The 144,179-nt window shown below is 45.0% G+C and overlaps 1 protein-coding gene across 1 annotated transcript; it reads left to right on the plus strand.

The window, feature by feature from the left end:
- The first annotated feature begins 17,890 nt into the window (after positions 1-17,890).
- On the plus strand, positions 17,891-113,729 carry LOC138299694 (myosin-6). The gene is made up of 39 exons (XM_069238182.1): positions 17,891-17,977; positions 29,194-29,242; positions 30,354-30,562; positions 30,723-30,866; positions 35,889-36,045; positions 44,781-44,808; positions 53,675-53,777; positions 54,358-54,450; positions 54,618-54,681; positions 55,868-55,966; positions 56,511-56,614; positions 59,150-59,288; positions 63,784-63,902; positions 64,017-64,166; positions 67,153-67,323; positions 68,941-69,250; positions 70,009-70,076; positions 72,683-72,770; positions 73,990-74,107; positions 74,287-74,410; positions 74,677-74,813; positions 75,788-76,043; positions 76,383-76,625; positions 78,737-78,913; positions 81,941-82,086; positions 82,507-82,597; positions 83,958-84,347; positions 84,518-84,763; positions 85,515-85,711; positions 92,337-92,520; positions 92,777-92,942; positions 94,130-94,254; positions 96,629-96,937; positions 100,886-101,089; positions 102,583-102,708; positions 102,813-103,088; positions 107,385-107,480; positions 112,648-112,782; positions 113,579-113,729. The coding sequence occupies exons 3-39, from the start codon at positions 30,362-30,364 to the stop codon at positions 113,597-113,599; spliced, it is 5,805 nt and encodes a 1,934-aa protein (XP_069094283.1). The 5' UTR covers positions 17,891-17,977; positions 29,194-29,242; positions 30,354-30,361; the 3' UTR covers positions 113,600-113,729.
- The last annotated feature ends 30,450 nt before the right edge of the window (positions 113,730-144,179 follow it).

The following is a 144,179-nucleotide window of genomic DNA, read 5'->3' on the forward strand; positions in this document are numbered from 1 at the left end:
ATGAGCACATCGTCTTGGAACACTTGAACTCCAGGAATCTCCATCTTAATAGTTTCCATGAGCCTTTGAAACACTCTTGCTGCAGAAGCTGAGCCAAACGGCATACTCAGAAACCTATACGCGCCAAATGGTGTGATGAAAGTGGTGAGGTCTCTGCTATCTGCAGCAAGTGGAATTTGGTGATAGGCAGATCTGAAATCCAACAAAGAAAACCCTTTGGACCCTCCTAAATTTGCTAAAATATCTTGTACTTTTGGTAAGGGATGACAATTCCCAATAATATTTTTGTTTAATGTGCGTAAATCCACTCATAAACGGATGTCACCACATTTTTCTTACAATTTCTACTGGACTAGCCCATTCAGAGGATTCCGTCGGTTGTATGATACCTTCAGAACACAATTTATCCAAAAGTGCCTTCAAATCCTCTCTAACAGCCAGGGGTACAGACATTACTTTGTGTGCCACCGGTGTGGCAGATTTTTATTAATTTAAAATATGCCTGGGTACTTAGAGACTAAACTGCTGATAGGATATTTCTGATCAGATTCAATAGAAGAGATTTTTTGTCCTTAAGGACAATTGGATCTTCTGCTCCAGGAATCAGCATGATACTAAGGGCCTGATTACAACTTTGGAGGAGGTGTTAATCCGTCCCAAAAGTGACGGTAAAGTGACGGATATACCACCAGCCGTATTACGAGTCCATAGGATATAATGGACTCATAATACGGCTGGTGGTATATCCGTCACTTTACCGTCACTTTTGGGACAGATTAACACCTCCTCCAAAGTTGTAATCAGGCCCTAAGTCTCGCAAAATATCTTGCCACCCAATAATATTGCGACCTTTGTGAGCAACATATGACAATTTGTCTACCTAAACATGTAAGAGTAGAATTGAAATACCCTAACATATCAATGTCCTGCTCTCCAAATGCTTTGGAGTTTATATCTGTCTTAAGCAAAGAAATCCTACTAAATTTGTCATGATACACATTATCAGAGATTATACTAATTGGATCCCCCGAGTCTGCTATAACATTTATGGATATATTGTCGCGTAGGCTCTCATTATTCTAATGAGTCTACTGGATTTTGAGCGGCAGAATCGCCTGCGGTGTGGGAGACTGAGTCTAACCCACTGCAGGTGACACCTGTCGTTCCAACCCAATCAATCAATCAATCAATCATAGCATTTATAAAGCGCGCTATGTACCCGTCAGGGTTTCGAGGCGCTGGGGGGGGGGGGGGGGGAGCGCTGCTGATTTAGCAGTCGAAGAGCCAGGTCTTGAGGAGCCTTCTGAATGCGAGGAGGTCCTGGGTCTGGCGAAGAGATGTGGGGAGAGAGTTCCAGGTCTTGGCGGTGAGGAAGGAGAAGGATCTTCCGCCGGATGTCTTGCGCTGGATTCGGGGTACGATGGCGAGGGCGAGGTTGGCGGATCGGAGTTGACGTGTTGGAGTGTAGAAGTTAAGTCTGGTGTTGAGGTAGGAGGGTCCGGTGTTGTGAAGTGACTTGTGAGCGTGGGTCAGGAGTTTAAAGGTGATCCTCTTGTCTACCGGGAGCCAGTGGAGTTCCTTTAGGTGAGGGGAGATGTGACTTCGGCGGGGTATGTCGAGGATCAGTCGGGCGGAGGCATTTTGGATACGTTGGAGTCGTTTGATGTCTTTGGTTGGGATGCCTGTGTAGAGTGCGTTGCCGTAGTCAAGTCTGCTGCTGACGAGGGCTTGGGTCACCGTCTTTCTGGTTTCTGTTGGAATCCACTTGAAGATTCTGCGGAGCATTCGAAGGGTGTTGAAACAGGAGGAGAAGACGGCGCTGACCTGTTTGGACATGGTGAGGTCGGAGTCCAGGATGAAGCCGAGGTTTCTTGCGTGGCTGGCAGGGGTGGGCGGTGGTCCGAGGACGGAGTGCCACCATGAGTCGTTCCAGGCCGAGGGAGTGCGCCCGAGGATGAGGACTTCCGTCTTGTCGGAGTTGAGTTTCAGGCGACTGTTGTTCATCCAATCGGCGATGGATTTTAGTCCCTCGTGGAGGTTTGTTTTGGCGGTGAGCGGGTCTTTGGTCAGGGAGAGGACGAGCTGGGTGTCGTCGGCGTAGGAGATGATGCTGAGATGATGTTGGCGGGCCAGTTGAGCGAGGGGGGCCATGTAGACGTTGAACAACGTAGGGTTGAGGGAGGATCCTTGGGGGACGCCGCAGATGAGGTTGGTGGCTTTGGAGCGGAAAGGGGAGAGACGGACTCTCTGCGTTCTGTCGGAGAGGAAGGATGAGATCCAGTGGAGGGCTTTATCTTGGATGCCGGCTTCCTGGAGGCGGGTCAGTAGGGTGCGGTGGCAGACGGTGTCAAAGGCGGCTGATAGGTCGAGGAGGATGAGGGCTGAGGTTTCGCCGTTGTCCATTTGATGTCTGATGTCATCTGTGGCGGCGAGGAGAGCAGTCTCAGTGCTGTGGTTTCGTCTGAATCCGGATTGTGAGGGGTCCAGGATGGAATTGTCTTCGAGGAAGTGGGTGAGCTGAGTGTTGACGATCTTCTCGATGACTTTCGCTGGAAAAGGGAGGAGAGAGATCGGACGGAAGTTTTTGAGATCGTTGGGGTCGGCCTTGGGTTTTTATCCCAGGGTAAACCCAGGGTTTGCTCCGGCCAACTAGCAGTGCCTCATCTCCACCCATGGGCAGGAATGACTGGGCAGCCGAGCGCATGACATAATTGGTTTCTAAGGGAAGCCGTGGTCATTCAGGTCTCATCCGTTTCTCTCAGTTACCTTAGTCTCATATATAAATGACAAACAGAGGCTGTATATGTTTTAATAATGATTTTAATAAAACAACTGGATTTAGATAGCAAAGCATGAGCTGCAATAACCAGGATGACACAGCACGACAATATTAAAATGGTAACGAGGAGAGTGAAGCATAGAAATAATGCTATCATATTATCACTACGGTTGATAGACTAATTCCTACCTAAGCTATCATAGAGGACAGCAAATTAAGCTCTAACTCTGCCCTTCAGGTTCCCCTGGGAAGACATCATCCCCCATACCTGAGCAAAGGCTTGCAGTCTGCATTAGCATCTGTAGCGAAGCATTCACCAATCAGCATACAGTCGTGGTTCTCTGGCTGGAATCTCCCTCTAACGTGTTAAGGGACAAAGAAGTGTTTTTATAATAAAACAGATGATGTTCTGAGAAAATGTCCCTACGTAAGGATATGTATTTTCTACGAATGTCGGAGACTAAACTTATACCACGTTCACCGGCAATGTACTGTGCTGTAGCCTTGGAAGAAGCACAGAGTGAGCAAGAATGTCTTGTTTTAGAACATTGTGCTGGCTTAGAAAAACAAGTAGATAAACAGAAAATAAAACAAGACCATAAAAGTGGCTATTGTAACAATAAAATAAAGACTAATAAAATATATCTAGGTTAGAGTGCACAGCGCCTTGGCCTAGTGTGTTAAAATAATGTGCATGGAGCTATAGCTAAAATAGCTACACTACAATATGTCCAATGTGTGCTAGGCACCAAGGTCCTTTTAAAAAATATATTAGAATTGCTTTCTGTACTGATAGTTAACATTACCTTGGAAAACTCTGGCAACTGTTGCTCAGTATCAATTTATACAGAACTAACTTTTATACTTCCCCTAATATTTCTACAGATTGAAAGTGACCAATTGTGTTACATTTGTTACATCTTTTGATAATTGCATGACAGTTGTTATTATTTGCTATGTGATATCTTGTACCACATCTATTACATATATTTGGAATTTTTGCACTGTGTATTTTTAGCAGATTTTTGCTTCAGGGTGGCTGCAGAAATACTGTTAGTGTTACTACACACATCCACATTAGAAACACCTTGTACTCAAGTTGAAGACTCTTAGGCTATAACATTACTAGAAAAAATAGATCTCTCAATTCCGTTATCTATTTGTATCACTTCAGATAGTGTGGGATCTCTTGAACTTAGTAACCGTTCCTGGATTTTTTTAGAAGCACAACTGAAAATTAATTGATCACGAATGTATGTACCAATAGAATTAACAAAATTACATAAAGCTGCAAAATTTCTCAACGCAGAGATATATTCCTCGAACTGTCTCTTCAGTGGACTTTTAATGTCTGAAAAAATTAAACCTTTCCAGTAGTGCACTGGGCTGCTTAGAAATTGTATTAGTTAATCTAGCTACAGCCTCTGTGTAAACATTCCATAATCCTTCAAAATCCGTTGGTGCACACACAGCAGGTAAATTGTCAAATTTTAGTTGCCCTTCATGACCAAGAAAGCTAAATAATATTGCCACTTTTCTTTGAGGTACCAACTTTGTAGTATCAACTGCAACCAAATAGTTTTCAAAACTGCGTAACCAATGTTTCCATATAATTGGTGGTTTACCTGGTCTTGATAGAAATGGTGTTAATTGTACAAATTGTAGTGAATTGCTTGCCATAGTGTTAGTTAATCAGACTATAAAAATAATACTACCATCAAAATGTATTTCATACCACAAGAAAATTAAAATATGTACATTTTCCTCAAAACATTCAAAGTGTTCAATTTACAAAGAATAAGTATTGCTATTTATTTTACAATATTCGAATCAGGTGTGCCTGTCACCAATGGGAACACACCATGAAGATGTAACTTCCTGGTAACAGACTTAAAGGTTTGTCTGTCATCGTTTAGGTAAGTTTCTTCTTCTACATTATTTATCTATTTATATTTTAATAGTACCCTAATTGAAGGAAGTGTTGCTGCCGCAGAGTAGATGTTGCTGAGGATGAACGCTAGACGTTGCGCTGACTGAAGACCATATTCTGTAAAGGTGATGTGTCAGAAAGAACGATGCGTTTGAAGAAAAGCACCACAGCGTTACCGTAGCGACAGTTGCTCATATAGTCATGAAGAGAGGTTGATCCCTTGGCAACGGCACGCAAGATGGACCACGCGTGCCAACGTAATGTTTCACGCGATTGTACGAGAACAAAGGATAGACAGATCGCATCTTAAGTAATCCTTCACATGGATGCGCAAGCTTCTAAATCCCGCACTTGTCTCACTCCAGTACTTTATATTTCCCAATTTTGCCCCGCCAATGTCGTTCGAAACAACCAAACACTGTGTAACACTAATCAGTGGATATAACTTGCCTGCTTTTATTGACATAGACACGTGCAATTGCCCATAAGTATTTAAATTCAGTTGATTCAGCGAGCATTAATTTCACTGCTAATTAAATCACAATTCTGTTAATACAATCATCACACTTAGTTGGTGGTCTCATAAATCAAGAACAATCAATTTAAAATAAATTCAAAATAGAAATTCAGAAATAGCAGTGACTGATCGGCCTTTGAGTCCTGGCCTCCGTCATATCTCTTTGACCCATTTTATCTGTAGGCAATCCCACATTTCGTTTTGGAGGGGGCTCAGTCCATAGTGTATGTTTTACCATGTTTCTCTGAGGGGGTAGCCTCTACATTTTTTGGATTAGGCCCAACTCGCTACCTGGCGTGTGCCTGTGCCCTGCCATCCATCCTGGCGGGTCTGGGCTGCGAGTGCCATGTTCCGCTTACTCCCCTGAGCTAGTCTCTTTCCACCCTGCCGTAAGGCATCCCTAGGTGAGTGGCCTTCCATTTGCACACTGCCTTACTAGGTGTGCTTACCGTCAATTTTGGTAAAACCTCCTTTAATTTCCACCACGCTGCCTGAGAGGCTTTCGTCTCCGGGCAGCTCCCCCATCTCTCTTTTTTTTTTTTTATGCGCAGCCTGACTGTGCTATTCCTGCAGCCAGGTTTGCCCAGAAAATACCCATTCCTTCCGATGATAGGTGCAAGCCGTCTAGTGCATATAACTCCAGTCGTCTGGGGTGGATCAAGCCATGGCGTATGCTCTCCAGCCCATTTGCTTTGCAGTACTTGCAGACTGCAATGTTCAGCTTCCTTCTGGAGTTGTCCACCTCTTTGCTTGAAAAAGCCCCTTGCCAATTGATACTGGGGATTATTTCTGACCAAATGACTGTGGTGTTGCCGCATAACCTTGTTATTTCTGTCAAACTCTGTTTGATCTCATTCAGAAGGATATTTCTCCCCACCATGGCCACGTCGTTACCCCCCAGGTGTATGGTTATAACATCCGGATATCTCTGAGCTGTCTCTAATAAACCTCGCACTATCTGTGAGAGCTGCGCCCACTTCATGCCAGGGAAACCCCACCATCTGATTTTGCTTGCAGTTAGATCTCTCCTCACGTTATTGACGTTCTGCTTCCACCATGTTTGTAATCTAGAAATGAAGGAGTGCCCAACCACCCATGCTGTCCTGGGTGATGCACCTGTCAATGTAATCAATTCCATTTACATTAAATGTGTTTGTGCGTAACGTTTGTATGCTTTGGAGTGCAACCTACCGACAGCTTTGATGGTGTTTTCTTCTAACCCAAAATCTGCTGCTGTTGTGGCTGCCTCTATGCGGAAAGAGTGGGAACCAAAAACTGCTGGTGGCAAGCCTCCTTGCCTTAATGCTTTGCGCATGACTGCTGAGAACTGGTGTTTGCTCAACCAATCCCCATTGCTGTGCATAAATAGGGGGCCCGGCGATGCGGGGCGTTGTCAGTTAATTTTTTAAGCTGCAGACCGGGCAATAATTTGTTTGTTTTAAGCAGTTGAGCTGAATCCAAGTGCCCCTGCCTTGCTGGTCTGTCTTTGATCTCCTTAGTAAAAAACGCTCTTTGTCTGACTCTCGTCTGCAATCCTCAGCCTGGAGGTAACTGCTGCCGCCCATTCTCTTCGCTGTGGCTACTATCTTGCCTACGTGAAAAGCCCCAAAGAAAGCTGTAGTAAAAACTGCTTTGAATAAACCTAACTCCTACGGGTTGTCTGCTACTGTCTCCAGTGCGTCTATCAGCAGTGTCAGCTTGGTGAAATCTATGTGGTGTCTGTTGTCCTGCCTTGGACCCTCGAGCCGTTTCCAGCCCTTCATAGCTGTCCTAATGTAGTGTGAGGCTGTGGGATCTATGCCCGTCTGTATCTTTGAGAAATGAGCCACCGGCGCTAGGTGGGCCTGCGCCCAAGACTTCGTTCTCCCCTGCTGGTAGGCCCATTTGATGAAGTGTTCCACTGCTGGTCTGGTTGCCACCGGATGCCTAAGCGACTTAAGTCCCCCTATTCCCATCAGTGACCTGGCGTATTTGGAGTACCTTCTATGTGTCTCTGCCTTAAGCGCATTGTGAACTAATATTGACAAGTCCGCTCTGCCAGCTCCCACAGACCTTCCGGAAAAGGTGTCATCGCTCGTCTCGCCTCCGGGGCTAACTTCCTGAATCTGTCCATCTGGGAACGAGAGAGAGCATCTGCCCGTGAATTTTTTATGCCCGGCACGTGTCTAGCCCTGATATCCAGGTTCCCCTTGAGTTGGATGCTGACCAATCGCCTCAAAAGTCTCAGTGTGTCAGGGCAAGAAGCCGACCCCTTGTTTATGGCTAGTACCACACCTAGCTTGTCTGACCATATTGTTAGCCTCATGTTCTGCAGTTTATCTTTCCAGACTGTCATGGCTACCACTATGGGAAACAGCTCCAAAAATGTAATTTTCCTGATTATCCCCAGCTCGTGCCACCAGTCTGGCCATTTGCCTGCGGACCACTCCTTGACCAAGAGCGCCCCGAACCCACAGCCACCTGCGGTGTCTGTGAACAGTGCTATCTCATTGGCTGATACCCAGCAGTCTCTCCAAATAAGCAGACCGTTGAATTGGTCCAGGGAGGAATCCCACATGGCCAAATCGCTGTTTACTCCTGATCCCAGCCTGACATGGTGGTGTTTCTTGCGCAAACCTGATGTCAGTCTGCATCGACGTCTCACAAAAACTCGCCCGCTGGGATAACCCTGGTTGTGAAATTCAGTTTTCCAACCATCCTTTGTAGCTCCCCGAGGGTTGCTTTTTGTTTCCCTCGAAGGGACTTGGGGCCAGATGTAGCAAAGGGTTTTTCCCATTCTGTGTCAATGGGAAAATTTGTTTGGACATATGGCCCTTGATCTCTTCCCTTAGCTCTGCCACCTTATCCCCCGGGATCCTTGATGTTCCAGCGGTTGAATCTAATTCAATGCCCAAGAAAACTAGTGATGTTGCTGGGCCTACAGTTTTATCTGCCGCCAAGGGGACACACATTTCTTCTGCCAGGTTATGAAAAGACCTCAGTAGACTGGTGCAGTTGCCTGTGTATGCTTTTCCCACGAATAAGAAATCATCCAGGTAATGCATTTTTCCCCCAGATGGATGTTTTTTATGCAGCGCCCATTCCAAAAAATTTACTAAACTGCTCGAAATATAGACACGAGATGGAGCAGCCCATGGGCATAGCTTTGTCAACATACACTTCCCTGTTGTGTTGAAAACCTAATAGGTAAAAAATGTCTGGGTGTACTGGTAATGAGCGGAAAGCTGACTCAATGTCCGCCTTCGCCAATAAAGCCCCTTTACCTGCTGACTTTATCATATCAATGGCATAATCTACGGCGGCGTAACCTACAGAACATGATTCAGGGGGGATGCTGTCATTTACTGATGTACCTTCTGGGAATGATAAATGGTGTATGAACCTGCATTGTCCTGCCTCCTTCTTAGGCACCGCACAGAGCAGTGAAATTGTTAAATCTTTGGGGGGGGTGGTGAGGGCAGTGGGGCTTTGATGCGACCCAGCCCAACTCCTTTTCAATTTTTGCTGGACCACTTCTGGGTGTTCCATGGCTGATTTTAGGTTTTTGACACTGCCCCCCACTATTTGACCTCTTACTGGAATTCTGAAACCTTCCTCAAATTCCTTCACTAATAGCTCTGCTTCCTTTTTGTTGTAGTACTCATTGCCTAGCTTTCTCAGAAATTGTGTGTTAATAGGTGAACTGGCTAATTTATACTTTCTCCAGCTCCCCGCCTGCGCCCGGGTTGAAAAACTATCTTTAATATTTATTTTTCTTTTCTTTCTTTCTTGTCTGATCGGTGTTTGCTTTTCCTGCACGCTGATGCTGGGTGCTCCCCCCCTCATGATGAGCAGCTGTGCCTGAACTTACAGCTCTGTCCCCAAGTGCAATCATCTGTTTCGAATTTCCAGTGGATTGCCTGTGCTCCCTTATCCCCTTGACCCTTACCACTGTGCCAGGGCTTGAACCTATGAAATGATTTGAGCTTCTCGTGCTTCCCTTTGAAGTGTGTGTTCCGAAAGGGCTGGTCCCCACTTCCCGCCCAGGATCTGACCTCTTTGGCCACCATCATCTTGTGTCTGTAGCTAGACACGTCCTCCTCGTTTCATTCCATTTCTGGGTGGGCCTGCATTTTTAACCTAAAACTTTTATTGTATTCTAGCCATGCATCCCCAGGGAACTGGTGGTGCGCTTCATGTATTTTTGACTCATATAACCAGAGGTCCGCTGCGCAGCATGGGAATTTTTCTACTATTACGCAAGCCATGATCCTGAAAGCATCCAACCAATTCTCAAAATTCCTTCCTTTCCTGACACTCTTTCTTTCCCGCCTATCCGCGTCCTTCTTATCACACACTGTGAGATGCAGACCTAACTAAATTTCTAGTAGAGAAAAAATGTCTATGAATTATTTCTGCCATATTCTTTCCTTCACTGTTGAAGGGATAGCGTTTGCCAGACTGCAGACCTTGTTGTCATAGCTGGGGAGCATAATGAGGGTCTGACAGATGTCTCAGGGGGTTGTCCTATTGACCTAATGGGGTTTATTTATTTGCCCACTATACCCCAAGCCGGCGTGGGGTCCCCTGCGGCTGCCCATACGTTTCTAACTGTGCGTGCTCCTGACCCTTCCCCCTATTGAGGTTCTCCTGGCTTCCCCTTTCCCTGCGCATTCTTGACTCAGCCCTGCGCCGCTGCCTTTTAATAACAATGGTGCAAAAGACTTCAAACACTCTTTGATTATTGTGCTTATATGCTCACCCTCCTTTGGTTTCCACAAACTGCTGCTCTCAGGTGCTTCTAGGGTTGCTGGTACCGCGGTAGGCCAGTGTGCCCCCCTTGACCTTTTAGCCACCTTCTTTGCTGGTTTCCCTTCCGTTCTCTGTCATTTGTTTGCCTGATGTGTGGGATCCACCTCAGACCATGGGCCACTGGCGTCTTCTATCATGGTTAGGTTATTCTGATCTGACAACTGTGTTATGTCTCCCTCATCGACTCTCTCCTCCATCTTTGCCACGCCTCAGTGCCTCTGCCCTCATATGTGCCAGCATCCTCTCCAGATCGTCTTGTTGATCACCTGTCTCCACTTCTTCCATGCTTGTGCTGATTAATCTGTATGTACACCCGAAATACCCTCTTGGTCTGGTATCTTCTTTTTTATTGTGTGGTCTCTAAATTAAATTGACCCTTTCAGTAGAGTCTCTTTAGCCTGTCTCTGTAGTATCTTGCTTGCCCGGTTAGGCTTGTTTGGATTTCCCTTGCGAGTTTATGGGCTGATGCCCCGCCCCCGGCAGAGCTCAAGCTTCGTGCTGTTGCGGGAAATGACTGGAAAACCTTTGTGGAGTTGCGTCTCCTGAATAGGCGGTTCTTCACTAAGGAGGCAACAGCAGCTTGTTTGCAGCTTAAATATTTAAAAAAACATTCAGCCCCTTGGAGTCACCGACAGGCGGTTCTCCATGGGGGGAAAAATGCCGTCACCAGAGCAGAAACTCCGCCTCTGGTTAACACCGCTGTGATGCGTGAGTTTGTTGGTCGCCCAAGGGCAGTCCCACACTCGGAGCCGTAAACGGAAGCAGCGCCCGGGGTGGTGCCGCTAGGTGACTGTGCCTGATAGCGCTCTCGGGTGGCGTGCCACGGAGAGAGCGGTAAGCGTTTCTTACTGGAAAATATTTTTTGTGTCTTGGCATCCTCCAATAGTCCTCCGGGTCAAAAAGGACCGTGAAAACGAGGCCCTCTTAGACGCGTGGTCGTGTTGCCTGGTTGGGCGGTCCCACGCTCAGGGCTGAAACAAAGCTGCGTGGACCTGACGATGCTCCCGGAATGAACGGTGAGAGCTTGTCTGAAAAGTCTACGAGGTCCAAGGAAGCGCGTGGTTGCATCACCCCGTTGGGCGGTCCCACGCTCAGGGCTGTAACCAGGCAGCAGCTCCCAAGGGCTGGAGCTGCTTGCTAGTGTAGTGTGGTTAGTTTTACGTATTCTTTGCGCTTTAGCTTCAGGCTTTAGGCCTTTGTGCATTTTGCCCTGAATATGTTTTATTCATTTGCTGACAGCTTAGAGCCTCTGTGCACTTTGCTCTACATGCTTTTTATTAGGCTTCGTACTGTTATTTTTCAAATAGCCAGTTCTACGGTGTTGTTTTTTATTCATATCACACTGTTTTGCCTACTTCAGCACTGGAGTTCTCCATAACATATTTACTCTGTGCTTCAGTCAAGGATACAGTCTGGTACATTGCCGATAGACGTGGTAAGAGTTTAGACTTGGCATTCCTGCGTAGGGACATTTTGTGATCACGATGACATGTTAGTTATAAAATCACTTCCTTGTCCCAATACACGCAAGAGGGAGATTCCGACCAGGGAACCACAACTTGACGCTGACTGCCTCGTTGCAGATGCTGAACCAAGATCACAGGTCTTTGCTCAGGTATGAGGGCTGATATCCCCATAGTGATTCTAATAGGCAAGCTAGAAGCTTAACATGCTGTGCTCTAGATAGAACAAGCAGAGGGAGAGTAGAAACTGTTTGACAATATCATAGCTTTGTTTTTATGTTTTACTCTCCTGGTAACTATCACAATCCTACTGTGTTGTATCGTTCTGGTTATTGCGGCTCACGCCTTAATATCTAAAATACAGTCGTTTTATTAAAACATTATATAAAACTTATACTGTCTTTGTCATTTGTATATGAGATCATATTGGAAATAAGAGAGTTGGTTTGGATCTGAGTAACCACGACTTCCCTGAGAAGTTCCAAAGATGTCATGCGCTCGGCTGCCAAATCATTCCTTCCACATGGGAGAAATGAGGCACTGCTAGTTAGCCGGAGCAAAAACCGGATTTAGGGTGACAGAGTTCTTTACACGTGGGTCAGACTCAGTCTCCCACACCGTTATCATTCCTGCTACCTAGAAATCCAGTAGTCTCATTTAGAATAATGAGAGCCCACGCGACACTAGGACCTAATGCTGCTCATGGGGGGGGGGGGGGGGGTCACAGGTGATCATCGTGGTCGCGTCACCTGAATTGGCAGTCCCACGTACGTTGCGGAAAAAAAAGGCCACTCACTGTTCCGAAAGCCCCGGCGTGGAGGCGAGTCCCAGCCGGGTGGTTCTTCAGGTGCAGAGAGCTGAGCTGAGAATCTTCGAAGGTGTGCCACCTGTCTCCTCTTCTTTTTCCTTTGTTCCTGCTTGTACACTGTCCCAGGTCATCTGGTTGTCCCTCCAGAGGACAGCACACTTCTTAAATGCCCCCCCTTAGCCCCTTACAGGTTTCCCCTTGCATCCCCACTGGGGGGTTTGAATGATTCAAAAAAAAACATTGGCCTTCCAACTTTTCGCGCCTTCTCCCCCAACTTGGTACTGGGGGGGAGGGCGTCACCACTGTGCGGGTGCGACATACCAGAAAAAACAGTTTGACCAGTCCCTTCCGGGTCCAAGGCGGCCGTTATGGCGCTGGCCCATTATTTCCCCTTCAGGGGCAGCCTTTGCTTAAACCAATATGCACCACATCAACTGAGGTGCATATTGCCTTGAGAAAGCAGCAACCGTGTACCCAGGCTGCCACACAGTTTGCTGCGAAGCAAACTCCACCTATAGGGCTACAGACCGGAGCTTCCAGAGGTGTCTGAAAGGAGAAATCTGATTAAAGCGAGGTCACAACGACTTCATGGATGAAACAGTGGCCTGTAAAGACTCTCTGTAAAGGTAAGGCTCATTAACCAAGGAACGAAGAGATGAAGGAGCTCCACTTGGAAAAGAAAAAAATAATTGGTCCTCGGGGTTCTCCACAGCTCATTGCCAAATGTTACGCTGCATTTCTTTTAATAAATAAACAGATGCAGGGGAGGTAGCAGGAACAATGGCTTTATTTTCAAGCTGCTCGGTTGTCCAATGAAAAGTGACTAACTACTGTTGAATCCCCACTATCGTAAAAAGCCAGAATGTGGAACGCACTTCAAGAAAACACATTGTACACATGCAGTGCACAGCTAGAGATGAAAACACCTCGTGACAATGACAAATAAGGAAGAGCTTTGGTTACATACATACCACATTGGTCCATCCAGAGATAAATTCCTGGAACCAGGCCTGCCTTGTAGCATGTGTGTGTGTGTATCACAGTCTGTAACATGCAGTTTAGCCATATAAATATACGTGAGTGTGCATGTCACAGTCGTTTGTAAACGCTGTTGTTATTTTATGATATATATTGTTTTAATTGCCACAATAAGCCTCGTAGGTTGGGTGCCGATGACGAGCTCCACAAACTCTGCCCGAAACAGGCTGCTCCCCAATCAAAGATGAAGGCAATAAATCCGCTGTAATCAGTGTCGCGACGTAAAGTTGGTAAATTGCCCAAAATAGGCAGCTCCCAGAACCAAGGTGCCCCCCATGGCCCTTGCGTGAAGCCTTCAACGTGCCCAACGTAGACAGCCAAACTACATGCAGAAAGCAGGATTATGAGGCAGACGTCACCACGAAGACAATGCAGGTGAAAGCGCTTGAGCACAAAAGTTCTGGAACAGGGCTCGCACAAATGCCTCCTGTAACCCTCTCAACAAATGGGGTGCAAGACCTGTCTCACTCCTATTGGGGTTTAAAATCTCCAACAGGCGGGTTTTACGAGTTCGAGAGTACTGCAAGACCCTCAAAATAGAAAAACATGTCTCTTTCCACAACAATAATTAGAAACATTGTTGTTACTGTCCTGAATACTGGGTCTGCAATTTCTCCACAAGTCATTTAATGAATCAATCAATCAAGAGCTTGTAAAATGCACTCTTCACCCATAGGGTCTCCAGGCATGGGGGTATACCTCATGGATCAGTCAAAGAGCCAAGTCTTGAGGTCCTTCCTGACCTGAGGCAGCGATGGCGACTGTCTGAGGTGCAGTGGTACAGTGGTCCATCCTTTTGCTGCCAGGTATGAAAACGATTTTCCACACGCTGAGGACTTTTTTATGTGGGGTACGCTGGTTAGGGACTGTTGGGACGAGCAGAGCGGTCTGGAAGGGGCGTACCAGTTGATGCGATTGTTGAGGTAGTTGGGTCCGTTGTCGTGGAGGGCTCTGTAGGCATGTACGAGGAGCTTGAAATTGATCCTCTTCCCGATGGTGAGCCAGTGGAGGTTTCTCAGGTGTTCTGTGGTGTGTTCTCGGCAGGGGATGTCTAGGGTAAGTCTGGCGGTGGCGTTTTGGATTTGTTGCAGTTTGTTCAGGTTCTTCTTTGAAGTTCCAGTGTAGAGGGCATACATGTAGTCGAGAATTCTTGTGACAAGGACGTGTGTCACGGTTTTCCGGCAGTCGGATGGAATCCATTTGACTATCTTTCGTAGGAGTATGAGGATGTGGAAGCAGGTGGAGGTGACGGGAGTTGACCTGCCTAGTAATGGTGAGCTTAGAGTTGAGGGTGACGTCGAGGTTACGTGAGTAGTCTGTAGGGGAGAGGGGTTTGTCGAATGTGGAGGGCCATCAGGAGTCTCTCCCTGTGAGAGAAAGTCACATCAGAAACACTCCTATCTGGTTGTGTTGTTGTGTAGAGGCTCAAGCTGCGCCCAGGACACATGTGGATTCTTCACAGTGGCCAAATCTCCACCAAAACTGTGGGGATGGGTCAAATCACCACACAGATGAATATCAGATGAGATAAGATATATTGGCCACAGTCCTCAACAGGCTCTGCTACCAGCTGTCATCAAACCCTCACCCAACACCCCACATTCCAAAGCATTTGAACAAAGGGTGTGGAATGTAGTGTAAAGCACATCACCATAACACCAGCTCAGATGATGAACGATCACAGTTTGTTCCATTTGAAGATGGGTACTCCTTTAGGGGTGTTTCCACTGGTCCAATGTCAACCCCACCACCTAAAGCAAAATCCCCACCTGTGACATTGATCAAAGGCCTTTTTCATGGTTATTTGTCAGGATTATTTAGAGGTGTGTTGCTGCACTGCTGATCGTGGTAGCTAAACTTTTACGGCAGTAAGTCGTCTAGGTGGTTTGAGAATGTCTTGAATAAACCAATGATGGATGTTATGATTTTTCATAGAGCACCAATGTCACAATGGCACCAACTTCTTGAGGAGCAAGACACTCAGCTCTGGGCAGTCTTTAGAGGGACCAGGGAACAAGGCCTCATTGCAGGACCTGGTGATCCTGGTCCTTCCCTGGATCAGAAGGAGCAGATTGTTTGTGTTTCTTTCTCAGCACCTCTCTTCGACAGTCAGTGGGCTGCTTCCCTTGAGACAGTTACAAGCAGCTGCTCCTGGCAAGATGCAGATATTTTCCAAGGTGTCTGGTACCGAACCTGGCAAGGGGAGTTGGCAGCTAGAGACCCTAGCAATGCTGGTACTCAAAGGCCATTCCTGGATTCTGCAAGTGTGGGACTCTGTACTTGATGATAAATCCTGGCCCAGTGACTAGGGTTTTTTATCCCCATTGTTATACCAGTTTACAGAGTTTGTGAATTCCACTGGTCCAGCTATGGGTCTAGTTTCAGGCAAATCTTATTTTTGCGTACTCCTACCAGTCAGGTAAAAATATACTCTTTGGGTCATAGTTTCGGCAGGAAGGAGGGGTGGGCTGAAAGTTCCTTGTCAGATGAACCCAAAGCAAAGGCACAAATGAGTGTGAAACTTCCAAGCAACTACCACTTAACTTGTCAGGGTGGGTAGGGGGCAACACCTATCGGGAAGATTAGAAAAGGAAAGCATCAAGGAGAGACCTTGCACTACAAAGTTGTCCTGTATCTACTATACTCCATGCTCTACAGTTCGGTCCTTTACGAAGGACCTAAAGAATCCTTTGCAAGAATCCTTTACCTAAGCAATCCAATATGGATTCCTGGTTGCTATAGTTAAACACAGCAAACACAGCCCATGCTTACTCTGCCAAAAATGTATATTATGCACAACCAGGCACATTCATGTCCCATTTGAATGTAGTGTTGAAAGCCTGGTTGCAGGGGTCTGACAGATCAAGTTTAAAGGTCCATCTTGTGAATATCACACAGAAACATTCTGAAGTGCTTTTTGTTGGTGACTGTGATGCAGGTCTGAGTAATAAGAATTTTTTTTTTCTTAAAGGGGTAGCACCTTTAAACAGGAGAAACCAGCAGCAGCGGTTTCTATTTTAGGGTGGGGGATACCCCCCTCCACGCCCCTGTGAGGCATGCTGCACGTGAAAAATATAATGGCAATGAAATTATTTGATTGCCATTTTTTTTTCACCATGGAGTGCCTGCAGCCACCATCCTGCTCCCAAGTAAGGAGAAATGGGGGCGTGTCCGTGGCTTGACTGTACCCTCCAAAGTGCGCATGTCTCTTTGGCCGGCTACTTTGCGCCGGCCAAAGTAACATGCACACTTTGGAGACCAAGCACAGGCCTCCAGGGCCCGAAGGAGCTTCAGCCAAGCCACTCCATCCAATCCAGGCGCATCTCTCATGCTGGTTAACAGCATGAGAGAAGTCTAGGGATTAGTTAGGGAATCATCCTTAGTGCATCAGAGGGCAGAGGAACACTGATGAGGACATGGAGCTCGTTGGAAAGTACAATTTTATTTTACTTTATTTACTAGGTATGGGTTGTACATATATGTGTAGTGATAAGTTGGTAGTTATGTTTTATAGGGTTTTGAGTGGAGGTGTATTTTTTTTTTTTTTAGGGGCTTTTGGATGGAGGGGTTGTTTAATTTAGATTTTTGGGAAGCGGCGGGGCACTTGCTCGCCCCAACACTTTCCGAGGAAACCAACCAGTAGGCCACTTTCCCTGGAAAAGCGACAGGGGAAAAGTGTGTTTCTCTCTGTCCTCTCCGTACTTCCGTACTGCAGTCGCTGGTCTGGCAGTGATGTGATTGTACAGATCTTTAGACTCGCGGAAATACGTTTTGCAGTGCCTGTCCTCCGCGATATCTCTTTTGTGGTATGTTTTTTAGGTGGCATGACTGATGCATTCACACCAACGTGATATGTTCGGCGTTCTCTAGTGAACTCTCTTGGTCACAGGTCTCTGTGCTATGTACGTTGATCTCCGCCCTGTGTTTTATCAGTGGTGCGAGTGGTCGGGTTTCTGGGATGCCAATGGTTGCTGTGCGTTGATTTCTTGTCTCTGATACGATGTATTCTTAGTCGCGGTTTTGTGAGTTTGACGGAGTGCTCACCTGTACTTTCAGAGAATGCCCTCCATTCCAGGACGGGCGCACTCCTCCTGGGGGTGGCTGTGGGTGGCGAGTGAGTGCCTCTCCCCCGTCACTGGGCAAGTGTTGATGGACCCAGAATCCCCCCGCCAATCCACATCACCGAATCCCGCCTGGCGTGTCCCTGCTATCAATATCCACTCTATCTTGGAGGGAGGGAGAGGGGGCACGTGAGGGAGGGGCAAGGGGGCTCATTGTCCTCTGGAACAAGGGCCGAGATTAGTCCTGGAATGTGTCCATCCTATAAACAGCTACTGGCTCCACTTTGGGGACTGCGGTGAAGTGGGTGACGGAAGAGGTACAGGGGGCCGGCATAGGGGGCTTAGGAGTCCCGGATCTTCTCCTTAAAAGGTCAATGCCTTCCTCCGTGTGCACGAGCACCTCTGCCATTGTCTGCCATTGGCGGCTGCTCCACTTCCTCACCAGTGACAATGCCCAGGAGGCGGTGTGGTAGTAGGGGAGGGGGTGGGGGGGGGGCATCAGAGGGAGCTTTGGGTTATAAGAGCTGGTGCAGATGCCTTGGCCCCTGGAAAGACAGTTCTGCTGAAGGGTCAAGTCGCTACTGTGAGGGGTAAGTCCAAGAGGCCAATGTTGTGGGTGTAGGACAGCTTGTGAGTGGCAGAGTGGTTGGTGGGTTGTGGCGTTGCAGGATGGCAGGGTGATTGCTAGTAGGTTCATGAGGTGCTCACGGGTAGCAAACCTTGTACTGGACCTTCCCAGGCCGAGCCCACAGATGTCCTCTGTGTGAGGGTTGTAGCCCTGGCCCCTTCTCTATTGTAGGCCACAAAACAGTATCCGCAAAGCTTGCCTCATTGGCTGGGCGCAGACCTATCGCCTTCTGTTTCATAGGCCAGAGAATGGTTTGTGCCAGAGGCCACAGAATGGCACTCACGAGTCTTTCCTCATTGCTTGTGTCAGAGGCCACAGACTGGCACCCACAAGCCTTGGCTCATTGGTTGGGCGCAGACCCATCTTCTGAGTCAGCAGTCAGTCACTGCTTGGGCACCCTAAGTATTCCCTCACTGTATTGTAGTTGAATTTATATAGCGCTTACCAACCCTAATTAGGCGTTGAATAGCTTTATGGCGAGTAGCACTCTATTCCGGAACACAAGGTTTGTGGTTTATGTAGTGATTATCGTTGGTTATTTGGATTAGTTTTGTGCTTCCAATAAACTATTCCATGCATCCATTCCAGTTTCTGTATGTAGAGTTGATTAATTAGAGTTAGCTATGATAATTAGTGGGGGCTGTTGAGTTCTTACATATGTTTGGTGGAATGAATAGATAGGCTAGAGAGGAGATCGGGTATTGTTAGGTTGGAAAGGTATGGGTATGGTTTCAAAGAAAAAGTAATTTTCAGAAATGCAGTAAATGACATTAGGAGAGACAAGGAGGCGAATAAGAAAAGGGTTTGTTCAGAGTGTGGAGGCATGCTGTGGGGGAGATAAGGAGAAGACATTTACAAAAAAGAAAGGAAGCAATTGAAAGTTGTAAATCAAGGTCAGATTTTATGCAGGACTTGAGAAAGAAGGAGGAAAATACCTTTTGGGGTAGTATACAATCTGGGGATGTAAAACTGTAGAAAGAAAAAGCCAATATTTTTATTTGAGGTACTGCCATGGTAAGCATTGTGATAGGCACTATGATCAGCAAAAGGTCTCTCCAACTCTAGGATTGATTTCTGTTAAAATGGGATTATCTCCTAGGTGTATGTGGGGTGTCCTCAACTGTATGGGCAACTAGTATACTGATATTGTGCAGGGAGGTGAATTCTGGCCCTCTCTGCACCAGAGGTCACTGCTTGGAGACCGCAAGTGTTACCTCACTCAAGGGGGATGCCGAGGGGCTAATGCTGGGAAAGGGGGTTAGGGCTAGCACTCTCTCTGCCAGGGATCACTGTCTGGGCCCCTTTACCCCACATTTGTGATCTCACTGTATACGGGAGGGGGCAAGCAATACGGATGAATTTCTTGACGGGTAACTTGATAAATGACTTTCTAAGGGCGGGTGCTTTTACAGATGGTTGAGTGGTTGACTTTCTATACAGATACATGAATATGTTGGTAGATTTCGTGGGTGGTTGAGGAAATTGATGGGCGGGGTTGAGAGTGGATGTGTTTAAGGATAGCTGGCTGAATATGTGAATTAACATATGGAAGTATAAATCATTAGGTAGATGATTTTATAAATGTTGCTCGATATGTGAATTCAATTATGGAATGATGGATGTATATACTGATAAAAGAAATGGTTTGAATGAATGAATCATTAGATTGAGAAAGGGATGGGTTAATAGATGGTTTGAACAGTAGATGAGCTATAAGTGGGTCGATTTTGATAGATGGATGGGTCTGTGAGTGAATGTATGGATGACTGGGTGTTGGGTGGGTGAAACAGTGATAAGAGCTCTTGGATTGATGGTTGACTGGTCAACGGATAGATTATTAGATGAGTGAGTAAGTGAGAGGATGGAGTGGGGTGGTGGGCGAATGATGTTAAAGTGGACTATGGCTGGATAGAGTGGTGTGAAAAGATGGATGAATAAACGGATGAATGGGTGGTATACAGGAGCATTGGTGAATGAACGAAGGGAAGGAAAAATTGTGTGACTCAGGTACTTGGGTGAATGGGTGGGTGAGGGGGTGATGGACAGAAGGATAGAAGCACAGAGATAACACGTAGAAGAGTGGAACTATGCATTGGTCCGGTTCGTACTACAAGAAAGACAATTATCATTTTACTTGGTGATGTGGTCAGCACTGGATTATGACCTTCTGAAACCGGAGGTTAGGTCCTCTGGGGCCTTCCTGTAGGCCCTGGGCGGTCAGTGAATACTGGGCAGTATCTGTGGTATGTATAGTAATTTACTATTGTGGCCTCGGGTACTACTGCACCCTAATTGTAGAAGCCAGTCTCTCCCACTGTAAATTTGACACTTCAAGTGTTGCTTTGCCGACCACTGAAGGCTTACTAGAGGAGGTGCTACCAGATGTGCAACTGTATTACAGGAAAAAAACTATTAGAGTTCAATCAAAATTATCACTGAAACAAATATGTCCCTGCTGACGTAGGTAAAATAGCTCACTTAAAATTTAGCGGGGGATAAAAACTGTCGGGCATATTACATGCGTACACTTTGTAGCACACTTAACACCACTTTTGGATATTCACTGTTCAAGAGTATATATTTACTACAAAGTGCAGGCTTACATGTTCTCACTCCTGAGTTCAGAGGGTGAAGGTTATTTTATGAGTAAAAAGTTACCACTAGTAACTTTTCACACATAAGCGAGATCTTCACCACCAGAAAGTCCCTACTGTAAATTATGGGAAAAAGTTACACTGTTTATCAAAAAATAGTCAAAGTATTGTTCTGATAAACATTTATGTAAATGCATATTATCTATGTATATATGTATTATTGTTTTAGATATTAATTTTACATATAGAACAAAATAAACATTCTATATCACTACTAACTTACCTTTGAATTAAACATTTGATTAATTTAAATATGTTAAATTAAAATGTATTTTTTAAGATTTATTTTATATATAGTTTTGTAAAACAATATTAAAGTTACATTTTACATTTTATTTTCTTGGGGAGGGTGTTGTAGCACCAGTGGTTGGCCATGTGTGTTGCTGGACTTGTTACTACAGGTCTGAACTGGAGGACATTTACTACAGTTTGGTGATTTTATTTGCTATGCTTACTCTAGAACTGCGGTCTGTGAATAGGAATGGGCTTACTATTTTGTGGGTGGATGCATGTCCCTCCCTAAACCACTCCATAACCACAATCCATCATTACTCCTCCTAAAACCCTTCCCATTTAGTAATGCATCTATTCTAGTTCCCAGTTTTCAAGCAGCCCTTAGGTACAATGTAGAGCAGTTCAGTTGGTTTGAGGCATGCTGTTGAAAACTAATCCAGACCCCGTGACACAAAAGTGAACTGTGATTTAAATGCCACAAAAACGGTTTTCAGGTTGGGTAAAGAAACTAAGGTAGAGGAATGTGCATCCAGTTGTTGTTGATAACAGTCACCAGATACACGGCAGGTCTTCGAAATCAATGTTCTAGCAAAGCCCCTACTGTTCTTTATATGGACTCAGCACCCTCTTTAGTTCAGCGGCTACCAAACCGTATGTGTTCTGAGCGGCTGGTTGTGGTTGGCAGGGGCATCCGTAAGACTTGTGACATCTACTCTATTCTACTGCTAGCCTGAGTTTCAAGGATATTGTGTCCCACCTCCTTTATCTCCTGAACTGTACATCATAGACTGATGTTACAAACAGTTCCAACAACAGCCAGGACAACTAGCCTCAATCAATGGGACACTCCTCAGATGCACCATATGGGGAGATGTGGGCAGTAGACCACAAAAAAGGTGGACCTCAGTTCCTTAAAATGTTATCTCATCTGACTGTGCCCGCACAAGAGGGATCGGGAGCACTGCCCACTTTACTTTATGTCACTGTTTGAGGCCTATGTCCTTTTAGTTGGACTCTTCACCCTCCTGGGAGTGAGTGGAGCAGCTGCGATAGGAGCCAAAATAACCATTCCCTGGAGCAGAAGCTGGTTTGTTTTTGCTTGTTGTGTCTAGAGCTCGTCTAAAGCTACAAGTGGTTCTTTGGACTCCTCATGGTTTGGGGAAACACTTTTTATAGGTCTATGTTGTGTCCATCACGGTCACTCTGACGGGAATCTGGTTTGACCTTGACTGTCAAGGCTCTGTGAGGTACCCAGTCCCTTTCTTCACCCTTGTGGACAGAGGTGACAATAAGCTCAGATCCTAAGTCGATGCCCTGCTTTTTTATGGCTGTCTTAAAAATCTTCATGGCCAAGGAAGTGCATCCAGGTCCTCAGTTGCAGTGTCTAATTTGTAAATAAAAAAGGTGCCGGTGCCCAAAGCTCTCCTCTGAAACACGCAGCTGGTGCATTTAAATGTGTGAGCACAGATTACTGATGCAGTTTAATCCTGAAACCATTTTGGGCCTCTTTAATCCATTTACAGCCACTCCCTGCCCCCTCCGCTCACTCTTGCAGCTTTCTGCGTTCCCCCTTTGTGCTGCTTTTCAGTCTTTGCTCCGTAATTCCCACATGTCTTTTGCTCGCAGCAAAAGGCTTGAGGCAGAAAAATAAGTGCCGGTGCCCCACACCGGCCGGATTGAATTAAGCACTGCTCAGTTAACTTCAGCAATGACCTTGTGCCAAGGTCCGTCACTTGACCCTTGCTTCTGAGGTTCTCTTCTGCGGGCCCAGGGAACACTCCAACCTTAACATGAACTGTGTCCTCTCCTCCAAGAAGCAAAAAAGCACTTCTCCAACCCAGAGGTGTGGCGACTGAACTATGCAACCTGGAATTCCAGAGAGGGTAGGTCAGGCGACTTTTAATATTATTTCTTAAACGACTCATCCAACACAATATTAACAACCCAGAGTATTTTCCACCCTCCTTGTGCTATCTGGAGGCCATAGGCTCCAAGATGCCGGCCTCCCAAGGCACCTTATCCTCCTCTGAGGTTCCCGTAGGATGGGAACCTTGCTGGATGTAGTGGGACCTCCATAGATCTGGGAATCAGACTCCCTGTCAGTAGCACAGAAGCTTTCCTCCTGGGGCATTAAAACAGCCCTCGAATTTCAGACCACTTGGTACTTCCCCAAGCAACTATCCCTAAGGAGTCCTGGCAGACATCTCGGGGTGTGTGCACGGGGGATCTACACCCAGCTTCGTCCTCGGTGTAGACCCCCAGTGACCTTGCACACACACCTTCGCTTGTGCTACACTGCGGTACACTTGGGCTGGTTGGTGCCTCACATGCCATCCCTTCTACTCTCGTAGAATGGCTGGGTATCCTGTGATGTTATTCTAGGTCTACCCGAAGCTGGTGCCACAATTCCGGATCCAAGTCAGACACTGGCCAGGGACTGCCACTTCCTGTAAAGATGGGGTGTTGTTCATGGATCCTTGGAGGTACCCCTAGATCTCGCTGTCCGGTGTCATCAGTCCTGGTTCAGTACCTCCCCGGATCAGAGCCTTGCCTGGTGGAGCACCCTTCCATGCAGAAGAGGCCACTGGCTCTCTGGACCAGGGCAGCAGTAGTAACCACATAGTTGGCGTTCACCTTTAGGAACATATAGAAAGCACAACGAAGTACAAAACTTCAAATGTAGCAGGGAACCATAAGGGATCTCGCCTCTACATCACCTGACATTACTCTGAAACACTGTGCGAGCACGAAGGCAGTGTTAGAGTGGCCAGTTCGGAGATCCGTGTCATCCAGGAGCCAACCGGCCAGCATATCTACAGGGTCCCTGGAATCCAGCCAAGCAGCCCCTGTCCTGTGGCGCTGCTGACTGCATTGAAAGCCGCCATTCCAGGGGTTTCTGGTTGAAGGACGCTTGCTCTGCTGGTGCCTGAACTGTGCCAGCTTGGCGAGTGAGGGACGCTTGCACTGCTTCTGCCTGGCCATACATCTTCTCTGTTTGTGAGAACCAGACCCTGCTGGTGCTGGACTATACGTTTTCTGTGTGAGTGAAGGTGTCAGTACTGCTGCCTGGCTGTGCTCGTCTTTTGTCTTGACGAAGCATGCACTGCTGGTGGAAGCACTAGATCAGCTTGGCATGTGATGGGAGCTTGCCCTGCTGCATGTGCTGTGCCTGGTGTGCCTGTACCGGAAGTGTACTGTACTTGTTATGTTGTGTGTGGGAAGCTTGCACTGCTGCTGCATGTATGTGTTGTACCTAGTGTGCCTGTACCGGAAGTGTACTGTACGTGTTAGGTTATGTGTGGGAAGCTTGCACTGCAGCTCCATGTGTTGTACCTGGTGTGCCTGTAACAAAAGTGTACTGTACATGTTCTGTTGTGTGTGGGAAGCTTGCACTGCTGGTACTTGTGCCCGTACTGGAAGTGTACTGTACTTGTTCTGTTGTGAGTGCGAAGCTTGCACTGCTGCTGCATGTGTTGTACCTGGTGTGCCTGTACCGGAAGTGTACTGTACGTGTTCTGATGTGAGTACGAGGCATGCTCTGCTGCACGTGTTGTGCCAGGTGGGCCCGTACTGGAATTGTACTGTTCATGTTCTGTTGTGAGTGGGAAGCTTGCAATGCCGGTACATGTGCTGCACTTGGTGTGCCTGTAACGGAAGTGTACTGTACATGTTCTATTGTGAGTGGGAAGCTTGCACTGCTGGTACATGTGCTGTACCTGGTGTGCCTGTAACAGAAGTGTACTGTACCTGTTTTGTTGTGTGTGTGAAGCTTGCATTGTTGCATGTGCTGTACCTGGTTTGTCTTTCGAAGTGTACTGTATATGTCGTTTTGTGAGTAGAAAGCTTGCAGTGCTGCATGTGCTGTACCTCGTGTGCCTGTAATGGAAGTGTACTGTACATGTTCTGTTGTGATTGCGAAGCTTGCACTGCTGGTACATGTGCTGCACTTGGTGTGCCTGTAACAGAAGTGTACTGTACATGTTTTGTTGTGTGTGTGAAGCTTGCATTGTTGCATGTGCTGTACCTGGTTTGTCTGTGGAAGTGTACTGTATATGTTGTGTTGTGAGTAGGAAGCTTGCACTGCTGCATGTGCTGTACCTGGCGTGCCTGTGATGGAAGTGTACTGTACATGTGCTGCTGCATGTGCTGCAGCTGGTTTGCCATTACTGGAAGTGTACTGTACCTGTTCTGTCATGATCGGGAAGCTTGCACTGCTGGTACTTCTGCAGCACCTGGTGTGCCTGTAACAGAAGTGTACTGTACTTGTTTTGTTGTGTGTGGAAAGCTTGCATTGTTGCATGTGCTGTACCTGGTGAGTCTTTGGAAGTGTACTGTATATGTCATATTGTGAGTAGGAAGCTTGCACTGCTGATACATGTGCTGTACCTGGTGTGCCTGTAACGGAAGTGTACTGTACATGTTGTGTTGTGAGTAGGAAGCTTGCACTGATGATACGTGTGCTATACCTAGTGTGCCTGTAACAGAAGTGTACTGTAGGTGTCCTGTTGTGAGTAGGAAGCTTGCACTGATGATACATGTGCTGTACCTGGTGTGCCCGTACTGGAATTGTACTGTGCATATTCTGTTGTGAGTGGGAAGCTTGCAATGCTGGTACATGTGCTGCATTTGGTGTACCATGTAACTGAAGTGTACTGTACATGTTCTATTGTGAGTGGGAAGCTTGCACTGCTGGTACATTTGCTGTCCCTGGCGTGCCCGTACTGGAAGTGTACTGTACATGTTCTGTTGAGAGTGCGAAGCTTGCAATGCTGGTACATGTGCTGCACCTGGTGTGCCTGTAACAGAAGTGTACTGTACCTGTTTTGTTGTGTGTGTGAAGCTTGCATTTTTGCATGTGCTGTACCTGGTTTGTCTGTGGAAGTGTACTGTATATGTCGTGTTGTGAGCAGGAAGCTTGCACTGCTGCATGTGCTGTACCTGGTGTGCCTGTAATGGAAGTGTACTGTACATGTGCTGCTGCATGTGCTGCAGCTGGTTTGCCAATACTGGAAGTGTACTGTACCTGTTCTGTCATGATCGGGAAGCTTGCGCTGCTGGTACATCTGCAGCACCTGGTGTGCCTGTAACAGAAGTGTACTGTACCTATTTTATTGTGTGTGTGAAGCTTGCATTGTTGCATGTGCTGTACCTGGTGTGTCTGTAGAAGTGTACTGTATATGTTGTGTTGTGAGTAGGAAGCTTGCACTGCTGCATGTGCTGTACCTGGTGTGCCTGTAATGGACGTGTACTGTACATGTGCTGCTGCATGTGCTGCAGCTGGTTTGCCAATACTGGAAGTGTACTGTACCTGTTCTGTCATGATCGGGAAGCTTGCGCTGCTGGTACATCTGCAGCACCTGGTGTGCCTGTAACAGAAGTGTGCTGTACCTATTTTATTGTGTGTGTGAAGCTTGCATTGTTGCATGTGCTGTACCTGGTGTGTCTGTAGAAGTGTACTGTATATGTCGTGTTGTGAGTAGGAAGCTTGCACTGCTGATACATGTGCTATACCTAGTGAGCCTGTAACAGAGGTGTACTGTAAATGTTGTGCTGTGAGTAGGAAGCTTGCACTGATGATACATGTGCTGTACTTGGTGTGCCTGTGATGGATGTGTACTGTACATGCTCTGCTGTGAGTCGGAAGTCTGCACTGCTGCAAGTGCTGTACCTGGTGTGACTGTAACCGAAGTGTCCTGTAACTGTTCTGCCGTGAGCAGGAAGCTTGCACTGCTGCATGTGCTATACCTAGTGTGCCTGTACCGGAAGTGTACTGTACCTGTTCTGCTGTGAGCAGGAAGTTTGCACTGCAGCATGTGCTGTACCTGGTGTGCCTGTACTGGAAGTGTACTGTAGCTGTTCTGCTGTGAGCAGGAAGTTTGCACTGCAGCATGTGCTGTACCTGATGTGCCTGTAACGGAAGTGTCCTGTACCTGTTCTGCTGTGAGTCGGAAGCTTACACTGCTGCATGTGCTGTACCTGGTGTGCCTGTAACGGAAGTGTCCTATACCTGTTCTGCTGTGAGCAGGAAGCTTGCCCTGCTGCTGCAAGTACTCCACCTGGTGTGCCTGTAACGGAAGTGTCCTCTACCTGTTCTATCGTGAGCGGGAAGCCAATACTGGAAGTATACATGTTCTTTTGTGAGTAGGAAGCTTGCAGTGCTGTTACATGTATTGTACCTGTTCTCTTCTGTGTGGGAAGCTTGCTCTGCTGTCACATGTATTGTACCTGTTCTCTTCCGCGTGGGAAGCTTGCTCTGCTGTAACATGTATTGTACCTGTTCTCTTCTGTGTGGGAAGGTTGCTCTGCTGTTACATGTATTGTACCTGTTCTCTTCTGTGTGGGAAGGTTGCTCTGCTGTTACATGTATTGTACCTGTTCTCTTCTGTGTGGTAAGCTTGCACTGCTTTTACATGGGCCATAGCTGGTCTCTTCTGTGTGGGAAGCTTGCTGTACTTTTACATGTGCTGTAGCTGTTCTCTTCTGTGTGGGAAGCTTGCTGTGCTGTTACATGTGCTGTAGCTGTTCTCTTCTGTGTGGGAAGCTTGCGCTGCTGTTACATGTGCCGTAGCTGTTCTCTTCTGTGTGGGAAGCTTGAGCTGCTGTTACATGTGCTGTAGCTGTTCTCTTCTGTGTGGGAAGCTTGTGCTGCTGTTACATGTGCCGTAGCTGTTCTCTTGTGTGTGGGAAGCTTGCTCTGCTGTTACATGTATTGTACCTGTTCTCTTCTGTGTGGTAAGCTTGCACTGCTTTCACATGTGCCATAGTTGTTCTTTTCTGTGTGGGAAGCTTGCTGTGTTGTTACATGTGCAGTAGCTGTTCTCTTGTGTGTGAGAAGCTTGCACTGCTGTTACATGTGTGGTAGCTGTTCTCTTGTGTGTGGGAAGCTTGTGCTGCTGCTTGGAGACACCTATACCTTCTGAGAGAGGCATGCCCTGCTGGCAGCTCTGTTATACCTGCAGGATGTGTGAGGGAATCTTGCACTACTGATCCAGATGCTGTAAGTGGTTTGTGTGTAGGGGAAGTATAGCCAGCTACTACCGGCACTATACATGTTCTGTATATGAAGGTGAGTACACAGATGGTATCTTCAGGGGTGTAGCTTTGGGGGAGGGTGTTTGGGACGTCACATCCCCTAATAAATGTATTATGTGATAAATAGGTCGGTATGGTGAGGTGTCTTTCGCATTTCATCAGGGATTTTTTCACACAGTGACAAAAACTCAGACACACTCTCCCTCTCTCTGTTTGGATAAACTTTAAAAATGTTGGTTATATCACAAAAGGATGTTTTCTCTCACCTAGTACCCCTAACAATCTGCATTCTCTCCCTTTCCTCTTCCCTTTAAACCCAAATCGTGCACCCTGCATGTCATATAATATATATTTTGATATTTTTTACAATATCTACCAGCGTGATTGTTGGGAAATCTGAAGTCCTCCTCCCCACAAATCTTCCTGACCAAGCTACGCCCCTGGGTATCTGGCCATATCAGCTCTGTGTCTGAGAAATCCATGCACTGTAACTTCTGGGTGTATCAGGGACCCATGCACTGCTGCTCCATCTGCTATTGCATGTAAGGGAAGCGTGTGTGTAAATGAAGCTTTTACTGCTGATGCATGTGTCGTACCTGGAGAGTGTATGAGGGAAGCTTATAGGGCCAGAATTAGCAAAGGGTTTTACCCTTTCTGTGTCTATGGGAAAATGCGTTCGTACATATGGCCCATAGTCACGAAGCGTTCGTTGTGCCTGGTTTGTGCGTAAGGGGCGTGCCACCTGTTGCACTGCGGCATCTATTGCACTTGGTTTGTGTATAAGGGGGCGTGCACTGCTAAGTATTGTGGTGTATAGAAGCTTGCAGTGCTGCTTCCCTTGCTTTAGCTGAGATAGCTTTTCCTCCGTGTGCGAACGCTAGCTGTTGACTTGATTCACGGAGGGGTGCTAAGTTTACATGGGATCTTCAGGGGTGATGAATGGTTTGTAGATTAATATAATGACGTCACAGCGCAGTGACGTAGGTATGCCAACTTTGACCAGACCCATAGCGCCCAGGGCCAACTGCGCCCCCCTTCTTCCCCTTCACAGACTTGCCCCTTCCTTCTGGGGCTCCCGAACGAGAATAGTTCTGCACCTCCGTTGCTGTCAGATAGCGGGGTGTCTTACAGTCTGCGCGGACGCCCCCAGAAGCTGTAGTGGCGCTCTGTGTCCAGCAGTGAGGTTTCTGCCCAGCTCGCACTTTATGTAATAACACCCCCTCTCTCCCACCCCTCCCTGCCTCTGTTTCCGTTCTAGAGCTGCAGGCCTGAGGCTGTCCGATCCTCTGAGACGAAATAAAAGTCCGGTAAGAGTAAACCGTGTAATTGGGAGAAATATGTATATAAAGGGATGCGAAGACAGCGTGGAAAGATTCGGGGTAACATGGTATGGAGTGTTCCACAGAAGAGGGTGCGTGTATCTGGGGAGGAAGAGTGACAGCAGGGGGCGCTCTCACCACAGAGATATCACTGTCAGCAGGGACTGCTGTCACCCGAGGGACACTGCAGCAGGTGTGCTCTCTCGCATGCAGGGTGGGTATTGCTTGTCAGTGCCGCATGGCGACGCTCTCCCCCGGTGTGGGGACGACAGCAGGGATGCTCTCTGGGGGACTTTGCCAGTAAGTCCCCCTGGCAGCACCCGTGCGGGCATCAGGGGGTGCCCGCACTAGCCTGTGGCAGTGTAAGTAGCACTCTTTGTTCAGCATGCAGCATGACAGGTGGGGAGGGGGCACTGATTGCTGGGACTGAGCTCTCCTGCATGAGGTGAGGGCTGTGACTGCATGGATGTAGGTAAAGAGAATGAGGCACAGACAGCTGTGCGTATTGCCCCTAAGGCTGAACACTGACAAAAGAAATTACTGTTTATAGGGCCGGCACTGACAGCGGAGCTTATTGTGTTTGGGGCCAGCCACTGACAGCAGAACCTATTGATGCAGAACCTATTGTCTTTATGGCCAGCCTCTGACAGCAGAACTTACTGTCTTTAGGGCCGGGCACTGACAGCAGAAATTATTGTTTGTAGCGCCGGGCACTGACAGCAGAGCGTATTGTCTTTAGATCTGACTACTGACAGCATAACGTATTGACTTTAGGGCGGGCCACTGACAGCAGAAACTATTGTCTTTAGGGCCAGGCACTGACAGCAAACATTATTGTCTTTAAGGCCGGGCACTGACAGCAGAAGTTACTGTGTTTAGGGCCTGGCACTGACTGCAGAATCTATTGTCTTTAGGGAGGGTCACTGACAGCAGAACGTGTTGTTTTTAGGGCCGGGCACTGACGACAGGGGGTGCTTTTAAAAGGCTGAGCTGCCACGTAAGAGGACAAGAATAAAGGCTTGTATTAATGCGCATCTCTACAACGCTTAATATATTTCGCCGCCTCGAGACACTTAACCAACTGTCCTGCCCTCCACAGGTTTCACCATGTCTGATGCGCAAATGGCTGACTTTGGGCCAGCAGCCCCCTTCCTGAGGAAGTCGGACAAGGAGCGCCTAGAAGCCCAAACCCGAATCTTCGATATCAAAACCCAGTGCTTCGTGCCCGACGACAAAGAGGAGTTCGTGAAAGGCAAGATCATCGGCCGGGAGGGTGACAAAGTCACTGTCGAGACCGAAAATGGCAAGGTCAGTACACCGCCCCCCCACCCCCCGCGCCCTCCCCCCAGGGGTTTGTTACGTCATCACCATTCCAAGATTCCAGCTGAAGAAGATGAATGGCGAAACCAATTGTCGGCTCTCACTTTTGCCTGTTTTTTTTATTTATTGTTTGTGCTGCCCACGCCAGACTGTGACGGTGAAGGACGTCACCGTGCACCAGCAGAACCCCCCCAAGTTCGACAAGATCGAGGACATGGCCATGCTGACCTTCCTGCACGAGCCCGCCGTGCTGTATAACCTCAAAGAGCGCTATGCAGCCTGGATGATCTACGTGAGTACCAGCGCTGCGGACTCCCCGCCGCCTTCTTTGATGCTGACCTGTAGTAGCGGATTGCACGTTACACCCCAGGAGGTGCAATGCTGAATTACAGTGTGGTCTGTCTGAGAAGAGGTTTGGTGTGCGCGATGACCAGGGGTCGCTCTTATCCTGACTGAGTTTGCTCCACTTAAGTGTGTGAAAGTGAAGACGAGTGAGTGACGGAACGCACGTGCTTTACATTATTCCATTGTTGGGCTATGAGCATGGCCTTCTGGGAAGAGTTTACGTGTGGTCTTCGTCCCATCGCTGTACTTGTGAAGAGAAGTGAGGAACTGAACACGTGCTTTACAGCGTGCCGAGTGACCAGTGGCGGCTGGCAGCTTTAGGAGGGAGGAGGGCGGGCGGGAAGCACACACACTCATTCTTTCACACACAGACATGCACGGACCCACGCACATCCATTAACAACACTCATAACATTCAAACTTGCACGCACTTACCAAACATTCATTTTAAAAGTTCACACACACTCATTCTTTCAGACGCACGCACATCCATTAACACTCATACCATTCAAACATGGAAGCACCCACCAAACATTCATTTTAAAACATCACACACTCATTCTTTCACACACGCACGCACATCTATTAACACTCATAACATTCAAACATGCACGCACGCACCAAACATTCATTTTTTAAAAGATCACACACTCATTCTTTCACACACACACACACACGCACGCATGCACGCACGCACATCCATTAACAACACTCATAATATTCAAACATGCACGCACGCACCAAACATTAATTTTAAAACATCACACACACACATACTTACCTTCAGCCTCGGAGGTCCCAGGAGGGAAGGCAGCAGTCCCAGCCTCGTCACAGAGTGGGATGGGGTCAGTAAGACTTCTGACCCCACCCCACTCTGTGACGAAGTGGCACTGATTGACACTCGCCTGGGCGCTTCAGGGCTTCAACCTGAAGCGCCCAGGTCGAAGTCAATGGGTGACGGTTTCCTCATCACCCAGGTGAGGGCCTCGAGGCACCTTTGCTGAGCAGAGGAGGTCACGCCTATAGGAGCTGTGACCTCCCCAGCCCAGCAAAGTTCAGCTCAGGCAGCCAGGAGTCTGCTTGCGCATGTCTGCTCCTGGCTGCCTGAGCTGAAAATGAAGAGTGTCTGTCAGGCTGACCTTTGTTCAGCCTGACAGACACTCTTCATGAGGGGCAAAAGGTGGGGGGGCGTGTCCCCTCCACCCTAAAGGACGGGCTGTGTCTGCGAGTGACCCAATTGCACGTGAATCTAGTATTGTGATTTTTAAGGGCCCAGTTATCACGCTAAATTTGCGTGTGTGCTGAGTCATTGGCCTTTCTAAGGTAAAGCCAAAATTCCAGAAATAGTTCTGTGACCGTAATGGTAAAGGATTAGGGATAAGGGATTACTTTCTATGCCCTGGGTTTTTGCTATAAAGCTGTGGTGGGAGTGTACCGATTTTTGTGAATTGATAGTCCTGACAAGACCTTTTTTCTTTCTCAGGAAGGAATGTGGCCTGCAGGCCCCACTCCTTACTATGCTTGTTGAGTACATGTGTGTGTGTGTAGACACATGGTAATGATACTGTGTGCAGTGTGAATCTGTTTGTTGTGACCAGTGAATGGCTTCTGGTTTAGCACTGAAGTATACAAATAAGTACTGGGTGGAATGCTTAAATTAATCCCAGCAACTGGTAATTACTCAGGTCCACATCCCAATCCGTTATTTTGCACACAATGCCACCTCAGTTTGGGCTCAGCCATATCCAAATCATTCTTGACCCTGCTGCAAAAGGAACAGTTCAGTCTGAGCTGCCAGAACAGGTTCTCCCTGAAAACAAGTGCCCCAAGACCGCTTTCACCTTATTAGGTCTCATCACTCAAGTATAGCTTGGGCCAGTGGCACAGTGAGCACGGGATCTACGTCTGGGTATATCCTTGACACTTAGGGTGGTACATCAAGCATACAAAAGACTATGTCAGGAATGCTTGTAATAAGTCAAACTACTGACAGTTGCTCAGGGTAGCATTCCAATCCATCATTCTTGTGCCCACCTTGCCACCTCAGTTTAGGGTAAACTGGTCTTGGATTGCTTCTGTCTCGGTTCAGGAAGAACCCAGGCCAGCTGTTGAGGCTGGACTGCTTCTGTTGGAGGAGGGTTAAGACTAGTAGCATTGTGAACTCCTTGCTTTAACAGCTTGATTGGGGGTAGCCACTAAAAGTTGATTATTAGTTCTATATTAGCCTCTGCAGGACTGCAGACAAAACCCCTTAAAATGCTCTAAAGGAAAAGCAGGGCAGAAGTAAGAGGTGAGGATCCACGGTGCTGTTAGCCAAGTTCAGTGAATGAGACCGAGAGAAAGAAATGATGCAACAGAACAAGTACAGAAGGAGCAGTAAACAGTGCTAGAGAGAGAAAGGCAAGTAGGAGAAAATGTGTGAAATAAAAGAATTGTGGGAGAAACTGGACAGGAGGGCGAGGAAGAAAGGGTGAAAGTAATAAAAGGTGCGATTAAGTAAATATGGAAGGAAAGATGAAAGGCAAAGTGAAAGGAATGTTAGATGAAAAGAAAAATTAAGAGAATGAGGGATGGCTAGGTGGATGGAAAGGTGGACAGAAAAGTGAAAAGATGAATGGCGGGAACAGGCAAAGGACGATAGATCTATGTGTGAAGTGAATGATCAGAGGATGGATGGATGGATTGAAAAAAGGTGAAAAGGTGAAAAGGTGAATGGACGGCCAGAAATCATGATACATATATAAACAGATGGATGGAAACAATTTTAATGCATGGTTAGAATAATGAAAGGATGGATGAAAGGGTGGTGAGGTAAAACTATGCGGAATGGGTGGGAAGGATGGCAGAATGCATGGGCAGATGAGTGGATGTAAGGGTGAAGAGAGCTATTATAGGGCGGGCCAGGCTTATTTTCTTTGTTCACTTGGTACAGTTAGAAGCTTAGTTCCAAGTGGGGGTATTTTAATTTTCTGGCTGCTTCCTTGGTCAAGACTAATTTGCATATGGCTGGGTCCAAAATGAGGTGGCATGATGGGCAGAATGATGGGTTGGAATATTGCCCTGAGCAATTTCCAGTGGCTAAACTTATTGCAAGCATTCCTCTCATCTCCTTCTGTGTATTTGTTTTTTTCTGGTATGGCATGGCACAAGATGGAGGACAAAAACAGCTTTCCTTAGAACGAACTATACTGCCTGCATTTCTCAAGCCAAAGGGGGGAGACTCAGATATTGAAATGATGGAGGATGGAGACAGGGCTAATTTAAACATACTATGAAGGCATTTTAGAAAGGGATTGCTGATTAGATTTTCCTGAGCACTGCCACTTGGTAGGTGGTGAGAGAAGGGGGTTGAATGAGCACATTTTGTTATTAAAGATGGTGAGGTTCCTAGGTAGGGCTGTCCCTTTTGCCTTTCTTGAATTGGCACTTCAGGAAGGCTAATGACAGGTAGGTCCAGAATCTTCACATTTCGTTGTTACTATGTTTTGGATACTCCTGCTTGAAGCCAGCATCATTGCTACCTGTTGTGAGAGCCATCACCTTGCACAAAGGCTGTGTCTGATAAACTGCCAGAAAATGGCATTTGAAAGAGAGCCAACTCGGACTGTCCCCAATGCCTTAGGCAGTGGATCTACATTGCTGTAGATCCACTGCCTAAGACATTGGACATGGGGGGAACGCAGCCGTACTACAGAGATTTTAACACCTGGAGCGAGACGAGGATCTTCAACCTAGGCGAATGTGTGACTACAGGTGAGGGACAGGGGGGGAACGCAGCAGTACTACAGAGGTTTTAACACCTGGAGCGAGACGAGGATCTTCAACCTAGGCGAATGTGTGACTACAGGTGAGGGACAGGGGGGGAACGCAGTACTACAGAGGTTTTAACACCTGGAGCGAGACGAGGATCTTCAACCTAGGCAAATGTGTGACTACAGGTGAGGGACCACCTAGTGACTGATAGAGCTTATCCCTGCGGCTACAGGGTGATGCAAGAAGAGCTAGGTAAGATGTGGTCTTACCTTAATGCATGTGATTTTGACATGTTGGACAGACAGTAGGGACCTTTTTAGAGAACATGCCATAACAAAGGCCTGGGACCTTGGTCCTGGAAGGACAAACTATTTGTTGAACCCCAGGAAGCTATTCTTGCAGGAAAGCCAAAACATGTTGGCATTGACAGTAATGTGTTTGTGTTGATTCCTTAAAAAATCCCCCAACACCCACCATTAGTTGCTTCATAAAGTAGGGACAACAGAGTTTTAATCCTACCCTGTGTAATCCTTAATAAAGGAAGAATTCCGGAAATGCACAGAGGCAGTTTTATTACAGAAATAACTGGTTCCCTATGTACCAGGACATACTTTATTTCAAGCTCTCTAAATCGGCTCGCTTATGTAAAACTGTATAACTTTTCTTTTTCAATTTATGTGGCAATAAATGTCCGGTTAGGACTTTACAAAGATACACCATAGTGCTACCTTTACACTTTAGTGATTGTTTTTACACTTTAATGCTGCTGTTACACTCTAGTGGCATTATTACACTCGTGTTGCTATTACACTCTCTATGCACTTGTTGTTGTGATGCTTTATTTCACTCTAGTAAGGTCAGTAGCATCTAGGGGAATGGTTTTGCGTTCTTGTACTGTCAGCACTGTAGTGTTACTGAACACTAGTGCAGTGCTGTTACTATCTGGTGCTGTTATTCAACCGCAGCGTTGCTAGTACACTCTGATGCTGCATTGTTACACACTAAAGATGTTATGGCCTGCTAGGGCATTATCAGCTGCATGTGATGTATTTTTACATTTTTAAGCTGTATAATAGACTTTAACATTATTCCTACCCTCACTGGGGGTGTACGAAATCCCTCTTCCATCCTCTTTCTCTCCACCACTGACTGTTTTCCACTCATTCCATTTGTTTATTCTGTTTGTGCTCCTTTCTATTTTTATATGTGCACATAGACCTACTCCGGCCTCTTCTGTGTCACTGTGAACCCCTACAAATGGCTGCCTGTGTATAATTCAGAGGTGGTTGCTGCATACCGGGGGAAGAAGCGATCGGAGGCTCCACCTCACATCTTCTCCATCTCTGACAATGCCTATCAGTACATGCTGACAGGTGAGAGTCCAGCTTCCTCGTGCTCGAGTGACTCATTGGTCTGTCTGCTTCCTTGATGGGTGTTTTATAACTCTTTGTTTACAATTAGATCTCTAATCAAGTTAGGCAAATACTTTCATTACATTCTCTTTGTTTTCACAATGTGTATTTCAAATGAGTATGTTTCCATGCTGTGTATTGTATTGCATGGTATTTATTATGCAATTGTGTCTACAATATGTGTATAATATTATTTACAGGATGGTACAAAGGTTTACAGCCAGTATGTTTATGTGTAGGGTTGTTGTTGAAACTCAATCTGTTACTCTTGTTTATATGATATGCTTGTTTCAGTCCTCTCTCAGTGTGCACCATTCCAGTCTATTAGTTGCTGCACGAATGCTTACACTCTGGAATCTATCTAATATTACAAGAAAACAACTAAGAGCCTTATCACCCTTAAACACCTCCTTCACATAAACCACCCAGCCCAACAGTCCTTTAAAAACCACTCAATTCTCTAGACTGCTACCTAAAACCTTTTTCATTTAGTCTGTTCCCATCCCTTGTTTGTTTCCTTTAACTCTGACAGACCATTTTTAGAAGGCCCTGGGGCAAGCAGTGGCCACTGTGCTTCAGCCGTAAGAACTGAAGTCATTAGCATCTGATGTCCCACGGTCTGTCCAACTATGACTCTGCAAACTGGGCAATGTACTGCCCCTTGAGCATCTGACTCTCAGTGGTAGTTTCTCCGGGAGATAGTGTGGCAGTGCTCGAGTTTAACACTCAACAAACACACATCAGTATAATAAAGGGCTGTTCAACCCAGTGCTTGCCTTTCAAGAATACAAGTATTCGAATTCACTCTAGAACTAAATACTACGCACAGATATATACACACACACAATGTAATAGTGTCCTTGAGCTGGAGCATGCTGGTGCCTCGTTCAGCCACAGCTCCTGGTTCCTCCCCTCTTGGTTCATCTGCATCCTTCCCCTGGGCAATGCAGAGTGAGAATTAGTTCAGGAGTAGTGTACGCATAATATTCTTGTAATAGCTTGTAATCTTAGTCACTGATTGTCACCCAAGAAGTTTGCGAGTCTGTGGACCAGGCAGCCTGTCATCAGCTGCCCTGCTTTCCTGTGACTCAAGCACTTCTGGGGCTGAGCGTGAGCCCGCAGCCCTCCTTGGCCTCGTCTATGCTTGTGCCTGTGGATCGGTGCAGCCAGATGCATGATGGATCCATCCGTGCAGGTGAGGCATCAGGTGGGTCCAGTGGGTGAGGGCCCACTTCTCAGGTTACCACAGCCTTAAGTAGGGTCATTCAGGCGCACTGGCTCACGTCACACACGTTGTCAGCTCGTGGGTAAAGCTATTAAGGTCATGCTGCTGTTGGTTTATTCGGAAGTAGCAGCTCAGGTTATGTTCACATGTTCAATTCCTGGCAGAAATTGCAAGGGAGAACCTGCTGCCTGCTGGCACCAGAGCACACAGATTGCTTTCCTTGGCCGTCTGCTCCTGCAGACCACTGCACATCCCCCCTGAAGGACAGTCACTCATCCTGCAGGAATGGTAGACTACTTCCCTCTCTCAGCAAATACGCTGCATTTTAGGTGCTTCTGGGCAGGTGATCAGCTCTCGCAACCATAGATAGATCAGATGATGTCCCCTCACCTTGGGGAGTCTGGGTGGAAAGCTGACGCTAGCTCTGGTTCTACAGTAATGCTTTTTTAACTCTTTAGAGAACTCCCTTACATTGTCAAAGAGAACTTGAAACTGGAACAAGTGGGTCAGTGGGTCCCACTTTTATACAGTCAAAGGAGACAGAAGATCTAGAAAAATTGTGTACACTTTCAGAACCGGTTTGGGTTGGTTCTCTTTTCAAGTGTTCTCTTTAGGCTGCTCTCCAGGCATAGTCTTTGGTAGAGTGATGCTCCTTACAGTAGAGTAGTCGCCAGTCTGGAACAACTGCAACAGAAACATGCTAGGATCTGGGTTACCGCATAGAGGCAGAACTTTACACAAGTGGTCCAGCAGGCACTCACTCTAGTGGCACAGATAAAAAGGTCTGGTCACAACTATGAATTTATAAAACATGCTATGCTTCCACCAGACTATGGGCTTAGTCCTTGACAGGGACATTATAGAGTGGAATAATATTTACAATGTATGTTTATACTGTGTTTAAGACTGCTGTAAACAAACAGTATATATACCCTACAAAGAGCTATGGATCAGCCAGTCCATATTATTGTCTTTCTTATCATTTTCATTTACTTCCTTCTAATTTGATGACCTTCCCTCATTTTCTTGAGTTGGTCCCTCCCATGGAGCATCATATCTTTTAGAGATTTGTAGCCACAGATTCCTTACCGTAGAATACTTCCTGGTGTCAGACTGGATCTGGAAATGTTTGAGCAATCCCCTTGCACACAGGTAGATGGTGTTGTTCAGATCAGTGTGGCATCATCTGCACTGGAAGTGATGTGCTTGGTGCCCATATAGACTCCACCCAGTCACACTGATCTCAGTTCCTTGTTTTCAGCGCCATCAGCCCGGATCATGCTCCCCTCAGTCATTTTGTCAAAGTCTACTGTGCCTTTTTCCATGTTTTTTCAGAGATATCCCAGAAGAAACTCACCAGGTTCAAGGCTTGTGGCACCTTTCAACGACAGATCTCAGTGATGGACTCCCACTTTGGTATGTCTGTAGTGCCTATAGAGGGAAGACAACTGCATCATGTGCAGATTGCAAGACTAAGAACTCCAAGGCCATTCGTGAGCATGCCATGAAGTTCTTGGCCGCTCACCATGTGACTCAGTGCTGCTCCCGGTCCCGTTTGCTTGGTAGGTTTTGGGACCGCTCCCGCAGCACCTCGTGTCGGTACGTGTTACACTCTAGGATGTCTCCTGGTAAGTCCAATAAGAAGAAGTCCACAAAGTCTAAGCAATCTTCAATTTTGCCGCGTCACTCCCATTTTTCGGACAACACGAGGGAATGACACCACAAATCCCGACCTTGCTCGCAGATTTTCTCTGTGTAACTGGCGTCACAAAGTGCTCAATGCTGCCCCAAATCTCCTGGAGCTGAAGCAACCCCTACCCAGCTTTGAGGGTTTTATGAGGCCATGGGCCTCATTTTTGGCCATTCAAACCCCTCAGGCTCACCTTTGGGTCCCACAGGTTCAGGAGGATCTTCGACTGGGACTTCACTGGAGGATCGAACCTCAGTGCCAGTCGACCCCTTAAGATCTGTTGGAGGATTCAGATCGTCTCTGGCTGCAATTTCGCAACCTTACAGTAGCACCATTACCAAACCCATTATGATTCCCGACTCTGATACACACTTACGGTACACAATATTGATTCTTGAGCTGACCAAGTCCACACAGCCTGAAATGGAGACAGAGCCATATTCCACTGAAGGGCTTACTAAGGAACAAAAATGGAAGGGAGCTGAGGATCTCTAAACCTACACTGACCCTCTAGCAGAGTCCATGGCTGATGATAACTGGAATGAGGACGTGGTTGATGCCAGTGGTCTGGGCACCTCACCAGGCACTGACCTTCTCTTTCCTCCCACAGTGGCTATGGTGGAAGGGGTTTTCTTTGCAGTGGTGGTCCATAGGGCAGCTGAGGTCCTGGACCTGCAGCTGCCCACAGTTAAAGTCAAAACAATGGAAGTACTTCAACTGGTGGTATCCCCATCAGAACCCTTACTACCTTTCACTGATGTCCTCCTCTGGACAGGGGCCAAGCCCTGCACAAGCACTCCTGTGCAAAGCACCACTTCTCACTGCCATCGCCCTACTCCCGGGGACTAAGCCTTCCCCTCTGATCACCTTACCTCTGAGAGCCTGGTGGTCCAAGCTATAACTTCCCGAATCAGTCCCAGCACGTTCCCTACCACACCACTAGATAGGGAATCCAGGAGGCTGGATACCTTTCTTAAGGGAATGTTCTCTTCCATCTGCCTGGCACTGCGGTCCATGAGCACCACATGCTCATTGGACTGTTATTCCTATGCTGTGTGGGATACGTTTGCACAAGTGCTGCCTATGGTCCGGATGAGGCCCAGGCCATCCCATGCTATTGCTGACTGGCAAGATGCAGCAAAGTTAACAATCAGATGCGAGTTGGCTACAGCTGACTAACTGGATAAAGTCATTGCTTCTTCTGTTGTGCTTCAATGCCATGCTTGGTTAAAGTATACTGGCTTAATGGGGACGTCAAAGCCTCACTCATGGACGTGCCTTTCGATGAAACCCGTCTCTTTTGAGACAAGGCAGATTCAGCCTTGGAGATATTCAAGGACAACAGGATGATTTGTAGGTGATTGAGGCTCTCTATGGCCCCACGACAGCTGCATTCTACCCTACACCCTTTATGTGGCTACAGTAGGGGCTTTGAGCCATATCCTTTCCCCACTAGCCACCATGGCCAGCAGGCACAGTCCTTTCGTGGCTGCCAATGCAGCTCCCACAGGCCTTCTGGGGCCCCTCAGCCAGAGGTCTGCCCAATCTGCTCCCTCCTCAGCAGCCGCACAGTTACAGCTTCTTTAGTTTGCCCGCAAACCAGAATGGATATCCAATTTGTGTCAGAATCCAACACCAGGTGCACTAATGGAGGGAGATTACAAAAGACCAATGGGTACTGCAGATTGTCCAATAGGATTATACCCTCCCATTCTAAAAAAAAAACGCCACTTCCTCCGTCCCCAGAGCGACTGACAGAGGACCACCTTGGGCTCTCGTGGCAGGAAATATGGGCCATTCTGGTAAAAGGAGCAATCAAGAGGGTGCCAGTTTCAGAAGTATTTTGTGGTTGCTAGTCCTTCTAATTTCTGTTACCAAAAAAGGTTGGAGACTTCTGTCCTACATTAGATCTGTGCCCTCTCAATTACATCTTGAAAAAGGAAAAATTCAAGATGCTCACCTTGACTCAGCTCTGATCTGCCCTCGACCCTGGAGACTGGATGGTAGCGTTGGATTTGCAGATTTCCACATTGCTGTATTGCCTATCCATATACGCTACTTGTGGATCACGATGGGCTAGAGAATTATCAGTTTGCAGTGCTCCCTTTGGGCCTTACCAGTGCCCCTCGGGTGTTCACCAGGGTGATGGGGGTGGTTGCAGCACATCTGCGGAGGTCATGGGTTCCAGTCTTCCCCTACCTCAATGATTAGCTGGTGAAGGCAGGCTCGCCCTAGGCAGTTGTCTTCCATCTCCAGACTAGGGCAGACCTCCTGCATTCACTGGTGCTCACTTTCAACATGCCAAAGTCTTACCTGACTCCCTCTCAGACGCACCCTTTCACTGGAGCTGTTCTGGACACAATGCAGTTTTGGGCTTATCCTCCTCAACTGAGAGTCCAGAATATTCAGGGTACGATTCCGATGTTTCAGCATCTACCCTGGATTTCAGTAAGACTGACTCTGAGGCTGCATGGGTCTCATCGCCCTCTGCATCCTATTGGTAAAACATGCCTGTTGACATTTGTGGGCTCTGCAGTGGGACTTGAAGGATCAATGGGCACAGCATCAGGGAAATCTCTCCAACCTGGTCCAGATATCGAAGGAAATTTCAAACAACCTGCAGTGGTGGCTCACGGACAGCGACTGGGTCAATGGCAGACCTCTCTCTCTTCCCCACCCAAAGCTCACAGTGGTGACAGATGCATCTCTCCTGGGCTGGGGCAGCCATCTGGGAGAAGTGGAGATAAGGGAACTCTGGTCTTCAGCGGAGTGCAGGCTTCACATCAACCTGCTAGACCTCCGGATGATCCAGTTGGCAGTGAACAACCTTCGTCCTTCGATCAAGAGAAGGCTAGTGCATGTGTTCACTGACAACACCACTGTCATATGTGACTGCAACAAACAGCGAGGGATGGGGTTGTGGACCTGCGCCTCCAGACATGGCTGGAACATCAGGGTATTTCCCTGGTAGTTGAACACTTGGCGGGCTCTCTGAATGCCAGAGTGGAAAACTCAGCCTTTGACTCCTAGCGGATCACAGATGACGTCCTTACCCGGAGATGGTGCAGGGTCTCTTCCAAGATTAAGGAGAACCTTGGTTAGATCTATTTGCCACTGCTGAGAACACACAATGTCAGGAATTCTGCTCACTGGAGGTTCCAAGGTAGCTCTCACTCAGGACGCATTTTGTCTCATGTGGAGCTCCAGCCTCATATACGCCTTCCTGCTGATACCATTCCTGCCCATAGTTCTCAAAAAGATCAAGAACGACCAGGCCCAAGTCATCTTAGTGGGTCCAGACTGGGCACAGAGTCTGGTATGCCAAACTTCTGAGCATGAGCATCTCTCCTCCAGTCAGGTTGCCCATTTAGAAGGATCTGTCACAGCAACAGGGTACAGTACTCCACCTGAACCTGTCCACTCTCCACCTTCATACATGGAGATTGAGTAGTGACATTTGAGGATGTTGTATCTCCCTCCTGAAATATGTGATGTTATTCTGGCACCCAGGCATTCTTCTACCAAAACCATCTACACCTTCAGAAAAGACAAGTTTGTGTCTTGAAGTACATCCAAATTAGTTGATCCTCTATCTGCACCCTTGTCTGAAGTCTCTCTTTTTGTTCTTTCCTTGGCCCAACACAGCTTTGCTTTGGGTATAGTAAAAGGACATCTATCCACCATTTCTGCTTTCTTACCGATACCGGAACAGCCTTCCCTGTTTAAGTCACGTGTTGCAACTACATTCCTTATACGTTTACAGCACAGGTTTCCTCCAATGCCCGTCATTATGCCCCAGTGGGATTTCCTCATGTGTTCTCCTTTTGAGCCGATGCACAGCTGCCCTCCACGGCACCTAACAGTCAAAACTGTCTTCTTTGTGGTGATAACATCTGCCAGAAGGGTTAGAGAATTGGAGGCGCCTTTGGTTAGTCCTTCCTACACCTCCTTCTTCCCAGACAAGCTGGTTCTTAGAACCTGGGCAACCTTTTTGCCAAAGGTGGTCACAACTTTTCACGTCAGGCAAAACTTCACCCTGTCTATCCTTTTTCCCCCTCTTAATCCTCCTAAAGAAGAGGAGAGACTCCACCATCTGGATCCAAAAAGAGCATTATTGTTCTATATTGATTGTGCCAAAAAATTCTAGGAGGATTATTAACTCTTTATTGGATTTGCAGGGGCAAAGAATGGGAAGGCAATTCAAAAGTGAACCTTCTCTCAATGGATCATCCTTTGCATTAAGATCTGCTACGCAATGGCCAAGAAACAGCCTCCTGAGGACTTAAGAGCTCATTCCACCAGAACTACAGCTGAGACCAATGCATTAGCTAGGGGAGTCCCAGTCCTGGACACTTGCCAAGCAGCTATGTGGGCATCACTGCACACGTTTGTGAAACACTACAGCCTCAACAGTCAGGTCTGGCATTCGGTCCTCTAGAAATTCTTAGTCTGAGATGGTGCTCAGACCCACCTTCACGGAGAGATTGCTTTGGTATTTATTCTATGGTAAGGAATCTGCAGCTAGAAGTCTCTATTAGATGAACAAATTTGTTAGCTTTTGTAATGCTTTATCTGGTACAGAATCTATCTAGCTGCAGTTTCCTAACCTACCCCCTACCATCCTCCCTGTTCCTGTGAACTATCTTCTCACATTAAGAGATCCTTTAGGACTCACTTTGGCACACTAGTCATTCCTCTTCAGCTTGTCTTCATTACTTCTGATGCAGAAAAACAGTCAAGAACTGAGGAGAGTGTGCTGGGATGAGGCCTATTTAGTCAACACGCAAGTCACTTGCAGCGCAAATGATGCCATGCAGAGCCGAACATCACCTACCAGCGCGCAAGAGAATTGCTAAAAAACGACAGACCCCGTCTGACACCTGGGAATATTGTAAGGTAAGGAATCTGTGGCTAGATAGACTCTCTATCATACAAAGCACCCGAAGGTAAGTACATTTTTTTCTTTACCATCATTTTGACTGGATGACTTTTATCCTTCCAGTGCTTGCCTTCAGGGAACTAAAAAAAAATTCCAGCAGTCCCTGGAAATGCATGTGTTTTCTTGCTTTGTCGCTCACTCGCCTGTGTGCTGCTTTACCCTCAAACCTCCATCCCCACACTCTCCGTATTACTCTTCCACAGCCAACAAATCAGTGATTCCCCCGTTCTGACTCTGTTGCTGCTCTGGACTTTTGTTTCTCCTCAGTCCCTCTTTGGTCACTGATGCCACATGTCGGTGGCTTTAAGTCGCCATCCCCCACCCTTTGCTTCACGGTTCCCTGCACCTCCTTGTTGCGCTCGGCTTCTGATTTAAAGTCCCTGCGCTCCCACATTGCTCTCTGTCCCTACCCTGTTGCCCCCCCCCCCCCCTTCCCTAGTCCCTCCCCACCCACTGCAGTCAGAGGTGGCTGCCAAGATTGGTTTTGCCAATGTCTGATGCTTTTATGAGCCTCCAGCATTGGTCAGGTCATGCTGGAAGTACAGGGGAACTCCCTGAGTAGGGTGAATATTTAACGCTCTCTTCCTGGACAGGGCTCTCTGCACACCGGGACACCCCTTGAGTGTGAAAAGACTCTGGAACACTTGTGCTCTCTCTGGGTGGAATTAATGTTGTGAAATGTCTGTTTATATTGCACGCTTTCTCTCGGACTAGGGTGAATGGTAACACTTGGAAATGTAAGCACCCTATGGTCGCATTACGTCTGTAGTCTTTGTGCTACGTCTCGGTTTAGAACGTGTCCATATATCAACAGCGTCTTTTTCTATATTTATCTTCCACAGACCGAGAGAACCAGTCTGTTCTGATCACGTGAGTAAATCGAATTTTCCTGAATCATTTTCTAGCGAAGGTTAGTCCATTGAGAGGCTCGATGAGGGGGTGGGCAAATAGTGATATAGCACAGTCTGTGGAAAACCTGCGCTCCCTGAGAGGCTTTGTTATGTGTGAAATGAGCCCCCGCTCTGCGAGGGTCCGAGCATAGAAGAGATTGGTGGGAAGCTCTCTACAGCAGTGGTTCTTACCGTTTTGACTGCTGTGGACCCCCACGTAATCATGACTGGAATCCAGACACCCCCAGTTAATCATTATTGGAAACCGGGGGCCCCCAATGAGTCATTTTTGGAACCTGAGGACCCCGGCCTAAGCAATTTCGATGATTTGAACAATACACCAAAATACAGAAACAATCATTTAAATATACAAATTATAAATATTTTATTTAATTCATAGACAAATAAACAAAATCTAAATTTTAATTTGAATGGGAAGGTCGAAGCTTTTCTAAAGTCAGATGACCCCACCCACAGTCCATATTATATTGCGTTTAATGCACTTCCGCTGCTCCCCCAAATCAATATGAGGATGCCAACTTAATTTTTTGTCTCAAATTTCAAATTCTCTCAAATCTACATAATGTTTCAACATTTTCAGCTTAACAGTTTGCTTTGCTTGTATACACCTAATCTGTTAATAATATTTCATTTTCTAAGCAGATGTGGACCCCCTTTATAGGCATCGCGACACCCAGGGGTCCCTGGACCACAGATTAAGAACCCCTGCTTTAGAGTATGGTTACGTAATACTTTATAGCCCATCCTCCTCATCGCAATCCTTACATACTTCAATACGCTCTCTGCCAACAGAAGTTTACACAAGTTGATTTATAATTCCTATCCTACCAATATGAGTTCCAGTTTATGCCATACCTCCCATCAATCCAACACAATGAAGCCCAACCCACTTTTTTTTTTCGCTTTGTTGTAAGAAGCGTACACAACTGTGAAGTTAGGAGTATTCTTTTTGTGTTGTTGTTTGTATGTTTATTGTATTACAGGAGAATCTGCTTTGTCGACTCCCTTCATGTCTTTGTATGCTGTGTGGATCCTGCTGAGGTCCCACTTTAGCAGACCTGTCGGAATGTGCTTGCAAAATTATAACTAACATCTGCTGCAGTGGTGCATCGAGGTCTGCTGCACAATTAGGGACACCGTTTTTTTGGGGGGGAGGGGGCTATGACACTTCCCAAATAAATGCATCCTTTGCTTGTCAGTAGGCCTTTAGACAGGTCTGCTATGTCTGTCTTGTTTTTTTCATTGTTCTGATTTCAATATATATATTTTTTTATTTTTTTTCACTGAAAAAACAAAGGTTACAGGGATGTTATTGTTAGGTTCTGAATGTACTTGTACAAAACCACAGAAATTCAGCAGTTATAGTTAGAGTTCTTTCAAGTAACTATAACTGGCGCCCTTTCCATGCACAGTTTTCTTATCAATAATTTTACTGCAAATGTTGCAGTGATAATATCAGAGATGCCACACAAGATCTAATTAATTATATAATATGTAGAGTAATTAGCTGTGCAGGGCGAAGGCGCAAGTTATAGTTACCTTAGGGCGCGAGTTATAGTTACTTGGCTTGGAAAGACAGAGTACTTGGAGGATGCTATTTTTGTCAACCTCCCGCTTGCCTGTTGTCACAATGGCTTTACTTCGCTTCTGTTTTAGATATGATAGGGTTCTGTGGCTGAAGTCCTGTTTCTTTGCTACAATGGTGAAGCATGAAAAGGGTATTGGCAAGAGGCAACAATTGGAAGAGGAAGGATCCTCAGTTAATTAGTGAAAGGGACATTCTTCACAAGTTAAAACATTAGGGGGCATGCAAAGAATGACTGAGTAGGCAGACTTTGGTACTTTTAAGGTGAAATAGTCCCGTTCTCCCAAGCAGCCACAGTTTAATTCCACTGATCCAGATCTAGATGTGGAAAATTAAGAGATTAAAGTCAGATTTGTTCAAGGCTGTCAATTAAAAGATCAGGGAGAATCTGACTTTCTTGGCTACAACAGTCTAAGACTTTTTTCTCCAGTACCAGAGTAAAGAGCCAGCATGCTTGCCCATTCATGGAACCATTAGGAAGGTTCTAACAAATAAGTGGATGGACATAGACAAGCACACATCCCCTTTCTTCCTAGACAGGAGATATCCATTTGAAGGTTTTTATGATGAATTTCCTTTGGTCGTGAAGGTGGATTCTCTGATGGGTGACTTGTGGTTTCAGGGTATAATGATCTCATCACCACCAGATCCAGTTGATAAGCAGGTATAGTTAACTGTGAAGAGGTCAGATGTAGTATCTTATTTTGCTGTCAAGTTTCCGCTTTTATGAATTATGCTATTCAGTGTTTGTTAAAGGATTTTCAGAAGATGGCGGAGTAGATCGACCAGTGTTTAGGCTTTGACGCTATGCTATCTTTGAATAAAAACAAGTCCAGTTTTTGTCAGATATTTTGTTTTATTTATTTGGGGCTGCAGTGGCGGCTATTGTGGCCAAGAAGCAAATCTGGATGAGGGCCTGGAGGGCAGGTGCAATATAGGAGACTTTGGTAATCCCGGGGTCAAAAATATTTGGTACACAGCAGAAAACTCCAGTTAAAAAGTATGTTTCCCAGTCACAAAATGCATTTATCTCTTATTTTCATTGGAAAGTTGTCAGTCAGCGAATCTGTAGGTGAGAACTTGCCAGGGTGTTCCTTCAACATACAAGTCTCAATCACTGAATGTGGGAATTTCCCCTCCTACTCTACCCATCCAAAATCATGACTGTGGTATGGGACTCTCATCAACTTCCAGTGGGAGGAAGGCTGCCTTTCTTTCAGGAGAAATCGAAGGCCTCAATGTCGCACAAATGGGTTCTAGAGCTAAGGAAGCATGGAAGCCAGCTGTCTTTCCAGGATCTTCCTGATGATAGTTTTCTCCTAACTGCTCCTCCTTGTGATCCCCAGAAGCACCAAGTTTTGTTTGAGGGAATTCAAAATTAATTGGACAAGAAAGCAGTTATCCTACCTTTCTAAAGGGGAATGGACTCTATTCAGTATTGTTTCTAGTCAAAAAGACTCTTGGGCATTTCAGGATGTTTTGGACTTGGTTAGACTGAACAATTACATGCACCTACTAGCTTTCAAAATGTTTGGCCAGAAAATCCCACTGTATGCGCTTCTTTGTTTTTTAAGGTTGGAGCAAAGTTGTAGCCTCCTGAAAGAACACAGTGGTCTCCTGTATCTCTTCTCTTCTGAACATGAGAGATATAACAGCAGTAGTGTGTTGAAAGTTCAAGGGTTCATAGCCTGGACATTAGTGATCATACCTTGGACCAGGTTGCATTTATACCCTCCAATGAACCAGCTGCTGAGATGATGGCATCTGAAATCACTGTAGTACGAGCAGGAAGTACCTGCAACCCTGGAGGTTTCTAAATCACTTTAGTGGTGACTGAATCAGGAATGTCTAGCCAGGGGTTTCCGTCTGGAAGGTCTCCCACCCAAGATTCTGATGACAGATGCAAGTGGGATAGGCTGGGTTGCTAACCTAGGGGATGACTCTGCATAATGAGAATAGTCTTGTGAACAAAGGGTATTCTCCTTCACCTGGATACAACTGAAAGCAGTTCAGATAGCTCTACTGCAATTTTGTTCTGTTGCAGAGGGATGTCACAATGGACAGTCAGTGGTATGCGCACACATTAACCACAAAAGGGGATCATGATACTGGCACTGTTGGCTCTTGCCCACGAGATTTGTGTATGGGTAGAGAGCACTTTCCTCTTTCCGTTTGCAGTGTCTCTTCCCCATTTTGCACATTGTCCCTGTGTCTGGAGGCATGGAGAGTGGATGTGCTTCCCTTCCAGTGGTCAAAGCTCCTTTCCATGCATTTCCACACATTCAATTGATACTGAGGGTGTTACAGAAAATTCAGGATGACAGAGCAGGAGTTCTTCTAAAGGTACGGTACTAGAACCGCCATCTATGGTTCCCTCTTCTTAAACTACCAGTGCAGGCAGACATTGTTGCTATTGTTTTCTAACCTGATGAGGGGCGGTGCTCTTCCGCATGAATCTCTAGTCCACCTTCAGCTGGGGGTATCGCACTTGAGAGGGTAAATCTGCAGGCCATGAGCTGTTCTCCTGAATTGGCAGCATTCATCTGTCAATTCTGACCTCCACTAGGATTTGTTCCTATTGTGACCTAGTGGCACGCAACTGGTACTCTGGCTTTGCAAAACTGTCGTATTATTAAAGATGCAGATAGTTCTCACAATGTTTCTAGTAGTAGTATTAGTATGTGGCTTGGTCAGGTTAGAATGAATGGGGTTCTAACACAGACTCTAGAAACACATTCCAATGGCTGTTTGTGCTAGCCAATTCTTCTATGTGCTGTGCAATCTCAGAAAGTACTTCGCATAGACAAGCAGTCAAGGTTCCATAGACTATCTCTCATAGAATGTCCTTATGTTTGTTTTACACATCCTGATCTGAAAAGTGCCCCCATTGCCTAGCAACACGGTCTCACCTTCTGGATGGCACATGGTAAGGGTTCTCCTTCACCTTATCACCCTACTCTTATTCAGATATTTTTCTAACTTCTTGCCTCTGCTTTGTTTTTTCAGTTTTTATAAATAAAACGAAAACATTTTGCCTTTGTAACATAAGGTAGACAAGGCTGACCCCATTACCAAGACATTAGGGTGAGACTGCTCCTTTAGGGAACAAGACTGGATTGATTTGCATAACATTCATCCCCTTCTGTATTGACTTAGACGAGTTAGAATGGATGGTAAATAGTGACATGAAGTATTTTAGAAGAGTTAGTTTAAGTATTTCCATCACAATGTTTTTTCAATTTAAGAACTCCCCTACACACATCTGCAGTGTTACTAAGTAGCTTATGATGTATTCTTAAATGATCTTAACATATCATAAGACACCCAATAATTTATGGACAATGAATTCCTCTTTGGTCTAGTAGTGAACAGGTTTTGGAAACTCTCATGGGTAAGTCACGTGACCAACTGGGAAGATTTAAGCACTCCAGTTTGGGGATAGTTACTATTTCTGTCTTTAGAAAGACACTTTGCTCACAGGTTAGTTAGTCTGCCCTTCCTTTTAACTCGGGTTGGCTGTCCTCAGAGACTGGCTCAATTACACGTATGAAGATAGAAATCGAATTCCAGGACATTTGAAGATAATTTAATGCAAAATAGCATAGGAAAATGTAAGGCTGAATAAGAAGTCTCGTCATTGGTGGACCCCCATTACAGCAGGCCTAGTGAATGGTGAGGATTGGACATCGCCCCTTCTGCAGGATTATCCCCAAACCTTTTGCCTTTCTCCTCCTCTTTTTCGGGCCCTCTTTTTGTTGGCTTTAGGACTATGGGCACTTTACCACTACTAAACAGTGCTACGCATGTGCTATCTCCCATAAAACTTGGTATAATTGGCTTACACCTGTTTGGCTTATTTAATTTACCTGTAAGTCCCTTGTAAAGTGGTATACCATATACTCAGATTGCGCCACCCACAGACGTACCCTTTCAAACTTGTCTCAGGACAGCCACTGCAGTGCCTGAATGCGTAGTTTACTGCCACATTGACTTGGCAAGTCAAACTGGTTGCCAATGCCTAAACTCCCTTTTTACTACACCTAAGTCACACCTAAGGTAGGCCCTAGATAGCCCTATGGGAGGGTGCTGTGTATGTAAAAGGTAGGAAATATATTTGTATGTGTTACATGTCCTAGTAGTGACAAATAGTCTATTTCGTTTTTCACTGCTATCAGTGCTGCTCCTCTCATAGGTTTGCATTGGGAATTCCCTTATATATCTCAAAGTGGTAATTTTTGATCTGTAAAGAGTAGCATGGGTATGTATGGAAAGTGAGAATTCCTGCTTACTGGTGTGGGTAGATTTCACATTACTATTTTAGAAATGCCACTTTTAGAAAGTGTGCATTTCTCTGTGCTTATAACTATAGTGCTTTGCAGCCTGACTCCAATCCATGCGTGGGGAAGAGTGACAGCTCCACATAGTGCATACGTTCTAGACAGCCGCAATTCAGGGAGGATTAGGTGTGACAGAGTTACATTTGCATTCATCTACATATTAATGGTCTTCCTGGGCTGGGAGACAGGGAGGCGGGCGCACTTTACACTTGTATAGGCTGTGTCCTGCCCCCACACAAAGGGCTCATTTACCCCCTGCTGATGTCTGGAGCCAGAGTAGGGGAGGACGGAAACTCCTGGAACTGGTCAGAGCTGGCTGGAAACTTCTTCCACTCTCCAGAAGCAAGGCACCAGGGTATAAGTACAAGCGCTCTGACCCCATGATTTTTGAGAGCTCGGACTGAAACTCTGTCAGAAAGACTGCTGTACTGCACAAAGGACTCATCTGGACTGCTCTTTTGTGGTTGCCTTCCTGCCTGGTGTCTGCTGGGTGGCATAAAGAACACCCTAGATTGCTTTTCTGCTTGTTGCCTTGATGCCAGCTGCTCTTTGACTGTGGGTCCCCAGGCAACATTGGACTGACAGGAGGAACCGCCACTGCTTGTACGGATGTGCTGGCCTGCCTGACCCTGTGTGTCCCCAAGTGTTCTCCTGGGACTGGTTTGCCCAGAGATGGCCATGGGACTCTGAGTCCGGCACAACCAAGCCTTCTTCTTTTACTATTTCACTAGCGTGGAGTGAGCAATGTATAACCTGACTGTATTGGGGCTACAAGCACAGGGTGAGCGCTTAGTAATTCTTTCTTTATTCCCCCTTGCTTTATTATCATCATGTGAAGAGTGCTCCAGTCGACCATTTGTGGACAAACCTCCAAGGTGGGGCATGCACCTCGCATATCCCCCATACTAGGGTGTCGGATTTCAGCCTTTGCGAAAGTGAGTGCTCTGTTTAAGAACACATGCGGGGCACTCCTTGTAATCACTGTGGGGAGGGAGAGAGGCGTCTGTCTTCCCCAGCACTAAGACCATCCGTCAGAGATCAAAAGGAAAGCCTTAGCATATCCGGTTGCCCAGCAACGCAGAAGAGAGAGTGCTCGGAACTCTGCCCTGGAGAAGAAGGGCTGCATTGGGACCAGTGTGTCCCCGGACTGGACAGTAGGCTAGCCAAAGGAGCACCGAGGGTGAGCCAGGTCCTGGGGAATCTGCCAGCCAACTCATGCTTCCTCTTGCAGCGTTGCCCAGCCAGGGGAGGTCAAACTATGCATTGTTCATTCTTGGGCATGGCTGGGACCGTGCGCGGCCTCCCTGCTGGTCGCAGTTCTTCTACTTCTCCCCTTTGGTCTTACGCAGGGATGGGACTGCAGGGGCCTTTCACACTTCAAGGAGGTACCTGCCCTTGATCTATATGACCATGGAGTTCCCACTTCCGTCGGCCTGGCTGTGATTGGAACCACGTCAGGATTACCATAAAGGCCGTACTATGGGTGCCAATGCTTTTATGCTCTCCGTAATAGGCCTGTGCTAAAGGAACTCCCAAAAACAACTGTGCCCACGTAAATGGAGATTTGTGAGTGAGTCCTAAACTAAATGGCATCACTTACCTGGTAACTGTGTTAACATAGGGTGATATTCAGATTTTATCCCGCAACCTGTTGTGTCTCATGCCCTGAAGATTTACTATATGTTGTCCTGGGTACCTGCAAGGTTGGGAGAGCGAGTATTACATGTAATGCACAACAATTATGATCTATGCCAGTTCTGAAAGTTGACGAATGAGCATAACAGGAAGGGTATATTTGGTAATCCTACCTTTTGGGTCATTAGGATTATCACACAGGAATTACCATATGAAGAAGTACTAAGAGAGCAGATGTGCTGTGCCTGTTGTTTCCCTGTGATCAATATGATTTACCCTAACATACAGGCCTTACCTACAAAGTAATGATGGATTCAGGTTATTACTGAGGTGCATATAGTGACACTGCAGAATTTCTATATTTAATTATTATTGCATTCCATGCCCTGATGCTTCCTAATTTATGTAGTTGTAAGCTCTTTAATGATCTGGGCAATGAATATAACTTCAGGATTGGCCTGAGATACACCGTGGCTGTGAATAATGTAATTTTGATTGTTATATAGACAATTTAACTTATATATCCGTATATAATCCTGTGTGGAATCTCTTTTGTGGTGTATTTATTGTGTCACTGATGTGAGTGCATTGCACAAATGCTTATCACATGACCTCTGGGGATAAGCCTGACTGCACTGTGCCGAACTATCAGTGGGTGAGCACAGGTTATCTTTGGTGTGTAACTTACTTGCCCTGACTAGAGTGGTGGGTTCTGCCTGGTTAGGTGCATAACCTAACCAACCAGAAACCACATTTCTAACCGTGAGTAATCAGTATGTCCTGTGGGTCCTTTAGACACCCCATATGGATACAAAGTATGTTTCATTTGTACGTCAGCACCATATTAGTTCCCATACACACATTAGAAAATTGAATGGGAAAATGCAGCATGCAAAAGGCTAGATAATTCCTTCTTAGCAACCCAGATAAACACAAGTTTAGACTGAATTTTCCACACTCCTTTCCTGTCATTATGTCTTGCTGTATTTGACACATTCCTTCTCACCCCTTTGTTGCACTCTTCTCTCTGGCTTTTCTATCGTACATTCACCTATGTATCACTTTTCTGTGCCCTTTTTTATCACTCGTCCTTTTCTCTCTTTCTGTACTTCATATTCCACATCTCTCTCTTTATCTGTCTCTTCCTCCACAGCCATCATGCACCATTCCTTCCTTTCTCATTTTCCTTCTCATTCTATTTGTGTCCTCAACATCTGTCCCTCGCTTCTCCCTTTCCCTGCTCCTCTCACTCTTCGCCTCTCTTGCAGCGGAGAATCCGGGGCTGGAAAGACTGTGAACACCAAGCGAGTTATTCAGTACTTTGCCAGCATTGCAGCCACCAGCGACCGCAAGAAGGAAACCAGTAATAAAGTGAGTGTTAAACCTGATCCCTGAAACCAAGAGAGGCAAAACCAATCCCTAAAACTCAGGTGGACTGAGAATTGGTTGTTTGGTTCCGAAAAACAAAAGAGCGAAATCTGATTCCCAAAATCAACCCATGCTGTTGGCTAGCCCCTGAAGCTCAGCTGTTAGCTAGCCCCTGAATCTCAGCTGTTAGCTAGCCCCTGAAGCTCAGCTGTTAGCTAGCCCCTGAAGCTCAGCTTTTGGCTAGCCCCTGAAGCTCAGCTGTTAGCTAGCCCCTGAAGCTCAGCTGTTAGCTAGCCCCTGAAGCTCAGCTGTTAGCTAGCCCCTGAAGCTCAGCTGTTAGCTAGCCCCTGAAGCTCAGCTTTTGGCTAGCCCCTGAAGCTCAGCTGTTAGCCATCCCCTGAAGCTAGCACCGATCTCTTTGATCTTTGTTCACACTGCAGCTTCATCCATCGTAATCTAGCACCGAAAGCCCCTCCAGTCTGGCGCAGTCACTCATTTTGTCCCCTAATATTTCACAGACAAATCATATACCGCTCAATCTTACATCCAGAAGTATCTGAACCACCTTTTTATTTGTCCTTAGGGTACACTGGAAGATCAAATCATCCAGGCCAACCCAGCTCTGGAGGCCTTTGGAAATGCCAAGACCCTCCGGAATGACAACTCTTCTCGGTTTGTGAGTATTCTTGTATGTCTAAATACATATTTGGTGTAGGACAACACTTAGGGCTTGCACTTCTTCACAGCATTTCCCTCTTGTCTCTAGTTCAGTCTTGTACTCCTGCTCTCTACTCTCATCGACTCTCACATCCTTGACCACTACACTTTTTTCTCGCTCTCCAGGGCAAATTCATCCGGATCCACTTTGGGGCCACGGGGAAGCTAGCGTCAGCAGACATCGAAACATGTGAGTAGGACTGGCTCGCTCATGTACAGTTTATTGAGGCAGATCAGGCCAGGTCTGGTGTAGCAGTATCATTTGTCCATTTATTTCACCTAATATGGTTTGACTGAACTCTCATAAAGAGACAACTAGTACGGGTATTATGCCACACATTCTTAGGTTTCTAGTCAGTGTAATAGCAATTGCTGCTATCGTAATGATTCTAAAATGCCATTATACCCTGCACCTCAGGTTACATACAGATACCCCCAGTAGGCACATTATCAGATATTTTACCAGCCATTTTCTTTATTGAACGTCACATAATGCTGAAAATATTAGATAAAACAATTACCAAGCAATTGTTTCCTCAACCGCCAAACATCTAGAAATAGTAGTTTGAACACTGATATAAAACAAGGCACACATCTTGTATTATTCCACATTTGTGGAGTAATCTTCGTTGTTTATTCCTGTAACTCCAACTCCAGCCAACACGGGTTTAATCTGGGATGTAACCCAATGACTTCATCAGGGCTGTGGAATGGAGTTCTGATATATATTGCGGTTAGAAGATCTCCTGATCAATAATTTTCATTTCACCAAAAGCACTTGTCCATGCTATTAGTGACCACTAATGTCCGTATAACCCACTCCTTTGACATCACATTCCCCTTTGAGCTTGGGAAATTGTTCCAATAATACTTTCATCCGTGTCACGTGAGTATGCTGCCACCTCTCGTATCTGTGACCTGCTGACATATTGATCAGAAGATCTTCTAACCTCAATGTATATCAGAACTCCATTCCACAGCCCTGATGAAGTATTACATCCCAGATGAAACATGTGTTGGCTGGAGTTGGAGCTGAAGGAATAAACAATGAAGATTACACCACGAATGTGGAATAATACAAGACGTGTGCCTTGTTTTATATTGTTGTTCTTAACAGTCATTGATTGTTAATGTACAGGGTTTGAGGTGTGTTCCCTGTAAGAGCACTGCCATGCAAATAGTATAATAAGGATTGTGTAAAAGAACATAGAAGTTTTGTACGATTGTGAGTGCCGATTTTCCCCGCAAAACCATCTATTATACCAGAAGTTATTTTGTACACTGGTTTTGTTTTCTTGCATCTTTCGAACTTCCTTTGGCTTCCAGCACCTCAAGATCCTTTAATGTACCCTGTTTTCGTTGTCTCCTTTCACCAGATCTCCTGGAGAAGTCTCGGGTGATTTTTCAGTTAAAATCTGAGAGAAATTATCACATCTTCTACCAGATCTTGTCCAACAAGAAGCCAGAGCTGCTGGGTGTGTATTTAATCCTCTGAACTAGCCGAGTGACAATATGCATTTAGTGGTGTATATCAGAAGTATAGAAACCTACCTTAAGAGTCGACCGCAGCATTGTCAGATAAGGGTTGGGAGACACAGAGGGATAAAGTGAATTGGCAAAGATCTGACAATTCGGGCAACTGGGTAGCTGAGATGAAAACGGATGTCTCCAAGGTGAATCAAAAAAGTTTGCCACTTCAGGATGCCAAAACGATTTGGTAGTGAGGGCCCTTGCTTTTGTTTTGGAGAATGTCACACAGAGAGGCTAACGTTTAGTGATCCAGGGACTTGATTTTGAGCAAATAAGCCTAACAACAGAACAGCAAGAGCTATTCCGGTTGAGTAACGTGGGGGAGATTTTTACATCAACAACACTTGTGCCTAATGACACGTATCACTTTAGCTGTCCTGGGCAGTTTCTGGACTATCATATGTATTCATACCCTGCAGCATGTTTGACAACCTCAACATTTGTTGCCTGGTGTGTGAATAAAATGTATTTCTATTTCCATTGGTACAGACATGCTGCTTATCACCAATAACCCGTACGACTATTCCTACGTCTCCCAAGGAGAAGTGACTGTCGCCTCCATTGATGACGCAGATGAGCTCATGGCCACCGACGTAAGGACACACTGCAATTACTGATCCAGCCCTTAGTAATATGCCATGCTTGCCTACCACCTCCTGCCTCCCACATCTCTTTCCCAAGTGCTAATTCCACACAAGGATTGCTGCTGATTGGGCACATCCCACTCATGAAAATAGGGAAGGAACAGGACTGTCCAGAAGAACAGAAGCAGGCACAGAAATCCCCACATCATGCAGGGCACACTCTCTCTCTTCTCTCTGTCCTTCTCTTGCCTTGAGGGGGTCAGAAAGAGAGAAAGAGACTGGGAGAGAGACAGAGAGGGAGCGCGAGAGAAAGTGAGATCTCTACTAGGAAGCTCCGCTTGAGTGCTGCGAAAAGGCTTACACAGGGTAAGTTCGTCTAGTTTCTCTATGGCGGACTTACCAATACGGGGTTACGGGGAGTTCTCCAATGTGATGGCAAGAAAAAAAAAAGAGCACAGCTAGGTCTGGGGGATCCTCATCAACTAGTATGAAGCATTGGGGACGCCATTATCCTCACCTGTTACATGGCCGCAGAGCTATTTACTTTATAAATGCTTGTCTTCTTTTGCTGTTGTTTACAGCAAAAACCGTGAAAGATTAGCTTCATCTGTGTGTACACGTGCGCCCACACGCAGCAGTCATCTTTCAGTAGTTTTTGTTGTACTTCACCACAAAACCACTCAGATGACAGAGGTGCTTATGCATCCACATGCACAGTGGCCATCTTGGAGTGGCTTTTATGACAAAGTATAACAAACACATTAAAAGGACACCTCTGTGCATTCTCAAGCATCTACAAAAAGACATCTTTTTGTTATATTATTAAGTTAATGTTTCAAGATGCCTGACAGCCATTGTTGAATAGTAAATTTATAATAAGGTAGTACTGGATGCTGCATACGTAAAGCAAAACAAACAGTGTGCACCTGCTGGGCCCTCCCCCCGGAAATAAATAAATAAAAAGAGTAGAGAGAGCAGAAGGCATCAGAGCAGGAGACAAGTGCTGGAATCAGGGAGGGACAGGGAAGCAGAGGTAAGAAAAGAGAGACACGAAAGCAAGCCATCCCTTGTGCGCTAGAAAGCAGAACAACCATAAGCTTTAGTAGTTACCTGGATGCGACCATTTGTTGTCCTCTGACGCATGTGCTTTAGATCTCCAGAAAATGCTACTACCAATGTAATCTGCAATTAATCGTAGCACTTTCAGAGAGGTAGGGCCAAGTTCGAGTGCCTGCTTTGGATCTCCAAACAGATGAAAATTGATATCTGTAAAGAAAATATGCAATCACTAATAGGTACTTGTGTATGTAAATGAGCCTACATGGGAGCGAACAGTTCTCCTGGCAATAAAAATGTAAACAAACTTCCTCTGAGCCAGAACAGCCTACTTAAAATCCCGGGCCTGTAAAGAGTACTTTAGGGTAAAGAAATTTAGTTTGTAGTTTAATACTTGAATTTTCTTTCCAGTTAACGTCCACTGCGAAAGACTTTGAAATTCTCCATTTACCAAAAAACAGCTCCAGACAAGTAGTGGAGGTTGAAAAAGTTCAAAAGAAAAAGTCGAGAAACACGGAAAACTTCAAATTACGATAAATATCTCGAACTAAACTTACTGTCCATAATACAAGAAGTTGCATGGAAACTCTTGGTAATCAATCCCCAGAACACACGAAAAAACATCTCTCTGTGATGTTTATCTAACGCCATGGTACTGGGACAGATTGACGTGAAAAGTAGTTTCAGGCGGAGTGGAACATAGAGGACTTCAAAGCCTGACTTCCGTTTGAACATTAAGTGAATCTAGAGGGTCAAATGCCTGTCCTTTGCGATTAAATCGTGGCAGCCACTTTTTTTCTTCCGTGCCAGCCATAGGTCAGTCTTGTGACTTCTTCCCTCCTAGTCATGTCTGCATGAGTAGAGTCAGCACCGCTCCAAAAGGTGAGTTCGGCGTGGTAGACTGGGAGTCACAATAGGAGGGGCACAGAAATAGTTGACAGGATGAAGTGCGAAAGAGCCAATTTCTTGTGGGCTCATCTAAGATGCAACTGACAGTGATTCAAGCCAATGGCTGCCAGAGGAAGAACAAGAGCCAATGGGCTATCCCAAGCCCACCTTACGTATACTACACTATTAGATACAATAGGCCTGTAAGTGGCAGTAAAAGCTGTCTGTAGGTTAGACATAAAAATGTCCCTTGCCCATGGGTAAAGTGACAGCTATCAAACATTTCTCTTCTCATGCATTTTCCCTGTCCTTCACTTGTTTCTTGGTCTCACCCATGTCTTGGTCCCGTCTCCACTTTCCTTTTCCTCGGCCTCGCTCTTTCCCTTTCAACCTTCTCGCTGTTTTCTATCTCTGTCTTTCCCCTTAAAGTCCCTCTTCGTGGCTTTTCCAGTCTTTTGTATCTTGTCCTGATGCTTTCCTTGGCATATTTCTCTGCCTTTCTTTTCCACCTATGCCCTTTACTCTCCTCACCTCCCCTTGCTCTTTGTCTTTTTCCCATCCCTTTCTCCCTCTCACTTTGTTCTAATTCTCTGCTGACAGAGCGCTTTCGATGTCCTGGGCTTCACAGCGGAGGAGAAGAGCGGGATATACAAGTTGACGGGAGCCATAATGCACTATGGGAACATGCGCTTCAAGCAGAAGCAGCGCGAGGAGCAGGCCGAGCCCGACGGCACCGAAGGTTCATTCCTCAGAGAGACTCTATCCCTAGAGCTACTTAGTACCCCCTGAGCTCTTTTGTCCCCCAACAGGCGCTCTGTTCCCTAGACCCACTTAGTCACAGTTGTTTTGACCCCTACAGTTGCTCAGTGCCACAGCATCAGTTAGTGCCAAGGTGCTGTTTTGTCTCCCAGTGAGTCCCGCAGAGATGCTTGGCCCACCAGAGTTGTTTGCCCTAGAGATGCTTAGTCCTTATTAACTGGTGTATCCCTGAGAACCAACTTGATCTCCCAAGGTCCCTCACTGTTTCTTTGTTTCTCAGTCATTTTCAAATACAAGTGCATATATATTATGCCAAAGAGACACAAACTGACAGAACAGGAGCTATATGGAGCCTTTAAGAAATATCACAATTCTGCCTACTAGAATTTAAATGAACTGTTGGTGTTAAGTTAACACATCAGGCATTCCTTTACATGTGGTGTTACTGTAATCAGACCTGGCCCCAAAAGTGATTGTGAACCAGGAAAAGACTTAGGCCCTGATTTAGACATTAACGGCAATTCACCAAAATGCCAGGGGAGGCGGAAGTGATATCGCACACCTGTCACACGCCCCTCGTCCATACATTTCACTATCACACACATGCTTACACACACACACACGCAAACACACACACACACACAAACACACACACTCTCGCAACTACACACACTCTCTAACGTAAACACAAACCGACCTGCAAGCACGCACACAACATTTAAGAGCATTTTTTAAAATATAAGCTGCCTTTGTGTTCCAGGCACTGACTTTGCCACCTCTGAGGCCAGGGGTTGCAAAGGCAGTGTTAGGGGTCGCAAGGGGAAAGCCACGGGTCGCAGCTGCGACCCCTGCTGACCCCTAAATGACGTCCATGGATTTAGAGTTTGGCGGATGGCTTTATTCCGTCACAAACGTGACGGATATCCCACCCTCTGTATTACGATTCCATTATACCTCACAGACATCGTAATACAACAAGCGGGATAGCCATCACGTTTGTGAGGGAGTAACCCATCCACCAAACTCTGACTCAGGCCCTTAGTCTCAGATAACACAAGGAGACAATGACTTCGGCATCCATCCCTGCTTATGTCCATATATAGTTTAGTTAGATAGATGAGTTAAACTGTATCCATAGGATCTTTAACTCAGCTTTCTGTGCGGCTCTTCAACAGAGAAGGCAGGATCATGTACACATGCATAACACAAACTGGGAATTTTAGTGCAAGGATCTAGGTTAGCTTATAGAAGCAGACCTTTACAATAGAGTGCCATTAGGCCACCACTCCAGTGTCACAGATAAAAAGGTCTGGCAGCAACTAATGGGTCACAAGCACTGTATGCTGCTACCAGGACTCTATGTGCTAAACCCAAGATAGGGACATTAGTTCACTGTCAGTCAAACAAGGGCATGCTTGGGGTGGTCATCTAGGTAACAGTACCTCACTCATTTTAAACAGCAGGCCTAGGCCTCTGTGCACTTACTAGATTAGCATGAGACTGGGGCCAAAAAACAACAAGCATTGGCAAAGCCAATAGGTCTCGCGTTTACAAGACCTATTGGCTTTGTTTTGCCATGTTGTACACCAGTGTGGCTCCTGTTCAGCATGGCTAAAGGTTAGTGGCATGGAGTGTCATAGTGGAGTAGGGAAGTAAAGTGTCATAGAGTGGATTTGTCTGAATGTTAGAGTGAGCAGTAGCAGGATTGGAGTTTCGTAGAGTTGAGTAGAGGGAAGTAGGATTCAGTGGCAAAGAATGTTGTAGAGTGGAGTGGGGTGGAATAGGATGGAGTGGGTTAGAGTGGATTGAGCTAGTGGGGTGGATTGGAGTAGAACAGGGTGAATTGGATTGGCGTGGCTTGAGTGGAGCGGGTTGGATTGGTGTCGGATGGATTGGCTAGGAGTGGGGTGGATTGAAAATGAGTGAGGTGGATGGGATTGGGGTGGATTAGAGTGGGGTGGATTAGATTGGATTGGGTGGGTGATTTAGATTGGAGTGATTGGGCTGAGGTGGGGTTGATTTGATTGGAGTGGGGAGGAGTGGATTAGATTGGGGTGTGGTAGATTGGATTGTGGTGGAATGTGTTGGATTGGATTTGGGTGGATTGGACTGGGGTGGATTGGACTGGGGTGGATTGGAGTGGGGTGGGAGGTGGGGTGGACTGGAGTGCAGTGGGGTGGATGATTGTAATGGAGTGGGGTGGACTGAACTGGGATAGGGTGGAGTAGATTGGAATGGGCTGGGGTGGATTGCAGTGTGTGGATTGGAGTGGATTGTGTTGGAGTGGGGAAGGCTGGATGGACTGAACTTGGATGGGCTGGATTGTGGTAGAGTGTGGTGGATTTGAGTGGAGTGGGTGGACTGGAGTGCATTTTAATGGGGTGAGGTGGTTTGGGGTGGACTGGAGGAGGCGGATTTGGTTGGGGTGCGGTGGGGTGCATTGGATTGGATTGGGGAAGATTAGATGAGTGGGATGATTGGAGTAGGGTAGGTTGGACTGGAGTGGGCTGGGTGGGTTGCATTGGAGTAGGGTAGATTGGACTGGAGTGGAGTGTGGTGGGGTGGACTGGACTGGGGTGTGGTGGGTTGGGGTGAGATGCATTGGATAGGGCTGGGGTAGATTGGACTGGGCGGGATTGGGGTGAATTGGATTGGTGTGTGGTGGATTGGAATGGACTGATGCGGGGTGTAATGGGTTGTAGTGGGGTGGATTGGAGTGGGGTGAATTGGGATGGAGTGGGTTGGATTGGGGTGAGGTGGATTGGATTGGACTAGGGCAGATTGTTTCGGATTGGAGTGGATTGTTTGCATGGGGCAGGTTGGAGTGGGGCAGGTTGAAGTGGAGCAGGTTGTTTTGGACCGAAGTGAGGCGGATTGAAATGGGGCAGATTATTTTGGATTAGAGTGGGGCAGATTGTTTTGGATTGGAGTGGGCAGATTGTTTCGAATTTGAGTGGGGCAGATTGTATTAGGGTGGATTGGAGTGGGGTTGATTGGGTTGGTGTGGGGTTGATTGGATGAGAGTGGGGTGGATTGGAGTTAGGTGAACTGGGATGGAGGGAGCTGGATCGGGGTGAGGTGGACTGGATTAAAGTGGGACATATTGTTTTGGATTGGAGTGGGGCAGATTGGAGTGGGGTGGATTGTTTCTGATTGGAATGGGGCAGACTGGAGTGTGGTGCATTGGAGTGAGGAAGACTGTTTTGGATTGGAGTGAGGCAGATGGAAGTGGGCTGGACTGGAGTGGGCAGATTGTTCTGGACTGCAGTGGGGCAGATTGTTTTGGATTGGGGCAGATTGGAGTGGTGCACATTCTTTTGGATTGGAGTGGGGCATATTGTTTTGGATTAGAATGGGGCAGATTGGAGAGGGCAGATTGGAGGGGGCAGATTGGAGTGGGGCAGATTGTTTTGATTGGAGTAGGGCAGATTGCTTTGGAGTGGGGCAGAGGAAGCGAAACGGAGTGAGGCAGATTAGATTGTAGTGGGTTGGGGGGATTGAAGTGGGGTGGGTTGGAGTGGGCTGGATTGGGGTGGGGTGGATTGGTGTGGGGTAAAGTGGGTTGGATTGGGGTGGATACTAGTGGGGCAGATTTCAGTGGGGTGAATTGGGGTGTATTGTATGATTATGTGTTAAAGAATCATTTTTGAGATTACACATAATAAAGAAACACTGTTGCAATATTTTGAACAAGTTAGATGTCATCTTTTGAGAACAGTGCCCACGAGCAAAAACAAAGGCAAACATGAGTGGAAAGAGAGAGTGAGAGCGCTGCTTGGTTTATCAAGTTCATTTTGTTCCTCAGATGCAATTCTCAGGTTCACTTGGTCTCTCAGTTGATTTGACCCACAGACCTGACCCATAGCTAGATTGGCTCCCAGCTTCTTTTTTCTCAGGAGTCCTTCTGGCACATAGGTTTTATCTTTATTGCAATTTCACTCCCCCACCCCCTATCCTCATCTCCTACAGATGCTTTGTCTTGAAGATCTTTTCCCCCTTACCACTTTGTCCCTCATAGCTGCTTTATCCAAAGAAGCACTTTGCTCACCACAGTCTCTGCTTCCCTAGAGTAACTTCGTTCCCAAGGCCAGTTGGTCTTTCGCTGCAGTTTAATCTTCCAGAGTGGCAGTCTTGCTTCATCTGTGAGTTGTACCTGATGTAGCGTAAACTCCCTATGAACTCAAACGTAAATACCGTGCAGGAAACTCTCATAGTTAATTGAGGAGGTCTGAGCATCAGCCTTAACAAGAGAAACTACATAGCTCTATGAGACTGTGTAAGATTGCAGAATGCAGGCGTCCACAGACTCCTCACCCCACTGAGTTGGATTGTGCATATTACCTTTAGTCACCCATCACACAGGTCTCAGTAACCCACACTGTTTTGAAGTGTAAAAATGAAAAAGCACAATGTTCCCTTTAAGGGGTCTCTAAAATGCATCTGGGTCACAAACACTTTCCTGTTCTCTGTTGCAGATGCTGATAAGTCGGCCTACCTAATGGGCCTGAACTCCGCCGACCTGTTGAAGGGCCTCTGCCATCCCCGGGTGAAAGTGGGCAATGAGTATGTGACCAAGGGGCAGAATGTCCAGCAGGTAAGCGATAGTGAATACCTCCATTTCTCTTCTTGCCTATAACCGTCTCTCCCTTTGTTGCAGATTTCGCTGGCTGTCACCCAATACTGGATGTTTTTGTTTACTTCCCTCTAGGTTCATTACTCTATAGGTGCTCTGGCCAAGTCAGTGTACGAGAAAATGTTCATGTGGATGGTAGTGCGCATCAATGCCACGCTGGAGACCAAGCAGCCCCGGCAGTATTTTATTGGAGTGCTGGACATCGCTGGCTTTGAGATCTTTGATGTGAGTCATGTCCACCCTTGTCCTGCTTAACACAATCACACTGAGAATACATGTGTGAATCAAACTGTTCACATGTGTCTGAGCCAAACCAGCTATATATATCGGAGTCAAGTCGCCAGTACATGTCTGAGCCAACCTACTATACATATCAGAGCCAAACACGCCATACATGTCTGAACTTAACCAGGCATACATGTTTAAGCTGAACCATCTGTACGTGCCTGAGCCACATCAATTATGCATGTTTGAACTAAATCCCCATCACATGTTTGAGCCACACCAGCCATACATATCCAATCCAATCCGGACATACATGCCATACATGTCTGAGTCAAACCATCTATACATGTCTGAGCCACACAGGCCGTACATACCTGAGCCAAACTGCCCAGACATGCCTGTACCAAACCAGCCCTATTTGTCTCAGCCATACCATCCATACATGAATGAGCCACGCAAGCCATATGTGTCTGAGACAACCAGCCATGTATGTTTGCACCAAACCAGCCATACATGTCAGGGCCACACTGGCAAACTGGTCATACATGGCTGCACCAAACCAACCAGACATGTATAAGCCACATTGGCCATACATGCCTGAGCCAAACAGACATGTCTGAGCCAAACCAGTCGTACATGTCTGACCCAAACTGGCCATACGTGTCTCAGACACACAGGCCATATATCAGTGAGCCAAACTTGTCAGACGTGTCTGGGACAACTGAACATATATATCAGCCAAACTATCCACACATGTCTGAGCTAAACCAACCACACAAGTCTGAGACAAACCAGCCTTAGATGTCTGAAACAAGCAAGTGTAAGATGTCCAAGATATACCGGCCTTAACTGTCTGAGCCAAACTATCTATACTTGTCTAAGCCACATTGATCATACATGTCGGAGCCAAATTAACCATACACGTTTCTCAGATGGACAGTTTCATATGTATCCTCCTAGATTACTAAGACCTTTCAGTAGAAAGTGCACTGAGGTCTACCTGTGGCAGATGGCAGGGCAGCACTAACTGTCGAGGAACTATTGTGAATGGTGTAGGAATGCTAGTTGTAGGGCAGTTGTAGGGCACGGAGTCTGAGCAGCATTAGCTATAGAAGGTTGTGCGAAAGTGCTGATTGTGAGATGTAGCAGATATGAATGGGTATGACAGAGCAGCACACAGTGGTGCTGGAGCGCTGTGACAGAGCTGTAGGAAGCCTTGTTGGAGCACTGACTGTGAGGGAAATGGAGCAAGTAGTGTAGTTGTGCCAATTGTGAGGGAGCTGTAGGGAGCAGTATAAGAGCATGAGCTGTGAGGGAGCTGTTGGGCAAGGCGTAATAGCCATGTACCAGAATATGGTTAAGAATTATGGCCCTCATTTCGACCTCAGCTGTCTTTTTCAAAGACCGCCGAGATACCGCCGTGCTGAAGACCGCCAGTGCAGGCGGTTTTCCGCGCGGCGTATTATGACTGCTGGCAGCCATCTGTCCTTTTTCAGACGGAGAGCCGCCAGCAGCCATACTGGCGGTCGGCGTGGAAGTGGAGGCTGCTCCACCTCCATCGCCCCGTCATCAGAACACCGCCCATCGAATCACGTTCCATTATTCGGTGTGGCGGTGTTCTGGTGACGGGGAGCTGGCGGCGGAGCAGCCCCCATAGATCCCGTCCCCTTCCGGAGGATCAATGGATAAAGTAAGTTGATCTTCCGTTAGGGGAAGGGGGTGGGGGGTGTTGTGTGCGTGCATTGGAGTGTGCATGTGAGTATATAGAGGAGGTGTGTGAGCGCGTGTGTGCATGTGGGGGGGTGTTGTGTGTAAGGGAAATGTGTGCGGGTCGGTCTGTGTGCATGTCTGTATGTGTGCGGGTATGTGTTGTTGTAGGGTATGTGTGCGTGTAGGGGTGTGTGTCTGTGCATGTTGGGGGTGGGGGTGAGGAGGGGGTGTGTATCTGTGCATGTTGGGGGTGGAGGTGGGGAGGGGGGTCCTGCCACCTTTGGGGGGTAGCAGGGGGGATGGGGGGAGGACTCGGGTGGGTGAGGGGGGTTGGGGAGACCCCTATCAGTGCCAGGGAAGGAATTCCCTGGCACTGATAGTGCCTACCGCCATGGATTTCGTGGCAGTTCCAAACCACCCGAAATCCATGACGGTATGCAGGGTCCTGATACCGCCAGCAGTCTGGTGACGGCCGCTGGGCTGGAGACCGAAGTCTCCAGTCCAGCAGTCATCACCGCCGTGGCGGCCGGAGTGGAGAAGTGGTGGATGACCATGGCGGTAACCACCATGGTCATAATTCCATTTTTTTTCGGCCGGCCTGTCTGCGGTTTTACCTCCACTTCTCCCCCGTCTGCCAGGGTCATAATGAGGGCCATTGTCTGACATAAATATTGTCTCCTAAATATATTCTGCAAAAAATCACCCCATTAGTGTTAATAATTAAATATATGCAGGCAGTAGGACCATATTTTTGTAGAAGATATATAGGACGTGATATATATATGTTTAATATCATTTTTATATATGATAGTCTGACATGCAAGTACTGAGTATAAGGGAGCTGTAAGAAGTGGTGTAGGAGCACTTGGTATGTAGGAGCTGTAGCGATTTTGAAAACAGACTCCTGTTGCTAAAGAATTTCGAATAAGTATGAGGCTTAAGATACTTCAAAAATTGTGTTCATAATTCTTTTTGAAACTACTGAAGCCGCAGCTTTCCCTGGTCAGTAGGTCATGGTTATGTAGGTTTTGGTGATTATTTCCAAGGTCAGTGAGAGTTAGGTGGATCTTTCCACAGTCGCCAAGCATTCAGCTACCCTTTCCATGCTGCCCAGAAAACCAGAGAACTCTGTGAAGTGTGTCTCTAGGTTCAAGGACAACAGTTGCAACCTGATTCTTTCACATTTGTTGAGATGTGATCACTTTGTAGATGTCATCATCATTTGCGGAAATTGACCCACAGTTGGTTTGACCACCTCTCTTTTGCCCCAAAACAGTTCAACAGCTTCGAGCAGCTCTGTATTAACTTCACCAACGAGAAGCTGCAGCAGTTCTTCAACCATCACATGTTTGTGCTGGAGCAGGAGGAGTACAAGAAGGAAGGCATTGAGTGGGAATTCATCGACTTCGGCATGGACTTGCAGGCCTGCATTGACCTCATCGAGAAGGTGGGCTGTGGGGACCATTGGCAGGCTAATGGGCAGTTGGGGGATTGAAGGGGCTGGTATGGGATTGGAGGTGGTCAGTGGAATGTGGGAAGCTATTGAGGAATGATGGGCTCCATTGCAGGACTGCATTGACCTCATCGATGCAGAGAGCAGTAGGGGCCTCAAAGGTAATCATGGACTACAGGGAAACAGAGACACACATTGTTCAATAGGGGGTTCTGTTACAGGCAGAAGAGGGCGGTCGGGGAAATAGCGAGGGGGATTTTAAAGAATGGCAGACTCCAGGGAAGGCCCCCATCAATCTCGCTGAGAAGGTGAAAAAAGGTAGGGGATCTCAGCAGAACAGGACAGCTCCACTGAAGAACATGGTTAATACTGATCAATCAAGATTTCCACTGGAGGCTTGCTGCATCACCCTCATTGAGAACATGGGAGTGAGGAGGATCATTGGCTCCCAAAAGTGAGAACTCGATATCCATCTTTCCGTGTGGAAAGCCACCATGAATCTGAGGACTCCTCTGGAGTTCACTATAGGGTTAGTAGAGTTTTGATTACAAGGATTGTGGCAATGCATGCAGTATGGCAGGCCTTGAGGAGTGATAGCACGATTCCAAATGAGGGGATACCTGAGGTATAACTTCTATTACCAGCCACTCAGGGAATAATGGGCCACCTGTAATTAGGTAATAAATAACGCATCTGCTCCATGTTTGATGTAGGTGAAATGTTCTGTATAATATGCTCTCCAGAGTTACATTAATTAGGTATTTCATGTGTTCTGTAGTGAATATTTGTTGAACAATTGATTACTAGGTATGTTTTGAACTACACCAAAGCCATAAATCTGGTATATCAATGCTTTCCTGGATCTATGTCTTTAATACGTTCTGTGGTGTGTGTGTGCCAGATCCAGGCGGAAGGTGCTGAGACTATGGGCATACCTGTGTTGGGAAGGATGCATGTGACCCATTTTTAGTCAGCTTTTTGTGGTGGATATTGATGACTTGTGCTGTTGGGTGGAGAGTGATTGCTACGTACAAGGCATATGCGTGGTACGCATATACGTGTATATTAGGTGTTGTGTTGCATTTATATCTGAATACATCTAGTGGACAGTGCTGTTGGGAGTGACTAGGTTGCTACTAGGGCCAAGGGTTCCTGGCGAAACAAGAAAGTATGTTAAATTTATATTTTCCAGTCAAAAATAATTAATAATTTTTCTAATTGGTTCATTATACATATTCTTGAAACCCGAAGAGGAACCCTGCCATAGGCCACCCTGCAAAAAGAACCCCCATGCCCCACTTATGCCACACCTTCTCTTGTTCTAATACTTCCAGTTAATTGCAGAATGTCAACTGGACCAGCGGCAAAGTGTGATGCCTACAAGATTAGTCTTGCTGCCCTAACACCCTTTTTGAGGCACGGATTTGGGGTGAAATGTTCTCATTAATGCTCACTCATCTCTTCATTACTCTATTGCTACATAGTATTTATTTTTTAAAATGGCTACTCTACCTGAAGAGATGCCCAATTAGCCAAGTGATGGATGATGTACATCTAACTTCTCCTCTATCTTCACTCTACTTTTTTCCTGTTCCTTCTCCCCTTCCACAGCCTCTCGGCATCATGTCAATTCTGGAGGAAGAGTGCATGTTCCCCAAGGCCTCTGACCTGACCTTCAAAGCCAAGTTATATGACAACCACTTGGGCAAGTCCAACAACTTCCAGAAGCCACGCAACATCAAAGGCAAACCAGAGGCACACTTTGCTCTTGTACACTACGCAGGCACAGTGGACTACAATATCACTGGCTGGCTTGAGAAAAATAAAGACCCATTGAATGAGACTGTGGTGGGGCTGTACCAGAAGTCTAACCTTAAGCTTTTGGCTACACTCTTTGCAGCCTATGCTGGATCTGAAGCAGGTGAACTTTGCAGCAAATTTGTTGGGTGGGCTTTGGTTGTGGCATCTTGCACAGGGCAAATGTATACAGGGTTTGTCCAATAGGTTGACAGCAATAATAGAGCACTGACATGTCCACAATGAGGTCTTTAACATTGGAGTGGTTAGTGGGTTGCCATGGTGTAAAAAGTGGTATCATTTGCCAGTGCTATCTACCTGAAAGTGGATTAGACCAATGGGGTGAATAACATGCCAGGGCACAATTATTTCAGAGAATAGCTGACTAATGACCAGGGTGCCATCAAGTTAATGCGGGGGCTGTCCAGGAAGGAGAAAAATATCACGTTGCTGTCAAGTCAAAATTTGATACTGGTTGCCCTGGTAGTGAAGCAAGTGGAGGTCTAGCTCACCTGCAGCAGAATTGTTAGGCTTATTCAGCTTGGTGATGCATCTGAGTTGAGAAAGAGTGCCACAGATTGCTGAGGTGCTCTATTTAAGATATATGATACAAATGGCTTGTTTAAGCCCTTATGGCAACCATACTGTACTCTTTGAGATCTCAGAACAGAGTGTCAGGGGAAGGACACTGAACTGCCTTTCTTATATCATGTAACCTTGTTTCTGCATTATCTTTCCTTTTTTTTCTTCTTACCCTTTCTTCTTCTTCCGCCTTCTTTATTCTTCATTATTCTTTATTCTTCATTTATCCTTTACCTCCATTATCCACATTCCTCTATTCCACTTTTCTTTGTTGCTTTTGACCATTCTCCTGCGATCAAGACTCTTCAAAAGGCAAAGGTAGTAAGAAGAAGGGCTCTTCCTTCCAGACGGTGTCTGCTCTTCACCGGGTAAGTTTCCTTTGCTCAAAATGACCTACTTTTCAAAAGGGACAGGGATCCCCCAACTGTTGCAAATTAAACACATTTCTGCTGTTGACTGTCCCCCTCATCTTGCCAAGGGCCCTCATCTATACTTCTAACCCACTGCCCTTCCTGCTGGCCCTATACATGTCTGATGATGCCAAAACAGCTTGCTCATCTTCTGATGAACGATGTCTTGGGTGTGGCCTGAGAATAATACCTTGAGTGCTCAAAAAAGAGATGCTGGATAATTGTGTTATCGGTAATACCTAGTAATGGTGACCAGGTCAAACCCTTATACATAAGGAACCTGGATAGTGCATTAAAACATGTAAGAATGGTTCATACTGATTAATTCAATCAAAGCAGTACTATGAATTGTTAACGGACAGCAAATAAAAGCCATCAAACCGCCCACTCTAAATTGGGCAAACGGTCAGGCATCCCTCGATGATGAAGCATGTCACCATTTGGTGAGTGAGGGCTCCTGTTCTAATAAGAGCAGACTCATGGACTCTATTACTTACTGTTTACATTTGTACTAGTCGATTTGCTGGAACTGTGTACTTTTGGTTTTTTGGCTTCCCTCCAACAGCCTGTGTACTCTCTTAGGCCATCAGAGGGGTATGTTGGTGACTAAGCCCGGAGTAGGCTCCATTGTGGACATACTCTTGGACCACCCAGTCCTAAATCGAGCTGGCGGACCAAGAGTTCATACTGAGTACCCTTCCTGAAAAACTCTAAATCAGGTCAGGCTGTGGTTGCAGATCACATCTAGAAGTGTTTTTGCCAGTACATAGGTTTCTTCAGTAAGCAACTGCTACCTCTAGTCCGTCATATGTATGAGACAGTTCAGACCTTCCTTCAACAGTAAAGTGGCATCATATTAACATTAGATATTGAGTCCCTCTGTGCAGATATTCCCCAACAGGCAGCCCTACATGTGGTCAGACATGTACTACAGGCAGGCAACAATATTGAGGTTATATCAGTAATATTCATTATAAAATTAGCAGGAAGTGCACATTGTTTTTAAAACAGAATTCTATTTACAACAGAAAGATACAGCCAGGGGTGCTTGTTTCAGTCCAAATACTGCAATTTGCTTGTTGCTGATTTTAAGGAACAAATTGGCTGGTTGGACAAGAAACCCTGCTTTTAAGAAATCTGCATATGGTGGTGATATGTAGATTATGTTTTAATTGTGTAATATGACACAATGGAAGCTGTGAAGAGTTTACTACCTGGCTGAATAGACAGTTCTCTGACCCTTACTTCATTTATACCTCATGTTTTATTACAATGAAGATTAGCTATTTAGATGTGATGGTATGCCATGCTGGCAACAGGATATACATCACAATTTTCTGCAAAAACCCAGAGACATAATCTCCTATTTGGGGAAACTGTAAGAATAGAGCTGATTTCTTCAATTAAGCCAACGAGGTGTGTAAGAAATGAATTCACAGAGGATACCCTAGAGCTCTAGTTAGAAGAGCATTGAAGACCCTTTGCATTACTTTACTGGAACTTAGTTAGAACCCACCAAATACTTTACAGGCACCAAGGGATAGGACACAGGCCACTGATCTCCTTATATGTGTTAGTATATTAAATGTGGTCAGCAAAAAGTTGCAGAAAAAATCAAACTGAATTGGCACAGATGACTGCCTTATATTGGGGTTTACCACGTTTCAAAGGCTGATGGTAAGCTGAATACAAGAGTTTTTGAATTGGGTAGCAACGACATACCTTTTATAACTGCAACACAACTACTGTAACTTATTCCATTAAATGTCCCTGTCCTGGGTTATACCTAGGAAAAACCTCCCAAATGTTCATGCACAGAATCTGCCAACATAAGAGCAAAATAAGATTTGGTATTTTCCTTGCTCCTCTGGTGGAACACTATAAGACATCTGATCACACAGAAGATAACCTTGACAAAGGTCCATTAAATATGAGGAATGTGTCATGGTCAAGGCTTGAGTATTGACCTAAGATGGGTACGTTAAGTGGAGCCTGAGTATAGTGTCTCATTTGTCCTATGCAATGTCTTGAATGAGATCCAGACTGTACAAGCCACCACATCTGAGTACTGTCCAAGCCTCTAATAAAGAGCTAACTGCTTGAACCATGATCAGGTCAGTCAGCTGGAGGACTGCCTTCCCTCATCTTGCTTATCCTCCATCTCAATCATGCTTGTTTAGTGCTAACTAGTGTGAACAAATCCTTTACAATAAAATGCCTCATCACTGAATTGCGATTTGCTGTGTGGTACTGTTGTGTCCCATGTGTGATAAATAATGTTTCATAGGTGAGGCATGATGAAGGTGAATTCAAGTGAGCCCGAAAATACACTGTTGAGGCCCAAGATCCTTGTTGAGAGAGGAGTCCAAGTAAAATTTATTTACTGAGGCCTTTAGAACGTGTCTAATAGAAGGCTTTAGGAAAGTTTTGGTGTTCTGAGTGGAATTACTGTGCCTCCGAGAGTTACTACTTGAAATCATAATCAGTGCAGTGTGGGAGAACAATTTTGGATACTGTCAGAAGTTCATCGCTTCTTCATGTCTCTTCTTCCCTCTTAACTGTAGGAGAACCTTAATAAGCTCATGACCAACCTGAGGTCGACTCATCCTCACTTTGTGCGATGTTTGATTCCCAACGAGAAGAAGGCACCAGGTAAAAGAGCAGAAGCTCTACTTTGGTGGGAGAAGGGGAGATGGGAGGAGAACAAGGGTAGGCTGTAGAGACGACTGATCTCGCAACCGGAGGCAGAAAGGTCCTAGTCCAATCAAGGCCTTATTAGATTATCGGTGAATGTCTTTTCCAAAGTCCCACTTTTAGTGTCTACTCTAGAAGCATACTGCTGTTAAGGGGCGTCTGTTCTAGATCACAGCAAAGGATGTCACAGAATATGGTGGTCACAGCAGTGGATGCCTGCTCTAGAAAAAAGATTTGAGTGTCTACTCAAGAATAAGTTGATTGGGTGTCTACTTTTCTCCTTCTCTTTCCTTTCTACTGCTGTGATTCCTTTGACCACCTAATAGCTGACTACTGCTGCTGAGATAGTAAAGTCTTTGATTGGGTCCTTGCTCTCAGAGAGGGGATTTTAGGTGAGTTCCCATACATATTAAGGAAATATGACAAGTTAGCTTTGTTTCCCGGTCATATTACAAATCTTATGGCAGATAGGCACTGTAGCCAAGTTATTTTGTAAAAATAGATGTATGCTTTCTGCCAAGTCTCAAAATATGAATGTTACAGTGTGGCGTGTAAGTTTAATGCATAAAGCCTAGTTGTCATAACCAACTGTATGAAAGTGCATATAGTTGGTTTGTATTCCACAATGAGGCTAATTTAGAATGTAACATTTTCCCTGAGTTGCACGGGGTGCACACCTGCTCTTGAACAAGCAGAAGCCGAATATGAGTTTTGTTCTCCAGGCATTGTGATATCCCTAGGTTGTATTATGTTCCATGTACATTATGATGCAAGTACCTCTACACAGAATACTGCTTGTAAGTCTGGGGCCTCTCCCCAATGCACCTACAAAGGGGGAAAGGGGCCATCTCTGTTTATATAGGTGTGCATGGATTGGACAATGAAAATAGGCCATGATGCGTCCCACCTTCATGGAAGGAGGTATGGTTCGTAAGTTAATTTTTCTAGGGTCCAAAATCACGTGAAGAAACGGCTTGGACTGTCAATCAAACGCAGGATTCCACCAGTGACGTTATCCTACATAAAATAGTTGCATGCTCGTGTCATCATCGATTACCCAACAGAGCACTGAACGGGGAGATATTTCAGCAGTTACATATCCTGTTCCTTCATCCTGTCACTTGTTTCTCTCGTTCTACTTCCTTCTTCCCCATCATACTATACTTTATCTCTGCAGGTGTAATGGATAACCCTTTGGTCATGCACCAGCTCCGTTGTAACGGTGTTTTGGAGGGTATCAGGATCTGCCGGAAAGGTTTTCCTAACAGGATCCTTTATGGTGATTTCCGTCAGAGGTGAGCAACCATCAAAGCTCCTGGGGTGTCTTTGTAGAGGGGGATAGGTTCTTTCAGCTTCCAACTTGCACATCTCATTGCTGAGCTCTTGCAGTTCAGAGGTCATTGTGTCTCATGTGGTGTCAGTGCAGGTTATCCATTTGTTAACATGAGATTGACACAGTTTGCTCCTTTTCCAGATACCGTATTTTAAACCCAGCTGCTATTCCAGAGGGGCAATTCATTGATAGCAGGAAGGGGGCAGAGAAGCTCCTAGGGTCTCTTGATATTGACAACAGCCAATACAAGTTTGGCCACACTAAGGTTAGTCAACTGTTTTCACCTCTGTATTTTTAATCTTTTGTATGTTTTCTATATTGTTGTGGTATCACTGCTCATACCCTTAATGTTTGCTAACACTCATCCCCTGTCATTGTGGTCAGAGGTATGTGGTCCTGTTCTGCTGGAAGTGCCCTCCTTTAAACCCTGAACACTCCCTGTTACTTGCTCCCCAGCAAGGTCTTTGGAGGTGCAGGTGCAGTTCCCTTACTTAGCATTTCACGATGTCTTTATGTTTTCTTACTTCACAGGTGTTCTTCAAAGCTGGTCTCTTGGGTCAGTTGGAGGAGATGAGAGATGAACGCCTGTCCCGCATCATAACACGTATCCAGGCACAGTCCCGCGGACAACTGATGAGGCGGGAGTTCAAGAAGATTCTGGAACGGAGGTAAGTGAAAACCCCAAACCACTCTGGCCATAGTTTTAGTTCTGGAAAAATGTATTGGCAAGCTGTTGTGATAGGGACATGTATGCATAGAAAGCTCCTAACAGCACACTAACCGTTGGGGTGCAAGTCACTAACCATCGGGGTACAAGCCAACTGTAATTAATGCACCTTTCCACAATAGAGGGGGTATTTGCAAAATTGGCAACTCATGGAAAACATGGGAAAAGGCTAGGAATCTCCACTGATGTCCCAAATCAATAGTCAACATTTTCACCCTGCGTCTTCTCATTGCTCATTCTTGCTACATCCTCCTTTGTAAAATAACCACCATTTCCTTTTTGTTTCTCAAGCACCATTCACTACATCCTTTCATCTTAAATTCGCAGGCATGTGTGATTGCATTACCAGCTAAGAACTATTCTGGTTGCTTATGGGATGTTAATTGCTTAGAGAAACATACTATATGGCCAACATTCCAGTGTCTTCTTCCCCTCAATAGGATATTGTTGGTAGTGAGATGTATGCACCTGAGTCTAGCCTTCCCATGTTTTCTTTCTTCTCACCTCGAATATGGTTAGCATTTAGAGGTAGACTCTGGAATGCCGGATCTGAATAGCTGCCTCCCACACATGGAATGTGATTGGGAGTGGGAAGACAAGACTGGAGTGCCAACCTGCTATGTCATATGAAGAGTTTGGGAATCGTAAATCATAATCCAAGCCCTTTCTAGTGAGACACATAATAGTGTTTTCAAAAGTCCAACTCAACGTTTCTTTTTTGTGTTTTTTTTCTTCTCACGAGATTAGAGCAAGATTAAGAAAAACAAAAATGAAGGCAACCTCATGTTTGCTTTCCTTTTATGTGAGGTGACTGATTTTGGAAAGGCTTATGAATAGTACAGGAACTTAACCTCATTCCCACACACATGTTGGAGAACAGTGACTTTAATGTCTATTTTCTGTCCTCGTCTATAGGGATGCCTTACTAGTCATCCAGTGGAATATCCGTGCCTTCATGTCAGTGAAGAACTGGCCATGGATGAAGCTATATTTCAAAATAAAGCCACTGCTAAAAAGTGCTGAGACTGAGAAGGAGATGCAAACCATGAAAGAGGAGTTCCAGAGGATCAAAGAGGCACTGGAAAAGTCAGAGGCTCGGCGCAAAGAGTTAGAAGAGAAGATGGTGTCTCTGCTTCAGGAGAAGAATGACCTTCAGCTCCAAGTGCAATCAGTGAGTCACAGACAAACATTTATTCTTGGGGCCTTTCTGGTCAAAACCTCAGGCTCGGGCAGAGGTATTACCACGAATGACTTGAGGAAACCAGAGTTCTAAGTTCATTCTTTCTGTTCTGTGTGTGATACATTTCAAAACTTCTTTGGGAGAAGACTTGATGTGTTCTGAAACATCTCAGTGTTTAGCAAACAAACTTCTTTCATGCTTGATCAAACAAACAGCAGTGACCCATGGCTGTAATGTCATCTTTGGTGCAGGCTTTCTATGGCACAACTAGAAGTGGGTCAGTAATAATAAGGATTTCTATCCAATTCCTTCCTACTAATCACTCAACAGGAGCAAGACAACCTCAATGATGCAGAAGAGCGCTGTGACCAGCTCATCAAGAACAAGATCCAACTGGAGGCCAAGGTGAAGGAACAGACGGAGCGCCTAGAGGATGAAGAAGAGATGAATGCAGAGCTGACAGCCAAGAAGAGGAAACTAGAGGATGAGTGCTCGGAACTCAAGAAGGATATTGATGACCTGGAGCTTACCTTGGCCAAGGTGGAGAAGGAGAAACATGCCACAGAGAACAAGGTGAGGCTGCTATAAGCTATGTCTTTTACATTATCTTCCAAAAACAGGTTGTAGCACCCTTCATTTATGGATCTGTCTAGCCTTCTTCTGCCTCACTCCAAGAACACAATGATCTCTTAGAAGATCATGAAATCTCTCACATCTTTCTTTCCCTACAATCTAGACAATGAAGACATTTTACTCATGATGTTTCTTGCCATTTCAGTTTCCTCCACTCAGGATAAGTTAGGACTGCAGAACACCTTGCGGCACAATGCAATGTAAGGCCACTGATAACTGCATATGTCTCATATTCCTCTGTACAAAAATAATATGAGCCCTCCTATGTTCACGCTGTCTCTTGCCCTTTAATTTTACCCTTTCTCAAAAAACATGTGAGGCCTCTTAAGGTCACTGAGTCTGTCTCACTTTACTCTCACTGTAACCATAATGAGGTTTCCTAAGTTCACCGAATCCCTCTCACCTTCCTCTCCATAAGAGTGGTGAGGCTTCCTGCTGTCATGGAGCCAATATCCACTACCTCGTCTTCTCACTGTGAACAAGCTTGGCCTTCTATGTTTATGTTATGTCTCTCCTTTCTCCATGGAATAAAACTGAACCCGAACTCTCATCCCTTCTTTTGAATATAAGGTAAGGTTCCTTCTACAATAGTGGCCTTTTTCTTCTCAATGATGTTTTCAATCTGAATATGTCTTTCAATCTCTATTCCAGCTATGTTATTAGTTTTTCTTTTTTTCCATTTCTCTTTCTCTTTTTCTGTCTCATTTATTTCTCTTTCTGCTTCGTCTGTCGGGATTTTACCCTTCTTTGTCTATTTCATTCTTGTTGTGTATTTGTTACTTAATTTTTCTCCTGAGGCACCACCTTTTATCGTGTTTCTGTCAGTCTTTGTTGCTTAACATTGTTGGCCTCATATTCTTGCATATTACTTTCCTGGTATGTTTCCTTCTCTTTTTATTTTCCATTTGAATGTCCTGTTTCCCCTCTGTTTCTTTCTGCTGTTTGTTTAAAGTTTTTCCTTCTATATTTTGCTTTGAATATGTACCATTTATTTTGCTCTCTTTCTTTCAGACTCACTATGTATCATTCTCTTTGATTTATCTTACGTTGCCTCTCTTTTGATCTTTTTTTCTGTATTTGAGCTAATGGCCTGTTCTGTTTCTCTTTTCTCACGTTATCATGCTTTCTTTCCTTTTCGTTGTTTTTTTCCCTCTTTTTGCTCTTCTTTTCCTTGTTTATGGATATTTCACCAACCCCTTCCATCTACCTTTATTCTGTTTTGGATAATCTTTAGCACTCTTTTAAATTGTTTTACTCTTTCCATTTGCCTCTTTCTCACAATCATCCTGTGTTCACGTATGTAAAAATTTTCGTTCTCTATTTTCCTTTGGTACTCTATTTTCTCTGCGTTTCACTATTCATTTGTATCTCTTCTGCGTGTTTCATAATCACAAACTATCTTCTACTGTCTTGCTCTTCCAATTACCTTATTGGATTTGAAATCCGCTATATTTTACTATTTCTTTTCTACTTCAAATCCTTTACGTTATCATTTGTTTTCCTTTCGTCCTCAGAAGCTCCCATTACTTATAATTAATTGTTGCCCTTCTTCTCTGATATTCATTATCATTTTCTGTCTTTATCTATGTTCACGTTCCCCCTCCCTGTCAGCTATTCACATTCGATTTACTTTTCCACTTTCTATGTGGCTATAACTTTCTGCCTGCAGACGTGGGATCAACAAACAGCTGCTCTCAACACTGGTGTGCAGATAATGCTTTCACATATAAAATTAAGTGTGATAAATTTATATTTCACCTTTGGTTTTTGCAATGAGAAGCTTTGCACTTGAAGATTCATATTGAAAAGGATTTAAACAAAAATTATGCCAGAACTCTTTTGAGAGGGAATTCTACCGCTAAAAGTGGATTTTTTTATTAGAATCGAGTCTTGCTGGATTTTTTCCTTAAAAGTAAAAGTTTATATACTTTCGAAGTTTGATACATTCTCTAAAAAACATAATGAAGTCTGAGGATGGAAGTCTAAATTTCACACAACCTTGCCAACTATGCTTATGCGTAACTCAAGGAACTTTCTCTTTCCCCTCTCAGGTGAAAAACCTGACAGAGGAGATGGCCGGCCTGGACGAGATTATCGCCAAACTGACCAAGGAGAAGAAAGCCCTGCAAGAAGCCCACCAGCAGACCCTAGATGACCTTCAAGTTGAGGAGGACAAGGTCAACACCCTCAGCAAAGCCAAGTCTAAGCTGGAGCAGCAGGTGGATGATGTACGTAATCTTTCAGGGTGCCTGAAGGATTTTCCTGTTCATTAGAGGCAACCCCTTGAGGCAGTTCCTCCTCTCTGAGTCATCTCCATTTTATAATGAGCAGAGTGCAATTCCATGATGAGCATCACTAGAGAGTGTGAGGGTTGTGCTGAGCTTTTGGGTGTTTGCTCGGCCTGAAACTAATTCCATGGATGAGTGAGTGAGTGACTGATGACAATCCAATAGTGCACTACATGCTGTCAGTTTTTGGGCAGTGCACTGCCAATTTCCTGCATAATGCATGCTCACCCCTACGACTCATCTCACCACTAAAACTGAAAGAGATGGGGTTATTGATTGTGGTGTGGGTTGATCAAGAAGCAATCTCCCAGGCAACCTCCCAGTTTCCTAACTCAGAAGGTGTTTGGGTCAAAAGGGCATTATTATATAAGTGAAGGGATCTTGGAGTTTCCTGCTAGTAGGTTCACACTGGCATTTATGGATCAGTAGAAAGCACTGAACTAAGCCTGCCATTCACTGGAATGCAAGTCCAGCTGTGAGCAGACTATCAGTCCAATGATGTTGTGTCCAAGGGTTTAGCAACCCATTTCTGACTTTTCATAAACTTCAGTGGTGATACAAAATATTTTAGTCACATAGGCAGTTAGAGGGATCCATCAAGCTGCACTGATTTGTTTTACCTGATGGGCAGCAGATCCTTAGGTTGAATGTTTTGGTATGATCTCTGTGGTGGTGGATGTAATGTATTTCAAAGTTTATCTAACATGCAGACCACAACTAAGGCACAGTATTTCAACAGCACTATTAGTGGTTTTGGGTCTACTGCCACAGCATATAAGCAACAATACATACATAACTTAATATCAGATAAACATTGTATAAGTTAGTTGCATTGGATAGGGCCATTGTAGATATTAAGGACCAGCTGAGTGTTGAAGATGTTGGATTGAAATTAACTCATCACTTCAAAGAGGAGTTTAACATAGATATCAAACCAACAGGGAGAGAAAAGATAACCCTGGAGGGCACAACACATGATCTCAGAAGAGGGTAACTGGCATGGTCTATAAGCTGTGCAACTCCATAGGAAAGAAGATAGCTAATCACTGGAAGTCTCAGGTGCTCTCACAGAAAGATGGTGGGCTAGTATGGGGTGGGCTCACAGTAAGATAGTAGAGTATGGTGGAGTGCAACACTCCAGCAAAGACCAAGGGCTAATATCATTTCAAGAAAGTGCCTCCGAGAGATGTCCTACAAATTAGACAGATCTCATGTTTTACGTGGAATATCTCTTTCTCAAGGAGTTCAAAAGAGCTGTATTTCCATGAAATATATTAATTTTGGGAGCCTGTGATGTGACAATGTCTCTGTGGCTAATTAGATTTGGGGGATTTCTGTGGTTAAGATGCAAAACAGATGCTTTAGGTGTTCTCAAGGTTTAAGTCTGTCTTGTGCTGGAAAGATTAATTAGGTTGGCACTGGGTTTCTCTTCATTGAGGATCCATGCAAAGTGATGTTCAAGTGAAAAATAATTTGGGCTTTCCTAAGTATGAGGGTTCTTGTGCTGCAGATGGTAAGTTAAATGGTTTTTGATTAAGTTTGAGAGTTCCATGGAGCTGAGAATATCTGCTGTTACACAGGTTCAGTAACAAACATGTCTTCTGTATTTCTAGGTTGCCATTCTGTTCCTATGTACAGGTTTTGCTTCCATGTGAGGCTCGGTCTGCGCTTCACAATGGTCCAATAAAATAAAATGTGAGATAATAAAATACAAATAAAAAATGTTATGAAGGTATTCTGATGTTGGAATACCATGAGTTTGAATATCTTTAATTCTGAAGGGATTTCTCATTTGGGGAAGGCTTTGACCGCCAGAAGCTGGCTGGCGGTAACGGGTGTCGTGGGGCCCCTGCAGGGACCATGCCAAGATTTTCAGTGTCTGCCAAGCAGACACTGAAAATCGAGACGGGTGCAACTGCACCCGTCGCACCCCTTCCACTCCGCCGGCTCCATTCGGAGCCAGCATCCTCATGGAAGGGGGTTTCCGGCTGGGCTGGCGGGCGGCCTTCTGGCGGTCGCCCGCCAGCCCAGCGGGAAACTCAGAATGAACGCCGCGGTCTTTCGACCGCGGTACGGTCTTCTGGCGGTTCCCGCCAGGCGGGCGGCTTCCGCCGCCCGCGGAGGTCAGAATGACCCCCAAAGTCTCTTCAAAATTCAAAACGTTTATTTATTAACATGCAGAAGCGTTTTACCTTAGTGCATAAGATTATATCAGTGGATGAAGAAGTATTTTTTTAAAGTGATAGTTTTTAAAAATGAACATAGAAACATTCATGCCTCCTCGAACCCTGACAACAATGCCAGTATTGAACTAAGAGGCAAATCAATTGTCCTGTCAAACCCTCTGGCTGTCCTGGGTTCTTATTATACACGGACAACGCTATACTTTATGTAATCAAATACAATAGAATGTTTTGTTCGGTGCATATCATGAACACAGATATTTCAATTTGAAATGAAGAAAAGGTAGGCAAAGTGAAATAAAACAATTGCCTAGGATCACACAATTTGGTCACGTGGGGAAGGTGGGTTTTTGGTTTTGCATTGTGCAATTCTATTTCATTCCATTTCGATAATAAAGTTACTTTTTGTTTTTTACACTTGACTCTTCCGAGATAGTGATAGCAAGTAGAGAAGGCTGGTAAAGAGATAACAATTCAGATACTGCGTACCACAGTATGGTCAAATCTATGACTTTTCTATAGACTAAAGGATTCATGTAGAGAGCAGGATGGACTGGAACCCTCAGAATAACTCAATGACTCACTGACCACACTATGTACATGCTTTACCTCCCCAATGCCCACTTTACCCTCAGCCTGCAAAGAACTCACTCCCATCTTGCTAGCATCAATGCAGCCCCCTGGCACACCACAGGCCATATTTTGTAGCCCTTGGAAGATGTGTGTGAGTACCCATGCTTTAGCTTGATAGAATATCTGTAAATGTCAATTTGATTTTGTTTAGCTGGAAGGATCACTGGAGCAGGAGAAAAAGGTACGCATGGACCTGGAACGGGCCAAAAGAAAGCTGGAAGGAGACTTAAAGCTCACCCAGGAAAGTGTAATGGATCTTGAGAATGACAAGCAGCAGCTAGAAGAGAAACTAAAGAAGTGAGTGGCCCCGGAACACCCAAGTGGTAGGAAGAGTTGTGGTGGGTGGGGAAGGAGAACACGTGGTTGAAGCTAGAATGATAAGAAGACAAGACCAATAATGCTAGTCGAACACAGCATGAGCATTGTGAAGAAGGAAGTAGGAGGTAAGAACTGTCAAAATAAGTGTAGGCAGACTGGGACCTAAGGCCTGCAAGTGGGAAAAGACAGAAAAGTAAATTCAACTGAAAGCCACTGAAGAGCAAAAGTGGATTGTCTCAGAAACTGGAAACAGGAGAAACAGATGGGATGATTAAAGGAAGGGATATTAGAGAATATGTGTGTGTTGCGGGGGTGAGTTTGCCAATTAAAGAAAGTTGGAGCAGCCTAAAAAGTTAAATAATGGGAAGCAGCTAATGGTGGATCCTGTTGTCTCTGCAGAAAGGAATATGAGATCAACCAACAGAACAGCAAGATTGAAGACGAGCAGGTTATTGCTTTGCAGCTGCAAAAGAAGCTCAAAGAGCTCCAGGTATGTCTGGATTGCCTCTCTTTCAATCCCGTCTTGTTTCCCTCTTTCAACATTTACACTGGAATGCTTGAGCCTGGGGAAAGAATGCTCAGTTCAAGTGAATTTGTCAGAGATAGCTCTGTATGGCATTAAACATTACAGCTATTTTACCCCACCAACCTAAGACTTTCATTATGAGTGTCTACTTCATTCTCATGGAACTGGTAACAGCAGTTACTGCACCTATTGGAACTATGGGATCAGTAGAAATACTGTTGATCTGTTTACTTTCACCCAGAGATTTTGACTGCTAGAAGCAGCTAAAATCTCTGAGGGAAACACAAGGAAGGTTGAAAAATGGGGGATTACTGTGGGAATTGGATTGAGAGTTACCACTTACCTGGTAAATTCTCATATCTCAGGGAAAATCTAAGGGTGTCTCCTGTAATCCTTGTAATTCCACACTCCCAGAGGTACGAAAACCTTCAGTTTCAGTAACTCTGCCAGTTGAATTACACTCTAAAATCCAGGGCACTTGTAATGCGCCACTACATATCCTCATCTGACTAAGAGAAATAAATATAGGGAACTACTTTCTATAGAGTTCCTCTCTTGTACTCACATAATTATTTGATTTTCTGGTCCACCCCAATGTCCTCCTGTGAATATTTTCGAGATCTCTTGCTCTCCTCTGATTTCCTGCCTCAACCCCATAACTTCCTTTGATTTTCTTGTCACCCGCAGAATACACTGATTTCCTCTCCATCCCCACATCACCCTGTTTCCAGACATTTCAACAATATTTTCTTTAAATACTGTTTGCAGCATCTCTACAGCAATACATTTATTTCCTTCTCTTTTATGATTCCTCTGCTTCAAATTCAGTGCATACTGAGCTCTAAACGGAGATATCCTATGTCAGTCAGTACCTCACATCAGATACAGCTATCTCATTCTTTTTTCTATCTGTCCTAGCCAGATGTTCACCTACTACCCCCATCTCTCCCCTCGCCAGAAATATGGCTGGTGTAGAGCGCCCCCAGTTTAGATCAGGGCTCTCCAATGAGTAGCTTGTGAGTTGATGCTCTCCAGCATGCAACCCAGCTAACTAAATTAAAAGCTTTTGCTTGGTTGAAATAATAAATATTTTTGATTATGCTTTTGTCAACCCCTTCAACCCCTTCAAGGAAAATAGTTTTTGCATTGTAGGTAGCATTTGAGTCTGTGCAGATTAAGTAGCCTTGTGGAAGTACATAGATTCTGATGTGATGATGCCTCCTGGTACAACTAAATCTCAAAGCTTAAAAGCCGTGAGATCCTGTAGATATAATCCTCTTTAAGAGTGAGTCATACTCCGTTTTTTTTTCTTCCTTCCTCCGAGGCCCGTATTGAGGAGCTAGAGGAGGAGTTGGAAGCAGAACGTGCCGCCCGGGCCAAAGTGGAGAAGCTGCGCTTGGATCTGTCGCGTGAACTGGAGGAGATCAGCGAGCGGCTGGAGGAGGCAGGTGGTGCCACCTCTGTCCAGGTGGAGATGAACAAGAAGCGAGAGGCTGAATTCCTGAAGATGAGGCGGGACCTAGAGGAGGCCACGCTGCACAGTGAGGCCACTGCAGCTACTCTTCGTAAGAAGCATGCAGACTCTGTGGCTGAGCTGAGTGAGCAGATCGACAATCTGCAGAGGGTGAAGCAGAAGCTGGAGAAAGAGAAGAGTGAATTCAAGCTGGAAGTAGATGACATGGCATCCAACATGGAACAACTCGTGAAGGCTAAGGTATGTCGCCCTTTGGAAATTTGTGGTGTCTCATGCTAAAGCCTATTGAATGAGTGAGCCAATCCTAGTGTCGTCACTGGAGACTGTCAGGGAAATCCTAGGCATGTCCTCATAATAGCCATCACATTTCCTTTCTTGCATGAACCTTTTCTGTTGTTGACCTTATGAAGGTTAATCTGGAGAAGATGTGTCGTACCCTTGAAGACCAGATGAATGAGCACAAGTCGAAGCTTGAGGAGACCCAGAGGACCCTCAGTGACTTTACGACCCAAAAGGGGAAGCTACAGGCAGAAAACGGAGAACTTTCCCGACGCTTAGATGAGAAGGAAGCCCTGATCTCTCAGATGACCCGTGGCAAGCAGACCTACTCCCAGCAATTAGAGGACCTAAAGAGGCAACTGGAGGAGGAGGCAAAGGTAAGTGTTTGCCAGTAGTTGTGTCACGTTCTTTAAAAAAAATAAGAAACAGAATTCAAGGAAAATACTGGTCACTGATTGGATAACCAATAAGTGTTGACACAGTTGATCAACTGCAGTCATCAGTTGACCAGTGGATTACCGTATTCTCTTTTTTGCATTAAAAAAGATATCAATTAATTAATCAGTCAATAACATTTGTAAAGTACCCGGCTGCTTCAGCAGAAGCATCCTGGTGCTCAAAAGCAGAGACCGAGACACAAATTTGGTCAAAAAAACAGGATTTTAATTGTTTCCTGAAGTATTTCTCAGATGCGGCCATGCGAACTTTGATATGATATGATAACTACTGGACAGTTTCAGCCAGAGGTCTGATATTGGTTTGGTTGTGCTCTTCGCACCTAGGTAAGAGCAGTGGTAGACTACAACTGAAACCAAGACCCTGCCCTTTAGCCTGTCTCAAGTGGGAAAAAAGATAATGCTCTTAGAACTGCAGACCCAAGCTCTCATGAGTACAAATAGCCATCTCTAGACAAAGTTCAGACATTACTTCTTGGTCTTTGTCGTGCAGTGGCTGACAGTGTGGAGAAAATCAGCAGATTTGCTAGCATTCAGGTCACTTTATAAGGCTTGTTGGGCTATGGTAGAGGTAGTCACAATTTAGATGTTATAAACATTATTAGTTATGCGGCATGTTATTTTATCACTGTAGTTAACTGCATGGATTTGTCCTTTTGCCTTACTCTCCCAGGCCAAGAATGCCTTGGCCCACGCTGTGCAGTCCGCCCGCCATGACTGTGACCTACTACGTGAGCAGTATGAGGAAGAGCAGGAGGCAAAGGCAGAACTACAACGCATCTTGTCAAAAGCCAACTCTGAGGTGGCGCAGTGGAGGACCAAGTATGAGACGGATGCCATTCAGAGGACTGAGGAGCTTGAGGATGCTAAGTGAGTGCATTGTCCAGCATGTAGTATATCGTATGATTTGGGGAGATAAACCTATACGATCCTTCAAACTGCTTGTCCTTCCAGCAAGGAGGTAGTGTATACTTGCAACAGAAGGCAGTGCATCATCCAACAGGAAGATGTGTATCGTCGCACAAAATGGGCGTATAGAGACATAGTACTTAGAACCATAGCACTTTCTCCAAAGCTTAGACTTTCTCTTCAGTGGGTATTATAAAGTCTTTACTATTCTAGTGATTTTGGTATGGTTGCCTCTGTCTCAATGATTTTACTCGACCTGTCATACCGTCGGAGTACTTTATTCTGGACCTGTCTTATCTGCTCATTTATTACTTCATGATCTGCTTTTCTCCTTAATACTTTATCCATGAATGGTGCTTAATTTCTTCTCACCGCCCCAAAGGCTTGCTTAGTTTGCCAGTCTTTTCTCAGAGGCTTGATGCATCCCTTTAGCAATTCAACTGTGCTTTCCTTGTAGCCGCAATACCTTTTACTTGACCTCCAGGACTTTCTCCAAGGCCTACCTTGTCTCGCTATGGCCTTCTCTGTCCAATTATCACTTTTCGAGGAATCTTGAATTATGTTATTTGTTCAAGGTCAACCCTTTCTCCTCATTATTTTCTTAAAGGATTGCATGTATCCTCATTACTTTGTCCAAGATATAAACTATTTCCTCGGTTGTTTCCTGAAGACTTCTCCTATCTCCTTTTGGCCCATTGGGTCTTCCTGTCAGACATTTTGAGTGTAATCTAGAATTCAGTTTCCTGATTATGTTCTCTCCAGTTTGCTCTGAAGTTGTTTCTATTATTTACTTCTCAAGCATCATCATCGTCATGTCTCTTGAATCCATTCTGTGTCAGAGTTTAGTGTCTGGGGATATTTATTTACTATGTATATTCTTGGGTAGCGCTAATGTTCTCTGTACATTCTCTAATATTACCAATCTTGTGAGTCCATTTGCTATCCCACATTGAGTGGCCTGAGTGTACTCTTGGCTAACATTGATGTCCTGAGTGTTTTTCCTAATTATGTCTTTTTTGTGGCTGAACATAACCTGGCAGGCTCTTCTGTCCATATTGAAATTCTTTTGACAAATAAGCTTTTTGCTTGGATTATGTCTGAAACTGTCATATAAGACGAGCATAAAGCTTGTTGGTTGAGAGATAACTCGCCGCTGAAACACTGGGAAAGTCTGGGCAATCACAGTTATGGGATGGATGTTTTAGACAGGTATGAGGAGATGCAAATGGGGTGACAAAGTTGGTGCTACTGCGGACATGGAGGGGAAGTCTGAATTTACATATATATGCATTTGTGTGGCATTCATATAGCGCAAATCTAGACCAAAGTCACAATGGCGCTATACGTGGTCCAGAGCAAATACAGCATATGATTGGAGAAGTTGCTGGTTTTTAAGCATGAAAGTGGGGTGTTACTGCATCCTGGTGTGGGCTTGATAAAGACGTGTGTCTTCAGCTATTTCTGAAACGGAAGCATGGCCAGGGCGGTTCTGATAGATTGGATTCATAGATGGAGAAGCCCTTTTGCTTTGGTTTCTTTTTTTACTTTTTTGCTCCTCTTCGTCTCAAACCTGATTGTAGTCTGGATGCAGGTTTACTGTGAACCAACAGACTATAAGCTTGTCAGCCACATAGGCAGTGACGCCTATTGTGATGGCTTTGTAGATGAAGCAGCCGGTTTTGAAGATGGTACAGGTTGTCAAGGGCAGACAGTAGAGTCATATACGGTGGGGATAGTACATGTGCTGCTGCACACAGAATGCTTTAAGACAAGTGTAGAGGCTGTGGAGCACAGCATTGCAACCATCCAGATGCACAGGTATGAGCACTTGAAGGGCAGTTCTGAACTTGCTGTCTGAGGGGAATGGTTTTGCTTAAGCAGAGAGAGCTAATACTAGGCCATCTTTGTGTGTTTTTTAAATATGTTCCTTGTGGGTGAGATCGACATAGAGAGTGAATCTGAACTTGGCTTCCTATAAACTAGCACCTACTGTAACTCAATATGTTCTATTGAAAATCTACTGGATCCTCACTCATGACCAAACTAACTACATAATTCATACAGACTTTACCTAGTCTACAGGCTAGGATACAGAATTTACCTAGTCTCCATAAACAATAGACTTCAAAGAGTTGTTCTTGTGACAGACTTTCATGTCCCACAGACACAAATAGGTTATTATTAGACATGTCAGCTTTAAGGTGGTCTTCCCCTAAACTTTTTGCCTACTCCCCTCCTATTTGCTAAAATTTGCTTTGGTTGGCTTCAGGACTCGGTGCACTTTACCATTGATAGCCAGCGATAAAATGATTGTTCTCACTCCTTAAAACATGATAAAATTGGCCTACACATGATTGCCACATTTCATTTACTTATAAGCCCCCAATAAAGTGGTAGGACATGCTCCTATGGCCTGTAACTTAAATGCTACTAGTGGGCCTGCAGCACTTGTTGTGCCACCCACTCAGGTAGCCTTTTAAAACATGTCTGGGGCATGCCATTGCAGCCTGCATGCAGTTTTAAACTGTCGGTGCATCCTGGCAAAATAAACCTTTTGCCAGTCGCAAACCTCCCTTTTTAATACATATACGGCACCCCTAAGGTAGGCCATAAACAGCCCATATGGCAGGGTGCAGTGTATTTACAAAGTTGGAAATGTACTTTTAAGTTTCACCTGTATTGGTAGGGAAACCCCCCCCCAAATTTATATTTCACTACTATGAGGCCTACGTCTCCCATAGAATAGCGTTGGGTTTCTGTTAGGCCTGTTAGCCTCAGGGAAGCTTTTTGCCTGCTTGCTTTCATTTTGTCTGGATTTTTGCTCTGTTGGCCTTAGGACTCTGTGCACTTTGCCACTGCTAACCAGTGCTAAAGTGCATGTGCTCACTCCCCTAAACATGGTTTGATTGCCATATACCTGATTGGCATATTTAATTTACATGTAAGACCCTTGTAGAGTGGTAACCATATACCTAGGGCCTATAAATTAAATGCTACCAGTAGGCCTGCAGCACTTATTGTGCCACCCACTTAAGTGGCACCTTAGAAGTTGCCCCAGGCCTGTCATTGCAGCCTCAAGGCAGTGTCCCACTGCCATGTCGACCTGGCATTTAAAACCCCTTGCCAAGCCTTAAACTCCCCTTTTATTACATATACATCACTCTTAAGGTAGGCCCAAAGTAGCCCATAGGGAAGGGTGCCGTGTATTTAAACGGAGGGACATGTACTTTTTGGTTTTACATTTCCTAGTGGTAAAAACTCCCAAATTAATTTTCTCACTACTGAGAGGCCTGCCCCCCCCTCCCAACCCCCCACCCCCACAGGGTAACATTAGGGATTCCTGGTTAAAATTAATAAGTTGTAATTCCTAAACCAGAGGTGGTAGATGTGTCATGTTTGGTACCTACGAACTTAAAACGATAAACCCTCTTTAATGGTAAAGTTGGATTTATCATCACAAGATTAAACATGCCACTTTTAAAAAGTTGACATTTCCCTGCCTGTAGCCCTCTGTGCCTTAGGTCACATGTCTGGGTGTAACTGAGAGTTGGGACTTTGTTAATTCATCTCAGACAGTCACACAAGGGTGGTATTAGCAGAGCCTGAATGGGCCATTAACTGACTTAATGGGGGCAGAGCTAAGCACAGCCACACCTACAACTGAATAGGCTGGGCTCTGCCACCACACAATAGGCTTAATGACCCTGTATTGCCAATGCAGCCAGCTAGGAGACAGGGCAGGGGAGCCAGGAAATTCCTGGAATTTCAGAGAATCCTTCTGGAAACTTCTCCCAACTTCTAGAAGCAGTGCACCAGGGTATAACAAGAGTGCTCTCAGACCTTCTCCTCAGTTCACTACTGGACCTGTGGAAGGATTCTTAGTGGCCTGCTGCTGTGTCCTACTGTGCACTCTGCCAGACTGCTGCTGTACCTGGAAGGACTGCTTTGCAGCCCGGTGCCTGATTGGGACCTTCAGAGACCAGCCCTGCTGCAGAGCCCTGCATTACCACCTATACCCAGGGCTAAGTGACTCCAAGAGCTAGTTCAGCTGGTCTCCTGTTTTGAACCACAGGGTCATAACAGGCTCCCACCATCTTAAACCTGCACCTGGCCCAGCCAGAGTGAGTCTTGCACCCCAAGAGGTCTCCTCCACTCCTGGACCCTTGGTCGTGGGGCTAAAGCTACCTAGGTGGCCATTTTCTAAAACTGAATTTTGAACCTTAAACTTTACAAATTCACAACTCTGGTTCTACTAATTGGATTTTCGTGATTTTTATGTCAAATAATTTCTAATTTATTAACATGTTCTCCAGTTTTCTAAATTGGTTTAGGATTTTTATTGTGTTGTGTTTTCACTGTGTTGCTGTTTGTGTACTGAATGAATACTTAACACATTTCCTCCAAGTTTAGCCCGACAGCTTTTTGTGCCCAGCTACCCTTGGTCAAGCACAGGTTAATTTAGTGACTTTTTTTTAGTTCACCCTGCAAGGGATTATGGCTGTTGCTTGACCAGGATTTACACCCCAGTCAACCAACATCCCTTTCTCACAGTTTCATTGTTACGTTTAATAAGTGATAACATTTGTTTGGGAACAGGTAGAAATGTCATGTTTGGTCTAAAAAAATTGTAATTTAAAATCCTCTTTAGTGCTAAAATCAGATTTTAAGTCACCATTCTGAAAATACCACTTTTAGAAAGTTGGAATTTTTCCTGTCCTAATCATTAGGTGGATGCAGCCTGTGTCTTGGGTAACATGACTGTACTTGGAGTGGCAGTTGGTCTTTGTGTATTCCTCCCAGACAGTGAGACAAAGGGGGACTAGGTGTTGGCAAGATGGGACATCCTGCTATGATGTAAGGGGCAGAGCTGCTCCCTGTCCCACTTACATTTCAAAGAAGCTACATCAGCACACTCACAAAGAACTTCACACCAGTCTTTTGTCATACAAGACCTCTCAGAGCCTGGGCAGGGAGGAAGGAAATTCTAGAACCATCTGTGGGCCGAAAATTCTGGAAGGTGCTTCCACTTCCACTTACCCACTCTACAATTGACTTCTGGACCTGCTGAGGACACTCAGAAGGCCTGCCTTGTACTTCAGAGGACTGCCCTGCTGCTTGAGCACTGCCGTGCTGCTTGACCCCAAGACCACCACAGTGACTCCAAGGGCTAGTTGGCTGACCTCTTGTTCTGAGCTACAGAGACAACAAAAGCTCCAACAACTTGAAACCTGCACCTGGACCCTACCTGAAGTTAGTCCTACCCTCTAAGTGGTGCCCATCCAGTCCTGGAGCCTTGGTGGTGGTGCTAAAGGTGCCCAAACAGCCAAAACCAAAAACTTGGGATGCAGAAAATTTTCTGCCAAAAAGTGCTCTGTGATCTGACAGGAGATACCGGACCTACGTGCTTGCCAATCTGCCCAAGGTGCATCACCGGTTAGCCAGACTTTGTGGTAGCTCCAGCTAAGTTCTTCTTTGCAGCAGAAAATCCTGATCAGCGCTCCTCACAGAAGGGCTTTCCCACCTCATGGAGCACTTCTTTGGCTACAGCCTGCAGCCTCGGCCCGCTGGAGATTTTCGACTCCAGAAAAGTGCCAGAGTTTTGAACATAGAAATCTTGACTGCGACTTTGCCGCTTCCTCCTCGGACACCACCAGCTGCCTTGCCCTGCTGAGCTTTCCCTTCTTAGACATTTTTCCTCAAACCTTCTTCTAAGTCCGAAGGCAAGCTGAAACTGGGCCCAGTACATCTCGGATATCCAAACAGCTCTCTACTGCAGGCAGCCATAAGTTCCTCTTTGCCCCAGTCTCATGTGACTAGATGTTCACGGCTGGCGCTTTGATATTTTATGAGCTTGTTTTTACTGGAAACTTTAAAAACTCATAACTCCTGTTCTACTGATTGGATTTTCTTCATTTTGATGTCAAATATATTTTTTACATGTTTTCTGATTTTGTGCTGTCACTTCACTACAGTTTGTGTGCTGCATAAATACTTAACTTAGTGCCTCTACGTTAATCCTGACTGGTTTTGTGCCAAGCTACCAGACCGCTAAGCACAGGTCAATTTAGTGACTTCTGTGGTTCACCCTGACAAGGATTGTGATTGTTGCTTCAGAAGTGTTTTCATGGCAGTGTTGGCCTATTGTAGGAATGCAGAGAAGCCATGCCATATAGTAGCAAGGTGAAGGTAGAACTGCCACATAGTAACAGGGCACTAGTTTGCTCAACTTTAGTAGAAAGCAGTGTTAGCAGTGCCCTGTAGATGAAGGCAGTGGAATTACTGATTCATAGTAGGAAGACATCTATTGTGCAATCCCTTATTAAGGAAACAGGATTACCTCTAGCCTGTAGGGTCTTCAGTTGAGTGCTACAGCGATAGCTTGCTTCCACATCCAATGCAATGCTCTAAGACGGTGGAATCTGTCTATCTCTGTGGCATGTCCCAAGGCAGACCAAATTCTGGATGGAGTTGTTCCCACCAGCAGGTCAGATAGTAGTGCTCTGACCTAGTGTTGGGCGACCATTCTTCTAGGAGACCGTCTGCCAAAAGGGGCCCGTGTAATTCTTCTTTCGTGATTCCTCAACAGGAAGAAACTGGCCCAGCGGCTGCAAGAAGCAGAAGAAGCAGTCGAGGCTGTGAACGCTAAATGCTCTTCATTGGAGAAAACTAAGCACCGGCTGCAAAGCGAGATTGAAGATCTTATGGTGGACCTGGAGCGTTCCAATGCTGCTGCTGCTGCCTTAGACAAAAAGCAAAAGAACTTTGACAAGGTGGGGGGAAGAGGCCAGGATACTGATAGCACATGAGGGGCATGATGGGTGAGAGAGAGGGAGTCTGAGAAGGTAACAGAGGGCAGAGGGATAGGAGAGATACAAGGAATGGGTAAGAGTAATGAGAACTAGTAGGCCATGCATTGCGCAGATGCGCATAGAGAAAAAGGTCACTTGGCAGATGAGCATTCTAGGAAATACATTCAGAGAGGTGGTATTTGCACACCCTACACTCATGCCCTATCCACTTTTTCAGGTCTTGGCTGAGTGGAAGCAGAAGTTTGAGGAGTCCCAGTTGGAGCTGGAATCATCCCAGAAGGAAGGGCGGTCACTGAGCACTGAGCTGTTCAAGTTGAAGAATGCCTACGAGGAATCACTAGAACATCTGGAAACCTTCAAGAGAGAGAACAAGAACCTGCAAGGTCGGGAACTTGCCTATGTTAGTGGATGGCTGTGAGCATGTTACTGAACTCTCCTGGTGCACAGTACCCTGTAACACCATAATGAGCCACAGGTGATGGAGCATGGCCTGGGCAAGAGAGAAGTCACCCTGAGTAACATGCTGGGTTGCAGCAGGTGATGCTTGACTGGAGTAATATTAAAAATTGCCCTAAAAGCACAGTGCATTGAACACCATGTGGTACAGCGAGTGGATGATGCTCATCCAGGGTATAAAGTGCAGCACTTACATCAGAAGACCACCTTAAACACTATGGGATGTGGGAGTTTGGGCACAGAAGGTTGGACATGTCTAATGTAAACAGAATAGCAAGTGCAGAGGCACATCATTCCAAACACCTTTAGGTGAAGGAAAGGGTATTTCCTTGAAATGGGAGATAGCATCTGCAGCAGCAAAAGATTCCTAATAACATACTAGGTGCAGGGGATGAGCATGTCCACGTTATGGGGAATATCTCCCCTTCTCTCTTTTGAAACACATTTTTTTTTGTTTTTTGTTTTGTAATCACTGAACAAGAGTTATTTCCAAATGTAAACACTAAGAAGGTAACTTGAGTGTCTGTAGCAGATCACTAAAACAGATCTCTAGCATCAAAGCAAAGAGTTGTCATTTTCCAAATACAAATTCAATGTATACCAAAGATGCATGCATTACACCCTAGGCCCAACAACTCAAGCACTTATATGTTATCAGAAGTGGGGTAAATCATTTAATTCATGCCTAAAGAGCCTGTTCTGTTAGCAACGTAGCTTAGCAAATTTCTGTGGGCAGCACTGTGCAGCGTACGATGATCCTTCATCAACAACACACCAGCCCATATTAGGCCTGGAGTACAGCAATAACCTCTAGCACAATCAGACGGCCCCAGTGTTGTGCTGTACCTCTCCTTCCTACAATTATCCCTGTATCACTGAAATGAGCAATTTATATTGAAAGGGCACACTTGTCCCATATACCAATAACATTATTCTGCGTGACTCATCCATTGGAATACCAGCTACCGAAGAGTGTATGGAGCGCCAGTCCCAAGATGACGTATTTTTTTACACATCCTTTTCATGATCACTTTGCGTAGTGTGCGTTGCACAACACAAATTCTAAGGCTTTACCCTACTGCCTAAACCAAAAGCTATGTATTTATTTTGACAGAGGAAATCTCTGACTTGACGGAGCAGCTGGGAGGAAGTGGAAAAAGCCTTCATGAGCTGGAGAAGCTGAGGAAGCAGCTGGAGCAGGAAAAGCTGGAGCTGCAGTCTGCCCTGGAGGAAGCCGAGGTGGGTTTGCCTAACCTTCTTACTCAGGATAAAAGGCCACTCCTAAGGGAATGCTTCTGATGTTATGTCATTGCTAGAAGAGAACATTGTAGGTTATAGGATGCTATCATTTGCAGTTGGGCCATGAATATCTCAGCGCACCCACAATTTTGCCCTTTTGCCTGGTTTCCTGGACCTCGCTTCTAAGACCCTGTCAACAGAAAAAAGCTACAGCCCTTTAAAGACCACTTCAGGATTTCCAGAAGATGGTGCACTTTCCTAAAGTTAGGTATCAGCCTGGAAGTGCATGCCTGGGCCCAGGATCCTGTCTCTAGAATGCTCTCAAACGTTCCCTACCACCTCGAGTGAGTGTGAAGCAGTGGACTCTGCATAACAACACCTATTATATAACTGACAAGAGACAACTTAGTTTGTAGGTTATACTCTCTCTCTCTCTGTTAAAACTGTCATTTTTTTCTTCTCCTTATTCTTGGAGCTAAACAAATATCCTTTTTTGACACAACCTCAGTCCTTCTATAGCCCAATGAATTCCTTGAAACCTGAGCGCTTAAGAGTACTCTATATCCGCAAACAAATCTTACAAATCTTTTATGGCCTGAAATTAAGTTTTGTCTGAATCCAAAGATGTGCAGCATTGCCGAATGGTTAGTATTGGCCTTTAATCTGTTCTCGGGAGTACCTGAACGTGGGCCCGGTGGTTTCTTAGAAAGTACAACATAATTATGAAGAAAATAAAGATGATTCCTCATTGTTTCATTCTAAGGCTTTCCATTGTAGCCTCTGTAACCTCAGAACCCTAATGGCGATGCAAGGATCTCCATGAATGGGCACATGAATCAGGGCTGACAGTTTACCTGGAAATCCCAAAAAGGACAGATTATCCTTAGAAGCACAGACAAGAATATACACCTGGTCTACAAATAAATAATGATTTAAGGATTGTAATAAACATAACTACAGGATGAAACAGCATTAAGAGCATAACATGACTGGCACGGTATTGCTGGCAGGATTAATACATTGAGACTGAAGTGCAGAAATCAGTTAAAGGAACAACCTCCCCACCCCCAACAGCACGAAGCATTAGTGAATACGAGGGGCTCTGGTAGCATAAATGGAAGGTAACCACCCTCAGAATGACCATCACAGATGGTTGCCTGGGGGTGTTGCAGTGCGCTCTGCATCTTCCTCACTGGCAGAGAGATCCCACAAAGATGACCTGCAGCTTATGTGGCACAGCCAAGGAAGATCTGTTGCATCTGCTCTGCACTTGCAAGGAACGATCAGAGGAACAGAGGCAGCTGCTAAAAGCTTATTTTAATCTAAGAGGAATCCGCAAACGGAGACAGGCCTCGTTGGCCTGTTTTGCCCCTGAGGATCCTCAACTGTCATTTAGTACAATTCCTCAGATTAGTGGCTAAAAAGACATCTGAAAGGAGCTTTGCAGGACCTTGATTAAATCCCTCTAGAAGCTAGATTAATCTAGCTGGTGATTTAATTGCTGAAAGGTTGTGTATGTATAGCTGCACGCGACCCAGTACTTTGCATATGAGGAGCAGCCACATGGCTGGTCCTGATTTCAATCTTTATTTTTAAACTTGCAGAATAGATCAAATTTTATATCTGGGGCACTGTAATGTGAGATAATCTGGCATCACTGCACATCATTTGCATTTAAGGTTTTATTGATTATTTACTACTGATTGACTATCCGATATTATAGCTACAGAATGTCCTATTACTTTTGTTATGCAATGGTTTTAAGTAACTATGCTAATAAGTAATCCAATAAATAAATAAATAAACATCAAGGTTTAAGCTGTTGTTGCAGGGACAGTACACATCAGTTGTGCTCTGATTCCACATCCTGAACCAAATCTGAGGTAACAGCTGGTCTGATCAGGGAAATTATGATGATGCATATAGATCTGCAAGGGAACACTTGGGAACATAATCAGTTTAACCTGCTGCAATGTGTGAATGTTTGTAGCAACAGTGGAAGTATGACTCTAGGTTGTACAATTCCAGTTAGCCCCCAGTTAGCAGCCTCTGTTGGATGGCACAAAGGGCCTGATTCACAACGGATAAACTTAGAACTGAAGTCAAAGTTTAGGCCCAAAGTCTAAGTTTAGATACTAAGGGCCCAATTCACAAAGAACTTTAAGTTTAAGTTTATCTTCGCAAATTGGGCCCTTACACTTGAGATCTAAACACAGTCCTCAGGTCTATGTTTACCTTTGTGAATTGGGTCCATAGTGTTAGTTGTACAGTATTGTCAATGAGAATCAAGTTGTGATATTTCCCTGCCAGTTTCTTGAGGTACAAGCTTTGACTACTCAGTGATGCCAGAAGGGACCCTCTTTTCTCACCACAGGCCTCTCTGGAGCATGAGGAAGGTAAGATTCTGCGAGCCCAACTGGAGTTCAACCAGGTCAAGGCAGATATTGAGCGGAAACTGGCTGAAAAGGATGAAGAGATGGAGACGGCCAAAAGAAACCACCAGCGCCTTACTGATTCCCTGCAGACCTCACTGGAGGCTGAGACCCGCAGCCGCAATGAGGCCCTTCGCATCAAGAAGAAAATGGAAGGTGACCTTAATGAGATGGAGATCCAGCTCAGCCAAGCCAACCGTGCAGCCGCAGAGACCCTCAAGAACCTCAAAATCACTCAGGCCCACCTGAAGGTAGGACCTCTGCACATCCATTATTTCTATCTACCTCAGAGGCCTGCAAACAAGTTGACACACGAAACAGGAGATTCATGTACTCCAGATTTGATGCTCTCAATATCATTGAGTGATAAAAAAAATATATTAAGATGAGAGACATGTGTCGCCATAGTCATTGTGAAATGGTATCTTAAATACCATAAGAGATACCAATCACAATGTGAGATATCACGCCTAACGATGCAATGTGATAGTTCACTCGCGGACTGTTACCATACCTATGGTGAGATATAAAATGTGACTCAAATAAAGATATCTTTCATTAAATAGTTGACAATATGAGATGTTATTCGCTGTTCTACTACAGAAAACATGCCTCAGGATTATGCATGACAGAAATGTCTACCTTGTTAAGTTAGAACCGAGGAATAGTAAGGCACATGCTCTGGATGGAGCTGGATGGTTCTGACCTGTGACCAATTCCACATGTTGCCTGTTGCAAACATGGCCTGTACCATATATGTCCTGCATCACACATGTCCCATAACAAGAAATCTGCAGCACATATGCCCTTTACTACTTCAGACTTAATACCACTCATAACCAGTACCACACATGCACAATACCAAATGACAAGCACCACAAGTGGCCTGGACCAAAGGAGTACTGCATCACACATGACCTATACAACCTATAGACTTTGCCATGCATAAACTGTACCATCAAAATCTACGAAGACCATGCCTTTAACATAGCAGACATGCCACAATTTACCTGCACAATCCAAGACCAGCAAAGTTCATAACCTTCACCATTCTTGTCCTATAGCATGTATGATCTTTACCACACATGACCTGTACCGCAGAAAGTGTGCACTACTCTTGACCTGTTCTACACATGGATTGTTCAACACACAAACGGACCTATAGCACACTGCTCTTGTACCACAAATAACCTGTACCACACGAGCAATATCACAAAAGACCCCCAACCACTGGAACCTTGCACCCCCACAAATGGCACTGTATTTCACCGGTACCAAGCATGGCCTGTCTGATATGTGGCCAGGCCTGTACATACCCTATGCTGCAGATAACTAGGATCATGCACATCTTATACTATGTATGAACCAGTCCTACAGATGATGTGTGCTACATCAAATCTGTGCCACACATGATTTTTACCAGTCAAGGCCTATACCAACATAACCTGTGCCTAACTTGATCTACATTAACTGATATATAACATACATGGCAAGTACAACATGCACAACACATCACCTGTACCATATCAGGACATCATACATAAGATATATGACTCACTGATTTAAAACATTGTCTGTCCTAGACAAGGACCTTTACAAACATGGTCTCTGCGACACATAATTTGTAACATACATAGGGGGTCATTCCTACCCTGGCGGTCTATGACCGTCAGGGTAGGTGACGGAGGAAGCACCGCCAACAGGCTGGCGGTGCTTCCGGGGGCATTCTGACCGCGGCGGTAAAGCCGCGGTCAGAAAAGGGAAGCCGGCTGTTTCCCGCCGGCTTCCCGCTGCCCCAGGGAATCCTCCATGGCTTCCGACCCCCTTCCCGCCTGCCTGGTTCTGGCGGTTTTCACCGCCAGAACCTGGCTGGTGGGAACGGGTGTCGTGGGCCCCCTGGGGGCCCCTGCAGTGCCCATGCATGGGCCACTGGCATGGGCACTGCAGGGGCCCCCTAACAGGGCTCCACAGAGATTTTCAGTGTCTGCGTGGCAGACACTGAAAGTCGTGACGGGTGCAACTGCACCCGTCGCACCCCTTCGACTCCGCCGGCTCCATTCGGAGCCGGCATCCTCGTGGAAGGGGGTTTCCCGCTGGGCAGGCGGGCGGCCTTCTGGCGGTCACCCGCCAGCCCAGCGGGAAACTCAGAATGACCGCCGCGGTCTTTTGACCGCGGTACGGTCTTCTGGCGGTTCCTGCTTCGCCGCCCGCAAATCTAGGAATGACCGCCATAATGTACATTTTGTTGAGACCTGCACTAAACTAGACTTGTACCACATATGATCTATACCTCTCAAGGCCTGGAGAGCACACGGCCTATGCTGCACAGAGAAAAGTATAGAGAGATATTTAGACATCATTTCTGGGACAACCAATTCTGGCAGTTCCACATAAGGCCAGTACCACTTTTGACCTCTTCTTCACATTCACAGCCCATACTGCATACGTTTAGGACACCCCAAGGCCTATGTAAATTATGATCAGTAAAGATTTGTACCATACAAGGCCTGTACCTCATGTGTGCTAAACTACACTTGGCCTGTTTTTCATAGCAGGCACTATTTGTGAAATGTACCAGTCCTGGCATATCCTAAATATGAATTTTAACAACATAGTCTGAATTGATTTTGAGTTTATAATGCAGTCTCTTTGCTCTTGGTCAAAGGTGTTAGGTTATGTTATGCGTATTGTTAAGGTGCTTTATCACCCAGGAGGATATTCTAGCATTGAGCAGGTGTGTTTGACTAGCCGTGCCCTATTATTCGAAGAGCCAGAGCTTCAGCTCCTCAGCTCAAGAAATGAGGAGGAACCTCTAATCTGTAGTGGGAGGTTGTTCTACGTTTTAGGTGGCATATACGAGAAAGCCCGGTGTCTGGATCTGTTTCTGTGTGTGCAAGCAGGTGTCCCACAAAGCATAGGTGTCTGGGTGGTTGGTGGAAAAAGATGCAGCTGCCCATGTAGACAGGAGGCAATGTTGTGTTGTGTCTTGAATGCATGGGTGAGGAGTTAGAAATGTTCACATTTGTATATCAGGATCCAGTGGAGCTTCCTGTGCTATGGTGCGATGTGAGCTCTGTGTGGGAGTTTGAGGATGGATCTGCTGGACAGTCTGTAGCCTTCTAGTGAGTACTTTGGATTTATCTTCTCATAACCCAGCTTGCTGGTGACGAAGGCATGGATGACGGTCTTTCTGGTGTTGCTTGGGAGCCATTTGAGGAGCTTCCCTGGCATCCTCGAGGTGTGGAAGCAGGATGTGGTGATGGTGCTTACTTGTGCAATCATGTCCAGTTTTCTGTCAGTGATGATCCGGAGGTTCCCGGCATGGGTGCTAGGAGTAGGTGTAGCTTCAATGTCATCCGGCCCTCAGCTGGAGTTCCATGGTGAGGTGTTCTTGCTGAAGATCACTGCTTCCCTTTTGTCAGTGTTGAGTTTGAGACAGTTGGACTTCATCCAGTTGGCGACTTTGCTCATGCAGGTGGTGAACTTGTTCCTTATGTGGGTGTCTTGTCTGAGAGGGAGAGTATGAGCTGTGTGTCACCCACATAGGAGAAGATGTTGATGTTGTGTGTGTGGATGACACTGGCCAACAAGACTATATATATGTTGAAGAGGGTAGGGCTGAAGGATGAACCTTGATGCACCCCACAGGTGAGTTTGTGTGCTTCTAAGGAGTAAGGCACCAGGCTGATAGCTTATGTTCTGTTCATCAGGGACAGAACATCAAGGCAAGGAATATTATGAAGGCTACTAGCTGGATGTTGATTGTCATTTAAAAAAAAACTTTTTATGAAGATCAGATAGTTATAGGACCCTCTTATGGGACATTGCAGTGGGCTGAAAAAACAGGTGAACATGGGCAGTAAAGTAAGGATTCATAGTTTAGTTCTTCATACCCTAGACACTGCAAGTAAAAAGTACAAAGTAAATCTCATGACCTATACCATACATGATCTATACTACATGGCATGTACCAAATGTGACCTGTATCGTGTTTCACATGCTGCATAAGATTTATCAAACCTGATCTGTACATTTACATATCCTGCAGAGCAGATGGCACACACATCTAACCCTCCTGGATTCTTTCACATGCATGAATGATGCTCAAAATGTTGGTATCAAGGAGCTGTGGTGGCATAGACAACCCTATTTCCAGCTTCATTGGTCTCATCTCTGCTATTTTACTCTTTATTTCTCAGGACAGCCAGCTGCAGCTGGATGATGTGGTTCGAGCAAATGATGACCTTAAGGAAAACATCGCAATTGTGGAGCGGAGGAATAACCTTCTGCAGGCCGAACTGGAAGAGCTGCGTGCAGTGGTAGAGCAGACGGAAAGAGCCCGCAAACTAGCAGAACAAGAACTGATTGAGACCAGTGAGAGGGTGCAGCTTTTGCACTCCCAGGTGAGAAATCATGTAGAGTTTAGTGAGAAGGACTATACCTTGCATTTCGAGGTGAGAAGCCACATAGAGCTCAGAGAGGGGGAGCAGACTCTGGAGTCTTAGGTGAGGAACCGCATAGAGCTCAGAGAGAGGGTGAGAGGGTGCAGCTCCTGCCCTTCCAGGTGAGGAACCACACAGAGCTCAGAGAGGGAGTACACCCTTCACTTCCAGGTGAGGAACCACACAGAGCTCAGAGAGGGAGTACACCCTTCACTTCCAGGTGAGGAACCACACAGAGCTCACAGAGGAGGAGCAGACCCTGCAGTCTTAGATGAGGAGCCACCTGAGCTGAGAAAGAGGGCGCAGCTCCTGCCCTTCCAGGTGATGAACCACATAGAGCTCAGAGAGGGAGTATATCCTGCACGCCCAGGTGAGGACCACATAGAGCTCAGAGATGGGGGGGAGGAGGCCCTGCAGTCTTAGTTGAGGAACCGCATAGAGCTCAAAGAGAGGCAGAAGATCCTGCACTTCCATATAAGGTCCACAGAGAAAGAGCACAGATCCTGCACTCCTTCGTCAGGTATCACACAGTACTGTTAGTTTAAAGTAAGCATCCCATTTATAATTCACTTTTTAGGGGCTTCATTTGTCACTTGTAGAGGAGCAATACCTTTGGGAACAAAAAGATGAGATGGACTGAAATGTTTGAGCCAACGCTTGTTTCCCACTGGAACTTCCTCTATGCTGCATCACATGGCACATTTTTCTTTAACTTACCTATTCTATTACAGGAGGATCCAATCATATGCAAATCATTTGTGATACCACCACAAAAGAGAAACAAATCAAGACTACAGCTCACATTAAAACAGAGAACTCTTCATATGCTAATATGACCCAAATATAAAATTAATGGAGTTATTAAGACATCCATCACTACTTAACTACCAAGAGCTTTTTACCTACCATGAGAATTTGACTGGCAAGGAGCACCAACTGAGGAAATATGTACATAATTTTGTGCATGCCTCCAATCTCACCCACGAAAAACACATAACTCATAAAAACTTTCATAGACATTGACCACATGCCTCCACAAAACCAAATAAGATGTCATAACCTGGACCCAGACTAAAGAAACAACTGTAATGCCTCAATAATCGAATAGTGTGTACAATAGAAGTGTTAATTACCAATATTAATTTGCATAATTAGACATCTCAAATATAGGCATTATCAGAAAACAATGGAACGAAATGCTGCCCTTTTGAATTCCAAGTGGTTAATAAGCATTATTTCAAGCATTTCATTATATACTTTTTTTGTCTTCAGGAATCTCGGTAGAGATTTCCATACCGGAGGAACCCCACTACCCATTCACTGCAGAGGTGAAATCACAATATATCCTGGTTGCTGACATTAGGTTCTTCTGTCTAAAGGTGGAATACCGCTGAAGCTTCACAACACGGGTGCAAAGCAGTAATAAACTCACTGCTATCTATTTCTTTTCCCAGAACACCAGCCTTATAAACCAGAAGAAGAAGATGGACGCAGACCTGTCCCAGCTACAGACTGACGTGGAGGAATCCATCCAAGAGTGTCGGAACGCAGAGGAGAAGGCCAAGAAAGCCATCACTGATGTATGCATTGACTCCACTATTTGCAGAGGTTACGGACTGGTCTAGTTACCCTACTATCAGAGGCCATTAAGAAATGTTTGACTCTGTGATGTCTTCTCCCACAGGCAGCCATGATGGCTGAAGAGCTGAAGAAGGAGCAGGACACCAGCGCTCACCTGGAACGCATGAAGAAGAACATGGAGCAGACCATCAAGGACCTACAGCAGCGACTAGATGAGGCCGAGCAGATTGCCATGAAGGGTGGCAAGAAGCAGCTGCAGAAGCTGGAGGCCCGGGTGCGGGAGCTGGAGAACGAGCTGGAAGGCGAGCAGAAACGTGGAGCTGAGACAGTGAAGGGCATGAGAAAGTACGAGAGGCGTGTTAAAGAACTAACCTACCAGGTATGGAAGCTAGCCCTCAAAGAACATCCTGAGGATGGGAGAGATCTACTTTCCTATAATGGGGGTGGCTTTCAGAAGACTAGGCAAACATATGAACCTGTGCAGTACAAAGAGTTTTGGATGGATTCTGGAAGTTGGTCGAAGAGACCAGGGTTGGAAAGAGGATTAGAAGAACATGCTGAAAGATGGAGGAGTATTATTTACCTAGAAGGTATGGGGGCAGCACTTTGAGGACAATTGTGAAAATCAGGTAGACCTATCTAGATTAAAGGTGCCGGGTTGGGCTTCTGCTTCTAAGAAGACCGGATGATGTGGAAGCCATGTTTGACTGTTAATGTATTGTCCTTTATTCATGTTGAAGCAAAAGATGTTGCCAATGTGATGTTGCTTTCTTACAGCAAAGCCTTTTTTTATGCTTATGACCGAAGTCCCTCACTTAGGGATTGCTTGTATGACTAACCAAAAACCGAATTGACTGGGGACAGATGCCCAACCCAGTAATAGAATAACCGAATGGCTTAAGCATGAGGAGTGGCAGGCAATCCCGTGGTTAACATTTGTGAGTGAGGAGCAGATTTTAGACTGATCTGGAGATGAGAAAAAGGTCTAAGTGTCACTGGTATACAGGTGGTAAGGGGTGCCAAGGGAGGCACTAATGTCCCAGAGGTAGGGGAAGTAGATGATAAAAGGAGAGGACACAAGGAGGAGGCCTGTTAGACAACCATTGAGAACGCTGTAGTTAAGGAGTGCAAACAGCCCATGAGACAAAGAAGGAGAGCAAGAGCAGAACAATGAGGCCTTGAATACAGGAGTAGCTAATGTAGTTGATCAATCAACTGTGTTCAATGCTGCTGAACTGTTTCTGAAGATAGAAGTAGAGGTGACCGACAGAGGGGACAACGGACTCTCATGCAATGGTAGTCTGTGAAGCGGAGTTGATGGAAACTTTATGATAGCACTTTGAGTGGGTTGTGGGAGGGAGGTGAGACTCAGCACATTAAACACTAAGCATTCAAGAAGGAACCTGGAGAAGAAGAGTTTGGGAGACAGACAGTACAATAGATCGATGGGGAGACGAGGTCACCGTAATCTTTGCAGAGCACCGATATCCCCTCTATTGCCTTAGAGCATTGAGGATAGGCACTAGAGAGAAAAGAGTGTTTGGACTTTGGAAAGGCAGAGGTAACCACCTATTCATCTTGAAGAAGAAGGTAAGGGGAGTAGTCTAGGTCGGGTACAGTGCAGTGAGCATAAAAGTGCTTAGGATACAGTAGGGGTCCAAAGTTGGTAGGAGAATGTCATTAAAGGTGTGTTGAGAGGTGATGTTGATCCGAAGAACAAAGTTGTATTGAAAAGTGGGCCAATAGTGAGCGTGGCTAAGCCTCTAATGCAGGTGCGAGGATGAGGTCTGCCGTTTCTGTGGTGGAAGATGAGGTCAGAGTAGTGATCTTCTTACAGCTAGACTCCTCTCCCCTGCGCAATTGAAATATTTTTCGTTTGAGTCACTATGGGTGAGTTGGCTGATGGTCAGGGTCAAAGCAGCATGCCAGGACCCCACCTGCCCCTTGTCATGAGGTTTGGAAAGCAGGGCGGCATGCCCAGAGGCATGATGTCCATGGTGTTGGAGACTGCGGGGGCAGGCCACATGCCTAGTGGCAGTCTGCATCCAGTATGTCGTGGTTGTTCGTGGGTTGACCAGGGGTGAGGGTGTGTGCCAAGAGGTCACCTTCTCCTGGTCATGAAGTTGCTGGTAGCAATTGTCATCTCCAGTGGTCTGTTGTTCCCAGTCATGATACAGCAGGGGGCTGGTGATATGCCCACGGTTTCCCAGCTTCTAGCCAAAGGGTGGCTCAGGCCTGGCATTGTAAGCCTCGGTCTTGGGTGTGGTTTAGGGAAATCCTGCATGTTCACAGGGCATCGTCCTAACCCCTGCTTTGTGGGAGGACACTTCCTGGGACACATCCTACACTCAAATTTAATGTGGAATGGTTGGTGGTAGAGGATTGCTATGGAGGACCTCCTGCCATATGAATTTGAAAGAGGCTGGAGTCTTAAGAGGGGCCTATTGCCTGTGAAACACCTATCCCCAAGATAAATTGGAGGGTAGGGGTGGGTCGAGAAGCTCGCTTCTGGCACATCCTGCACTACCGCCTCTCCTCCCTTTTGAGTTTGTGACATCCTTGATTGTGGCTGGGGTCTTCTGCTGCGTTTGTAAGTGTCTGGGTGTGGGTATGAGCCATATGACCCTTCCTCTGGCCCTGAAACCACCCAATAAAGTGGGTGGGAGAGATCTACATTTACTTGAGATCTTAGACAAGCTTGTAAAAACAAAGCAAGATTCTGCTTAGCTGTGAGGGCTTATTAAAAATGCATTGTAGACCACTGAACAGACAATCACTGCAGTCCCCGAGAGTCATGCCCATCAGTTCGAATACTGCTGGGTTAGAGAAAGCTTTGGAGACAGTGTGTGCTGGAGGCAATTGGGCAGAGAAGATAACTTGATGATTGCTTTGTATTGAATTGCACTATTTATGTAGCGCTTCATACATACGATGAGGCCTCAAAGTGCTCCGATTTGCATTTCTTCACGTTGAGACTAAAGTCAGTGAAGACAAGGGGACTGGTGGATAGCGGGGCAGGGATGATTGTGGGGGCCAGATTAGCTGAGAAGCAATGCTATACAATATATATATTTGAACAATATCTTAGCAGTGGTGTGCTGAGGGTTCAAATGGCAAATAGGGTTACATCTCAGCTGGGTACACTTCGCTGGATGGCATGCAGCAGAGTTCTGTTGCCATCACTCACTGTCTTGGCTACCAGTTCAACAGGGTGCATATCATTCAATAGCCTGAAGCACAGTATAGGTGGTCGTATAGTCACTGGCCTGGGGCACAAGCCATAAGTGAGTAAACAACTGGGGAGCACAGGTTGGCTGTGTACTTTTTTTATTCAATAGCATGGTGCTTGGGAACAGAGGAGGAACTAACCATACCATCTTAGAGTTGCGAACCATAGGGGCCGGCCAGGGCCACGAGCCAAAGTGGACAAACACTGACATGCTTAGTGCACCACACCGTTCCCCTTCTGCAGCTCTTGTGGCCTCCCAATGCCTTGCTCGAGGGAAGCATTGGGAGGCCCAATGATTAGCGGAATCAAAGGAGGATGGCAGCAAGAGTGGATTCAAACGCATTGACCCTGTTCAATGAATTACCACCATAGCAAAGCTGGGAAACCCCTCTACGCTGTTGGGCTATAGTTTTGAGCAAAGGAGCCACTGCTCCACTCTGCTCTTCTTAGCACCTCCGCAAGGCTGGTGGCCTTTGTAGGCCTCAGTTGAGGAGCAAGAGAGAAGCCTTACAGGACCTAAGGTGAAGATAGAATCCTCAGAGCTCATGGAAAGGTGGTGTCATGAAGGGCATTCAACACTGTCTGACCCTGTTTAAAGATGACTACTCAGGCCAAGTAGGGAAACACAGGTTGTGCCTGTATGTAAAGCAGTGGACTCTGCATTGTTGCTGGGGAGATGACTGCTCTACTAAACTACTGCACATAGTCTCCACTGTGCCACTTGTGCAGTGTTCATGGCCTTAATAGGCCTTGTATGAGGGGGTGGGATCACCCAGGAACCAAAATGTCTAGCCTAGCAGCAAGGGGCAATTTAGTTCTGTCTGACCACATTCATTGATAGCCCCATAGTTCTGACTGGTGCACCTTTGCTGTGACTAGGTTCCTGGTGGTTATGCAGTCAGCAGTGTTGGCAAGGAACTCCTCAACCATGGTGCCACTGTACCTCTTCTGTAGTGTACCTGGATTTTGTAAGCCTTGGATGAAGAATGGAGTCAAGCAGGTCTTGATCCTCCAGGGCCAAGTAACATAAGTGGGCTTGTCTCTGTTCATGTCTGTTAAAAATGGCCTCCTGGGCTTAGCTGAGGCTTCCATGCAGTTACTGGGTGCAGGGCTGGGGACAGAATCAAATGGTCCACACACAACTGCTGCTTCAGAGAAAGACCTTGCAGGAAGACTGAAATACAGGGGATTTTTTCTAGCCTTTAAACAACAACACATTCATAGCAGAAACTGAAGTTATATAGTCCGCAAGTATGGCTAATAGGAACCAAACTATTCATTCATTCATCTTTTTCATGCCTATTGCCCAGATTTCTGTACTTTTTCACCTCAAATACTTGGGTGTGGAATGAACAGACATGGGTGGGATTAAATGTGGACAAGAAAATGTGGTTCTTCAATGTTCCTGCTGCAGCAGTGACAGTCTGCCTTTCCTGTTCTTCTCAGACCGAGGAAGATCGCAAGAACCTGACCCGCCTGCAGGACCTTGTGGACAAACTCCAGCTCAAAGTGAAGGCCTATAAGAGGCAGGCAGAGGAGGCGGTAAGTGGCTGTCCCACAAGGGTAAGCAGAGAAGGTGGTAAGTGAAGTATCTTTCATATCTGACTGAAAGAGGACATGCAGATGGTGACAAATCTACCTCTCCCTTTTGTCTTCCCCCTTTCTCTTTCTGAACTCTCTGAGCAAATTTTCAGTCATATCTCATATTTGTTCTAAAATGCTATTTCACCCTCAGTTTCTTTGTTCTTCCCTACATCTAATGCTAGACCTAATGTTTATTTCGGCACAACTACTAGACAAGGACCCCCTTTACCAGCTGGGCAGAAATGAACGATTCATAAACTGCATTTCAACACCAAAATCTGGCTCTAGACTTAAGAATAACATGTGGCACCCATAATGACCAGGTCAACTACCACAGGCTTTTCCCAATTTTGGGACCTTTCATGGACATTTTTCACCAGCTTTGAGCCAGTGGAAAGTTTGTGAAAACCTTTCTGGTTACAGGGTACATTTCCACATTTGGTAAAACCCAGGCCCAGATTTCCCACACCCAGTAATCTGGGTGCAGGAATACCCGGCATCTCAATACCATTTAGGTGACTCATCATGAGGACCTAAGAAAGTCATAAAAGGTATGGCCAATGCAGTTGAAATCTAGCAAATGTGCTGCATCCATCACACTCATGGTTCCATTGCCTCATGTTTTTTTGCTGCTGGAAATCCTTAGGGAGCAGCCTGTGTGCTAAAGGAATCTCAGTGTCACATTGTTATAAAGCCCATCCTATTTAGGGTGGGCCTTTTTTATAGAGATTTTTCCTTATTGGGAAAACATTTAAAAAATCATGATTGCAGGCTAGGCTGCGCCCTCGGACTGTGTTTTATGAAACCCTAATTTTAAGGATATAGTAGGCACATGATTTTCGGTCTTACTATTTTGATCCTAAGCTATAAAACAAAGCTGTTAGCCTGTTAATACTGTTTAAACTGCCTGAAACTAAATGAGAAACTCTCTCATCCTCTTTCATATAAATGGTTGAGACAAAGACTGGAACTTTGTGAGCCAGTGGCGTTAAGAACATAATAGAAAGACCTGGTGACAAAGAGGAGACCACAAGGCAACCCCTGGGGCTCAAAATTAAATGGCAGTATACTCAGTGCTTAAAACCGATCAGCCAGAAAAGGTTTCATCATTCCATGACTACATACTGAATCCAGTGAGCTGAAGGCTGCCAAGTACAAAGCATGTCGATAACCTCAAATGCTGTGAATCAGTTCAGTGCTGTCACGTCGCTGTTCAAAGGCATCCGAAGGTCATCCAGGAACACCAGGAAAGGAAACTCTAAAACTCAAGGAGACTGAATCAGAGCTGAAACATTTCCAGGCTTTCACCAGCCTACAAAGAGTCACAAAGTTGAATTGGCCCTGGTGTCCCCAAGATGGTGGTGATGGCCACAGCAATGAAATAGGGCCAGAGTTAGATATGTTCCAGAGATCAGTTGAGGTTTTTTGTAGTATTGTATGTTATAGTCACTAAATTGTGCCTGAAAGATGCAGGTTCATGACCAGAAGGGACTAAGGGCCTCATTACGACCCTGGCGGCCGGCGGTAAGCTGGCAGTAACACCGCCAACAGGCTGGCGGTGTTCCGCCAGCTATTATGACCGTGGCGCAATAGCCACGGCCATACCACCGGTCCCCCCACTATACCGCCAGGCTTTCGCCTGGAGGTCATAATCCCCAGAGTCCCTGACCGCCAGCCTGGCCTCGGCAGTAAACACCGCCATGGAAAGGCTGGCGGTAAGGGGGACGTGGGGTGCCCCTGGAGGGCCCTGCACTGCCCATGCATTTGGCATGGGCAGTGCAGGGGCCCCAGGCATAGCCCCATCGCGCATTTCACTGCCTGAATTTCGGGCAGTGAAATGCCCGACGGGTCCTACTGCAACCGCTGCACATCAGCATTGCCGCCGGCTCTATTACGAGTCGGCAGCAATGTTGATGTGATTTTTCCACTGGGCTGTCAGGCAGTTACACTGTTACCATCCACTGGCCCAGTGGAAAAGTCGAAATAGGGAGCCAGGAATACCACCAGCACTGGCGGTATTCCGCTGCCCGCTACCTCGGCGGGCTTCTAAGAAGACCGCTGAGGTCGTAATGAGGCCCTAAGTGATGTACAATGCAAGAGAAGAACCCAACTGCGTCATCAAACACAGCACAGAAGAGAGCAGTACTGGTATTCCGCAGCAAGCTAAATTAAGCATAGAAATGTGTTTGTTATTTGTTGTTTAGGTAGGGCAGAATCTGCCATACATTTCATCAGCTGCTCCTGATCCAGCACAACAATTTTGCAGATAGTGGCATTTTAAGAGGATCAGAAACAAAAGTATGGAGTCCTACAACTGTCATGTGATGTCTGATTTTAAAGACTTCTGACAAAGATAGAGATGTTGAGTGGTTGGTGAAGCCAGGTCATCGCTGCATGTGAGAATAAGGACTATTTTGCTTTCTGAAGATTAAAAGTAACTCCTTCCTTCTGGTTATGATATGAATAGCGTAGAGCATGTAATTGGAAAATTATGTATTGGGGCTTGAGCCCAGAATGCATTAATATGTCTTCCATTAAGAACGATGAAATGCTTCGACAGTGATACCATAAGGAGCACACCACTGGCACTCACTACATTTGCCTAAGGGTTTACGGAGTGCTAAACAGTAGGAAAACACACCTCGCGTTCAATTGAACAGGATTATGTGCAATAGAAACAGAAAAGACACAGAATGCCTGAAGGTTTTGAAGAATCACTGTTATTCAGTTTCTCCAACTGGAAAGCCAATGGTCCCCGATTGATATTCATCCATATGCACATAATAAGTTTACAAACAGCATTATCAAAAGTAATGTTATCATAATTGCCTGGTCGCACCAACAGAAGGATGTCTCAAGAAGTGATCGTCCCAGGAAGGGCAAATATTACATCTAAAGTGTGACCTCTCTCATGATAGGGCTTCAGTGAGATGAACTATACCTAATTTACATCAGTGACCAACAAAGTTCGGAGCCAGGGCGGTCAAGGGGTCAACAACCCAATGAATCAAGGTCCTGTAATCACAGCATCCCTGCACGTTAGAGTAGGGGGCAGGGCCAGTTCAGTGGCCTGGGACATCAGAGGAGTCCTGTTCACGTGGACGGGAGAGTGCCGGCAGAATCAGAGTGTTAGATGAGACACATTTCCTCCAGCTACACAAATGTGTAATCTGCTGTCAGTAACGCTGTAAAACTTGTGACAATAAAGCATCTCCTGGTAACCACCATAGTCAGCGTACAGGTGAACCCTGCAGGAGATGAAGTATCTCCTGGTAACCACCATAGTCAGCGTACAGGTGAACCCTGCAGGAGATGAGGTAGCGAGGAGAATAGCTTCAACTAATGTTCCAAACTGTTTCCTTGGCCACGTTCTATCTACATGTCTGAGTCTGTCACTGAGAGGAGGTAGTTGGTTTCCAATGAATATTGGGGGGAAAAAACACTCATTCATCAAAACTGTGTCGGCAGATGCAGCACAAGCCAGTGGCCCTCCCTGTCTCCTGCCAGAGGTGAAGCGAGGGCACACCAGCTGCCGAGCTCGTACCTGCCACTCACCCCTTCAGAAACGAAAAAATATATTGTTACTGGTGAAGGACAGTCTTCCACCAAACGGAACTGAAGTGGTAAAGGCAGACAAACCTATGCACAAATGCGTCATGGCCAAAGCAAGCTCAAATGCACCTAGGTGGGCTTTTCTGTAGCGCCTACTGCACGGGGGTCTCTGTGCAGACCCGCCAGACAGGACCATCACCGACGGTGAGAACCAGCCTGTGGATACAGACTGCAGAAATTATATTCTAGATTAAATGTGGTAACATATTATTACTCCAAGCGACCTATTTCGCGTGATATAAAATCGTAACAGCGACATCTGCTAATTTGATCGTAGGAAAATCCACTTAAGCATTAGGTTCAATGTGTCGTTTGGCAACACAACACAGATTGTATCGCTCGGCTATATTAAATTTAAGCAAATTACATTTTGACGATTACACCAAATGTAGTTTCAAGTGCTTTGTATGGAGTGCTGCACGCTACGACACCACCTCCGACCAGTGCAGGCAGACTGAAACTGCGGAAACAGAGACCCTGATTTTATTCTTTACATCTTTTGGCACATGCACAGGTGCGTGCCATCACTTCTGCAGTAAATATACATGTTAGTGGTGCCTTGGAGAGTTCTACTATTTCTTCTGCACAGTTATTTTTCTACGATTCTTCTACTCTGGCAGTATCCTCACCTATTGCTACATTAGGACCTTGGACCCGCGTCTCCTCTTGCTTTGAATACAGTTGAAGTGCACTATTGGAACTGAATAATGGCAAAACGAGACTGGCTGATTCACGAAATATTTTTTTCTCAGTGCAGATTTGCAAAAAAAAAAAAAAAAAAAAGAATCCGGGCTTTTACAAAAGGCCCAGTGGGACCAGAGTTTTAAAACGCGCATCCGTTAGCCCCAGCAGAAAGTTTGTACTCGGAGAAGGCCAGGGTGCGAGACACGGGTATGTGCCCCCTCCTCATTCACCGGGACATATACGAGGCTCCGAGCTGGCTGCGGCCCCCGTTGCCGCAAAAGATGGCGCAGACGAGGATACATGCGTCCCCGGCCTGCACAGTCTCATATATTATATTAATGGGCCCTTAGAATCCATCAAGGGGAATGTGCGCCTCAGGTGGGTGGAGGAGTTGGGCCCCCGTCCTTCCACCAACGTGGCTCGTGCACAGCTGCGTGGGCAGCCAGTCACATAACTATACATGGCACAACAGGTGCAGTGGCACGGGGCCCTGTGGAATGAGGAAACCAGTTAACCCTTTTATACAAACATCCAGGCGACCCACTTCCTTGCATACCCCTGCTCAATCACATTACTCCCCCCACCCACCCTTCGTTTTCCATTTACCTTGGCCTTTCTCCACACCCCTCCTTTGTATTGACCTTGTTTCTTTTCCATATCACTCTGGCCCAGTGAGTTTGCTCCTCCCCCACCCCTCATATCCACCATCATCTCAACAGCCCTCTTCTCTAATCACCCTGGTCCTCCCTATCTCCCTGTCCAGCACGTCTTTAATGTCGCTAATTCTTTTCTGCCCACTTCATTCCGTATTTTGTGGTTCCCTTCCCAGGAGGAAGTAGCCAATGTCAACCTGGCCAAATTCCGTAAACTGCAGCATGACCTGGATGAGGCTGAGGAGCGGGCCGACATTGCTGAATCCCAAGTCAACAAGCTTCGCGCCAAGAGCCGGGACATTGGAGGAAAGGTGGGAACTAGGGCCCTTACCAATAGGCCAATTCATTTACCACAGTGTTGTACATCGGCATTCCTATATCAGAATCTTTTCTATTCTACACTGGTGTATCCCTCCCACACTACTTTCTGGCCAACACAGACCTATCCCATAAACGCCTTCTTTCCCATGCCGCTAATGGAATATCCCAGAATCCTCTTCCTGCTAAACTGGCGAATACACAGCTCTCCTCTGTACCAGCATATCATATGGCAGAATCTTCTGTCCCACACCGAAATAAGTGTCAAGTAAATTCTGGGACATTTTGGAGAGGGAAGTATTGTGGAAATGTGCACACCAATTTTCTCACTCCACAGACTACCCTCTGCTCTATGCTGTCATTCTATTCCAGACTCCTCTCTGTCCAACGCCTGCACATAATACCCAGATTTCTCTGTCTGACAACAGTTTATCATTTCAGAATGTGGTTTGACCTACTCTGACAATCTGTTCCACAGCCCACTGTGCTGTACGGAAAACCCTGTCCCAGAATTCTCTGTCCTACTGTGTATCTAGCATCCCATAACCCACTCGGCTACCATCAAAACAAACATCCCACAGCTCTCAGTCACTAACAATGTCCGAGAAACTGGGGAACAGAGGGAACTGTCCTCCAAGATACTCTGCCTCTCACTGCCAGGTACTAGCCCAGAACCATCTCTATCCAACAATACCACAGCCTTATGTACCGTGTAGAGTGTTCCAGATCCTCTAAGCTTAGCTAATTTGGTATTACTGTTTCTCCATGTCTCTCTCTTGCATGCTCTAGAAACTCCAAGATGAAGAGTGACAAGCCCTTCTTCGCGTCACCAACAGCTGTGAGGGTCCTTCGACAATGGAGTTGGCTTCTCTGTTCGCCTTACTCGTTCTGTATATGCTGTAGAAATATGTGCATAAATAAAAATCTCTGTAGCACAATGCGTGAGCTGTCTATATCTTTTCTTACGATTTGAGGAAGACTGAGGTGAGGTTACATTGCGGGGGTGATTGCCAAGGTATTCTATCACAGAATTATTTTGTCACTACGTTGAGGGTGGTCTGGGTGTTCTTACCAAGGTATAACCAGGATGTAACAGTGGGCGGCTAGGAAACACTACAAGCTCCCCATCCTTAAGCAGAACGTCAGACACAGCAACAGACCGAGGGGCAGGGTGATATTAAAATGTTCCTTTTCAGTAGTGTTCCATCAGCGGCACTTCTGTTGATAAGGGCATCATGGTGGGAACTGCAGTGATGTCACTACCTGTAGTGATGGATTCTGGGGTTTTAGACCTGTACTTCTGAAACTCACTGCAAGGTCTAGTTAGGCCATGATCCAGGACCCCAAATTTAGGCCATTGGTACCACTCAGGGATAGGTTCTAACATGATTTTTTTGCAAGGTATGACTGCCTAGAGATGGAAAATATGTGATAGCAAGTCATCACTCTTTGCTTTTTGTCTGACATTATTGGATTATCCACCATAGTCGGAAAAAAATAATGGTTTTAATATTTTTGATAAATAGCATACAAATTCACCATATGTGGAAATATAATTATGACTGTTAATCTTAATAACAACAATATAGTCCTTAAAATAATAACAATAAAACCTAATTGTATTCTTCATATATTGATATAAATTATATGCATCATTTTCCCTTACAATTTCAAATAATAATAACTGTCACATCTTACATGGGCAATGTATGCCATGAATGAACATAAACACAATTTTATCATTCACATTCATTGTCATCATCTTCTTCTGAATAGGTATCATCGTTCTCTGTGTCTGTTTGGGTTTCACAGGTGGTCTGCACGTCAGTGCACTTGAGGTCATTTAGGCAGCAGACACATGTTTGCAGTTTGCAGTTCCTAATGCAGTTGCAAGCTAGTAGATCTGACACAGCCTGAGGTGCTGGCTGCCCCTTGATCCAGTCCACTACCAGTTGCCCTGCTCCCTCTTGTTTTTCCAACTCCCACCATCTCCCAATTGGACGAGGTGTCTGTGGATCATTCAGAAGACATTTCCTGCTTACAGCGGTTTGATAATTTGAATGTTTGACATGTTTCTTTAGACAGTCCCTGCAAGGTGGAAGATGATGATTGTCTATCTCACCCTTCTTTGTACAGAATAGGTGATATCTCAAGTCATTCATGTGATGAACTGAAGATGTTGGTGCATACAGCAAGCACAAGAATCGCTCTAATTTGTCCATTAGTTCGTCTAAGAGATCCCATTTGTCTGTGAAAATATTTCCTGTTTATGTCTGTTTGACAGGATTTTGAATGCACCTACTTTTTCTTTTCCGACAAATGTGCTTACTGTGTCACATCCGGTAAATGGATAATATAATCCGATAACAGCTCAACAAACATTTTCACCAAGAGTTGAAGCTATTTTCCCAATGTCAAGGACTCACATGCGTATTTTAGTACCACATTTCTGAAACAATTTAGCCATGATTCTGTCATGGAATCCCAAACACATAATAAACACATCAGTGTCATCTGAACTTATCATTACTGCCTCATAACCCTCATTAGCAGCATGTGCAGTATGCAGCAACAAACAACTACCTGCTTCTTCGTGTGTACTGCTGAGATCAGGCACTTTGCAGCTCCCTTTTAGATGTGATTTTGTGTTTATCATCATAGTTCACAAACAGTGTTTTATTCTCAAGTTTGACAAAATACTCTGGCTTCTTCCATTCATTAACAAGAAATGCGATGAGAGTTGTTGAGATGCTCTGGAACTGGTGCCTGAGTTCTTCCCCTCTGATTGTCCTTTTGCTGTTCTTAATAGATGTCTCATTGTACGTATCAAAAACAACATCAATTCTTTGACTCCTATTTCCTTCCCACAAGGCCATTGACAAGACAGACATAGCAAACTCACCAAATCTTGATCCCTCTCCTTTTACTCTCTTTAGAAGAATCATACCATTAATCAGCGTGGCTGAATTTCCAGGTATTTCCTCAGCAGGGGTAAAGTTTTTCCGCAAGTATGTTACTAAAAGAGCTTTTTTTGTCTTTCACAACAAACCTTCTGGAGTTGCTAAAGCCCATGGTAAAGGGCCTAAAGGATGAGAAAGTACATCCACCATTTGAAGGTTCTGATTCTGTGTTGTCACAATGATTCAACCAAATAGTGCTTTGTCTGCTTTCATGATGATTGCCCTGCCACTGCTGTTCACTGCCTTCTTCTTGGACGTTAGTGAAGGTTTTTAGTTTGTTCATTTTAATGAAACTTCTTAATAGGTGGATTATTCTCAAGTCGCTTAAGTTTGAAGTCCGTATAGCACTCCACCTATTTCATGTGCCTTCATTATGTCGGATACTATGCCTTGAGATGCCTTTTTTGCAGTGTAGAGACTAATGAGATCATGTGGCCCAACAAATGGGGTTATCCAGCTTTGCACAACACTAACAGCTCTCATAACACTATCTTTGTCTTTTTCAAATTGTGACTTATGTAGGTCTGCGTGAGTAAGATCTGATCTGTTGTTATGAAACATTTTCCTTATCTGATCCAAAAAGTTGCTGCTGTGCTTAGCCGTCATATAATATCTTTTCACAGCACCCGCCTTGAGGTTGAACCTTGTCGTACCACCCAGAGTCTGTGTGTCGTTGTTGACTGTTACCTCTATTGCTTGATTGGCCAGAATTCGTCCAAACAGATTAACATCTGACAGTTGAACTGAAAAGCATCCGTTGATGAAGCTGTGGTATATCTCTGGATGTTTCACTGCAAGTAATGTAATTGCAGCATAGTTAACAGGAAGATATCAAGGGTAGTTCATCCTCTCATACGCAAAATACCATGGGAGCATAGAGAGTATGGCAGTAAGATGTAAAAGCCAATTTCCTTCTCGAGCAGCACACAACAGAGCCAGCAAGACATTATCAACAATATCCACATTTGACATCCAAAATGCAGAGAGATCTCCATTGTCATGACAAAGATGTTCCAGGAATACATCCCAAAGCTGTTTTACTTCGGCAAATGCAACATTCTGAGAGATGTCATCTAATCTCTGTTGACAGGTGTTTTGCAAAGTCATTAACATCCTCAATGAAGGAGTAGATCACCTGAATGTTCTCTTCGCAATCCTTCACCCAGGGGATAAATTCCAACCATGCAGGTCTCAACATATCTTTATGCACGTACTTGTGTACTCGAACTGTACAATTGTACATACGACCTTCTAGTGCTGATGATATTGATCCTTCTGATTTCATGTCTGCTTCAATGCAAAGGTTGCAAAGGTCAGCATCTTGAAAGCGTTTTCCAAGAATAGAAATGGTATTGCAAATGGTGTGAAAGGTGCCCATTCGAAGAATGATTCTGTCGTATGTTGTTTTATACTTCTACATGAACTCAGTTGCTTTTGCATAAAGAGCTTGATCCGTGACCACTACAGTTTTTGGCAAATGCAGTGATTCCCTTATCAGCTTTGACTGTTTCAAAATTTCAGAAACAGGTTATCAATTCAGTTGCAGGGGCATTAATGGTGGGCAAGTAGCAAATGGAATCATGGGATACACTAATTAGGTCTTTGGTACTGATGTTAAATCCTGTCCTACTTAGTATTATCTGTGCAAGGCTCGCTTCTCATCTTGTAAAAAGCCAGATTATGTTCTTATTTTGGGCAACACATTCTGGCATGACTTTGGTACTTGTCATCAATGGCTGAGGCCCAACTCCTTCACCAGAAATATACATGAAACAATTCTTCAGTATCTCTGGTGGTCAATGTTCTTTGCTTTTGTTTCTAAATGCTTGAGAAAGGAGCTTCAGTAGGTTGTGGTTCTACCAACTTTGGCTGCATAGCTATACCGCTGACTCAATGAGTTCTCCCTTTACCAATAAGAGTCTCTTCCAGCCAATCAATGTTATCCCATGCTAAGTTAGTGAAGACATGAGGCTGAATATTGGCTGGAAGAACAACTTGCTCATTTAAGATAGCAGCATGTTTCTGAAGACACAAAGCTGTAGCATCAATGTCTGATAGATGATATGGCCGTGGTGTTGAGGTCAAGTTTGTTTTAGTCATTGTTCTTATGTTCAATTATCTTGTTCATGTCTGTTGCCTTAACCTTCAAAACTGATCATTCTCTTTTCAAACAAGTTAGGCCAATAATTTTCCTTGGTTGTCTGGGAATATGTGGCGGCTGTCACCAAACTTAAAGTCCGATTTTCTTCTAATATACTTCTAGGTTGATTTGCCTGTTCCCAGTATTCCTCTGCGTGCCATGAGGGTTTCAAGCACTTTCAGTGGCACTCATCACACGTATTACCACTCTGTTAGAAATAATCACAGTTCTAATGTATTGAAATAGTTCATCATATGCTTCATCTCATATTTTTGTGGTGATCATCGGTTTGAATGCTAGATGCATGGTCTTCCCCCTTTGTTTTAACCCTTGTATAGTTCCTATAACAAAATGTAGGATAATGGGCTTCTGCAGCCACTATGCCCCTACTACAAACTGCTAAGATTTTTGAATCACAATTACTGGCTGCATAATCTTGAAGCTTTTTGCCAGCTCTAAGCTCTGTGGCCTTGATGAATTCCTCACATGTTGATGTTCCCTTGTAGCATTTTATCTTTCCACAAAATATACATTCTTCAGCATACACGTTTGACTTTAGTGATGTTCTTCTGTTTAAGCGTTTACTCGTTGCAGCATCATAACTCACACTTGCAGCAGCTTTTCGCTTAATACTCTGTAAATCTCTCTTCATAGTAAACAGGCTCCTGCACTTCCTGTGGTAAAGTACTTGAGGAACCGTGTTGCTTTCCACATTTCTCGCAGTGTCTAAGAGTGGAATGTGATTCCTTACTTGAGCTGCCTCTAACAAAGTTTTCCATGAGTAATAGTCCGCTGGCTTGTCAGCGTAACTCCATGTTGGACATTTGACCACAAATGAACTATACACTGGGGATCAGAAAGACAGGATGTGCTTCATTCAGTCTTCTTCATGATGCTGCCCGGTCATTCACCACCAGCTCTGGAAAAATAAATTACTTAAAACATTTATAAATTTTACATGGTGTACTTAATATAATCATAATTACTATTGTAATTAATATCAATTTATATAATCACATTTACTGTAATTGTAATTTTTACTAATAAAATTCACAATAATACGTATGATGAAAACATTTCCATTTACAACAAGGTGCCTTGGGAGTGGAGTGGTAACTCATAAAAGGCAACAGGTTATGACTTACTATCACATATTTCCCATCTCTAGGCATCTATACTTTGTCAATAAATAATGTTAGAACATATCCCTCCAAGTGGTACTGATAACATGGTTGGCTCAAGGCCTAAGTGGGGTTGAAGGCACTCTTAAAGGGCATCTTCTGTCTTCAAGTTTCATACGTTTTGAGGCAGAAGGAGCTTTATTGATACTGAGGGGAGGGGCCAGGGCCGCTGATGTAAAGAAAAGAACATGGCCAGGATTTAAAGGTCTGTAATTCAGAAAACAAATAATAGTGTAGTTTGAGCTAGAGCCATTGGGTTGATGTTCTTCAGGTGAAGCTTTCTGGTGTTCTTCTGTTTGTTCCGTCTTTAGCCCAGCAAGGTCTTTCCATGGACACTATTAAGCAATATTTGTGAACCCTGTCACACCTTTTTCTTTATTTTCTTGATTATCCCTCTTTATTTAAGTTACTGTTGTACTCCATTTTATGAAAGGTATAAAAGTCTTACGTTTATATTTCCTTCTGCACCTTTTGTTATAACACTGGGATGTTAATAAGTCTTTGCATTCTTGATGTGCATGTCTTTTCAGCCTGTGCACAGCAGTTCTTTGAGGATACTAACTCTTAAGACATATTTCTTATTGTGATCAACTCCACATGCAGTGTCAGTCAAATGGAGCTTCTCTCAGTGCAACCACCACCTACGACCTTCTTTCTGGACTAACTGGTGTTTTGGACTAAGGCATCCTTTATCTGGAAAGTGGTGTCACCTCTCCATGTGGGGCAGTCCATCAAATTCTCACTTTCTTCTCTCTATCACATCTCTCTACCGAGGAGGAGAGGTGTCATTGGTTAGACCTCTAGAGAGCATCTAGATTGAACAGACTAAGGAGCACTGGGTGGATGATTAACTATTTATGTGGTTCACCAGTGCTAAGAAGGGACGGGCAGAAAGAGGGTTTATTCCTGGGGTATTGTTCCCATATAACAATATGCTATTTTTTTTACTGTTTTATATAGCGCGAATGCGACCCGAAGGTATTGGAGTGCTTTATTTGAGCACCAGTTACATTACACAAGCACATATTTATTTTTCGGTAGGCATGGGGAAATTGAGTGATTCCCCTAGAACCACAGGATATTGAGCCCACGCAGAGACTCGAACCTGATTCCCAGCTCCAAAGTACATATCCTCTCCCTATGGCTATGGCTCGGTGAAGAAGGAAGGGCCTGAGGGCTAGGGCCTTGTTCCAGTAGAGCCAGGGCCACTACTGGGGCCTTGGCCAGGGGTGTTCTGGCACTGGACATCTGCCAGGTTGCTTCCTGAGTATCAATCCACACCTTAACAGGCATTACTGCCTTGATTCTCTCAAGTCCACAGGGAGAGTCATTTTAACTGCTCGGTCCTGCAGAATTTTCTGGTATGAAGCCCGCGCCTCAGACCATCCTCCTTTTTGGGAGGTAACGTTTTGGTATCTATTCAAAAGGTAAGGAATCTGTGGTTTAAAGTACCCATCAGAAGAGCAAGTTACCTTTCATAATGCTCTTTCTGGTCAATACTCTAACCACAGATTTCACACTAACCTTCTCGTTGTGTGGAGGGTTCTTCTAGGTGCTAATAAGGTTCCATGTTAGGTTCTGCCCACTGTCACTGTTTTGAAGCTGTTATTCATGCTCTGCGCCTATGGGTGTGGATGAGTTCAAATGTAAACTGATGTCATCAGGTAGGGGTCATGCCTACATACTCGAGGCCGTCACTTCCAGAGGTGGAACAAGGCTGCTGCGAAGTGCAATAGCGCCACCTAGTACAAGGGAGCAGTTGTTAGAAAAAGATCTGTATCAATGGTGGCTCCTAGTGGGGATTCAAAAAGTGAGGATTCTGCAGAAGGTAAGTAACATGCTCATAGTTCACGTCAGATACCTTCTGCATTGTGTTGTGGGGCCCAATCACTTATCTTTCAAAGGACAAATGGGCTTCTTGCCAACACTTTCAGACCTTCTAACCCTACTGGTACCTAGTTAAATGTACTTTTTGTTTATAACATTTCTTTATCAGCTTTGCTTTTGGATCACCTTAAAGTTTTTCTTCACCTGGCTCATGTGTTGCGCTAACAACTTCCTGGTGCCGATCACACACACCACCACATCCCTCTGCTGTATCTCCAAAGTTCCTTTCCACCCTTCTCTGATTAAGGTGAGTATGCGATGCACTGGGTGCACAAACAGAAGTTAGAAGAAACAGAATCCAACTCCTTGCTGTGGAATGTTTCTGTAGGCAACTAAGAGACATGGCATGAGAAAATTCTACTTTGACCTGAGTTCCCTGGCATAGTTCTGAGTTTCCCTCATGCCTTTAAGTATCTACTTAAACCTTTTCACCAACACGTTGGTCAATTGTGATAGGCCTTAAAGCAGTGGTGGCTTACACATCCTTGTGCCCACATATCTCTTATATAGGAGAAGATATACTAAAAACTGTACTGTCTGGACTGCCAGTTGCAGTGACTGATGATGTGGATAGCTCCAAAAGCGTTGCTGGGGGCAACGTGTTTCTGATCTCACAGGATGAGGAAGTGGGTGCTCAGGGACGTGTTGGTGGCAGCCCCTCGTGATGGACGTGTCCTGTTCCTGATTCGCATGGCTCTGTATTGTTTGAGTCGTTATCAGCTCTGTTGGTGCGAGGGAGCAGCATATTCGCTGGATCTACCCCTGCGGTGCTTGCTGGCTTTTGACAAAGTTGGAGTGATGGCGCACCATTTGCAGTGGTGATGTGCCTTAGTTGTTCACAGAAGGGATCACCCTCTAGTCTGTGGAACATCAAGGTTGATATGACATAACTATGGGACAATATGTGACACATGCAGCACTCAAGGGGGCCATCGGGGAGATGTGGGAAGAGCTAAGCAAAGAACTTGACTCAGACGCTACACTGCAAGTGTTGCTAAAGTGGAGCCCCGAAAAACACTGGATCAGCAATGTGTACTCAGTGCTGGGTAAAGCAGCCGGTCCAGCATGACCAGGCCTGAAGGAGAGGTGGAGCCAAGACCTATAGATTGCCTTCAACGATACAGACTGGAATAAGATCTTGGGTTACATTTCCCTCGTCTTGAGGGATGCGCGACTGAAACTGCTGCAATTTAATTATGTACATCTCACATATTTAACTCCCTCACATCTGCAATTGATGCCTGGCGCAGTGTCACACGAATGTCCCTGATGTGGCATAGAGCATGCCCACTTTTACCACATTATGTGGCGATGCACAGTGCTGCACCCATCTAGACTGAAGTCTGCAACTATCTTCCACACGTAACGGGCAGGCGGCCCATTAACACACCAGAGGCATGTTTGCTGGGCCTGAGGTCTCGCCCCAAGGCGCACAAAGCGGGGAGTAGACTTGTAGACCTGGCTCAGGCGCTTGCACTGCGAGTGATTGCGATGGACCGGAGGCCAACCTCCACACCGCTGGTGGTAGCCTGGCAGTGCGGCGTTCGACTCTGGGCAAGAGCCGAGGTTGTGATCCAGCGGCTCTGCCAGCAGGCTGGGTGGGATAACCAGATCACGGGATAGGACGCGCCATTAATAGCACCGGAATCTGACGTGAGGCCACCCTGAGATGGTGTGGTTAAGATGGCACTAGAAGCTGCCCCCCCAATGTTTATGCGGTTTGACCTACCTCATATTCATGTATAATGATAATTGTGTCTTCGGCACATTTAAACCCACTATAAATGCGGTGGTAAACTGTGAAAATGTCTGGGCGTGATACTGGACTGGTAAATTACTCAAAATAATGTCTTCCTTCACATGTAAATCTTCAATAAAGAACAATTAAAAATAGTTTGTTCCACATCTGAAAATGACCACCTTAGGAAATTCAGTCTTAAAAAATATCTCTAGGAGTGCCCTAGCTATTGCTGTTGCCTGATGCTGAGGAGGGTGGGAGTCAAACAATTCTAGTGCCAATCCGTTTGAACAGAACAGTACACTTACTACTGGCAGTGACACGGACTCTGCCTCGATCTTACATCCTGGTGTATCATTCAATTGGCAAGTGGAAGAGATTCTGCAGAGTCCACCTATCCTGGGTCTTTTTCAATTGACCTGCTATAGGCACTCATTTAATGACAGATACAAAATAGTGCGGTGCCATACTGCAGAGTTTATACACCACCCAGATCACTTTTTTGCCAAAGGGCGTAAGAAGCATTACATATTCACCGAACCTGATCCACTGGACTAGCCTAGAAACAATGCACTCAAAACGGGAAAGACAAAATCTCTAACTCGCATCCAGGCCCCTGTGGCTCATACTCACACCAGCGTGGTAATGTTCCCGACTTCCCTCATCACAGCAGGCAAGGGTGGCCCCCCTCTTGCTACCAGTTCAGACCCCAGTGGGGGAGGATTCCAGAATAGTAGAACCCTTGGGCCCGAGCGTGATCCAAAAGGCCAATAGCCTCTGATACAGGCCTTCAAGGTTCAGGGCTGGGCTGCCCCTTCTGATGCTTCCCAGTAGGTTGGTGGCCATGAGCCATGGAGTTGCACTTCCTGTCCAGTCCAGCTGTACAGTACAGAGATTGTGGGACGGAAATAGAGGTGGTTCACGTGAACGAATCAAGTGCCCTGGGCATGTAGATGGGTAACTTTTAGGTTTGAGGTGTAACGCCGCTTCACAGTGAAAAGACTGTGTCCTGTGCATACTCTGAAGGGCTGTGGCGGCTTCGGCTCTGGACCGCACAGCTACTGGCTTGTCATTGTAAATCGTATCTTGGATCGGCGAGAGCATTTTAGCCTCAACTCCTTTCTACTAGTTGCTTTGTTGTAACCTTCCACCTCCTTATCAATGTACGGGCCCCTCTTATACAGCGAAAAAGTGCAATCTGTCATCTCACATCTCATGTCTTCATCTCGTCCATTCGTTTACTGCACCAAGGGCCCTTTTAGGTTTTGGCGTGACAGCACAACAGTATGCGCGAGCTGCTGTTAACGATTGTTCAAAATATGCTTAGAATGTCCCTGGGCTCTCTTCAGAGGATTTTCCTCTCAACCCATGCTTTCGGTGCCTTTTCACTAACAAGAGCCCGCTGGACCAATGAGGTTCACGTTATTCCACAGGTGCACTTAACAGACGACGCACTTGTTTTTATTAACCGCGGCTGGCTTTTTAATGTTTTAGACAGAACTAAGAACTGCAAGCCAGATCTGCTGTCTTTACCTATGCTTCTTGTTAATTCGATTCTCTAGAATGGGCAGAACCGGAACCAAAAGGAGAGTAAATGGAATCCTGGTTTTTGCTGGCAGTTAGCGGTGAAAAGTCGTCAACGCACAATACAAATCTGAACGGATTTCAGAAGCTAGCTTTAGGAGTGGGTCCGTTCAGAATCACATTTATGATTGGAACGGGATGTTTCCGGTAGGGCTGGTGAGTACAGAAGTAATTTTAGTCTCAATGCCAAACGACTATGGCTGGAATTCCCCAGGTTCGAAGAGGGACCCAGTCGTTGGAAGGCGCCGCCATTTAAGGGCCAGACTGATCGTTGCGGGCATCGGGTGATTCCTCAGGAGGCTGGAAGGATGGGGGCGGTTTTGCAGCGGTGCTGCAATATCGGCCTCCAATAACAAAAGCAGTAGTGCTTCCACTTCCGATAAAATTGGGTTCCCAGTCCGGGCCTGCGCCATATCCGAGCGAATTTTCCGGGGAAGCGCGTCGGTCTTCTGGAAAGGTGGTTGTTGTACAGGTGTTACTGTTGTTTTAGTTCAGCTGTCACAGCATGAGCTCTGCTCGTGCTGTGACGTCTGCTGCATGCTTACATCATTAGGTTCTCTGCAGCAGCACGTTCTGTTTATTTTCAATAGCGTGTGTTGTCTCTGATGAGAATCTCGTGAGTTTCGGTTTGTTTCCTGGTTGTTGAAGCTGATGGCTCGTGTGCAGGCAACATGTTGTATTTTGAATGGCACAACCGGTTTTGAAAATGTAAGTGTGACATCGGTTGGCCAGTTTTCTCCTTGTTACCTGTGCTCATGTCATGCTGGTTGTGAGCTCCTATTTTGAGGCAAATTAAAGAACTTTTTCACAGGAATCCTGCTTGGCCAGCCTCAATTTATTTCTATTTCAAGGCGCCTGCAACATTTGGCGACGAGTTTTCTTAATTTTTTCGGTTTGCCTTAAGTTTATTGGAGCTCACAACTGCATCGTTCCTTGTTCTAAGTATTAATGAACGGAATCGTTTTTTTGAGGACACATCTTGTTTGCTGAGTTGCAGTTGGTTTTGTTCCTGCTGTTGACTTTCAGAACAGCCTGTCGTGTGAAATCCGGGAGTTCTCTGCAACAAACTGAAGTCTGTTTACCTTTCAACCTTTCTTGGATGGTTCCTGGTGTTTCCTACTGGATTGCTCTGTTTGCTGTTTTATCGTGGCTGTGAAGTGACACCTGAATGTAACATTTTTCTTATCAGCCCTTGAACCTTTCTGAGTTGTCCATGCAGTGTTAATTCTTTCACTGACAAGCATCCTTGAAGCACAACTCATTTCTGGTCTGTTGGAACTTCAGGAAAGGACTCTTTATTCCAGTGTTAATTACAGCTTCAAGATTCAACACAGTGATGAGCACAGCATCCTGTTGGTAACTGTTTATGTGCTTGCACCACGGTGACAGGCACACCTTTAGCAACTTCAAGTTTTAAAAGACTTCTATATCAGTAGTGTTATATTCAGTGACATGAAATTTGGTTTGTGTTTAATTTAGACATTTTAGTTTTACAATGTTTGTAATTTAAAATTATCACAGAGTGGCTATTTGTTGGGTCTTAAAGGGAACGAAAAATAGAATTTCTAGCTAGAATGTCGTATGAATCTGCTTCTAACTTGGCTACTATTGCTCCATTCCTACAATGTCCTGGTAAACCTCATGTTAAATGGCCTATTTGGTTACGTTCATTTGAGAACTATCTAGTTGCTGTAGGTGCTGATGGTTTTCCACCTAAGCGTAAAGCTGCCATTTTATTTAGTCACCTGGGGCAAGAAGGCCAACAAGTGTTTGATAATTTACCCAAAGTTATTCCATCTGAAGAAGCGGGTGGTGATTGGAATGAATTTGCAGAAGCTATTGCACGTCTCCAACGTAAATTTTGCGAAGAACCAAGTGTCTTGTTAGAAAGGTTTAATTTTTTTTTTTTTAAAACAGGCAGCAGATGAGTCTGTGGAGGATTTTATTTCAGTGTTGAGATCTTTAGCTGTCACATGCAATTTTGGGTCTGCATTAGATACGTATTTGCGTGATCAATTTGTTTACAGTTGCTATTCCAAGAAGATTCAAGAGAGATTATTAAGTTGCAGGGATCCTTCATTAAGTGAGGTGCTGATGTTAGCTAAAAGTATTGAACGCTCTATTGTTTCAACTCAGGTAATAACTCAAGAATATACAAAATCATCTTCAGTGCTGGTAAATTCAGTTAATGATGGAGAGCATGTGGATTATGTTGGTCTCAAGGGAAGGAATGTTAAGCCTTTTGTTAAAAAAACGAATCAATATTGTTTTAGATGTGGTTCTAAATCACATTTGAGCAATTTTGCGCAATGTCCTGCCATAGGTAAACGCTGCACTAACTGCAAAAAGGTAGGACATTTTTACAGTGTTTGTAAAAGCAGTAAAAATGTAGAAGTACATAGCATTGAAGTAACAGAAGACGAGGATTTATTGAGTTTATCTAATATGGTACTGAACTTAGATACTGGCACTTGTAAAAGTGAAGTAATCAAAGACCCTGTTTGCCAAGTTCTTTTAGGCAATATGATTTCTATCAATATGACATGTGATTCGGGGGCACCCATCACAATAATTTCAGACACTTTGTTTAACTTTCATTGGAAAGGTAAAGTGATGTTAAGTAAACCAGATGTACACCCTAAAGCTTATGGGGATCAAGATATTGATCTGTTGGGATATTTTGAAGAACAAATCACTTGTTTGGGAAACAGTATTTGTACTAAAGTGTATGTGGCTATTAAAGGAAGGAATATTGTAGGTTGGCGGGATTTAGCCAAGTTAGGCCTCATGCTTGTGCCTGGAGCAGATTTGCCTGTGAGGATATGTAACATTCCTGTATCCATGGTCCAAGTTCAGGAGAAAGGTTCAGTAAAAGAGATTTGTGACGCTTACCCTGAGCTCTTTAGTCACTCTATTGGTTGTTTTAAAAATTACACACACACTATTAGATTAAAGAAGAATGCAATTCCAGTAATTCATAAAGTTCGCCCTGTACCCTTTACCATCAGAGCAGAATTAAAAAGGTTATTGGACCAAATGGTAAATGAGGGTATCATTAAACAGGCAGAGTCTTCTGAGTGGGTCAGTCCCATTGTGATCGTTCGGAAAAAGGATGGGGACATAAGACTCTGTGCTGACCTTCGCACATTAAATAAAAACATTGTTGTTGAATGTCACCCATTGCCCAAGGTGCAAGACTTGTTAGCTAACATTGGTCATGCACGTTTTTTCTCACTATTAGATCTTAAATCAGCGTATCATCAAATTCCGCTCGATCAGGTGTCACAAAATCTCACCACTTTTATAACACCATTTGGTGCTTTCAAGTTTACAAGGCTACCTTTTGGCCTGGCTTCAGCTGCCAGTGTCTTCCAAAGGTTGATGGACACAGTATTGGAGGGTATAGAAGGAGTTCAAGCTTTTCAAGATGACGTACTCATCTTTGCAGAAACTTTGAATGAGTACAATAGAATTTTAACCAGGGTTTTTGATAAATTTAGGGAATTTGGAGTTACTCTTCGGTCTGATAAATGCAAATTAAATGTGCAAAATTTTGACTATTTGGGTCACATGGTTACCCCAAATGGTATTTCTCCCAAATATTCATTAATTAAAGCTATTCAGGATGCAAAGCCTCCCAGGGATAAGGATACCTTGAGATCTTTCCTAGGCTTAAGTGAGTATTATTCACGCTTTGTGAAGGGATATGCATATATTGTGCAGCCATTAAGGAACTTGTTAAAAAAAGGCGCCAAATATATTTGGTCTGATGAGGTTGAGGAAGCATTTCAGAATGTCAAGAGATTGATAATATCAGCTCCAGCATTATCATCTTTTGTTTCTGGAAAGAAATGTATAATTACTGTGGATGCCAGTCAAGTTGGTCTGGGAGCTGTACTATCGCAACGGATTGAAGGCAAAGAAAACACTATTGCTTTTGCTTCACGTGCACTGAATTTGGCAGAGTCACATTATAGTACAATTGAACGTGAAGCGCTAGCATGTTCATGGGCAGTGGAAAGATTTAAAAACTACATCTGGGGCACACAATTTGACATGTTTACGGATCACAAGCCGTTAATTCATCTCTTGAATGGAAATGGAACGGGGAAAGCGTCGTCACGTTTAGTGAGATTGATTTCAAGGTTGCATGAATTTGATTTTGTTTTGAAATATATCCCTGGAGGTAAGAACGTTAGAGCAGATTGTTTGTCAAGGTTACCAGTTTCGGATGAAATTGTACTAAATTCGGAAGTAGAATGCGTGGTGGCATCTATAGAGGACATTTTACATAATACTGGGTCACTTTCGCATGAAAAATGGATAGAGGCTTCTAACAATGATCCTATTTTTTCTAAGGTCACAACTTATATGAAGGACGGATGGCCTCGTGAGAGAAATGTGGAGACGTCATTACGTCCCTATATTCAAGTGTCTGAAGAACTATCATTGGTGTCTGGTGTATTAATGCGTGCTGACTTGTGTGTCCCTCCAAGTTCTTTAAGGGAACTACTAATTGAAGAAGCACATAAAGGGCATTTGGGCATAAGTAGCACCTGTAAAGCTCTCAAACAATTTTATTGGTGGCCAGCAATGGAATCCCAAGTGGCCACTTATATTGGTGCCTGTGCTACTTGTCTGGTCTCAGATAAACATTGGAAGTTGCAGGAGACACCTCTACACAACACTCCTTATCCTGATATGGCATGGGAAAAAGTGGCAATAGACATTGCAGGCCCTTTTGAGTTGCTTCCATCTAGTCAAAGGTATATGATGGTTTTAATTGATTATTTTTCTAAATGGGTGTATATTGATTTTGCTACAAATCCAAATACGGACACTGTAATCACATTTTTGCAGATGATATTCAATATTGAAGGTGCACCAAATGAAATAGTAACAGATAATGGTACACATTTCACTTCACACAAAATGTATGAGTTTTTATCTCAGCATCACATAAAGCATAATAAAGTGGCTCTTTATTCCCCTTCATCAAACGGTTTAGTGGAGCGTATGAACAAATTCTTAAAGGAAGGTGTTCAAACCGCTTTAGCGATGGGTCAGGATGTTAAAATGTTTTTAAAAGAAAAAATGTGGTCATATTTAACCACTCCTCACAGTACTACTGGCGTTTGTCCTTTTGTGTTACTACGCAAAAGGTTGCCCAGATTTAATATGTTACCTGATTGGATTAGAAATTTGAACAAAGACAAATTTGAGGATTTATCTAAAGTGGAAAGTTCAGTGGTTAAAAAACAAAATCGAACAAAAGAACTGTTTGACAAGAAATTCAGAGTTAAATTAGTGGATGTTCAGGTTGGAGATTGGGTTTTAGTGAGAGTACCGTCTAGGGTTAAAAAGGGAAGTTCTAAATTTTCCTTACCTGCCCAGGTTGAGAAAATTTCTAAAGGTTCTGTGTTTTTGTGGAACAAAGGTTGGTGGAGCAAGAGAGACATTGTTAAAATTTCTAAAGAGCAAGCAAAGAAAATATTGTTCGTCAGATCAAGAACAACAAATCAAGAATATAATTTTGTGGGTGATCAACAACTTATGAATTTCTCTCAAGTTGATTTGAGTAGGCCAACCTTGGAAACACAATTGACGGAAGGTTCAGAAGTTTTGGGTCCGTGTGATGAGGAGAGTGCCTCTTCTAGGCAATCATTACATCAACCTTCTTCAACAGTGAAAAGTAGAAATTCTCGCAATGCGTCTATGCCTGTCAAATTTCAGGACTATTATGTCTCTTAGCTTTAATGCTTTAAGTTATAAGTTCTGCACTGGCTTCTTAGTAATTGGGTAAATGTAATGACAATATGTATATATGTATATATTTTTATATTTATGTAGTCATTGATTTATTTTATTTTAATATTTTTTCTTTTGTATTAAAAGGGGGGGGGTGTTGTACAGGTGTTACTGTTGTTTTAGTTCAGCTGTCACAGCATGAGCTCTGCTCGTGCTGTGACGTCTGCTGCATGCTTACATCATTAGGTTCTCTGCAGCAGCACGTTCTGTTTATTTTCAATAGCGTGTGTTGTCTCTGATGAGAATCTCGTGAGTTTCAGTTTGTTTCCTGGTTGTTGAAGCTGATGGCTCGTGTGCAGGCAACATGTTGTATTTTGAATGGCACAACCGGTTTTAAAAATGTAAGTGTGACATCGGTTGGCAAGTTTTCTCCTTGTTACCCATGCTCATGTCATGCTGGTTGTGAGCTCCTATTTTGAGGCAAATTAAAGAACTTTTTCACAGGAATCCTGCTTGGCCAGCCTCAATTTATTTCTATTTCAAGGCGCTTGCAACAGTGGTGGTCCTTCCTGAGTTGACACCGGTCCACCAACAGATGGCGCAGTTACACAACGAATACACCTAAGCGGATGATGCAGCGCGGATGTATGGAATGCTTCAGTTAATCATAAACACACGTTATTTATTCTGCGTAGCATTCCACAACATCGTTTTATTGCTTATTGTACCATTAGATCAGCCACATGTATCACAGGCTTACTCTCTCACCCCCGGTTCCGTTAGTCCCATCTACTTTCCTCAAATGGCAAAATAATAATAATAATCACGTTCTTGCCGGAAGTAAAGGATTTTCAGAGTCTACCTTTCAGCGAAAAAACTCACAACTTATCCTACAACCTTTAAAATGACCGGATCTTGGATTTACGGTGCTTATTTCATTTTGTTTAGCTCGAATCATGTTTATTTTGGTTCCGTGAAACAAATAGTTTCCAAGCAGTGTATTAATACGTGCTCAGTGATACGTGGATAGATGACTGTTACCTTTCAATACTATAATTAGCCCCAAGCAATAGTGGGATAGATTAACCTGGAAGCATCAGCACTGTCGCGCACGCAAACGCCTGCATCTTTTCACGCTCCATTAGGCCGCGTCACCACCTCTTTGCATTAATCACCCCGGCACTCTGCACAGCTGTTCGGCTTCAGTCAGGACCGATAGCAGGGAAATGAAGAGCTTCCTTCTGTTTTTCCCCACGTTTAAAAATAAATACAAAGAATCCATCGGTATTCATGTGTAATATTATGTTAAAATCAGCAGAATGGATGACTAGGAACCTTTCTTAAATTTAAAGACATGGAATACTCAACAGTTTTTAGGCAACCCGTGCTCTAGCCCAGCCACCCTTTAAGTGGCATATATCGGCAAAATGTGATGCCTAACCGTGTTGTATTTACCATAAAGCCGTCCCCCACTGAGCCGGGCGCGCTCCGACAAACCCCGCCTCGTGGCACGGGGACCCCGCTGCGGCACGCGGCTCACTTTAAAAACTAGTTAGGCTGCCTCCTATCTAGCCCCCGGCAAATCTCCTTCGATGCATTTATATCGTGCATTTTGTTAAATCAAGCATGAAGTCAGTTACACATATTGCGTTATGCCCTCCTCCCCCAATCCGCTAGGCAACCACGCGTCTCCCTTACTCCCAACGGGACGCTCTTGTGGGGTCGTAGCTGAACACCAACCTGTCCCGTCATAAGGAAACTGGCAGATTTAAGGAAAGTGGCAGAAAAGGCCACCTTAGTATCAAATAATGACGCTAATGCGGTGCTAAAGTGGCGCTAGGCCCTCTTAAATCAGGACCGTCGTGCCCGAATCTGCTCCTACAGAGTATGCATCTGCGCCCTAGCCACGTGAAGCACAAGCCCACGTATTTCTGTTGTCATTATTCCCCACCAATGCCTTACCAGGGGACTGGTCCTTGATGTGCTAGTTTACTAATTCACCGGCCCACCTCGCAGCACTGTACTCAGGGATACTGCTATTATGTGGCCCTGGCCGTTTTCGCATAATTATAGATTTGCTACATTTGCCACACAATTTAACGTCTGCTGCATAATATGAAGATTTTAACAAAAAAACTATTTCGGGCTCAAACGCAGCAAAAGTTATTAAAGATGCACTGACGTGTGTGCTGTTCACTAGAAAGCACCTTTCAGTTGCATCTTGCTGCATTTGAGTGCTACAATAGTACTAACAAAGTGAAACCTGTGTCCAGACAGTTTAAAAGTATTAAAATGGCAAAATAACGAACGGATACTATCACAAAATGTGTCCCATTATTTGTATTTTCTTGACGCATAATTTAGTAAACCCTTTAACATAATTCGGTCCTCCCTTGCAGTTTAATTCCAGTGGCCCTGCCTGTAATTAGTGCACCCTGTGTGTCTACGGAATTACTTAGGGCCCCCAGTCAAAGGAAAATGGGATCCAGGATCCGATGTCCGTTAAAATACACACAGGTGCTGACATACACACAGGGCCATATTTACGAGGCCCGTGGCACAGGGTGGCCAACAAGTGCCTTGCTGGGCTGCCCTGCGCTACCGGGAAAGGGCAGAAATGCACCGTATCTACAAGATACAGCGCATTTTATGTCCTCTCCCCTGTGCTGGTGCAGAAATTGCTGCCATGCACCAGCACAGGCACCTGCGTTGTGGGCATGATTGTTTTTGTGCAGGAAAGGATACCTTCCTGCAAAAAAACAACCAATGGAAGCATTTTCTGCTTCTCTGTGTGCTGCACAATGCAGCACACATAGCAAGAGAAAAAAACAGAGAGAAATAAAGATACTTCTCCCCGTTGCGTCACTCTTACGTCACCCCTGGGGTGGCGTAGGGTTTTGATGCATTCCCAGGTTTACAAAACCTTGTAAATCTGGGAATGCTTCAAAATCCATAGGGGTTGCGCGGGAACACCCACGCAACACCCATGTAAACACCTCCCTAACGCAAAGTAAGGAAACACAGTGGCTTGTGCTGCCTTGCCTTACTCCATATCTGCAAGGCCATGAAAAGCCACGCAGAGTGGCTTGGCTTGACCTTGTAGATATGGATCAGAAGCCTGCGGCACGGGTGCTTCCCTAAAAGTGACGCACCAGTGGTGCAGGCTGCTTGTAAATATGGGCCCTAGTTTACAAATCCCCATGAAACGCAATACATGGATAATGCATTTGCTATTAAGGCATAGAGGCAGCCTTTTCCTTGGGTCATAATTCCCCAGTATGAAGGGAGGGCGGGGTCTAGCATAAGGTTATCAGGAAAACTTAAAACCTTAGAACAAAATCACAGGGTTTAGGGAAATAACTTTTTATTTATTTACATTTCTCCATACTGGTTTTTAATCTCTCTAACTCGTTCTCTTAGTAGCTTGAGTGCTTGAAAAGAAGCACAGAAAACACAAACTACTGTGTTATGTTGCTGAGAATCCAGCCAGAACTAAAGGGAACCAAATAAACTGTCTACAGGTTTGACGCTCATTCTCTTAACCCCTTGCCTACTGCCCAAGTGCTGAGCCCTTTTTGGCTATTTGGGGTAGTTTATGCTCAAAGCTCCATAACTTTTTTCCACATACGGTATCCACACCAAAATGTCATCCTTTTTTCACAACATCCTGGGGATTCTAAAGGTACCTAGGGTTTGGAGGGGACTGATAAAATAGCCATAATAAAGGTACATTTTGAGGGTATTTTTTGGAATAAAAGGAAAAAGGTGCTCTGGATAAAAGTGTCTGCTTTTTTCCCTAAAATGACGTTAACAAGCTGTTTGCTGTGCTCAAGTAAGCCATATTTTCACCTTTGAGGAACATGCAGAGCTGAATCAAAAGAACACATTTTTAACCACAGTTTTGATATTTTTGAAAGACGTATCCCATTTTTCTTATTTTTTGTTCTTTTAACCTATTTCCAGCTTGTGGTGGAAACCAGTGTGAAACCCACGGTTGATCCAAGAAAGCTATGTATTTCTGAAAAGTAGACCACATCTGGAATTCAGCAAGTAGTAATATGTGTAGATCCCAACGTTTTACCAAAGAAACAAATTGTTGAAATATTGAAAATGAGTAGGAAAAACATTAATTTGTGACAATGTTTTTATCTGTAACTTTTTGCCACAGTGGCTGATTCACAAAAGCAATGTACCATTTCGTTTGCTAGACCCTTTTGATTGTGGGGATATTTGTAGGGTTTGTAGGTACGCCAAGACCCCGAGGTACCCAGAGCCAACAACTGAGCTGCACCTTCCAATGTTTTTTTTTTATTGTGTACTGAGTATAAACAAATTCATATGGTGAAATATATAGAGTGAAAAATAGATATAAAGGTAAGCCATGCACTTCTAAAATGACACAAAATATGGAGTTTGGGAGCAGTGGTTATTGGTACATCTCTACATTTGTTGGTACCCGTACGAGCATATGACTGAGGGTATTTTTCAAAATGTCTTTTTTCTTACACACTGGCTTACATTCGGAAGAAACAAATGCAGCAAAATCCCTCAGGTAACAACACATATTTTATTATGTGCTCCCATATGTCTCCTGAGAAAAATGGTACCTCATTTGTGTGGGTACGCCAAGTGCCTGCAACAGGAAACTGCCCAAAACGCAATATGGATACATCTCATTATTTTACTCAAAACTGACCAGCTCTTTGCAAAGTGGGTAGCTGTGGATTTTGGGCGCTAGCTCAGCCCGCACCTACAGAAACTTAGCAAACCTGTACATTTTTTAAAACTAGACACCCAGGGGAAACCAGAATGGGGTGACTTGTGTGGATCCCATGAGGTTTTTCTTTTACCCACAACAGCGTGCAAACCACAAACTTTGCCTGAAATCACACATTTCCTTACATATCTGTGGTGGAAACTTCCATAATATGCACGAATATACACAATTCCTACCACCCAGCATTGCCCCGCTTGTGCTGATAAAAACGCTATGCCTCTTGTGTGGCTGGGCCCAAATGCCTGCGATACGAACTGATCAAACCAAGGTGAATGGGAGCCCCTGTGTGGAAGCCCTCGCCCCTATATTTAAAAAAAGATGTTGCAATGGAAAGGGGAAATTCTACCCTTTCCCACAATACCTCTCCCATGAAAATCAGTGATCAGGGGGCTGAGATATGCCCCACGCACTGATTCAGTGAAAGTAATACAAGCCAGTCGCCTAGTTTTACTTTCACTTTTACTGCAATTACGTCAGCGCGCCCTGCGTGCCGATTGTCATTGCAGTCAAAATACAAAAACAATCAGTCTGCTCGGGAAACTCTTCCAGAGAAGCCTGGTGTAAAAAAATAAATAAAGGACCCCTCTGGTGCTTTGCACCAGAGGGGCCTTTGAGTACCTCCACAGTGTTGGTCAACGGCTGACAACTGCACCTGAAAGAGTAAAAGAGGTTACAGAGGAGGATTTGAACTCAGAGTAATGAAGATTACTAGTAAGTAATCGGAACAGCTTTGGCTGTGAAGGTCGGTCATGCCCTCCTCTTTCTCCATCTGTTTATTTTACATTCAGTGCACCCATAAACAGTACTTTAATTCTACAAATCAAAAAATAATGCCAGTGCCCAAAGATGTTCTTGGAAGGGCACCACCCTCTGCATCGGCAGGTAATATTCCTATTTCAGCCCCTTCCTCTGACACAGCTCCTGTGTCAGCCCTATAAGTTTGGTACTCCTTTCATTCTTCACTAGGGCACAGCACTATGAAAATAAAAACACATTTTGCCATTTCTTTCACAAAGCAGCACTCCTTCATTATGCAGTGACTGATCAATCCTCTGTTGTTCCATGTCTGGTGTGAGCAGTTGTCTTGTGTCACTTTTCATTGTATTCATTTTGTAGCCTAGTATTTATAAATAGCATAATTCAATGACATACAGGATTTGAGAGGTTACTTGGTGGTTGTGGATTAACTCGAGAATTCCTCTTTGTTTTTGGTCAGGTTCTTAATCTTACCATTCCTAAGCCACATCAGTCAGTTGATTCTAAATACTGAAGCCAGGCATTTACATATATGCTTTGAGACTCATGCATAAATTGTGCATCTCTGAACATTAAATTCATGTGAATTGCCAAGTTACACCTATTTTCCTAATCCAACATGTGCTTTGTGTACACAAAATATACATAATGGGTGAGTCAAGCTAGGAAAAATGTAGCATTTCCTTTTTTCCAACATTACCTACAAAACACATTTCCTGAAACTAGTAGCCCTTGCAATGGTTAAGTGCACTTTCCACTTTTTCTAATCTACTTAAGCCCTGATTATGAGTTAAGGACTAAATTCTGATCCAGGCCCAAACACATGTTTAATGCCATACGTGCTAAGAAGTATGTTACTTACCCTGTAAGTATATATTCGTACAGTGCTTAGCATACTCCTGCCATATAGTGTTGGGTTCAGATGTTTGCAACTTGTTTTTCTTCGAAGAAGCCTTCCACGTCATAATTTATGGTGACACCTCCTATTGTATGTATTGTGCATGGTCACTGGCTCCATTGTTTGCTTGTTTTTGGCTCATGCGGTGAACTTGGCATAGGAGCAGTAGAGAGATAGTAAAGATGAACATGCAAGGATAGTTTGATAAGGATGAATGTTTTAGGTTGAATAGTGTGTAAGTCAACCATTAGCTTCCAGGAAGGAGGGTGGGTGCATATGAATCTACGGCACTACACGCTACGAATAGATGCTTACAGGGTAAGTAACATATTCCATTCATAGCATGTGTTGGCTGTAGATACATATGGTTAGCATCCAATGTAAAGCAGTGCTCCCCAAAAATGGTGGCTAACCAATGGTTGACACATATGCTTTAAAGAGTGTACATAAAACAGCTTAACCCAGTCTAGCTTGTTGGTTAGCTAGGACATTAACACAATAGTGTTTTGTGAATGTATGTGTGTTATTCCATGTAGCGGCCTTACAAATATTCACTAATGGAATGTTTCCTAGGAAAGTCATAAAGGCTTCTTTTTTATGTGTGGATTGAGCTCTGGGAGCTGCAGGTAGCGACCGCTGAGCTCTGTGGTGCATCTTTGTATGCATTTTACTATCCACCTAGTGATTCGTGCTTGAGATATGGGTGAGCCTTTGTGTGGGTGTCAGAAGGCTATGAAACTCTGTTGAGTCTGTCGAAAAAGGTTTTGTTCTCTCAATGTAGTATATTACTGCTCCTTTAACATCAAGGGTGTGTAGTGCTCTTTCAGCCACTGAGTCTGGCTTGGGAAAGAACACTGGAGGCTCAATGGTCTGATTTTCATGAAAAGAGGAGACTACTTTATGTAGAAATTTGTGATTTGTTCTCAGTACTAATTTATCTGGACAAACTTGGAAAAATCCTCTTCAAGGGTGAGTGCTTGGAGTTCACTTATCAGTTTGAAAGATGTTATAGCCACTACAAAAGCTATTTCCCATGTGAAGAACTGTAGATCACATGAATGCAGAGGTTCAAAAGGGGGACCCATGAGCCTGGTGAGAACAATATTAAGATTCCAGGCAGGTGCTGGTGGGATTGAGGGAGGAATGACTCTTTTTAGTCCCTCCATAAATGCTTTAATACTTGGAATTTTGAACAAAGACATATGTTGTCTGTTTTGCATGTAGGCAGCAAGTGCTGCCAGGTGCAGTGTAATAGAGGTGTATGCAAGTCCTACCTGTTGTAAATGGAGCAGGTGGCAAATATGATCTTGCAGTGTAGGGGGAAATGGTTAGATTTGTTTTGCTGTGTAACAAGCTTGTGTGGTTGGTGTGCAAGGTTGTCTTAGAATATTCATGCATTCTTGTGGAAGATTGAGGTACCCAAATTCTAGGACTTCAGGAGTCAAATCGCTAGATTTAACTGTTTCGTTTTGGAGTGTATGACCCTTCCCCGCTCCTGAGTTAGAAGACATGGCAAGTTTCTCAACTGGTACAACCAACAGTTGTAGTAGGGTTGTGAACTAAGTTTGTCAAGCCTTTGGGGCAATTAGAATTAGTGTGAGGGCTGTTTGTGTGAGCCTCTGAACCACGTAAGGAATGAGTGGGAGAGGAGGTAAAGCATTGGCACATATCCTGGACCAACTGATCCATAGGGTGTTGTCTTTGGAGAGTGGGTGAGGAAACATGGAGGGGAAGTTTTGGCATTTTGCGTTCTGGTGTGTGGCAAACAGGTCTATTTCCAGTGTTCCCAACTGCTGGAAATAAGAGTGAAGTAGTGTTGTTGAATCAGTCTCCCATTTACGTACCTGTTGGTGCATCCTGCTGAGCATATCTGCAAAGTCGCTGAGCATATCATGCAAAGTCGCTGTCCATACCTGGTAGGTATTCTGCTAGGAGGGCGATGTCATGATGTATGGGCCAGCAAGCTGGAACTTTTGTAGTCTTGCAAGACTGGGAAATGCTTGAGCTTGGATAGATTTTAGGGTTGTGCCTAGAAACAATTACAATTGTGAGGGTTCTAGGTGGGGTTTTGTAGTACTGAGCTTGAAGCCCAGCTGTGAAAAAAGTTGATAATTTTTTAAATGTCTTGCAGTCAATGTTACTTGCTTGCACTCTTGATCAGTTAATCGTCTAAGTATGAGTACATGTGTGTGACCTTCCTTCTGAGATATGCTGCTACTACTGCGAGGCACTTTGTGAATACTCTTAGTGTAGTAGTTACACTGCATGGCAACACTTTGAACTGATACTGTTGGCCACTTATTTGAAAACGGAGGTAGCACCGATGGGCTGGATGCATTGGAATGTGAAAATAGGCATCTTTGAGATCTATGGCTGTCATGAAGTCTCTTTGCTGAAATAATGGTATGAATTCCTGGAGTGTTACCATGTGGAAGTGCTTCGATAGGATGCATTTGTTCCGAGGCCTGAGGTCTAGTAGTTGCTGTAAAGTCCCATATTTCTTTGGAATGAGGAAGTATAGTGAGTACTTCTACTAAGTTTGCCCACTTTGCTTATACTCATCTGGGAGGTGCTAGAGTAAATCCTGCATTTCATCCCATTGTGCCCTGTTGTATCTAGATAGGCCCACTGAGTTTGCTATTCTAAAGTGGTTTGCTGCTTGGGCTGTCACATGCTTACCTACTGCATCATACATTTTGCTCTCTTTGTCAGTGGGAGGTGTATCACCAGTGCCCTGCAAGTTATCCCATTTCCTAGATGTATGCACTGCCAGTGAGTCTGGATGGTCATGCTGTTGTCTGTAAGTGAGGTCAAATGGTGAGGGTTTGCACTTTTTGTCAACCTGTGGTGTTATAATCCTTAATTTTACGGGTTGCTTAAAGTCTTCAGCTGTGGGTTTAAGCATGCCCTTTAACATTGGTAAGAACTGGACAGTGTGCTGTAATTTGGAGAGGGTTCCACACAGAAAATCATACTCATCCTGTAGGGTATTGCATCTCTACCTTATGATATTGTGCAGCTCTACAGAGAATCCCACGGTATGAAGTAGTGTCATCTGATGGTGAGGTTTTAGAATGATATAAATCCGGATCCCCCTGAGGGGCGACATCATAGTCATCCAATGGCCTGTCGATATCCCCAGTATCACCTTATAGATCATGAAAGTAAGGCACATCATAGGGGTAAATATGGTGAGTTGGACTGTGTTCCCCTAAGGATGATATTGTGGGTGAGTGCAAGGGGAGAGCAGTGATGATGTTGGTAGTATTGGAGGAGGTGGTAATAGTAGAAGCAAAGGAGGTGGAGGAGAGGGTAAAGGTAGTGGATCAGGTGTTGGGGAGGTGGTAGTTCTGTTGGAAAGAAGTATGGGGCTAATACCCCTACCCTTTCACTTCTTGCCTGGGGGCTTTAGTATCTGGGGCCCCATAGTCTCCTCTTCAAATGTCTTTTTCCTCTTTGGAGGTATTTATGCTGGTGTGTTGGGTGGTTTGGTAATCACACTACCTATGTCTGGGTTAATAAACAGTCTTTTCCTTTGCATCAAGATGTTTTTGCAATTTTGTGAGGATAGGCTGAAGGCGGTGTTCCTTTTTTGCACAGCTTTCAGTGTCGATAAAGTTGTGGGCTTCAAATGTTTGGGTAAGGAAGATGTTTTCGTTGCTGAGGACGATTTGTCATGGTGAGATGTTGTCGCTGTTGAGGGAGTTTTCAGCTCTGAGTATATAGCATATGTTTTTGGCATCGATTTCGGGTCTCAAGACCTAGAAGGTTTTTTAGGTGTTATATGCACCTTCGACACAGACTCAGAACGGGACTTCTACTTTTGTGTGCCTTTAGAAAGGTTTTTAGGCAGAGGGACAATTCTCTGCTCCTTTGTCTTTTTCTGAATACCTCCATGGCCCGAGGGCAGTGAGGTTCTGTGAGCCAGTGTATAGGTTTTTGTTTGGGTATGGGAGGCTTTTTGGTAATTTACTCAAATGTCCAATGGAATGTTTGGGTTTGTAGTCCAATTCTGAACCTTCCCCACTGCTGGCAAGGAGAATGGGAGCATCCATTGGCGTCCCTTGGGCTTCAGCCTCCTCCGTGATATCCTCCTCAGTATGGAGGCTTTCAGGTTGATCTCCGAAAGATGTAGGGTGCATCATCAGGTTGAGTTGTCTGCCCTGTAGTATGTGACCAGCACCATTCTCTACCTTGGCTGAGAGTTTTCTTTGACCGAAAGCAGGCTTTACATGGCGTTTCATCGTGCACAGGAGACAAGCAGCAGTTGCAGACAGGTGTTGGTCTTGCCTGGAATATTTGGTGTGGCACTTGGGGAAATAGATGAAGGGTGTCTATTCCATCACTTTGTGTATGCAGAGTGAAAGAAGATAGCAACAAAGGGTAGAAGCCAAAGTCAGAAACCGGGCCCCAGCCCAGGCAGGCAGGCAGATTGAAGGGTGTCAAAAAGACAACTATTTGTAGTTTTCCTATGTTATATGTCAAAGGTGGATAAGTCGGCCACTGAAGGAGGCTGCAGGAATGTGTCAAAGGTTCGATTCCAGAGCCCCAGGCTAGACGTCCTAACCCAATGGCAGAGAAAACCAATCTAACAATGGAGTCGATGGCCATGCGTAATACAGACTATAGGAGGGGTCATCATACCTTGTGACTCGAAAGACTCCCAACACTACATGCAGGGATGTGGAATTCCTATTGCCCGACGCCCGGGACATCTTGTTTGGGGTCAAGGGCAACAAGTTTTTATGTCTACTTTGTCCTTGGGACAAGTAGGCCCAACCCTCTGCAGCACAAACCCTTTGGCTGCCTGTTTACAGAGAGTGGAAGTTGAGGTAATGTGTTTCCAAAAGATAATGCTGTTCAAACTTGTATTTATGGTTCATTATTTGAAAGCCTTCATTATTAGGGTGAGTGCTGTAAATAAGGTCACACTTCACTACTGACGTTGGTTCCAGTACAAAAAAAAAAAAAACGTGTATACACATGTTTGAAAAGTTTAGGCTAGGAGGCTAAGTATAATGCTCCCAGAATGCTCTCTGATTAGATGCAAATGAAGTGTCATTTAGTAAAATGTGTTGGTGCATGCTAGTATTTCCCAAAAATATTTCTAATGGAAAATCAGTGTAACCATTTTCAACACGAGTATGGGAAGCATGAAAATAAACAAACACTGACAAAGCCAACTGATCTGACATATTTTTATAAGTCTTTACGTTTCATCAATGCCTGTCTTGTTTTGACATGGCTTTTGAAACACTTTATTGTTGTGGGCGCTATCAGGCCCTCAACACTGAAACAAACACTGGCAAAAAAAAACAAAAAGTTTTTTAACTCTAAAAGCACATGTTGCCACCAGTGGCATAACAAAGGCCCCGCAGCCACCCTCCAGGGGGCCCCTTCAGCACAGCACCTGGCCTGAGTGAGTCTGGAGAGGGGGCTCCTCCATGTTCTTTGCAAAGGGGCACCCTCCAGTTTCGTTACGTCACTGATTGCCACTGTAGTTCCTGACACTGAACAAAACTACTTTGTGTGCCAATATGCTCCTTGTGGAAGAGCAGAATGCGATCGCTCACAGTAAAGCCAGCCGAAAGAGAGAGAAATAGAAGTTTAATAAAAACAAAATGTCTTTGTTAACACCAGACCTAATTAGGGACCAAGACCCACATGTAGGTAGCTTTTTGCATGTCGCAAACAGCGACTTTCGCTGTTTGCGGCGTGCAAAAAGCCCATTGCGATGCACAAACCCAGTTTTGCGATTCGGTAACCTGGTTACCGAATCGCAAAACGGATTTGCGAATCGCAATTAGGAAGGGGTGTTCCCTTCCTAATTGCGACTCGCAGTGCAATGTAGGATTGTTTTGTGACCGCGAACGTGGGCGCAAACCAATCGCAGTTTGCACCCATTTCAAATGGGTGCTAACACTTTCGCTAAAGGGAAGGGGTCCCCATGGGACCCTTTCCCCATTGTGAATGTCACTGTAAACATTTTTTCAGAGCAGGCAGTGGTCCTGTGGACCACTGCCTGCTCTGAAAAAATGAAACGAAAACTTTGAATTTTTCGTTTTTGTAATGCATCTCGTTTTCCTTTACGGAAAACGGACTGCATTACAAAAAAAAAAAAAATGCTTTATTGAAAAGCAGTCACAGACATGGTGGTCTGCTGTCTCCAGCAGGCCACCATCCCTGTGAGGGCCGCCATTCGCAAGGGGGTCGCAAATTGCGACCCACCTCATGATTAATCATGAGGTGGGCATTTGCGAAGCCCTTGCGAATCACAGATGGTGTCAGGGACACCATCCTACATTCGGATTTGCGACTCGCAAATTGCGAGTCGCTCTGACTCGCAATTTGCGGGTCGCAAATCTGAACCTACCGACATGTGGCCCCAAATTCTTAAAGAAAGTCACAAAAGTGCACCCATGGTATATGTCGTACCCCTATAAAATATCTGTGAACTGTATGGGTAAATACGATGTGTAGATTTGCTCATGTGAAAATCTATTGAGCATTTGCAAGTTAATTTTCCCTCCAGCCACTTTCTTCCCAACCCTGGAAGAAGTTCTAATTCTGCCATTGTCAGGAGTAAATGTCCAACCTTTCTTATTATGGGAAAATATTAGAGAGAAGCTGGTGAAAATCTTTAAAACATGCAGGTTAGTAGGTTTGCAGACTCAAAGGCATTCCAGCCCTGGAACTATTGCTTACTGCTTCCTCCAGCCCCAGTATGCAGATCTGCAGAAAGGTGGCAAAATAAGGAAATTGCTACAGTAGGGATTGAAACTGCAAGTATTCAAGCCCTACTAAGGTAGTAACCCTGGCATAATCAGAGAGGCTATTATCAGAGCTCTTACATAATGAGATTGATGCTGTAATTTGTCGCCACAATACATGGCACCAAAGGGACAAGTAGATCTTTTTACAGGACAAGTAGATTTGAGAAGCAACCTGTCCTCTGGACAAGTAGATATTTTAATAAATTCCACACCCCTGTACATGGCAGGAGTATGCTAAGCATATGTGTCTACAGCCAACACATGCCACAAATATACCATTACCCCAGGGCAAGGTATTTAACACACTGAATAAATACCTCCTATTCCAAGTTTACAACAGGAAAATGTGACAGACCATGTGGAATCGGACTTTACTACACCAACCACACATGGTTTGTCTTCTTCTGGCTCTTTTCCCCTGATACATTTTGGCAAGTTTGACCTGCTTGAATATTTCAGGGGGAAACTGTGACGGTGTGATAATTAGCACACATCTTGTAATTCCGATCCCTGAGCAAATGTGTGTAATCAGAATTTAGCCACTGACTTGTAATAAGGGTCAGAGAATCACTTATGCATTGCACCTTCCTATATCAAGCTCACTTAGCTCGTTTTGGGATGATACACAAGTCCAAACATCTGGCAATTTGCAAACACACTGTCCACAAGCCTTTTGCTGATGTCAAGCGCAAATTGGCCTCTAGAAGTACTATTAACAAGATAGACAGAACGCATCTTAAATTTTAAATCCAGATTTAGGTTTTTGTATTTGTAACCTCAAATTTGTGAAAATCAAGTTGCGTTGGAATACAAAACTTTAAACTGTATCCGAGGTATGTAACCATCAGGGTAAACACAGACCTCTGCAACAGGCTCGTTAGTCAACTGGGCTATCTCTTTGAAATCAAAAAAGCAAAGGGCAATCTCACCTGCCATGTCCTTTGGGTA

This window comes from Pleurodeles waltl, chromosome 6 (assembly GCF_031143425.1).
Source record: "Pleurodeles waltl isolate 20211129_DDA chromosome 6, aPleWal1.hap1.20221129, whole genome shotgun sequence".
Lineage (NCBI taxonomy): Eukaryota > Metazoa > Chordata > Amphibia > Caudata > Salamandridae > Pleurodeles > Pleurodeles waltl.

What these genes read in the sequence shown, in the direction of transcription:
- LOC138299694 (XM_069238182.1), top strand. Translation starts at nt 30,362, where the DNA reads ATGTCTGATGCGCAAATGGCTGACTTTGGGCCAGCAGCCCCCTTCCTG. An exon ending in AAGAAGATTCTGGAACGGAG is followed by an intron (nt 74,814 to 75,787) that starts GTAAGTGAAAAC and finishes CCTCGTCTATAG; the next exon opens with GGATGCCTTACTAGTCATCC. An exon ending in AGCAAAAGAACTTTGACAAG is followed by an intron (nt 92,521 to 92,776) that starts GTGGGGGGAAGA and finishes CCACTTTTTCAG; the next exon opens with GTCTTGGCTGAGTGGAAGCA.